This window comes from Lepidochelys olivacea (genome assembly GCF_965140295.1).
Source record: "Lepidochelys olivacea isolate rLepOli2 genome assembly, chromosome: 4".
Taxonomy (NCBI): domain Eukaryota; kingdom Metazoa; phylum Chordata; order Testudines; family Cheloniidae; genus Lepidochelys; species Lepidochelys olivacea.
In genome coordinates, this window is record NC_140414.1 from 131,408,178 (window position 1) to 131,552,356 (window position 144,179).

Below are 144,179 nucleotides of genomic sequence, written 5' to 3' on the forward strand. Positions count from 1 at the left end.
ACTGGAATAAACTATGTACTGTGCATAAGCTTCCTCAAGCCATGTGTTCAATTCCCAGCAGGTTTGACTCAGTGTTTTGGCTTGCTGAGGTAAATACTAAATATCAAGAAGTTTTCTGTTGGGCCAGGGTGGGTCTTTCGGAAGAACCCCTTAAAAAACAGAAAAATTTTCAGACTTTGGTGTCTTATGTCTACAAGTCCTGGGGCAGCGTGCCTCTCAGCCCGGGTTGACAGGCTTGGTCTCATGCTAGCACTCTACAAATAGCTGTGTAGACAGCACTTTGAAGTTGCGGCTGGGACTGGAGCTTGGGCTCTGAAGCTTACCACCCTGCCCCAGGCTGCAGCTTGAGCGGCAATGTCTCCACAGCTAATTTTAGCACAATAGTGTGAGCCCAAGTCTGCCAACCTTGGTTGATTGTCACCGCCTGTGTAGACACACCCTTTAAGGGTACGTCTACGTTCGAGCTGGGGCCTGATTCCCAGCACAAGGAGATGGGCCCGCGCTAGCTGTGATGGAGCTAGTGTGTTAAAAATAGTGGGTACCCGCAGAGGTGTGAGGGGTAGAAAGGGCTAGCTGCCCCGAGTTTATACCTACTGCCTCAGATGGGTATGTATTTGAGGTGACTAGCTCTTCCAGCAGCTCTCACCATGGCAGCTACACTCTAAGGCCTGGTCTACTCCAGGAAATTGGTATAACTGTCACTCAGGGATGTGAAAAATCCACACCCCTGAGTGCCCCACTTAAACCAACCTAACCCCTGGTGTAGACAGTACTAGGGCCACAGGAGAATTCTCCCATCGCCCTAGCTACTGCATCTCGGGGAAGTGGATTACCCACTCTGACAGGAGAACCTCTGCCTTCAGCATAGGTGGCATCTTCACTGAAGGACTACAGCTGTGTTGCTGTAGGGTTTTAAGTGTAGCCAAGCCCTAATTTTAGCACCCTAGCTCGATCAGAGCTAGTGCAGGTATGTCCCACAAGCTGTTCGGAACTTAGAGATAGTTGTGAACTTTTGAAAGACCCACCATAATGTTTTGTTCAGAGAACATTTCAGAGCTGTGAACAACCTCCATTCCCAAGCTGTTCATAATGCTGAGGTTCTGCTGTACTGATTTCCAGTCTAAGTTCTATCCTGCTCATGCTTGAATTCCACAAAGAAGTCTGATTAGAGTGTAGCCAGACCAAAGTGAGATGTTTCCCCCTTATCTGAGGCTTGTCTCCCCTGAGGACAGAATTGAGTGTTAGGTTTTAGTGGCTGCAGTTAGCACTTGTTTGAACTGATAGCTAAAGCTATATTCTAAGCCGAACAAGGTACTCAGTCCTTCAGGAAAGAAAACTAAATACAGGTCAGATCAGCATGGCTTTGTGTCACTCAGAATTGCTTTGCAAGGCTTGAAATGGATGTGGAAATGGGAAAGTCTATCTTTTTGTAGACAGCAGATCTAATTTCTCAAAGGAAAACTATTTTGCTATACTGATAATGGATCTGGTTCTTGCCCTACCTATTTCCATAACTTAATTCTGAAAAATAAAATGGGATCTTTAAAAATTAATTAGGAGCTAAAAGCATAACAGGTCTTCTCTTAAAGTTACAATGAATGTAATAAGAAAAGAAGTACTTGTGGCACCTTAGAGACTAACCAATTTATTTGAGCATAAGCTTTCGTGAGCTACAGCTCACTTCATCGTATGCATAAAAGTGGAAAATGCAGTGAGGATGTTTTTATACACACAAATCATGAAAAAATGGGTGTTTATCACTTCAAAAGGTTTTCTCTCTCTTCACCCCACTCTCCTGCTGGTAGCTTATTGTGGGCACAGTACTCACCAGCAACTACATACCACACAACAGAACCACTAACCCAGGAACCTATCCTTGCAACAAAGCCCGTTGCCAACTGTGCCCACATATCTATTCAGGGGACACCATCACAGGCTGGGAGTGGCTAAGTCATTATGCAAGGTAACCTATTTCCCCTTGTTTTTTCCTACCCCCTTTCCCTCCCCCCCTGTTTCTCAGACGTTCTTGTTAAACCCTGGATTTGTGCTGGAAATGGCCCACCTTGATTATCATACACATTGTAAGGAGAGTGATCACTTTAGATAAGCTATTACCAGCAGGAGAGTGGGGTGGGGGGAGAGAAAACCTTTTGAAGTGATAAACACCCAGTTTTTCATGATCTGTGTGTATAAAAACATCCTCACTGCATTTTCCACTTTTATGCATCCGATGAAGTGAGCTGTAGCTCACGAAAGCTTATGCTCAAATAAATTGGTTAGTCTCTAAGGTGCCACAAGTACTCCTGTTCTTTTTGCGAATACAGACTAACATGGCTGCTACTCTGAAACCAATGAATGTAATGCTTAGGAAAGGTGCCACCAACTAGCATCCTGCATTGGTGGGTGGAGCCCACGAGGAAAATGAAAAGTCCATCTCTTCAGGTGAGGTGAGGGGCCACAGTTCTTATCAGTCAATTATGGGGGGACAAAGAATGCAAAAATCAGAGATGGGTGCAGGTCATAGGGTCAAAACCAGAAGGGGGCCACCTCACAGAGAACCCTGGACAAGGCCCATTGCTCTGAGGACTCTAAGGAGCCAGTGGACTATCATGCAGGAGCTCTGCCTGGAAGCGTGCATGGACAGGAGAGCAGAAATAGGCCCCATGGTCACAGAGAACCCCTTCCCCACCCCTGTCCAGTGTGGGTGGGCAGTATAGACTCAAGTTTCTGGGGGAAAATCCTGGCCCTACTGAAGTCAATGGCAAAGCTCCCATTGATTCCAACGGGCCAGAATTTCGACCTTGATTCTCCTGTTAGGGTGACCAGATGTCCTGATTTTATAGGGACAGTCCCGATTTTTGGGTCTTTTTCTTATATAGGCTTCTACTACTCCACCCCCCCGTCCCGATTTTTCACATTTGCTGTCTAGTCACCCCATCTCCTGTAAACAGGCAAAGTGCAGGCATTGCTCCAGCATGGTTCTCAACCCTGTTTTGGAGGGACTGTCTGTAGAAAGCCATTCATACTCCACGTCCACTCAGGTGGGAGGTGCAGAGAACTTCCAACCGGCCCTGAGTTCAGTGGGACTAAGGACATTCAACCACTTTACAGGTTTGCTCGGCACCAGGGGCAACACTCAACATCTTAATTCTGGCACCATTTTAGGCAGTCTCCGGTGGTGATTTCTTTTCTGGTGCACCCTTGTTTGGGCATTAGGACCTGGACTGAAGCCACTAGATTCACTGCCCATAGGCCACTGAAGAGCCATCTGATGAAATATACTTGTGTGTGTTTCTGCATATAGACAGGCAGGTGCTCTTCTCCCCAGCATAGTGGGCACAGCTACCGTTAAGGCTGAGTTTCAACTTCCATTTTGATGTCCCTGCCTGAAATAAATCCTGTCTGATGTACGGTCTTGCACAAAGGTGCAATTTCCCACAAAGTGCCGTGTCCTGTGTGCCCCTTAGTTCCTTGGCCAAGCACAGCCCACCTGTATCCAGGAGTCACGGCTGATGTGTTACTCTGTGGGCAGCGTGAGAATGCTAATATTCAGAGTAACTGATGTCCTTGTTTTTATAGGTGATACTTAAGAGGTTTGTTATAGTTTTTCTGGCTTTGGCATAGTGCCTATTGCATTAATTCCTAAAGATGTACAGAGAGATCATACTTTAAGGCACAAGCACAGGAGACAGAGCTAAAGCTGATCATTCAACCTCAGTTGTGCATTTCTTGATGCTAGATTTCTCAACCTTAATGTTGCATAAACAATATGTGTTTTTGTGTATTATGCACACAAGGACACATGCCCAGTGGTCACTATTCTGTTGTCCCGTCTGCATTGACAAACATTCCTTAACTTCACTGGATATTTTTGCTTGAAAATGGCAGGCTTGGACCCAGTATAACTGATCAGTTTTTTACTTGGAGATCAGGTGAGGTCGCAGAGGACTGGAGAAGGGCAAACATTGCCTATCTTTAAAAAGAGGAACAAAGAAGACCCAGGGAATTATAGATCTGTTGGCCCTTTGGTACAGGAAAGATACTTGGAACAAATTATTAAACAATCAGTTTGTAAGCAGATAATAGGATAATAAGGAATAGCCAGCATAGATTTGTCAAGAACAAATCATGCCAAACCAATCTGATTTCTTTCTTTGATAGGGTTACTTCCCAAGCCGATAGGTTTGAAGCTGTAGATATGCTATATCTAGATTTTTAGTAGGGCTTTTGACAGTCACCCATGACACTGTAATAAGCAAACTAGGGAAATGTGGTCTAGATGAAATTACTATCTGGTGGGTACACAATTGGTTGAAAGACCTACGCAAAGAGTAGTTATCAATGGGCTGCTGTCAAACTGGGAGGGCATATCTAGTGGCCCGACATGGGTCAGTCCTGGGTCTAGTCAAGGTACTAGTCAATATTTTTCTTTATGACTTGGATAATGGAGTGGAGAGTGTGCTTATAAAATTTGCAGTAGCACTGCTGAAAAAAATCTGGGGGTCGTAATGGATCAAAAATTAAATATGAATCAACAATTTTATGCAGTTGCAAAAGACTAATATTTTGGGTTGTATTAACAGGAGTGCTATCTGTAAGACATGGGCAGTAATTGTCCTTCTCTACTGGGCACTGGTGAGGCCTCAGCTGGACTACTGTGTCCAATTCTGGTTGCCACACTTTAGGAAAAGATGGACAAATTGGAGAGAGTCCAGAGGAGAGCAGTAAACATGATAAAAGCTTTGGAAAACCTGACCTATGAGGAAATGTTAAAACACTCAGCATATTTAGTCTTGAGAAAAGAAGACAGAGGAGGGATCTGATAAGTCTTCAGATATGTTAAGAGCTGTTATAAAGAGAGGGGTTGTCTATTGTTCTCCATGTCCACTGAAGGTAGGACAAGAAGTAATGGACTTAATCTGCAGCAAGGGAGACTTATGTTAGATATTAGGAAAAACTTTCTTACTATAAGGACAGTTAAACTGTTAAGCAGGCTTCCAAGGAAAGTTATGAAACACCCATCATTAGAGGTTTTTAAGAACAGGTTAGACAAACACCTGTAAGGTGTTTACTCAGTGCAGAAAGCTGGACTTGATGATTTCTCAAGGTCCCTTCCAGTCCTACATTTCCATGATTCTATGATTGCCAAGCTAGTTTTTAGTAATAAGGATTTATCTCCTTTATATTTTTCCTCTTCCTTTCTTTACTTTTGCTTCTTTCTTCCTTTTGACTTTCCCACCAGTCTTGTATCTAAAACTCATTTATCAGACAAGTCTTTCCATGTCAACATAGCACTAATGTTGTAACGTATACTGTACTTACCTTTCTGCTTATTGCATATCCAGTAACAGTATTGTTTTTGCAAGCTTCATTACGGAAAATGTAATAAAATTTTACTCAGACAAAGAGAAATCTGATAGTGTGGCATTGCTTGAAAATTCACTTCAGTATCTGAAGGTTGCAGTATTCTTTACACCCCACTGATATTTTATTCTTCAATAAATTAGAACAAACTCCAATCTTAGCAAAAACCAAAACACAGCACCACGTAAAAAATATGGTGCAAATGTCCTGACTTCTAGACCCTCCAAAAATATTTCAGACTTACCAGCTACACCTCATCACGTGCTAATTGGTGGGCATAAACAGAGGTACAGAATTCATACCTAAAATGTTTTTATTCGTCTGAAGCTTCTCCTAGTTTGAGAGTTCCTATACATGCTGGTGAATGCCAGTAGAACTGGTAGAAACCTTTAAAATGCACCCACTGTCCTTGTATTTCTCCTGACTACATAAGAGCACAAAAACGTGTGCCCATTTGTTTTGGCTTTAACTATAATAGTTGATTTCAAGTAGACTTGCATATTATAGCATAGAGAGAGTAAACAAGCAAGAGACCAGGTATCCATGTGCTGCAGTGGGTGGAGTGCACGTGTTTTTCATCCTGGTGACGGACACAAATTGAAGAAGTAGTCTTATCCTAGAATCCTAGCATGTATAGGGGCCACAGAAAATCCTTAAGCTCGGATCCTGGTCAGCCCCACTGGCAAGCTCTGCTGGCACAAGATGGCCTGATGCACAGCCATCCAGGGATCAGGGGAGTACAAAGGTAGTTTATTTGCATCTCTCTTCTGAGTTGCAGTATATGCTTCTTGGTCACAGCCAAGGATCTCAGTCTGAATCTTGATCTTTAGTATTTATCTTGTTGTTCTTCTTGTATTTATCCACATAGTCGTAGTTATCTACCAGTCATTGTATTGCTTGGTTGCCAAATACAGGAGCTTTAAACGTCAGCGTTGTCCGGGTAAGAATCTTCTCTGTTCTGTGTTCTTTTGGGTTGTATTCCATGGGCTGCCTTTTTTTTTTTCTGGGAGATTTTTGGGGGAGAAGAAAGCTTGCTCAGCGGTGTCACTACTTCTGTGGAGGTGAGGATGTATCCTGTGCTGTGCTCTAAATCTATCTAGTCAAGGGAGCTACCCTGATCACTTGTTGTAGGGAGTTCCACAGCAGAGCATCCTTCCCCAAGAATGCCTTCTCCCGCACTGATCCTTGGGCTCATCAGCTGTACCCTACCATCTTCTTGAAGTAGTGTGGAAAGAGATGGAGCCTTCGGTACCTAGGCCAAAACCCAATCTGTTGGGGTGTTTGTTCTCTCATCCGCTCCCCAGGAGGAGGAGCGTGTGGAGTAGGGCGTTTTGTTTGGGGAGGTGTTTTAAAATCTATATAAATGTAAAACAACATGAATAAGCTAGAGAAGGTAGAATCAAAGGAATGTGCCTTGCATTTGGAGCCGAAGGTGGTGAGGTTTGTGATGGTCCTCAGGTCCTGTGAGACGTCATTCTGTAGTGTCAGGCCAGCCCCTGAGAAAGTTCCGTCTCCTGCACAGACGAGCTCTACCCTTATTGTAGAAAGTTCCCTTGTGCCAGAGGAGCAAAGTTTTCCACCACAGTCTTCATCTCAGAGCTTTAGTCCATCTTTTAGATACCCTGCGCCCAGGCCACGGAGCACCTTGAAGTTAACGACAGAGACCTTGAATTTGTTCGATATTCAGTGGAAAGCCAGTGTAGGGCGCAGAAGACAGGGTGGATGTGCTTGTGTTGCTGAGATGTGCTGCAGTGTTCTGTACTAGTTGGAATTTCTTAAGCCTTGAATCTTCTTGCCCACGTGTATCACATTGTTGTAGTCCAGCTGAGAGGTGATGAAGGCACATATAACTGAGGCTAGGTCACCATTTGCCAGAATGAGATGGAGTCTCCTAGCCAATGGGGATTCTAGAAAGTGTTACTTGCAGATGCTGCTACATCTGAGCTCAGTGTCAGCAAGGAAGCCCTGAGCTATGGACTGAACTGACCACTTGTGGGTGTGCCTTGAACCAAAGAAGACGGCACAGTGGTTGCAAATTCTTCAAAATGTTTTCCTCTGCTCACCAGCATAACCTCTGTCTTGCTTGGATTCAGCTTCAGCCAGATGTTCTTCATCCATGAGCTGATCTTGTCCAAGCACATTTTGGTGTTAATGGTGTGTTTCTATATGGTGAAGGATAAGCAGAGCTGTGTGTCACCTGCATATTACTGGCACTTGAGTTCTTGTTATCTGACCAGTTCAATAAGTCATTGCAAATAGATATTGAATAGGACTGGTGAGATACTTGATCCTTGCCGGACTCAACAAGTGAGGGGTCTGGCGGTGGAGGTGCAGTTTACCATCACTGCTCCAGTGGGTGCAACCAGGAAAGACTTAAACTATTCTAGTGCATTACCCTGGATCCCAAACTCCCTTTCTCAGGTGGAAAAGGCGGATATTATGGTTGTCAGTGTCTCACGCTGTAGCTCTAAAGGGGGGTAAGAATGGATGTCTGCTCTCTATCCACTGTCAGCAGGAGATCATCCATCAGTGCCACTAAAGTTTCTCTGTCCCACGCATGGGCCTAACTCTAGGATATTGACGTCATCCAGATGAGCATCTAGTTGGCCTTTGGTTAACATCTCTATGAACTTGCTCAGTAAGGGGAGGTTTGACACTGAGCAATAGTTGGCTAGAACCAGTGTATCCAGGGTGTGTTTCTTCAGTGTTGATCAACTTGTTGTGTGTGTAACCCTTCTGCCAGGTGGTGCCGGCAGCAACCAGGGCCGAGTTCAATATCTATGGGTTCCTTTTCAACAATACGACACAGAACCGGCCCAGCGCTCCGCCCAGTAGCCTGGGAACATTACACACCACCCCTGGGTGCCTCTGAGAGGCAATGCTTCTCCATTCGCAAGCACAGCGTCTGAGTGTAGAAAAGAAACTTTTCATGAAAGGAGGAAAGTCAGCTGACATTAACTAGGGAAAATGCCGCAAGCAGGATTCCTGATCATAAAACTGTGAGCAGGAGGCCCCCCCCAGCATGCGTGGGGTCGTATCTTCTGCCTCATGTTCTTGAGTTCTACAACTAACAGTTCCTTTACTATGCCCCTCTCTGCTCCCTCCACCGCACCCCACTCACAGTGGATGTCCTGGGTCCGTGAGGACCCAGGGTTCTGAGGTCCATCTGTGTGAGTTCACCTCCCACCTCAGGAAGAAGGCACTTTGCTTGCTCTGCCATCTGAACACTTGCTCTGGCCGGCCGCCCTGCCAGCTGCAGCTCCTTGCCGCCTGGCCGCCCCACCAGCTGTGGTTCCTCTCCGCTGGCCACCCTGCCGGCCACTTGTTCCACTACCTGTCACCTTCTGCCACCTGCCTCTCTGCTTTGACCTCTGCAGGTCAGTCTCTTGAGGTTGCACCCAGCTCTTAATGATTTCCAGCTCTGAGGCTGGGGAGCGACACTGTCCCAATGCAAGTGATTGTCAGCTCTTTAGAGAACTTAAAGTAACAAGGCTTCTCATGGAACCTATTTAGCTCTATCTTTGAAGAGGGGGGAGGAACAGGTTAAACCAGACCAGGGACTCTTAGGGAGCACCCACTCCTCCTGGCTGGGATACTTGTCCCTACCCCTCTCACTCTCAAAGGAGTCTGGCATTTGAGCCCCAAGCTTAGCGAGTCCCTTTCAACTGAGCAATCCAGACAAGCTCAGCACAGTTCTGCTCCCCTTTAGTCATGCAATAAAGATAACAACATCGACAACAACATTTCACTACCCCTGCATTCAGTACTAAAATGATTTGTAACCCAACACCAGGCAAAGTTGATCACTTGAAGCTACACAGCTCCTGTCTGCTGGATATCTATGCAGAGTAGGTGTTTTCATGTAAATACAGTTTGCTCCTGAAGTCTCTCCCACTTCCCAGCTAGCTGTCAGGGGAGAGTTCATTCAGACCCTGCTTATATCTGTTTATAGAGGGGCTGATGGTCTGATGAGACTGCATAACTGATCACCATATTTGGGATTGGGAAGGAATTTTCCCCTGGATCAGATTGGCAGAGACTCTGGGAGTTTTTCACCTTTCTCTACAGCATGGGGCATGGGTCACTTGCAGGTTTTGGACTGTCTGTAACTTGAAGTCTTTGAAGCATGATTTCAGGACTTCAGTAACTCAGCCAGAGGTTAGGGGTCTATTACAGGCGTGCATTGGTGATGTTCTGTAGCCTGCAATGTGCAGGTCAGACTAGATCAGTGGCTCTCAACCTTTCCAAACTACTGTACCCCTTTCAGGAGTCTGATTTGTCTCGTGTACCCCAAGTTTTACCTCATTTTAAAAACTATGTGCTTACAAAATGAGACATAAAAAAGTGTCGCAGCACGCTATTACTAAAAAAAACTTGCTTACTCATTTTTACCATATAATTATAAAATAAATCAACTGGAATATAAATATACTTAAATTTCAGTATATTGTATAAACAAGTCATTGTCTGTTTGCAATTTTAGTTTGTGCTGACTTCGGTATGCAGCCTGTTGATATACCCCCTGGAAGACCTCTGAGTCTCCCAGGGATACATGTACCCCTGGTTGAGAACCACTGGACTAGATGATTATGATGGCCCCCTCAAGGTCTATGAGGCTATGAAGAAGGAAGGGAAGAGGCTTTTCCTGAATAAGGTGTTGGCTATTTTCAGTCATGACTCTCTTTCACAAGCCAGAGGGCTCATGGGTTGGATTCACAGTTCTTGGGTCGAGACTCCTTTTGGGTGTCAACAACTTACATAAGAATGGTCATACTGGGTCAAACCAAAGGTCCATCTAGCCCAGTATCCTGTCATCCGACAGTGGCCAATGCCAGGTGCTTCAGAGGGAATGAACAGAACAAGTAATCATCAAGTGATCCATCCCGTCACCCAGTCCCAGCTTCTGGCAAACAGAGGCTAGGGACACCATCCCTGCCCATCCTGACTAATAGTCATTGATGGACCTAACGTCCATGAATTTAGCTAGTTCTTTTTTGAGCCCTGTTATAGATTTGGCCTTCATAACATCCTCTGGCAAAGAGTTCCACAGGTTGACTGTGCATTGTGTGAAGAAATACTGCCTTTTGTTCTGTTTTAAACCTGCTGCCTATTAATACCTGTAGTATTTTTCTGATTTCTATGTGTGCCTCTGTTTCTCTCTGTACTTTGCATCGCTACCCAATGTGTGCAAAAAGATTAAAAAGCTGCTCTTGAGGTTCAGCAGGAGGCATGTGGTATTGTCAAGTAGTTGGTGGAATGAACGGGCTGGAAAAAGGATTGGCTGAAACCCCGGTGTATCAATGGAGGATCCACCAAGCCAATTTGAGCCACAAAGACCAAACAACTGACATGTACCATGGGAATCGAATGTTTTCTCAGCAGTGGTTGATTGGGAAGGGGGAGGGAGGTATTAATAGCTGGCTGGTGGAACAAACTCAGCAGCTCTCTCCTGGAACTAAGGAAAAAGGGACGGGAGACAGGGACAGCTGTGATGTCTTTGATGACAGCATGGCTCAGGGGAGCCCTGGCCTGGAACTGCCCAAGCTGAACTGTCTTAATTTTTGCCTGTCTTAGGTTGGCAAAGGTATTGCAGAATCTGTATGCCAGGCCTTCTTTTGGAAAGGCTGCCTGGAGTTACTGAGCTCATTGTGTCCTAAAGGGGTGTAGTACAAACCACCCCCTGGACTATATCTTGCCTGGTTCTTCTGCAAGTGATGGTCCCTATTGTATGCCACCAAGGGTTATGACTATGTGCCTTGAGCCCAGAGCCAGAGCTTTATGGAAGTAGTATCATTCAGTGGTCCGTGCATGTGCCCCTGTATTGCATCATGGTTTTGCCCAAGGAGATAAAGAGCGGGGCAGACCAACCTCGTCTCCAGTTTCTTTTCACTGCCTCACGGTCCAAATTGCTATGGGGTGTTCTGATGCCAGTTGTGTTATCTGTTCTGTCTTAGACCTGGTCTACACTACGGGAGCTAAGTCGACCTAAGTGAATAACGTAGCTGGAGTCGACGTAGCTTAGGTGCTGGTACTTTCCCGTCGACTTCCCTTACGCTTCTCACTCCAGTGAAGTACCAGAGTCGATGGGAGAGCGATCTGTGAGCTTCACTAGACCCGCTAAAACGACCCCCAATGTATCAGTCGCCACAACGCTGAGCCCCAGTAAGGGTAGACATACCCTTCGATTGTACGTTCATGGGTGCAGAGAGTGACACTCTAGCTGACATGCCGCATACATCGTATGCCATGGAATTTCCGAACCTATGATGATTATCGACCCCTTTTTATAGTCAGGGAAACTGAGTTAAAGGCATGGTCACAGCAAGTATCAGTGGGCGAATGCACTACAGTGGTGATAAGACACAGCAGAGAATGCCCTCTGAGGAGAATCTTTCTTGGTGACGCCCTGCTGCCAACAAAGTCTCCCCAGTACTACTTGGCCTTTTTAGGGGAACTTGATTCCCAGCATGTCTTTTGGGAGCTGGCACTGCTAGAGCCCTAAAATAGGGTTTTTTACAGCTGGCTACTGCAGCTTTCTGCCTTCCCACTGATTAAAACTGGGCACGGCGCTTCCCGTTTTCCCTTTGGTCATGGTGCAGCGCTAGCATCTTCTCACGTGGCACCAGGGCTGAGTCAAAAGGTCTTGTCTCCTTCTCCTGTGCTCATGATGCTGGGGCCATGCCTCCCTCTTCCACTTACAGGAGTCATGTATGGAGCAAGGCCAGCCTACACCACCATGCCCACATGTGGTTTAGTATAAGTATTCTACGGGACCATTGAAGGTGATGTGCCCAGTGATGAGCTGCCAAAATCTTAACTGGTTCCCTCCTCACCCCACGAGGGGGTCATTGCCCACCCCTGCCCCCTGGGACACCTGCCCCCTCCAACCCCGTGCGTTCCTTGATGCCCCCCCCCGGGACCCCTGCCTCATCCCCCCCCCTCCCCTGACTGCCCCCAGAACCGGACAGGAGGGTCTCGTGGGCCACTGTAGTGGGTGCCCACCCCACCTCTAAGAGCCAGAGGGACCTGCTGGGGGGGAGGGGCGAGGTGGGGAGTCCTGGTTGTGTTTACCTGGGGCAGGTCCCTCTGGCTCCTAGGGGCAGGGTAACGTAGATGGGAGGGGGGGGTTGCAGCCGCTCCCCCCACTGATCACATCAAAAGTGGTGCCTTAGGCGCCAACTCCATGGGTGCTCCAGCCCTGGAGCACCCACGGGGAAAATTTGGTGGGTGCAGAGCACCCACCGGCAGCTCCCCACCCAGCCCACCTCACCTCAGCCTCCTCCCCTGAATGCACTAACCTGCTCTGCTTCTCTGTGCCCCCCACCCCGGCTTTCCGTGAATCAGCTGTTTGCACGGGAAGCCGGGGAGGGTTGAGAAGCAGGCGGCGACTTCATGCTCAGGCCAAGGGTGGCGGAGGTGAGCTGGGGCGGGGAGCGGTTCCCCTGCGTGGCCCCCAGGTTAGCTGCTGTGGCACGGGCAGCCGTCCTCACGCCCCCCCACCCCAGCTCACCTCCGCTCCGCCTCAGCCCAAAGCTGCCCAACAAAACCCAACCCCACAAAGTTAATACTGCTGCTAATGAAAGGTAAGTAAAGGAAGAATGACATCATGAGACCCAAGATGGCAAGTACATATCACACCATTTCCATTCTCAGGTTGGTGGTCTGGGCAGAGGGCTGACTCTCCATGAGTTTTTCCCATGCTTTCTGTCAGTGCCTACAGGAATTTGTGTGTCAGGAAAGGTAAGCTTACTGCCAATCCTCTTGCAGAAGGGGTATTTATTTTACAGACAGTAGTTACCCAAGGAATGCTCACTTCCAGACCAGCTTTTGTAGGTAGTTGGGTTATATACACTTACAACCATTCCTTCTTGCTTCATTTTGGTGAGCGGAGGGGAGAAATCTGCTGGTGTGAGGTTGACAGCCTGTGTCTTGCAGTCATCTCTCAAGCACAGGTGGCAACATTGAGTCTTGCATAGCGAAGGAAGGTGGGTTAACCCTCACCTGAGGGGAGCATCTTGGACAGACTATTTTACACTTTATGCAACAGGTGCAAGTCTTGGCTACAACACAGTAGATGTATAGGTGTAAAACCAACATAAAAAGAAGATCCGGAACCACCTCGGTTTCATCTCAGCCTCGCTGCAATGGCTGCTCACCCTTGAGTGCCAGTCACCATCATGTAGCACTGGTGTAGCCATGTTGCTCCTAGGTTATCAGAGAGACAAAGCGGGTGAGGTAATATCTTTTATTGGGCCAATTTCTGTTGGTGAGAGTGACAAACTTCAGAGCTTACACCAAGCTCTTCTTCTGGTCTGAGAAACTAAGGGCTTGTCTACATGGGCACTTTACAGCCCTGCAACTTTCTCTCTCAGGAGTGTGGAAAAACACCCCCCTGAGAGCTGCAAAGTGGCAGCGTAGACAGCGCACCAGTGTTGGGAGCTGTGCTGGTAGCTATTCCCCTCACGGAGGTGGGTTTTTTATGCCACGGTAGCACTCTAACCCTGCCCTAACTCAGAGTATCACTGCTAAATACAAGATTTGAACAGATTCTTTAGTGTGTAAGTAGTTAACACATATTTCAAGGGACCATTCAAGGGGAAGTGGCCTGTGAACACCCCTCCAGTCAGAGGGAGGAGAGGAAAGCGAAGGCAGCAATGGCTGTGATCACAGTTCTTTGTGATATAGACTGCCTCCGGGAGATGGATTCAGAACCCCCCCACCATTTCAAAACTGGCCACCAGGCAGTCAGCACATGATAATAGCTTCTAGGCACTAGTAACCTGGGTAGGATTCAAAGCAGCAGCAATCACCAGGGCAAAGACATAACATGCCAGGGAGCTCATGCCATCTCCATGCTGGCAGATATTCCAGGCAAAATTTGACAGAGAAAGAAACAAGGATTTTGCAGAAATCTGCAGCGATTCAGGGATGGACTTCTAGATGATATCAAGGATTCTTTTCAATCCTAACATCTAAGGCTAAAGGTGTAGCCTAGAATAGCACATTAGCACAACATGTCCTGACAGCAATATCTGAAATGTTTCAGGACACCCAGTTAGAGACTCAAGGCTAATTAACACACAAGGCTACACATTCATCAAGCATGTATAGTCTTGGTACCCTTTAGGCAAAAGTAGAAACACCTGTAGGTTTGAGCTCTCTTTGCTACAGCTCCAATAAGCAGAGAAAAGGAAGCCCTGACAGTCTTCATGTTCAGCTGAAGACATTTACTAATTCACTCACCACAGACAAATATGCTCAGCCAATGACTTGAGTTCAAAACAAAAAGCTTTGATCATATGTGACTGTGGCTATGCCCGAGAATACACCCTCCTACTGGACAGGAAGCAGGAATATAAAAATTAAGGGTCAATTCTAATACCCTTAGTTGTAATGCCTAACTCATCCCACTGGAGTCAGCGGGGACTGTCAGTTAAGGCTTTGTTTACACTACCACTTATGTCGGTCAGGGGTGTTTTTTCACACCCCCTGCCTGACAAGTTTCACTGACAGAAGTGGCGGTGTGGGTAGCTCTGTAGTGTCTCCCACCGACACAGCTACCGCAGCTTGTTGGGGGTGGTTTAATTATGCTGGCCGGAGAGAGCTCTCTCCCATCAGCACAGAGTGGCTATGCAGGAGACCGTACAGCTGTGCCGCTGTCAGGTCTATAACGTAGACATAGCCCACGGCACTACTCCACGTAATTAAAATCTGCCCCCAAAGCATGAAAAATAAGCCACTCTGCTATCCAGTTTCCTTTCAAAACATGTCATAGAATGCCCAAAGTGGGTGTTCCTTAAAATGCAAAGGAAATTCTAAAAACCAAGAAATCACATTTCCTTTTCCCCCCTTGTATTTGCAGCTAACACCTGTCATGTTCATCACCAGTTCTGCAGAGACTTACGGATGGGATGAACTTGACACAGTGTGGCCTTGTGTTCACTGGCTGGGCTCCCCACCGCAGTATTTCCACTGACCAGCTAAAGTGCTAAAACTACAGCTGCCTTGTCTACACTGGGAATGTAACATATGTGAAAAATACACCTTTTCCTTCATGTAGACATGGCCTGTAACTGAAGTTAAATACGCACACAAGTCTTTGAAGGACTGGAGCTCAGTAGGTCTGGCTAGTTGCACAGCTGAAACCTAGGTGCTCGAGAGCGGTGATATTACAGTTAAAGGCCTGCTCAAGCTTCTGATACATAGGTCAGTTGTTTTAAATCCCACTAGGGGCAACTTAATGCAAAAACCTAACCCACGCCTCAACACAAAGCAAAACATTGGGCCCCCTCTAGCTCCCAGCCCTTCACTGGCAGCAGGACTGGCTGTAGCAGGGCTCCACCCTGCAAGGTACTGAGGCCCTGATCTTTAAAGGCACCCTAACTCCCACTGAAATCAGTGGCAGTTAGGCATCTAATGCCTTTGAAGACCTTGTCTGATTGCCCTCACCTCTCACTCAATGGGTGCCGAGGCCACTCAGGACCTTGCAAGAATACTTGATTTTTTTCGTGATACTAAATGCACCAACCCTGTCGTCCACATTAAAGCCAACTGCCATTACAATCAATGCAATTTTTGCCTGGGTAAGGAAAACAGGATTGAGCCCATGACAACAATGACAAATCCAAATAGTCTCCACTGACCAGACTGATGTTTTTACTCACAGTGAAGAGTATTTTACACCACTGGAGCCTCACTGACCCAGGGGAGTAAATATTACTCATCTAGGGGAAATCCTGGCCCTACTGAAATTAATGGCAAGACTCTTGTTGACTTCAGTAAAGCTAGGATTTCACCAACTGAGTAAGGCTTTATCTCCATGCAAAAGATGAACTGCCTTCACACGTGCCCTCCTACACGGTGGATGAAGTTACATTGCTGTAAAGGTGCTTATACCAGTACAGGAAGGGGAATAAACTTTTTAGTAGTATAGGGCACCTGTACGCTGTATGTAGACTAGGGCTTGTAGTGGAATAACTGATATTGGTAAAAATTACTCCCCTAACCACAATAGTTAGAGCTGCACAAAATCTGGGTGGAGACTAGGCCTATAAATAAATATCACAAGGCAGCACCATACAATCTCTCTCTACCATGACAATCACTAAAGACACACTTGAAAACAGGATTTATTGCTGAACAGGCCCATTAAAACTGGAAAAACAAATTCAACAACTCATTTATTTGTATTTTTGGGTAAAAACTTTTTTTTCATGTTAACAAAAGCAGAATAGGTTTATTTAGTGTTCATTTCACACCTTTGACAGTTGCAGCTGTCAGGAAAAGAAATACAGTATTAAAATAAACTGAATAAAGTTGCTCACCAACAAAAAAAAATTTCACACTATGCAAATCTGTGGATTGTAACATCAACAGTATAAAATGTAACAAAATCGGAATTTTAATTTTTTTTTAAAAAGCTTTAAAAGATAACAGTCCAGGCTATAAAACTATATAAGCATTGTATAAGAAATGTTAAAGTCAACAAGTCTACAAATACATCTTGTAAAAACCTCAATAAATTATATATATATTTATAATATCTAATAACATCTGAAATCATGCACAAATGTGTACATTTTTAATGGGAAACCTAATGCTTTAGGTACTTGGAATGTACAATTAGCAGACATTTGTAAGAAAATACCAAAATTTCTTTTTAATTTAAAAAAAAAAGAAAAACAAATCTATAGAAATCTACTTTCTCAAGAACTTCCACTGACATAACCTCAAACTATAAATTACTACTTTTATGAGAAGAGCTTTGTGGTGCTAAAAAAATAATACCAATGTGAGATGCTGTTGGCCTGTTATTTTGAATCATTGATATGTTGTATGCACAGGGGAAAAAAATAAACCAAACCACCATGTAATTATGATATTTGACTCTTTGTGTTAGTAAAAGAGCTAAAATCTTCTAATAAAAATACTTCCCCATGCCTTCCTGGTCCATACTAAAGTTCCCCTGTTTATTTAGTGTGCTTTTAAACAGTGATTTGGCACATAAATAGCATACAAATTTAAGTTCAGCAAATTAGGCATTATTGGCATTTTTAGCATGCATGAGACTTAAAACGATATACAATCATTGTACTTCCCATATAAAGAATGTGGCTCCTCTTGCTGTTTTGCCAGTGTGTTATTTCTTAAATCCAAAAATGCAATGATACCAGCAAGGAGAGAAAAAAAATAAATAAATGTGCATCATTCAAAGTCAACATTTAGCTTTGCTGCATACTTGTTTTTAAGACCAACCACAAAGAATACCTTCATTCAAAAATAGAAAAATAAACACCCACAACCCCTTAATGCACAGCGGTTAAACTGATGGAAGAATTCTTGGCCTTAGTTTTTCAAATATGTAAAAATCATCTCTCTGTTATTTGTTTGGATTTAACCACTGACTATGTATTGCAAAATAAACTTACCTTTGCTCACTGCAATCCAGGATAAACTAATTTTTTTAAATGAATATATATTTATAACATTAAATGTAATTTGTTAAAGGACTGTACATCTATACATTCTCTCAATATTTCCCAAAACACAAAAGAAAAACTTGATTAATATATTTTTCTCCATATTTAATAAGTTAAAGAACTTAAACGCAGTAAATTTTAAAGTTTACAGTAATGCTATGCTATTTCAATCAATGAACAGATATGTTAATGTCTATAAATAAATTTACAAATATACATGTTAAGATACAATTTTTAAAACAAAACTGTGAAGATATAAAAACAAAATCTTTTGCCCAGATCAGTATATCCTAGATTGCAATGCTCTTATTTTGAGAGATTTCCCTCTCAGTACTGCTTTACTTTGCATTAGTATTATACATTCTTTTATATATATATACACACACACACACACATACAGTATATATTTATAGATATGTACACAATTCTCTGGAATAAACCTTTTTGATATAAGTTAAAGGCTCTTGCCTACAGGTACCCGTAATTTCTCTGTCCAAGTCACTGCGGATGGAATGGAGACAACTTGCTGGCTTTAAAGGGGAGAAGTACTGAAACAGCTGCTTCTCTTGGGCATTAAAGGCAAAACCCAAAAACTCAAATCTCCATCGGAAGAGCGTGAATTTTACATTCTTAGAGCCTGATCCTGCAGCATGCAGCACACTGGCAAAATACTGCATTCACATCAAGAGCCCCATTGTCTTCATGGGGGGCTTTATGATGCCCATGTGTAAGAAGTTGCAAGATCAGAGACTAATTCTGCTTGTGATTTAATTATTTAGCAATTCCCTGGAGACATGTGGTACCTTTATACCTGCCACTTTGATGCTTTCCTCCCTATGAACCCAAAAATGAACATGTTACAGTGACCTTCATGCATTTGCCCTTCCGTTTGGAATGTTCCGACTCTTCTGTATATACACCAGTCACCCGCAACCCTAGTGCAAGAGTGGGTTATGATCTGTCACAGTCAAACTGCTGTTTGCTACCAAACCATTAACTCCTTTGAGATTTTGACTATGTCAAAAAAAAGGAATTGGGGGGGGGGGGAATTCTAAGTAGCTGGGTAAGGATCAAGCGACTATAAAAAACCCAACCAACAAAAATACAGCTATTTATATAAATATATTAATCCCTGCAGGCAATGTGGCTTTTCAGCTTCACCAAAAAGGTTCATGTACAGATTGCATAAGCAAAGAATTTCTAGATTCTTTACACTTTTCCCCAGAAAAAGAAAGATTTTTTTTCCTCTTCTTTGTATTGCAGGCACAGAATGGCAACTCTGGCACTCGATAATACATTACCGGAGGTCCAGAGATCAGCACCCCTAGATTTAACTTTTTTTTTTTTTTGAAATTTATATATATATATATATATATATATATATATATATATATATATATAAAATAATCATCTTGGCAAGAGATTAGTTCCTTCAGGCCAAACAGTGCTTTTTGACTTCTTATACAGCAAAATGGGAAAAAAAAATAACCCCAAACCCCCACAACCCTTCTACGGCTCAACAACAAAAAACTTCTTGAATTACCAAGCAGTTTCATTCAAAGATCCTTCACTACGGTTTGTCCTCGGCCTCCCCCAAGCCTACATTCGTGAGTTTTTTTTCCGTCTGTGTTTTTCGAGTCATGTCCTGATGACACCATTGCACTGCTGGTGTTTGGGAAGACATGGCTCATCTGGCAGAAGGTCGTCGGCAAACACGGAATCGTCTCCCGAAGAGCAGGTGCTGTGTGTGTCCTGGCAGGCGGGGGAATACTGCTCGAATGGCACAGAGAGGTCAAGGTACTCCTGCAAGGAGAAAAGTCACAAGGTTATGTGGTTGAGGGTTGGGGAGAAGAGATAGCTAATGATGCTGCAGTTACCACAAGCATTAGGATTAGATCTGGAAATGCCAGAGCCAGGTTTTGAACACCCTTGAAGCATGAGCGTTTTGGGCTCTGGGATTTTGGCTTAGTCCATCATAAAGATAGGGACCAGGTCTGAATTTCAAACCACCTCCAGAGCTCAAGGGAGATCAACTGCAGGGTTCTGGTTCAGGCCCATCTCTGTTCAGGACTGATCTTTAACCAGAGAGAAACACTTACATCAGTTGATGTTACAGTAAGGACCCTATCCAAGTCTTCCACTAGCTGCTTAAAGGTTGGCCGTTGCGATGGGACTGCATGCCAGCACTCCCTCATGATCATGTACCTGAGGAGAACAAAGAGCAAGAGGTCTTCCCTGTGATTGGGTAGGGGTGTGGGGGGAGAGATAAGAGTATGTATGCAGATACACATGGCCCAGCACAGCCAGGCTTCGGCCCAAGCAACTGCTGGGGCAGAGCCAGCCCCCACTCCTTTGCATTGCCCTAAGCAAAGTGAGACATGCATCTCCTTCTGTGCCTGCACCCACTGCCCAGCCCAGACATGGCCACCAGTCAGTGAACTGCTGCAGGGCATAACACAACCCAGCTGGTATGCCTGCAGCAGAAGTAAAGAAAGGGGATTCCCTAGGGAAACCTCTCCAGCCTGCAGTGCCGGAGCCCAAGAAGGGCAGGTATGGAAACTGGGTGTAGAGAAGGAGGGATAGCCCAGGCTACGGAGTACCGAGAAAGGCAGCTGGGTCTATCAGCAGCTTTACTACTGTAGCTGTCTTATCACACGGTCCTTGGCAACAGGCATCAGGAGCAGAGGCCTAAGGCTGCCAGTGGCTCGGAGCTCTACGTAGCCCCAGCATTCATAGTCTTGGCAGCAGGACTGGAGGCCCCAAAAGGATAACGAGGAGGAGGAAATTCACACTGATTTCTTTGACATGCACGCACACCCCTTTACAAAACGTGGGCAACCTACAAATCACAAAGCTGGCCATAAATGATCACATTTGAAGAGGAAGCCATTGGATTATCCAAACAGAAACCCCTAATGTCCTAGTCAGAAATCTGGTTTGCATGGTAAACAATGATAAGGAGCTTTGCTGGGAGCAAGAGGACACTCAACAGGCCCTATTGGTCTTGAGTGCCCTCTCCCCTGTTCAGTAACCAATGATGTTTACAGGAGAAGGATTCCTCCCACAGAGATGCAGCACTTATGAAACATAAGCACATACTAATTTCATACAGATTAGTCTGCTTTTAAATCCAACATACGGCAGGGAAAGCTATGCCTACAGCAGGTCCGGTTTGTCCACAGTGTGGAGTAGGCAAAGCTAACTGGACCAGGGAAGAGTTAAAAGACAACAGCAGGGAATGGCGAGACAACAGGCTTAAAATGGAGTATTGCTAACACGACACTCACTGCATAGTGATTTGTCCTGCCTCAGTCCCAGCATACTGACTGGAGTTAGACACAGGCAATTAAATGTTACTTAATTCACATTTGTTTAGGGCATTACTGAAGCTGAAACAATAAGGAAGGAAACTAAACATAATGATGCCATTTTCTGAGGCTCAGAACCCGCCTCCTAGCAATGGTCTCAGGACCACAGAAATCGTTTCTCATCTGCACAGTGACCAATGTGCTGGGACCAGACAGAAGAGCTTATGTCCCTATTACTACTTGTCACTGTCATCTGGGTGGGCCAAACCCTCTCCTGACTTACACCTCACTTAACTCTACCAAAAGACAGAATTTGGCCCTCTTTATATAGGCAACTGTATATTGAACGGAAAGAGGCTCTGAAGAGCAATCTCTCAAAGTTCCTTATTACAGGGGTCACATGAAATATAAACCCTTGCTTCGGGGGTAGTGCCGCAATCAGACAAATACATCAGGCAGGAAAAGCCGTATTCAAAGGGTAAGTCACCAGATGCGGTACTAGCCCATTGGGGGCTCTAAGCAGGACTATCCTCCCCCCAACACATATTGCTCAGGGCCCTAAGCAATCGCTTAGTCTGCTTATGCTTGAGTCTCACTAGGCAAATCCACAGACCTGAGCTGGGCATGGGTTGACATGAATCGACCAAGCATAGCAAGTGTAGCTGCATATTTTGTCTGTCAGTGACATAATGAGCCTAAAGGCATCAGGCACGGTAAGTCTATCTGGAGCCAGCTGGACAATCGCACAGCAGGGCCAGCTCAATAGTAGCAAGTGGGGGTCAGACAAAGGAATGGGCAGCGATATTTATACACACACTGGAAAGGGGACTGGAAAAACTGAATTAAGAAGGAAAATAAACTCCTGCATCAGTCAAGGTTTCTAGAAATGAAGCCGTAAGGCTACTCCTTCCCATGTTCTCACTTACAGGTCATGAGTGCAGTTTGCTGGCTTGTCCATCCGATGGCCTTCTTTTAAGAGTTTGAAGAGTTCCTCGACTGGAATTCCCGGATAGGGAGACCCACCCAAAGTAAAGATCTCCCAAAGCAGCACTCCAAAAGACCAGCTGGGAGCCAAAGAAAGGTGTTTAAAATTCAATGAGGTTTTTTAGTTTGTTTGTTTTTTGCTTTCTTTCGGTGCAGCCATGCATAGCTAACACAGCCATCAATAGCATGACTAATTGCCTAGGCCATTTTTACTAGTTACTTGGAGATCTCTGCTGATCCAACTCAATAGCAAAGAAATCCCAGGCACCATGTCTGAAACTGAAATGAGCATTTAATCAGATAGGTGACAGCCCATTTATTACCCCTGGCTCTTTGTTAGGTCTTCCACCAGCTCCACTGAATGGAACAAATCAAATTATTCATGCACAGCTTCACTGAATTGCAGGCTAGGAATCACAGGCCACTGTGCAAGCTGATATCAAAACTTGCTTGTTACAACCCTTATTTCACTGGCCAGACTGGAAGAAACACTGCCTACAAAAAATCAGCAGAAGGTCTAATGTTACATGCCCTAGCACAGCAGCTGTGCCACATTTAAATGCCCTCTTTTAAAAAAAGAAAATTAAGGAGGCAAAAGAGATTTTGAAAAAGAGAGATTAGCTCTCTCTCTAATGTAGGTAAACGGACGTGTCCATTACTGCATTACCTACGTGCTGAAACTATGATTTCAGATCACCGAAGCTACAGCAGGTGAAATTGACAGACAGAGAGAATACAAATTTGTCTGCAGCTAAGCAGAGAAACAGCCGTATTTGGCAGTTCCACAGATTTTCTGCTAAACTGGTGCAAGGAGCCCACTATTAAAAAATAAAATAGCCATCATGCTTGGCTGGGCAATTTCAGCTTTCGTATAAATTAAAGTGGATAGCCCTGAGTTCAGCCATGACCCGAAACAGTTTAACAGCCTGTTCTGTTCTTCATTCCAGTTATGCTGTTTTCTTACAGTGTACAGCCTTTAAAACTAGCTAGGTTAAAGTAAACATGGTTTTGTACAATAAATTAGTTGACCCCAAAATAGCAAAATTGATCAGATAATGTATTTAATGAATTATTGTCTGACCAGCTCCAGTAACTCTGAGCAAGTCATATAGGGCCTGAGCCTCCTACTGTAGCTAAGTGTGAGCGTCCAGATCGAAGTCAATGGTAATTCTGCTTGAGCAAAGACTGCAAGATCAAGCCTTTCTGCGATTCAGTCTGCCCATCTACAAAGGGAGTATGAAACACTTGCCTATGTTTATATAGGTACTAAGAGGCTTAGCTCAAGAGCTTGGAGATCTTTGGATGAAAGCTGCTATCCGAGGGCAGAGCAATGTCGCACATACAGAACTGTATTTCAGAGTCAATTACAAAGCTTATGGTCGAGCGAAGAACTTTGTTTTTTTGCAATCAGTCTTCACCAGCACTGAGCCCAGAGTTCAGAGTCCCATTTGTGCTTAGCAGCACATTTGTCTTTCTGATCCTCCGGTATTTTGTTTTGCTTTTATTTCAATTTTTTTTTTTAATGTGGGTAATGCTTACACATCACTCTGGTGAGTGTAGACCCGGTCAAACAATGCTTCTGGAGCCATCCATTTCACAGGCAGCCGACCCTGTAATTAAGAAGACAAAGGGAATGTTCCATCAGCATATTCACTCAGCCACAACGGCACCATCTGAATCTTCCATTCTAATCCAGTTTGAAACGTTTTCATTAGCAACCACATCTGCTTCCCTGATCACTGTGCAGGCTGTAGTGGCCACATGTAAACAGATTATAACATTTGATCTCCGGTCTTCACTGACTATGTGTGTTATAAACACCCTCCCTCTTGCATGCTGCATTTCACTGCCAAGGCAGGTTTAATGTATTGAGGCATCTAAATCTCTGTATGAAAAACAGCATCCATCGTGTACAAAGGCAGCTGTGGGGCTGGACCTTTTCAAAATAGAGTGGGACCAACACACATGGGCCTCGCTGGCTTGAAGAGACCATTTCACTCAATGGAAAAATCCTGCTTAGTCTGAACTATAGGGGGAAATGCACAGAGTGGATTCACCCAATGGCTTCACTATGGTCCCGCTGAAATCAAATAGGGTGTTTCTGTCATTTCAACAGGACTATCCCTCTCACCCTGCCAGGGGCCCAAAGGCGGAATGCAATGTGTGACAGAGACCCAAAACGAGGGTTATATGAAAATGATTCCCAAGGAAACTTAAAATGCTGCAAGATTAATTCCTGTAGTGTAAATAACTCCTTCTAGAGCCTCAGCCTTAAGATTCTTTGTATCTGATGCAAATACTTTTCAGCTATAAGAGCGAGGGATGTGTGTGAAATGCAGCTAACTTTAGTACTAGAATGAGTTATGTCCCTTGAAGTGAGAGGTACTGGAAAGCTATGAATATGAGCAGTGAATAGGAACAACCAAGGTGGCTTGTTTTCTCCTTCAGTATAAAGTGAGTTTCACTTTGTCAAAGCTCATGATGCGTAATGGATCCCATCACTACTAGAAATAACTGTAATAAAATGCCACGAAGGCACCAAATCCTGCAACTGACAGTGCATGGGTGGACTGCAGTGTCTAGGCAGCACTACACTGATCTCAACGGGGCTTCTTGTGGGTGCAGGGGGCCTGCCTGTCTGCTACCAATTGCTGGATCAGGGCCAAACTGTTTTTCTCAATGCAGTAATTTGTTTAAAAAGAAGGTGTGGACCATGAGCATGTGCTGCTGACTCCACCACCACTGGGAACTCCCATGCACTTGGCAGATGTATACTCACATTGGTTGTTTTCTTGTAATAGTCGATGTTGTGAACATCTCTGGCTAGGCCAAAATCGGCTATTTTCATCACATTGTCTTCAGTGACTAACACGTTCCTGGCTGCCAAGTCTCGATGAATGCACTGCGAAAGGTGAGCACAGAGATAAATATGGGCTCGTTAAGCTGCTTACGATTCATGGTTTATGAAGTGCCGTTTCATTTACTTGAAAGCCAATAAAGCTGCACCATTTAATTCTTCGCCCTTTAGGTCATCGCTGCCACATGCGGTCTCAGACAAACTGCTTCTTAGCAACATCTAACACACACACTCGCCTCCAGTGGCAAGACGGCTTCTTCATCTGCTCTCTCAGGACGGGACACTCCGACTGGAGACCGGCCCCTTCTCCTACACGGGAGAGCAGAGAGATCCCAGGGCTGTACACCAAGCTGCCACCACCAGGGAGCAGAGTGTGGGCTTATGGTTTACTTACAGTAAGGCAACGGGAATCAAGACACTAAGATTTGATTCCCTGCTGTACGACTGACTCACTGTGTATAAATTAATGGCCCAGTTTCCCCATCTGTAAAATGAGCCTGATTGTCCAACTGCTTACATCAGTGTAAATCAGGAGTAACTCCAGTGACGCAAGTGTGAGAATAGTGTCAGGTCCAATGTTTGTAAAGCTCTTTTGGAGCCCATGGATAGCTCTAAGTGTCAGGTCTTGTTATGAATGGGCCAAATCCTTCGCTGGGCAACTCCAAGGGAGTCTATGATCACCTGGTAACTTAACAGAGATACTGCTCTTCTAACAAACGAACGTTTGGCACAGGCTGTGTCTCTGCCTCGGCTTTGATGCTCTGCACTTTCAGCATTACTGAAAAGGGGCCACAGAGGCTCCTGATTCTATTGTCTGAGATGAGATTACCTCTCAAAGTGACTTTCAATTTTGCTGTCATGCTGACGCCACCAAGATGCAGTGTACAGCTCAGCATGGCTCTAAATCTGACCGTGGATAGTGCCTGAGACTGACTGAGGATTGGACATCTGAAAGTCAATTATCTCTGTATTTAGATGTTTCTGTTGTGTGACCTTTGTATCTGCTCACTGAAATCATGCAACTGAGGTCTGCCTTTCATATGGACTCTGCAGTGTCCACGTATTGCCACAGTGTTCATACACTTACTGGTGGATTGTTGATTACAGCAAAGTGGCACCCAGCTAAGTCGCTCATAAATGGGACGGGGGTGGGGGGAGATAGCTCAGTGGTTTGACCATTGGCCTGCTAAACCCAGTGTTGTGAGTTCAATCCTTGAGGGGGCCATTTAGGGATCTGGGGCAAAAATTGGGGATTGGTCCCGCAAGATTGGTCCCTTTGAGCAGGGGGCTGGACTAGATGACCTCCTGAGGTCCCTTCCAGCCCTGATATCCTATAATTCTATGATGTGATAATACACAAATGGACTTCTAGGTCCCTAAACAGAGCTGCTTTGCAAGTAGCAATGCATTTCTTACTGAAAAAATAACTCCTGTACTTGTAGACTCTTAAAGGCAGAACCCAGTCATTTATTTGCCAGCAATGCACTTTGCACACCTATGGCACGACATGTATATTTACATATCTTATAAACAACAGACTCCAAGTCTCTCAACTCACTTTCTGAGATGCCAAATACTCCATGCCACGGGCCACCTGGTAGGCGCACGAGACTAAATCTTTAAATGTTAACTGCTCTTCTGGCAGCTTGCAGGTGTCGAATGAATAGTCCATGCCGGGTGGCCGACGAGCCCTGAGATATTCCCGCAAGTTCCCTTTTGACGCATATTCTACCAGAACGTAAAGTGGGCCTGCCAACAAAGAACAGTCACAAGCTGGCTGTTATATCATAATTACAAAGCGCCTTGCAAAACGGAGTGAGTGTCACTAGCCTCATTTTACTGAAAGGGAATGAGGTGGTCAGGTGACGTTACACAAAGTCACATGACAAATCAGCAGCAAATGTAGCATTGAACAGGGAGGATGGGCCAGTGGTTAGAACACTAGCCTAGTAAATGCAAATTCAAGCCCCAGCTCTGCCACAAAGTTCATGTGTGACCCTGGGAGAGTCACTTTGTCTCTGTGCCTCAGTTCCCCATCTGTGAACTTCCCTACCACACAGGTTCTGGGGATAAATGAATTAAAGACTATGAGGTGCTCAGATACTATAGTATTGAGGGCCACCAAAGTACTTCAGAAAGTTAGACAGGAATAGCACTCAGGTCTCTTGACTTCCAGTCAGGTTCCCTAGCCAAGTGGCCTCTGACAAACACATCTCTTCAGAGCCGTTCACAAACATTAACTCACCCGCCTAACTGCCCTGTGGGTGAGCATTATCCTTTCTGTTTGATGGCTGGGGAGGCTTAGACATAGATGGTATTATGTGACTTGCCTAAACCCACAGAGTTGGGACTTAAAGCCAGAGCTCTAATCACGAGTCTTGCCCAGCATATTTTGGGCATTCAGTGAGTAAATAATAATAAATGACAGTCAAACCACCAAATCTCTCTGCTTCCAGCTCCATTTTTTTCCCAAAAAAAAAAAAAAAAAAAAAAAAAAAAAAAAGGAGAAGGACACTAAGGAAAAGCATTTGAAAAACAAAGTAAGAACCAGTATTGATAACAAGTAGAGACCTTCCTAACACCATATATTGGCTCCAATATCAAAAAGCCACCCAACTTCTCACTGAGCAAAGCACAGTTAGTTATGTCTGTGCACACAATTAATCTTGTGGCCAATTCAGATGCACGAGGAAAGGGTAAAATCCTCCTGGCCTCGACACAACCTAAATAAGAGGCTCCAGGAGCACAATATTACATTACAGGGGGGAATCCCCGATGCTTGCTGGGCCAGGAACCTGCAGTAGAGGTATGGAAGAGCAACTGTGTGCACACAAGGCTGAGCTAGTACGATCGTGCACCACAGAGCAGAATGGGACTGTTTACCACTGAAATCATGAAGTATGAGGTAGCATAGAGCTTTCTCCGAAACATACCATCCTGTGTGCAGGCGCCTAGGAGGTTAATGATATTTTTGTGTTTCCCAATCATTTTCATCATTTCCATTTCGGACACCAGATCAGAAAGGTCCTTGTCAGTAGCGTCATCTGGAGAAGACGGGGTGGGGTGGGGTGGGGGTGGGGGTGGGGCGGAGAAAGAAACGGTTAGGGAGGGAATAGGCATTTCTTACAGTCTAGAAAGTAAAAGCATAACAAGAGTGCATTAGTACTATACAATATGTTATACACTCAGTCAATGGAGGCTGGCCATCTGACCAGCTGAGCATTTATGAAAGCTGGTCAGGAAATGAAATTTTTATCCTGTGGGAAATGTTAATCATAGAATCACAGAACTGGAAGGGACCTCGAGAGGTCATCTAGTCCAGTCCCCTGCACTCAGGGCAGGACTAAATATTATCTAGACCATCCCTGACAGGTGTTTGTCCTACTCTTAAAAATCCCCAATGATGGAGATTCCACCACCTCCCTAGGCAATTTATTCCAGTGTCCCAAATCAGGGTGAAAACTTGAAACATCAAAACTTGTTGCCAAACAAAAAGTTCTGAAAAATGTTGATAGGGAAATAAAATATTGTGTGTTTTGTTTGGATGTTTAGAAACTGAAAAAAAAACTGGGTTATCGATTTCTGTTTTAGGATTTTTGGGGCTTCACCTCCACTCTACCCCTCCTTTTTACATACATACATACATACAAACTTTCCCCCATTTTTTTTCGTACTGGAAAGAATCAGGGGCAGGTAAAAGATGTGATAAAATCGGTGAAAAACAATTTTCATACCTTTTACTGTTTCCAACTTTCTCCAGTTAGAAAAACCAGTTACAAAGAATGGAAATATGGTAAAAGCCCCCCGAATAATTCAGTTTCCAAAATGAAACCAAAACACAAAACATCAAAATGTTTCAGTTTGGCAATATTGAAATGTTCCCCATCAAAAAAAGTTTCATCAAAATTGACTGACGAGGTTTTGTCAAACCCCACTTTCTCACGGAAAAATTTTTCAGTAGAAAAACGTTTCAGCTGGTGCTAGTATTAACACGGTGCAGAACCTCAGCACTCCTTGCTTTAGCTTAGCCATGCCACTCCCCTCCAGATGTTTTCCACAGCATGGAAGGGAAAACTAGTCAAGTTACTGCAGATTCTGTGCTTTAGGCAGGGAAAAGAGGAGAATCTGGAGGAGCCCAACCAACCTCATTGTTTTGCCTCTTCTTAAACTGTTGAGATGTAACCTCAGGGAGCTTGGCCAGGGTTCAATTTGATATGAAGATCTATTGAAGTGCTTATATGGCCCTCATCCCCCAAGCAGATGAGCACTTTACAATCCTGAATGGATTTTATACTCAATATCCCTGGGAGATAGGGAAGCATTATCCCTATTTTAAAGGCAGGGTGCTCAGATAAAGGGTAGATAAAGTGACTTGTCCAACGTCATACAGGAAATTTGGGGCTGAGTTAGGAACTGAACCCAGGTCTCCTGTGGCCAAGCCCAATGCTGTATCCACTTAGCTATCCTTAACGTAACACTTATCACTTCCTGTGACCCACCCTAACATGAACCTGTGGAAACAAGCATCAGTTATGGAAGCCAAAGGGAGAATTTGGCCTTAGGTTTGCTCTTCTTATGTAGTCATATTTTTAAAATAAAAAACAAACCCCAAACCAAGATAAATGCCAAGGGCAAATGCCTCTCTAACAGCCCCACCTCCTGCCATGCCTTCATGGTGCTATTCTCTGTACCTTTTAACATCTTGACAGCTACAGTGATGGCCTTGTTTGGTTTGTCCTTATCGATCCCAATCGCTTCTGCCATCACCACTTGACCAAAACAACCTTCACCCAGAGGTTTCCCCAGAGTCAGGCTGAAGTGACAGACACAAACAAATGAATTAATATGTGTGATTGTGCTGAGAAGTGGAATGAAGACAGAAGAGCGACACGTATATTCAGCGTGCGGGTTTGACTCACCGAGATCTCGTTAATTCCCACTTGGGATCAGCAGGCAGTTCGAGCTCCGAGACATTCGCTAGCATTGGCCCATCGCTGGATGAGAGGCGGGTGATTCTGACCAGCGGGGTATTGGAATTCATGGAAGAGTTAGACTCCAATGACACCTGCTTGAATAGAGCAAATAAAATGTTATTGCCAACTGCCTCTGTGTCAGATACCTGCAGATGTGCCTGAAAAGGAACCAGCCAAGAAAATCAGTTTGAACTAATCTTTGTTTATTGAAGACTTACAATAAATTGTAACCTAGAAATTAAAAGGATCAGTCTCACATTATAGGAGTGTATATATCTAGACATGCAAAGCCAGATCCTTAGCCAGTGTAAACCAGAGTGGCCTCACTGAACCCAGGACTCCATTGATTTACACCAGCTACATCAGTTTATACCAGCTGAAGTTCTGGCCCATATACATGGGGTGTGTTTGTGTCCATGTAGTCAGTCCCAGCTTTCCATTCCCAGTCCTGTAAAAGCCAACAGTTTACAGCCAGAGAGGCTGAATCAGCAGGGTTTGCAGTCCTTTTTAATTCCTATGTTTACTGCTCTGCAGTGCCAGTCACTGATGCACGACTGGATGGGATTTTTATTGTACAGAGTGCCATCATTGTCCCTTGCAGAAAGAAGGCCCAATCCTGGACCCACAGAAATCAGTGGAAGTTTTGCTAGCGACTTCAGTGGGAACAAGTCCAAGAATACACTTCTTCTCCCACTCCTCCCCTTCACGCTGGCTAGGGGAGCAGGATGGTAGATTATTCTCTGGAAGGTCAATTTTCCCCAGGATGATGTTACATGTGGCCAGCAGGGCTGGTTTAAAGGTCTGTTTACTAGGTAAGCACAGGTCTCTGGGGAATTGCTGGCCTCTGACAAACAATAATTGCAAACTAAAAAGAGTTAACTGGCACACACTACGTTTTCACTGAAAAAAATAAACGAATAAGTGAAACAAACTGAGACACGGGGCCTGACCCTTATTCCGGCAAAGGCCCTGCTGACATTAATGGGATTTTTGCCTGAGTAAGAAACACAGGGTCAGGTTCCTAACATAGAAATGAAATGTAAAGGTAGGCTGGGGCTATAGGGGAGATAGGAATCTTGTATCTACTTTCTGTTACCTGTCTCTTGAGAGGAAATTTGGAGACTTTCTGTACAGTGGGGGTGTTCATGGCTTTTTTGTTGGGCATTTTCATCCTACAGATAATCACGACGACAACCACCAGGATGAAGAGAACAAAGCCAGTCCCATAGCTGAGGATGCCAGCATAAACGGAGCCAGAATCATCCATCTCCACTAGCTCTGTAGAGTAACAAGAGACAGAAGTGAGGAGTGAGGACAGGCGACAGCAGCCAACATGTACACATGCAGTGTGAGAAATTCAGGTAGGACCTGAGCAAAAGCTCACTGTCACCAATGGGAATCCTCCCGTTGACCTCAGTGGGAGTTGGATCAGGCCTAGGTTGGACACATCTTTGTATATGCGTAACCCCATTGGGCTTGACCCAGGAGCCCCCCGCAAACCCAGAGCTCTGAATGCCTACAATGGGTGTTTTGCTTTTGCAAACAATGCAGGATTGGGCCCTTCCTCTATTTCACTCATCGGTTTTGACCCCAATGGTGGCAACAGATGTGCCCCAGACAAGGGATTAATATGACAACTCAAGCTAAGATTTCAGTTTATCCCACCTGAATCACACCTGTCTCCAAAGTACAGTGAGGTTAAAAATGTGATACTTGGGTGAGGATAACTGGGAAACTTGGCTTAATTATACATTAATATATTATAATTCATAATGTACATATTTTGTTTGGACAAGTAAAAGGACAGATTATCCCAATTATTTTAGCAAAAATCCCACCTCAGGATTCCAGAAGGTCAGAACTTCCCGTAGGCCCATTGAACAGTCATGAGCCCAATCATTTTGATGGCTATAACATAATTAGCATTATGCACTCAGAGCTCAATTCTGCAACCCCTCCTCAAGCAAAGCACAAATCAAGACTGATTCCCCATCTGCTCCCTTCAGTCCAGGCACTTCTGAATTTACAAGGGGTCAAAGCAAAAGCAAAACCAAAATCATACTAACAGAAAGAGGATGCCCAATGGTTCTTTAATCAGCAGTGGAACGCCTTATAGTGAAATCACTATTTTCTTTCACACCGTCACTTCACTCTGGGCTAAATGCTGAGCTGGGTGCACGTGACTTGAAAGCAGCCAGGCAGCTGTACTTGTGGGCGCAGTAGTGAAGAAAACTCATGGGGGAACTCTACTTCTTCATGGGCAAAGGGGATATGGAACCACTCAAGCTCCACCCCAAAGCCTATTGATTTCAGTGGGAGTCTTTCCACTGACTTTATTGGACTTTGGATCAGGCTCTCAGTGGCTGTGTCCTTGAAGGAATGTGGCAATGCAAAAAACGGGGGTTCTACCCATAAACAGGGCATGGCTATCGTCTACATATACACTGTGCGGCAAGCTACATGGCTGTGAGCCAGCTTACCAGATGAGCAGAGAACCTTTGTACAGAGGCTGACCCTGGCAGGAGCAGAGCTCTGCTAACCCCCAGTGAAGTCAGAAGCAGTTGAGGGACCCCACTGGATCAGGCCCTATACCCAAAGGGCCAGGAGTATAGATGCTATGAAATACTGTTGGGATGGTTCTGCTGCGTTTGATCACAGCCCCAAGGTTCATAGCTCTGAAGTCTCTGATCCCCTTTTCTCCCTTTGCTGAAAGTGGAAGGGTCACTGCTACGGTGACCAGATGTCCCGATTTTATAGGGACAGTCCCGATTTTGGGATTTCTATCTTAGATAGGCGCCTATTACTCCCCACCCCTTGTCCTGATTTTTCACACTTGCTGTCTGGTCACCCTAGTCACCGCAGACTGACTACAATCTGCATCTCTCTAATCGTTGGTGCAGTCTGGAGCCCACATTCCAGTTTGCTACACCTGGAACTTTCTTGCATCTGAGTTCACTATAAAGTTCCACTTTAGCTGGGCTTTTTTCCTTTCTCTCTCTTTTTTAATATGTTATGAGTTCATACATTTTAAAACCAATGCAACAATTTGATGATACGATCTAGGCAGGTTCTTATAATAATATAAACCTCCGAACGTAAACCAATAGAAACGTTTTTTAATCAAGGGGATGGCAGAAGCGGAAACAGAATCAGACACCAGCCATTTCAGAGAGAAGAACCAGCAGATCCCACTTGCCTCAAGGCTCGTCTTTGAGGAGATACTCTGACCCCTAAAAATGACAATTAACATGAAAAAAAAATCACCAATTCAGTTAACGTCAGGGTTTAGAAATGCCAACGTTTCTGGTTCAGAAAAATGTTCTGGGGCACGTCCATTTGCACGGGCTACCAACAGTGGTGGTGGTAGGGAGGCTCAAAACGTGTTTTATAACCAGGGAATTTGAGAGAATAAAATTTGCTGCCCATTCAATGGACTATTAAAATGAGTATTACATAAAAAGAAAAGGCTGAATTTGGGTCTGCTTCTGCAGCTGTTCTGGGGCAGAACCCCCATCAGCTTCAGGGGGAATGCTGCCCGAGGAAGGACTGCACCTTCCCCAAGCAGCCCAGCCCACACACGAGGCGTTCATGCATTTTAACACAAGGCCAGCTTTCAGGGCGTGGGATAGTGCAGGCTCTCTCATCAGCAGTGCAGATCTCTCTAGTGCATGTTCTGAACTTGTCCTATGCCAATGTAACTCTTGCACATTGAATGAGCACAAGATGTGGTCATCTCGGCCTCCATTTTCAGAGCCTACATAGCTTCCATTCCCTTCAGTTGGTGCTCAGAGCATTAGTATCTCTGAAAAGCAGCCCAGCAGTGCCTGGGAGCCAGGACTCCTGGGTTCTGTACCTCCATCTCTACAAGTGACTCTCACGGTGATCTTCCATTTATAGATGAGCAGGCTGAGAAATTATCTTGAAGTATGAATAATACTCCATGCCTAAATCAAAGGGATCTTGAGATGTTCAGATCATTATCATCTGTAAAGTGCTTTGTGAGCCTCAGATAACACATGAAACATGTCAGTATTTAACATGCAACCACATTTGGATTAGAGATCTGCACAGCAAACTGGAGAGGAGAGTTCTTTCTGCAGAGAAGTCGACTAAAGATCAAAACTCACTGCTCCATGTAATGCAGAGTTTGCAGAAACTTGGCATTTCTAAATTGAACACTGAAGCATCACCAAGAGGAAAGAAAGGGGACAGCGCAGAAGGAAATACCTGGTAGAACCGTCAGCCAAGCAGAATGATGTGAAAACCCAATAGAATTCCCAGCGAGACAAGTATATTCCCCTGCATCCTCAAAAGTAACATTTCGCAAGTACAGAATTTCTAGCTCCTTATCCGTTGTGTTAACACCTGCCGTCTACAGAGGAAAAAAAATACACATATATAGAAAGAGGAAAAACAGAGGATAAGCCACATTCCCAGCAAGTTTGAGGACACCACACGGATTTACAGGCAAATTTCAAAAGCAGATGAAGATTTTTTTTGTTTGTTTTCAGTGGCCCGTCTTCCACATTTATTTATTCATTCCCGTTTGCAACCTGTAGTAAAAGCAAAAGGTTCCCTTCACCAGGCTCTTACTCTGTCCCACTAATGAAGCATGCAAGCAAAAGCATCAAAAGGAAAAACTGCCCCCACAATAGGACTGACTGTTGGTTAGCAGGGTGAGTGTGGGGGGAAAAAAGCAGAGCTTGTAAGAAAAAGAGAAAGAAGAGATGTAGAGAGGAAAGAGTAAAGTGTTGACCAGATAAATGGTGACTTAATAAAGAAAAATATTCAAATCAGGAGGACATTTTTAATGTCAATTTCAACACCAAAAGCTTATCTATTAATAATACAGCTCTTGATGTGAAAATGTAATTCTGGATCATCATTAGAAAGCGTCCTTTAGGGAACATTCCTACATTATCAGAGAGATAGACTGGCTGACTTGCCTCTCACTTTATAATTAGCTGAAAATTTTCAAGACTCAGGCAAAATTCTTCTGGAGTGTAAACCAACAGAGTTAAACCAGGGACTGACTGGACTCTGCTGTTCTCTACTTATGTGTTTGCCTGCATGATCTAATACCGATGTTAATTGTGAATAACTACTGGAAAGGAAAAAGTCTGGTTACTGACTATACTAATATGGGCAAAAATCTTCAAGTGAATTTGATTTCTTAGAGCTTCGAACATCAAAGGTCATTAGCATGCAATCATGTTATCAGCACTCAGCTGTTAGGAAGAGAAAGGAATACGAGCAGAAAAAGCTGATAGCAAAATTTGACAGTCATTTTATTGTGGGAATTTTTCCATTGCAATTGATGTACAGGCATTTAATTCTTTCAAAATAATTAGCAAGGAAATAAGGTAAAGCCATTCAGCATCAGTTGACAGGGTTTAATACAAAATGAATAGTCATTTTAATCACTAGCGTCTTAAAATGTTAAAGCTCATTCTTGCAGTTGCTAGGGCCTTGGGACAGAGTCTATAGTTTACCTGGTTTTGGTTTGCGAATGTGGAGCCAAAATGGTTTTTCGGCTATGCCTACGAAATTGTTGGCTCTACACAGATATTCTCCTTCATCTTGTTCTGTCACATTGAACAGATTTAGGTTAGCATCGGCTTCAGCGTTTTTACTGATCCAAGACTGCAGGAACAGACAGAAACCTGAACTTCAGTAAACCAAACAATACCTCCATCGAAGCTATGTTAGCTTAGGACTGATTGAGCATGACCATTTTATACTTTAATTTCTGCTCACTTTACTCACGTGAGGAGAGCTACTGAAGACTTGAGTGAGCAAAGTGACCTGGATGTGGCCCACTAACAGCGCACAAGTTCACTCCTCTCCTTTTACTGGTGCTTCTCCAATTAAAAGGCAAACATAATCTTTCTTTTAAAAAGATAATTACCCTGTCCTGCATCTAATGGCAGCCAGGAAGCCAAAGATTCTATGGTTTCTTAATAACGCTGTAGACTGAAGCAGCAGGAAAAGGGCTTACATGGAGATTTGTGTTTGCAACCCAACTCGGCAAATACTGTTTCAATTATCAGGATTCCAAAATAGAATCTGGAGACAAAATATAAGCAGTGGCAGTCTGAAGCCGACTGCTGACTTTGCCTTTCAGAAATTAGCTGTAACTTTTTCCACTTCACATCGGAGACTCTTCTTTACTAAATAAAGTAGTGCATATAAATCAATCCAACTTCAGACCATTAAACGGGGTTTTATTTCTTGTCTTCCAAGCTGCTGCAATGGCACATAGGTTTGTTTCTAAACACTTGTTTTTCTTTTGTCTGAAACTGTGCAACCCTGTTGGATGGTCTCAACACATGCCTGAAAGGCTAGAAAAATACCCCTTTCAATTCTGGAAGATAAAATGAAGTGATAGCGCTGTGTTATTCCCCTGCCTGACCCAGTCTACAGCCACGTTCGGGTCTGATTCCACAGATCTGACTCGCAAAAAGGACTGCAGGATCAGCTCCATAATTAGGAACTTAAGCTCATTCCAGAGGAGCCTAGGGTTCAAATTCTGATGTAGACTTTGCAGTTTCAGGCCCCATCTCATTGCTGATATTCACACTTCGCAAAGTTTGTTTGAATCCATCTTTAAATTGACGAGCAAGCAAGTTTCCTTGCTGCTGCTTCATTATTTATAATTAAACTCTCTGTGTATTGATCGCGAGGGTACAGTTTATCCTGGGCTAACACCATCCCTTGCTGGAGACTGGAATGAGGAGTTTTCAGTCCCCCTGACTGGCACATGGATAACATTCCTCGGCGCATCCTGCTAATTCCTCCTGTGTTCTACAGAATTCTTTTTGTTCGCAGATTAGGCCCAGCTTTGTGGTAACTGATCCAGATGGCAGTTTGGTTTTGTTAAGCAATTTCAGAACGGATTAAAGTGTAGCATTAAATTTAATGATCAGGAGAGACTGTGCTCCCCCAGAGCCACATGCAGAGGGAAATCCTGACATGCAGCTCTTCCTTCCCTCCTGCACGAAAGGGGCCTCAGTGTGTCATCCAACCCATATTCTGGACTCCGCAGAAGCCCCTCTGCTGGACTAGGGATTTGCCTGGAATCAGGAGACTGGGAAGCCTCATGGAAGTGCATCACATCCCTCCAACCTCGTGGAGATTGCGCTGGAGAGACTTATAGCCAGGATCCCTTTTAAGGCAACCATGGCCATGGGAGATCTTAGTAGCATGACTCCAGCAGAGCCGCACTGCTAGGGACTGAGATTGGAGCCACTGTCTCCTCCCACAGGAGCAGAACAAACCCTGCTCCGTAACAGAATAATGTGGGGGACGCTCCAAAGGGAAGGGGCAATTCAGCTCCAAGATATTAGCACTTTGCCTTATCTTTAGCATTTTAAAAATAACCCATACAAAGACGAGACTGACAAAACCAAACCAAAGCCCAGTATTTGAGCACAATGATGCGTCCTGAAATGGAAACACTCTGAACCCCGATGCCATAAACCAGCGTGAACACAACCAGATGCAGTCACGATTAATCAGAGGTAGCAAGGATAGGTGTGCTGCTTCCATTAAATAAAAATAAAATCAAACTTCTGTTTCCAAACGCCTGCCTGTGCTCACACCTTTAAGAAGGCATAGCTCACTCTGTCCAAGGAGGAGAAGACATTTGGCAGTTCTAATAATCTAACACCTCTGCTGCTCAGTGTTTAATTTTTAAACACTATTTATATGTATAATTCTTTGCCACAGCAGAGTAGGAGCCTGGGTTTGTGACACAATCTGCTGTTTGCACAACTTTGTGAACTTCCAGAGGTAGCAGCAGTTTGTTCTGTAAGGACCACATAGGGGACTATACCAAGTGGCACGTGACACAGCACTTGGTACTTTGCTGTGAAATCACTGGGAAATTAATACATGCATATTTTAAGCAAATCTTTATGCACAGCCAGAAAAACAACAAGCTTTATCAACTCGTGGTGCCAAATACTGAAGAACAGTCTCCAACCGTTTCTTCCAATGTGTGAGTTCAATCTGGGTAATGATTTCCAGGGTCTCTGGCTTCCATTATCATGTAACTGGCTGAGTTACAGTACTGTACATACAGCCTGATCATTCTTTAACTTCACATGTAGGAAAAAAGTGTGCCTTGAAACTGACAATATGCTGGATCTGCTATGTAAAAGGGACATCATCGGGTTGACAATCAAGGGCCAAGTTCTATTCTCAGATACAACTGCAAATCTGGACTAACTCCAGTGAGTCCTATGAATTTTAAATGTACTTACAATAAACCTCAATAAACTGCGAAGAGTTTTAAAAGTAATACACTTTTTATGGTTTCCACAGTTTTCTTTTTGCATTTGCTCAATCCAGGAAAATGGACCGGTTGGTTTTAGTTTTGTTTGCTGTCGCTGGGCCGTATTCTCTCAGAACACTGGAAGGCCCCATTCAAGAAATAACTTAAGCACATGCTCAAATTCATTCCTATTCAGCAGAGCACTTAGCACATGCTTAGCTTTAGGCTTCAATGGGACTTAAGTGCTTTGCCAACTAGGGATGCTTTCCTGAATCTGGGCTTGGATGAGGAGTAACTGCTTTATGTCGCTAGTATGAGGAGTGAGAAGAGAATCAGGCTCATGGTCACATCCTTGTTCTCAGGCATGGCACCATGTGGTGTTATTTAGGGTGCAAACACTGTGGAATGGTTATATGTTAAAATTGGGGTGTATGTGTATGCACACATGTATGTAAACATGGGGTTTTTCCTCCATTTTAGGTCAAATTTCACCTGACAGCATATCATTCATTACAACACAGTCCGCACAAGTGTCATGACTCTCACGCCCATTTCCTTACCCACGGTATTTATCCAGGCTAGTGTACATAATCAGGTAAGTTCTGACAGTTTCAGTTTGGGCTCAAACCATTGCATAGCTGTTCAAGACACTTTCCTATCCTTCTTCCAGAAAAAAATGGGGGGGACATTACTTTAAATGACATACTTGTGATATTTTACTGTAAAAAGGGACTTTTACAGCCAAATGTTCTGGCTGTGTGTGCCACTTAAAGATAGTTTAAAAAGAAAAAAGGAAAAAAAAAAGATATCCTATCTGCCCAGATTACTCTCATTATCCCTTCCCCTATAAACACTGGAACAATTATATAAGGGAAACTTGGAATGCACAGATGATGTGATTTAAACAATACTTTTCCCCCCTAGGACCTGTGGTGTTGAACTGTTGCTGCTGCTGGGGGGGGCTTTGTTGTGTTTTAGAATTCCAGTTTCAAGTTTGTTTATTAATATCTAAATAAAGCTTTACTGTCTCACCACGACTGAGAAAACCTAATCTTTGGATTGAACTCTCAGTGTAAGCGCTGTACAGCTACAGGCAGAGATTGATTTTTGAGAAGAACAAGGGAAAGGAAAACCAACCCCTCTAACTTGTATCTTTCCTGATTCTAAACATTTAGGGCAAAATTTTCAGATCCACTCAATAAACTAAGGAGCCTAAGATCATGTTCACAAGTGACACAGGAGTTTAGGAGCACAAGTCCCATTGAGTTTTAATGAAAGTTGGGTTCCTATCAGCCTACAAGTCACTTTTGAAAATGCTACCCTTAACGGCATTTATTTGCCCCCTCATCTATACACTTGTGGGTGGTTTAACAAATTGTCAAATAATGATGTCACCTGCACAGTGCTGTATTCTCCCCAGTCCTCAGCTCTGAGCTCTGTGTCTCTCCTCTCCCCCACACTACCAGCTATAAATTTCACCAATGAAGCACAGTAGCTAGTAATCATTGCAACTCTGACTGTGATAGGGCAGTCACAGTCAGAGGCAATATTTAGCTGTAATTAATCTAACATGACACTAGATATCATTGGTTGTCTCTCATCAACATAGGTACCAAAGCCTCATCTAGCTGCAAAAACATGATCCTAAAAAGGCAGAACATGGAGTTCCTGACAGAGCAAGGCTTGGAACACAACTGTTTTTTACTTCTATTTCTCTCTCTCTTTTTTTTTTTAAATGCACAGATTTAATTAAAAGTGAAACTGTCAAGGTATAAAACATGGGCCAAACTTTGATTTCTGCACAGAGGTCACTGAAGACTGGATTTGGCATCACATTTTGAAACACAAAAGGAAGATTCCTTACCTGTATTAGTAATACAGCAAATTAATAGAGCTGAACATAAAAACCATCTCATCTACTTCGCCCATTATGGCTGAAATCTTGCCCCCGCTGAAGTCAATGGCAAAATCCCCTCTGACTTCAACAGAGTCAGGATTTTACCCTATGGATGTACATTTTCAGAAGGTCTCCTTAATTTTATGCCTTCAAGTTTTGTGACTGGTTGTTTTGAACAGGCACCTCTATCCCTTGGCTAACTGGGGAGTCTTCACATTCTCTGCCATGGAAGTACAGAGCACACCCCTATGGATTAACATGAGGATCCATAACTTTCTAGCAATACTGTATTAGCATGGGACAAAACAGGGATCCATTTCTGGAAGGTAACATTTCTGGAAATCCTTGAAATATCTAAGCAGTTCAGATGGCATCACTGAGATACCGAGACCAACACGGAGGAGGCGTTCATCCTCCCTTGTATGAGAAAGCAAACGGCGTCTACCAACCTTTAGCACCGTGACATAGGGAGTTCCATTGGATCCATATTTACTGCCGTTGACTTCCACGTGTTTCAGCCACTGGATGTGAGGCTGGGCATCACTGTACACCTTGCAGTGGAATTCGACATCGCTCCCTACCACCACAGTCTGGTTGGCAGGCAGTCCTGCCTGGAGGATAGGCCGGTGGGGTGACCTTTCTGAAATGAAAAAGGGGAACCTGTTTTTAACACCTCTCCCCACTGAACATGTCTGCGGCTTTCAGCACCGCTACCAGTGTCTGCACAGGAGCTTGGACTACGGCTCATGAAAGGCACTGGATGAGCAATCCCAGAGAACACAGCTCTTTGCTCACCCACAGAAAGGGGGTACGCCTGGGGAGCTGCAGCATAGGCTTCCCCGACACTGCCCCAGTCAACATGCCTCAGTCCTGAGCAGGAAGCATCAGGTCCAGGACAGTGCATTCGCTCCTTGAACGTTCACTGAGCATGAGTGCCAGCTGAGTTTGTGGTCATGGACCTGCATCAGTCACTTCAGGGGACAGGGTATATGATTAAGCCCAAAATCAACGTTGCACAGAAGCCATCAAGCAGCCGCTTGATGACGACTGCATATCAGAAGTTAAGAGGAAGTAGAGAAATCTTACCTAATACATCTAGCTGGTAAGTGTGCCTAATGCTGCCATATTTGTTCTCTACAACGCACGTGTAGTTCCCTCGGTCTGATGGAACCACGCTCTCCATCACTAGGCTCCACTGCTGATGCCGTAACTAGAGGGAGGAAAAAACCCCAGCCAAGCATAAGACATCACCAGCTAATATTTCACTGGACCATTATAATCAACAAACAAATAGCAAAATACAATGGGCCTCATTCTTGTTTATTCCCACGCCTCTTTCACCCCCACTCTGCCAGCGTGACGGGGCTACAGCACGTCTGTAAATGTAAATTATGACCACCTTAAGGACAATTTACACTGCCTGCCTGGTGTAAAGTGGTCCTTATGTGAGAATCAAGCCCAGTGAATCAACTGAACAGTGGGCTGTATAACAGGCTCTGATCCTGCCTGGGGCTGTAAGTGTTCCCATAATATAAATAATGGGCTGTAAGCCCATTGGGGCATGGACCATCTTTTTGTTCTATGTTTGTACAGCACCCAGCACATGAGGGCCGGGTCTTCAACTAGAGCTCATAGGCGCTACGGTAAAACAAATAATTGCTAGCTGCACTTGTATCTTGTGCCTTTCATCAGAGGACCTCAAAGTGCTTCCAAGACACTAAATAAGTTAGCATCACATACTCCAGTCAACTGAGGGCCAGAGAAGTTAAATGGACTCCATTAGCTTAAAGAACTACACCTTTGGTTTTTTTTTTGGCAAATCTTTAACCTACTTGTGTTACCAGTAACACCCACCCACCGATCAGTAGAACTGAAAGACCAGGGAGAAAAAAAAATTATATTTTTGACAGTTTGTTTACTCTGGGTATTAGGCAGCACTTTATGTACAACCAGCCTCACTATTTCCTTTATATCATTATCTGTTTCCCTTTCTCATTGGGTATGTCTTCCGTTGGGTAACAAGTGAGAGACGCACATTAAAAACCCATACGAAAACCATGAGTGTAAAGCCCAAAACTGTCAGGGTGACACTGGCTCAAGTGTAGGACATGAAACTATCTTTTTTTTAATTGATTGGATTTCAGACCAATGGTGTCCCCTTTAAGTGACTTGGCCAAGGTCACAGGGGCCCATCAGTTGCAGGGTTGACAATGAATGCTGTCATCCTTGCATAACTCACTAGACAACTCTCAGTTAGTTAAGTGAGATCACATATGTGGGTAGCACTGAAAATCTTGAACTGATGTAGAAAGCAACTGTGAGTCGTCAAGACTCAAAGTGATTCACACACACACGAGCAGAGTCCGTTAACCTTCCCAAGCCTCTAAACATGAATTAGAAGCCACCTGCCCCCAAACAGCTATCAACAGTATTTTAACAATGCGTTTTGGAGCAGAACCAACTGACATCAGTGATGCCAGTTCTGCACACAACAGAAGACCAAGGGCTGATGCAGAAAATTAGTGTAGTCAACTGTCAGCACTTTTAGCTACAGCAGGTGAATTCAAACGGAGCTGCTGTAATTGTCTTTCACTAGTTGTTTTCTGGATCACCATGTCTTGTTTTAAAGGGATCAGAGCACAATTAAACTGTCAAAAGCTGTACTGGGCATTGGGTGTAAGGTTTTAATGGAGGAAATCACGCTCTTGCCATAAAGCTATACTTTCCCCCAACCTTTTGTATCTCAGCATCTGCACAAGGAACAGTGTTGACTGGCCCACTTTCCTAACCTCGTTTCTAAAGTGTTGACATCAAAGCATGTCACTGCATTTAAATGTATATGTAACAAAGACAAAGGTTTTGACTGCAGAAAGGTTTTGGCTGCTGAGGATTATGGGTCCAGTTCTGCCCCCTGATATCCAATGGGCTCTTGCAGGACTACATTCGTGCATCTGAGGGCTTAATCTGGACCAAAATTTCACCGTGATTAGAGCATCTCTTTACTGGCCCATCTCTTCCTGATACTCTTCCTGGAGATTCCACTGGGCAGTCTGTCATGTAATTTACATGTGAAACTGTACCAGACTTTATGCCAGAACCTTGGAGGGGAGGAAGGGTTTTTTTCTCAATCTAAACCTGTTAATGACCTATCTCTATAGTGGCTTGTATCATAGCCTTACAGCGGCACACCCCTCTTTATCCTGCTCTCCTAGGCATTTGTAAAGCACCCATCATGTTAGTATCTAGGATCTGAACTCTGGTAAAGCTTGGCTCCTGATACGAAGCACGTGGCAAAGCTGTGTCATGAACCTAGATCCAAACACTCCAAACATCCAGCCATGTGTCTTGCCTATTCTAGACATAAGGTGTCCATCACCTCATTGTATGGGACTTGAGTTCTGGGGAAACGGGGTCTGAATACAGATTCAAACTGTGGCTCAGAGCTGTGTTCCGGTCTGGAAAGGTTTTTTAAAAACAACTAAGGAAAAGTTTTAGTCGAAAGCTGAGTCCAGACCCAAGGGATCACAAGAAGGATGTTCCCAATTTTGGGCAGTCACTGTACTTGATACTTCATGTTTCTAATGGTTTAACTCATTGCAGACTTTAATCAAATCAGTGAGATACTGGAAATCCCTCTGGTTTATTTGGTGTTGTCATTTTTGGCTCCTTGTGAGACAAACATTTGCAGACACACTTAAAAACTCAGCCCATGTTTGCTAGACTGGTATGCAAGCCGGTGCAATGGTCTGGGGAAGGGATAATCCTCAATCTCCCCCACACCAGCATGCCCCCACCCACCATTCCCTTCTAGGGTCATTTAACACACACAGGCTTATAATATTATAGATTCCAGCAAGGATTTAACTATTAATTCTCTTTGGGAAATTTCATGTGGTAAGTCATATGAATTTCACTCCTCTGCCATTTAAGGATGAACTGTATATAATTTATTTCATCCATGTCTGGAAGTCTTCTCTTCTCCCCCTTTTGAGTTTTGATGCACATTAGGTGGTATCTAAATGCCATTTAACAGAGGCAAAAATTAGATGTTCAGATGGGATATTAAAAAAAAAAAAAAAAGTCTGAACTTGCATGTTGCAAGTTCCAGCTTTCTTCTGCTGGCCACAGATTTCCCAACAGCAGAGTTTAAACTATTCTGAACTCTGGAGAAAAAGAGAAAGAGGAAATGTTAGTTTGTGATTCTAGGCTTTGCAGGTTAATCCACAGCTGGTGTAAACTGTCCAAGCTCTGACCATTCACTTTTATTGGGCCTAAATCCTGGGATAGAAACTCAATTGTACCTGGAGAGTTTAATCTTCAATAAATGATACACTGAACTAATTTATTTTTTACTTTCTTTCTGGCGCAGAGCCTCACCTGATATAAGTTGGCATATCTACAGCAGACGAGGGTATCTATCTATGCTCTACGAGGGTAGGGGTCAAGAAAGAGAGAAACAGAGTGATGTCTCTGTATCTAGAGATGAAGAGAGATCTGTGTCTAGACAGACAGAGGGATTAAACCAATAGGGCTGTAGCAGGCCCCACAATGCCTGTGATAGCTTTTTAAAAATTTCCTTATTGCTGGAAGGTGCCTCTAGAGAAAATAAAGTGCTATGATGCAAGAGATGTTACTGTGATGCAGAGGATGAAAATTCTCTATCTGAACTCAAGGGTAGATTCAACCCACAGAAAAGTGGGAAGTGGAATTACTTTTAACTTTAGGTTTAATTCTGCGAGCATAATTTAGTGCAGCTGTCATCACACATTTTTGCATAAAGCAGTTAAAACTGCACACGCAAGCCTGAAAGCAGTTCATGATGATCTGCACAGCATGTAATTAGTACAAAATGTGTGCGCTGCACTGGGTGACTTGGAAATGTTATCGGTCATCCGATCAGCTGCAAAGAGGAGTTACCTCCTTGATTCTCAAAAGAACAGGAGTACTTGTGGCACAGATCTAGAACTGCCTCTGTGCCCTCAACCTTGTCAACAAACCACAATGTGCTGATTAGGAAGCTTCAAAGGTTTAAGTGAAAATCATATTCAGCTCTTCCAGGAGAGCAGCCTGAGCGAAGAAGGACGAAAACAGTCTGGAAAAAGGGAGATTTTTCTTTCTTGTGACTCTGCTGTGTTTATAACCATCCCACCAGCTATTCTGTTCCCCAAAATGGTAAATGGGAAGACATTTGGTATACTACTTGGGGGGGGGTTGGAAATCAAGAGCAACTGATTTTCCTGCTAAGTTACTACCTTATTTTGATGTACAATTGCAAGGTGACACGGAAAATGCTGGTCAGATTAAGTCGCCTGGTTAGGCATTCATTTACTGGTTTTTGGTGTCTGTGGGCTCTGTTCATAGACATCATGGCCGCAATACCTTCGAAATCACACTGCCAACCTGTCCCTCTTTGGTATTACCCAAGGCAAAGGGGCTTCCATCATTTCACCACAGGTCAGTCATTTACATCACAAGAATGTTAATGACCACCAAACAGAACAGAGTCCTAGTATTTCTGCAGGGCTCGTGGTACATGTCTGAATGATGACAGAGAGAGGTATGCTTAAGAGCTTAGACCAGATTCTGATCTCTGTTACACAGGTGTAAGTCAGGAGTCACTTCACTGATTTCAGTGGTATCACTCTGGGTTTGCACTTTTGTAACTTGGATAAAAACCTCTTTGTACCTTGTTGATTCTAGCTCTTGCAGCTAGCACAGCAATACACCTGATCCGTTTTTATTAGGTTACTTTTAAAAAGACTAGCAACACAAGCAAATGCTCAGAGTTGGCATTCCACCAAAATGGGCAGCAGCTAGTTTTAACAATTATTTGAACAATTAGTATGAATATCAAAAATATCCCCATTCTGGCACAGTCACTGTGGTTCATGATGATATACACCAATATCCTTCTCTCTCACTTACGATAAAGTTGCCAGGATTACGGGCAGTACTGAGGGAAACACAATTTGTACGTATTTTAGAAAAAACATCTTGAGCAGAAAAATGTCACGAGCCCTAATGGTCATGGAAATATTTACTACGTAAAGCCAGCGATCTCACGCTCACTTGCCCTGTCAGGATTGCTCAGTGAACTCTGGCTCCGATTGATCCATCAATAATAGATCCAGAGACTAATGAACACAGCACGGTCAAGATTAGACCCACAATGCCTTACTTTGATGCCCCCAATTCGATGTTCTCCCTTGAATTCTTTGCCATTTTTCAGCCAGTATATAGATGGGGTGGGGTTGCCTGCTGCAGGGCAACGGAAGCGAACGGTATTTGCTGCTGGCACTGCGAGCAGCTTCTTCTCCATCCTTTCTGAACGGGTCCAATAAGGAGCACCTGAGAAGTGAAAGACACAAAACAAAGAGACTTATTTCTGTAGAACGTAACATGAGGTGGAGCAGCTGCTTTCTAAGAAGTTTTAGCATATGTGGAGTGGTAACTAAATTGCTCCCTGCTGTAGTTACGATGAATTATACTGAAATACTTTCCAGTCAAATGATTCTCATACATTCGGACAGAGTGGTTGCATTTAAGACTTTGTTTACAGACAGGTTCTGCTCTTGGTAACACCAGCGTAAATCTGGAGTAACCCCACTGCAATCAACCAGTGGAGTTATTCCAGACTAGGATCAGAAGCTGGCCCTCAGACTCTACAAATGCATCCATATAACTTCAACAGAATGGCAGCCAAGAACTGTGGGTGGCAGGAAGGTGTTGGAACTGTGAAAGCAGTGAGCCAAGGTAAAGTAATGTTAGCAGAAAGCACTGGAAGAGTCTGCCTCTAAGTGAAGGGGATTGTATCCCACCCCCCAACAAAAACAAAAGACAAAAACCAAACTCCAAACTGGTTTATCATGTTCACTTTCTTAAACTACAAGTGGTTTTAGTTTTAAGGATTCATATTACCATTGAACAGGGATAAGTGTTAAATACTGCTGTTCACACAAGATACTTCTATAATCTGCCTAAGTAGACAGCAATGTTTCTTGGCATTGCTACAACCATTACATATATACATATTAAGACACTGGCAGAAAACTTATTACATTGTGTGTGTGTGTGTGTGTGTGTGTGTGGGGAGGGACGACCCACACACAAAAAGTCTCCCAAAGTGTGATTTCTGCTTAAGGAAACATTACACAGTTGTATTTCTGGGTGTTTTTCATGTCACCCAGCGGGTTACGTTCTGCCCTTTAATGCATACGGCTCCCAGTGAAATAAGGGGGAGACAGGCATGCAGAATCTGTCCCTAATGGCTTGCAGTGGTTGGGAAAAGAAGGCAAGGCTGGCAGCTAAGATGATACACTATCTAAGTCAAAAAGAAGTGTCCAGCAGCAGAATGCCAGCCCTGGAGATGCAGGGCATGTAAACCAGTTGTTGCAAAGAGCAAAACACCTCTCTGACACAGACAGGTACACCTGTGAGAATGGTGTTTGAGCACAGCAAGGCCTTTAAACCCCTCATGTGACCCTACAGGCAAGAGAACCTCCTTGCCTCCTTCCCTTGCTAACATTCTCAAAAGCACCACAGTGGCTTAGGAGCCTACATTTCATATGCCAAATCACCTAGGTTCCATTGAAAATCAAGTGTTTTCACTATTCCAACATCTTTCTGCCACCCACAATGAATTTCAATGACACTGAAAGTCAACGGGATTTTTGAAAGTGTTACCCAGTCTCCTTCCCTCTCCTTTTTTGAGTCTTGTCTCCATTAAGACTTTTTTTGCCTCAGATTTTCCTTATTGCTAACACAAGTGCCGACACCTGGGTGGGAGCATTAGCACAGACAAAGCACTGTCTGCAATTTAGACACAGACAAGCCTAGAAATGCTTTGAGCAGGGTTTGACAACATGGGAGTAACATGCCAATGGCTGCCTAGAGAACTGTCTACATTAGGGCTCCAACCACTGAGTTAAATTCTAGGCTCTGTCACAACTTGATTGTATATCTTGGGTAAACTACTTCATCGTTCTGTGCCTCAGTTTCCCATCTGTAAAATGTGGAGGGGAATATCACTGACATTTCAGAGGCACCCAGCCACTACAGGGCTGAGGACCATACATAGACCAATAGGAAACCTTAGCTGGCAAAAAAGACTAGCATGGACGTAGCTTCACTGTACCTCAGACATCCTCTTGTGGGAGACATTATCACAGTTCCAAACTGCCTCCCAGGCAATGTTTCATCTCCACTGACGGGTTACAGACAGCAGCACAATAAAGGAATGGCATCAATTCTCACCCAGCAGGAGGCTGCCAGGGTTACTCTCATTTATTTTTCTCAGCTATGATGTGTAATCAAGGCTTGCTGCGACAGGCCAGCCATGGGTCAATAGTAAATCGCAGCTACCGTCCAAAGGATTAGAAACTAGCTACTCTGTGTGCGCGCGCGCGCCAGCTCTGAGAAATGCTGCCACTTAGGTTTCCATTTCCATTGAAGCCCCCAATAATTCTGGGCCTTTGCCCAGTTTTGTATCTTCTCATGGAACTAGATGTGCCCAGACTGTAATCTCTAGAACTTCATGCTTGGCTTAGTCCTCGAAAACTTGACTTAATGGGAGAGATCCTCAGCTGCTGTAAACTGTTACAGCTCCACTGAAGTCACTGACTATCTCTGTCTATACCTTCGTATCATATGCATGGATCCAAAGAGTAGTACATCCAAGAAGTGCCACTTGTGTTAGCCAGGTAAACTTCTGGTGCAACAATTACACTTTGCACTTCCTCGGAGGGGTCTCAACACATTTAACAAACATACCTGAACTAAACTGACTGGATGATTTTGAGACTAAAACTGTCCATGTCTAACATGGAAAGTCCTCCCCTCTTGCTGGTTCTTAATTCAGTATTTAATTTTAATTCCAGGAAAAAACTTTTAAATGCTGTAAAATCCCTTTGGGCCAACACCTAGCACTGAGAGTTATTTTTTCTTCTGTTAAGTTGCCAGTTTACTCCTCCCCAAAACAGATTTCATGTTTCTACTTGTATCTAAAAAAATAAAAACAGGGCTGATCTTACATCATAGAGCCCAAGTCTATAACAGCACACCAACACTGGGGCCATGAAGTCATTTTTTCCTGATCTGGGTGCTGCAGCTTATCTAGTCTGAGTTACAAGAACTTGCTTGCAAATTCCTTGGGCGTTTGCATCACCTAACCTGCAAAGCTATGCCCCAAAGGATAAAGTAGGGGATGGGATTAATTAGTGAGCACTTTTCCTCCACGGCCATGTGCTGGGGGCATCACCCGACCTGCACCCCTATGCGCCACCCCAGAGGAAAGCTGCTGAAGACACTGTGCTAGCACGATGACCCCCAGATTTCAAGGAAGCACAGCAGGAATGGATATCCCACCCCTTCCTGCCCCCTTGGAGAGGTGCTATTCTCATCGGGCTCTTGCACTGAGTCCAGGACACAGGGGTGCAACCATGTGGGGAATGCTCTTTGCACCCTCTTCACCTTCATATGCACCCATGCAGAGCTGGGCACAATCAAGCTTGTAAAGTGAACTTCATCGATCCAAATGTGACAAGAATTTCATCCTTAATATTGATAACACATAGGCTGGGATTTTCAAAGGTACTTAAGGGAGTCGAGTGCCTGAATCTCACTGAGTCAAGAGTGCCTAACTCCCTTAGCCCCCAGCTGTGAAGTACTATAAATATGATTACAATCTGAAGTCCTTCCATTAAAATCACAGGGGTGGTTACTCTGAATTTACATCATTGTAACTAGGAGCAGATTTTGACAAAGTGACTGTCTCTGCTGAGATTAGATTTTCAATTGCTTAGTGCATAGCTCACTGAAGTGACATGCACCTCACTGACTAAGAGTCCTCACTATCTAATCTCCATTCCCTCCTACTTTCTCCAACTGGGCATAGCTTTCGAAGGCCAGAAGGGGCCATTGTGATCACCTACTCTGACTTCCTGTATAACACAGACCACAGAACTTCCCCAAAATAATTCCTAGAGCAGATCTTTTAGAAAGACATCGTAACTTGGTTTAAAAATGGTCAGGGATGGAGAATCCACCATGACCCTTGGTAAACTGTCCCAATGGATAGTTACTCTCACTGTTAAAAATGTGTGCCTTAAGCTAGCTGATGCCAGGGCCCAAGGAACTGGCAAGCAAGTTCTTGTAGCGTAGGCTTCATAAACTGGACCAGCGAGCATGCATTTTTAGCATCTGCAAACATGAGACACAAGTTCCACTTCATTGTAGCTGTCCTGCCTTGCTGGAAAGCCATCAGGTTGTGAGAAAGGCGGTGGAAACTGTAGACTCAGGAGTGCACATCTCTTTATTTGCGGAGAACAGTTGTATAGTTTGCACTGCTCTCAACTCTAATTTGTTTTAACGCTTCATCAACCAGACTGCAGACCACATGGACCCAAATACTTCAACAGCCTTTCAACAACTGTAATCCTGAAGACTAAGTATTGAGGGCCTGACTCTCTCCTCATACATGCTTGAACAGCTCTCGTTGATTCCCGTGGGAGCTGCTTGTGCATCTCAGAAGTCAGAATCTGACCCTAGCAGCAAAATCACCCCCATTTCACCTAGTTTTTAAACATTACTATGCTGAGTAGACAGCTTAAGGCCCTGACTCCACGGGGATCAGAACTGTGCCAGCTACAACCGGATTAAAGCATGTGTAGCAATAAGCAACAACAACAAAAGGAAATGTAGGAATTGTACAGTTAATATGTTCTTTGGAAATCACGGATGCAGTAAACTTGGGTGCACAGCAAATGAATATGAGAGAGGTTTCAAATGCCATATAATAACTGAGGTGTAATAAGACAGCCACAGTTCACAGGTGCTGGGAGCTTTGTTGCTTTGTCAGTCATGAAGCAACAGACATGTGGGGACGCTTCATGACGACTGCTCCTTGCCAATGTTATACTTCATATGTTCTAGACCCTCCCCATTTCTATCTTCCCAAATCTGTGGGGAGCAGGGCAGGCCAAGGTTGAGATCTAAACTTCCCAAGCAAAAGGAACTTCACTCAGATCAAAATTCACTTAAAGACGCGTTTGAATTTAATGAGAGAAGTTCAGGTTGCATCAATCACTGGCAACAAATACTGCCACTGAAACCCAAGGACTTTTTATTGCTGGACATTGTGGGGATCAGGATTGGGCCCTTAAAGCCTGCAAGGCAGAGGAGGCAGTGCAGTGGGCACCAGCAGGATCAGGCCCACAGCGATTAAACTAATTGCTCTATTCCATGACCTACCTCCTTCACTGGAGTCCTATTCCACATGACTGCACATTCATAAAAGGACCTCTAAAATCTTGGGATCTCCTGTGCTGAAGAAGTCCCACCCCTGTGCAATTTGGACACAACTAGCGTCAGGCTTGGCCTGAGATTAAATATCCATGGCCAGTCTCCCATTTAAGGTGTGTTCATTCTTGCTATCCAGGGAAGCTGACAGAATACCAGCGCTTTTAGTTTAACTTGCACGTAGATCGTTTTTTAATTGTATGGGAGAAAATGCTGCTAAGTCTTCTCTGAAATGCAAATCACAAACCCCTGTGAGTGCCTTGAGCACAAAACACTGAGGGCGAAAAAGTGAAATTTTAAATAAATACCCTCTAAATTAACTATGGGCAGTAAATCTACACGCACTGTTGTGAAAAAATGGAACAGCAAATATTATCTAGATCCTTTCCCACAAATCACATACTAAGCCTAATGATCTACTTTATTTGTTGAAGATTCTGGCCACCCATTCTATCTGAATGGCTAATTAAAAAAAGAGGAGTGATACTTGGAATAATTAATGTAGCTGAGCGCTCATTTAACAATTAGGTACTGCCATGAAATTCTGCACTAGACAGAATCAAGTCTAATTGTGTAATTTCCCCATCTGATGCCTCTGAGTACACAGTCAGATTTAATTGGAGATTACACTGGTTCTTTGAAGGTGCTCCGGCTAGGCAGCAGGGACTCTGAATAAATAGATAAAATTGGAGGGGTAGGGGAGGTGGGTCTGAAAGAAGTTTTATTTTAGTTTTAGAATCAGCTGTGGATAATTTAGGTGCTGCAAGCACAGATCGCAATTTGTAACTTGGCTGCAGCAAATCGGGTGTGATTTGAAGTTACAGAAGCTATTCCCAGATGTTTTTTGTTTTTTAAGGAGGGGTCACCTCCAATTTTACTATTAGGTTTCCATTTCCATTGAAGCCCTCAATAATTCTGGGCCTTTGCCCAGTTTTGTATCTTCTCATGGAACTAGATGTGCCCAGACTGTAATCTCTAGAACTTCATGCTTGGCTTAGTCCTCGAAAACTTGACTTAATGGGAGAGATCCTCAACTGCTGTAAACTGTTACAGCTCCACTGAAGTCACTGACTATCTCTGTCTATACCTTCGTATCATATGCATGGATCCAAAGAGTAGTACATCCAAGAAGTGCCACTTGTATTAGCCAGGTAAACTTCTGAGGATTAAAAGAAGATGGAAGTAGCAGAGAACTCTATGCAGATGCATTGCCTCAACGTTCTACAGGGTTTCTGCATCATGTATCTGTCCCGCTTAGGAGAGTCTTTGCTTTGTTTCCCAGCTCCGATGCTACCAGCCCCAATCATTCAAAAAATCACAAGTCAGGCGCCAAAAGATCCTGAGATTGGCTTAAAACCCACAACTTTAGAAAAAGAATACACTTGGGGTCGGATGGGTCTTATATTTCCCTTCTGATCTTGGAAACCTTTGGGGGTTGCATTTTCAAGCTTTTCTCTGCAGCCACAAGAGCTAGAAACGATTTAAAAACCAAAACCAAAATGAAATAAGCTGAGAGTCTCACATTATCACATGACTCCAGGAACTGGAGCTCTAAGAAAAACTCCATGTATTGTGAGACTCCTGATAAAATCGTGGACTGAGAATGAAGGGTCACAATATTCTCTCTCCTGTGGGGAAAACCTGAGAGAGAGTGGGGAAGAAGCTCTGCCAGGTTCCCATGGAGGACTATTCTTGGGGCAGGTTTCTGTGGAAAGGCAAGGGGCTTGGGTCCTACATGGTATTGCTCCCTCGTGATCTGTGCAGATCTCTGTAAGAGGCACAGGGTCATTTGTGAGGAAGCACTGGGCCTCTGTACTGACCCCTGCTCGCGCTCTGGCTGCACGAGCCAATGAGGGTGGGGGGAGAAGGAACAACAGGCATCCCCCCAGATTGGCCCCTTTTCACACGTGCACATACAGAAGGTTTCCGCTAATAGTCAGCATGGTTTTCACTGGCATGTACCTACTGCTTTTTGCCAGTGGGAAGTGTGGGATCAGGGCTACACATAAGGCCATGGGGTGAAGAACTCTGAATACATTGCCCTGCAAGTTAGGGGGAGACCTAGATGATCAAACACATCTTTTCCATCTTTGGCACTTACGATTACCATATCATAGATGGTCATGTGTCAAAGCATCCCATACAGCAGCAAAGGGATTGACGACATGGTTCCCATTTATGCAATAAACTCAGGAACACTGGACAAAGATTAACTGGCGGGTCCGCCTACATCTGGTGGAAAAAGCACTTTCACACTGCCACAAGCCACATGATTTCACAGCTTTCTGTTTTCGCACACTAGCCTAATTGACCATTGTATAGCCAAAGAGAATCCAGCTCTTCATAGCGAGGCCTTGGTGTAAACCTAGTGGTTACCTTCTGCTCTAAAAAAAGCAGCCCTGAAAGTCAAAGAAACCCAGAATATAAGCTATAAATACATGTGGCAAAACACGTGTGGTTTTTCTTTTTAATTTAAGAAAAATGTGTCCTTTTGTAACACCACACAGCCCGTGTTTTGTGACACCCAGTGCTAAGAGATGAAGCAGTTTACCATAAGCCATATTTTTAAAAAAATATCTACACATAAACCAGCAAAGAACGATAAATTGTGTTAAATCAAGAGTTTCTCTAAGTCAGGGCCAAATCCTGAGTAGTGCTGACTACTTGCTTCACTTCCACTGGCTTCAAAGCATTAAAGGTGCTGAGTGTTTGTCAGGAGGTGCTGGTCAGTAGCAGGCCCTTAACGAGCAGGTATCAGAAAACCACTAACTGTTGCCGATGGTTCAGCTGGCACCGTAACTCCCAATTACTGTTCACCTCTTGCAAGACACCCTGGTACAAATTTATTACAGTGGCAGACCTGTTTTACAGAGTCCTAGAGATCTAATGCTGTGGGTAGGAGAAATGTTCCAGTCATGCTGAATTTCTGCCAAGGTACAGAGCTGATTTGGAGTTCAAATACTAGACATAGATTTATTAACACACACACACACACACACACACAGGCAATGTGCCTTGCAGAAATATAAAGTGAATAATAAAAGACAACACTAACGCCTCTGAAGCATGTAATGATCCAGATTAATGAGATTACACTCAAAGTACCACGCACAAGGGTTGACAGAGCCTCACTGAAAAAGGAAAACAATGTGAGGTTCAGATTTGGGACTGATTTCACTATGAGTATCAGAGGGTGTAGATCAAATGGAGTTGTACTTGCTTAGGGCATCAATGAATCTTGCCTAAGGCTGCTCCTTCCCTCAAAAAGCTAGCTAGTAAAGAAAGCATTAAACTGGCTAAAGAAAATACAGGCTCAGATACTCCACTGGTGTAGAATCAGCATAGCGACACTGAAATAAAAAACACAGGTAGAATGAGTTTGCCTGAATTTAAATATAAGGACAGGTTTAATACCATAGTTCAAGAAGCTGAAGCAATAGGTCAAATCTACCTAGATTTTTAGAAGGTCATCACCACCCTGGTATTTGAGCATAAATATAAAGACCTTATAATAAATATCTGCCCTACCATCATTTATGAACTTCTAGAGCACACATCATTATGGTGGCTAGGTACCAAATCTAGGGGAATTCTTATTTCCAGTGCTACAGGCTATCACCTTCAACTTTGAATGAGGTAAGATACCTCCTTAGTGCACTTCAAAAGGTAGGTAACACATTCCTGTTTTACGGACAGGGAAACTGAGGCAGAGAGATGTTCTGTCCCTTGTCCCAAGTCACCAAGTGAGTCCACAGCACAGATAGGACAAGAGCTCAGGTCTCCTGAGTGCATGATTGTGCCCTATCCACCAGGCTGCACAGTTCTGAATAATAATAATAATAATATGCTGTATGCCCTATATTGTAATCAATGAAAACACCATCTTCTTGAGTGGAAATAGTATGAACGACATCTTTAAAGAAACAGACTATGCATTCAGGAACAAGCCATTACCTGTGTCTTCAGACTCATCATCATCATCTTCATCGTCACCTGATGATGGAGAATCTTGAAAGGGAAGAAAAAAAAGTCACTTCTTGTGCTGCTACTATTGGTGTTTCAGTATTTCATTTTCTTGATACCACTACGAGAAACGGTAGATTAAACTCTGTCATTAAAACGACCATGGAGCAGACTCTCGAGAGGCAGCTTCCGTATGGGAAACGTTGCACCTTCCCCCACCCTCCATAACTGCATTCTTGGGCACAACTGAGAGGATTTTTCACATTTGTCCAAAAGAGGATCGGTCACTTCTGGGGAATGGAGATTGATGGACAAATACCACATGCCAAAACGGAGGGCAGCTGCAGCCCTACTGAAAACTAGGCCCTGTATGTCTCAGAAACTCTAACTTCAAGGCCTTTCTGCGATTTTTTACTGTCTTCTGCAGAATCTAAGATTTCATCCAAGAGAATAATAAAGGAAGCTCTCCTCCTTTCCACTGCTATCAACTTGCCCATGAAGAACAGCTAATCAAACAGCAGAAGCAGCAGAAGTGTGAATTGTTTCCCTCAACCTTGTGTTAAAGATGATCAGCAAAAAAACCCAAAATAACCAACAAACAACCTCCTACCCCCAAGACTTGTGATTTTTTTCTTCTTCTTTATGGTGGCTAAAGATTGCCGGAAAGTATTTTCCCCAAGAAGGATCCTGTCTGGTTATTTCAAATCTTAGATATTCAGGTCCAGATGCTCAAAAGTATTTAGGGGCCTAACTCATGGGTGCCAGGTGCCTCAATATTTTTGAGGAGCTGGACCTCAGCTCCTGTCTAGGCTGAAAGACTCTGAATCCCTGATCTTGCAAAGACTTACCAGTGTGCATAACATTACACACTCTGAGTAGTCCCATTGACTCCACATTGCTATGGGATCACATATGGTGCATTACATTAAGCATGTGTGTTAAGTCTTTGAAGGCCTATGATGACTAGTGAACTACTGCAATGGTGAAATCACAAGAGCGATTCAATTAGAATTTTATTTCCTTTTCATTTCATCCTCCTCACCCTTATTTTTCTGACACAGACTCTTCTCACCTGTTCCCCAGAGCAGGTCTTTCCACTAACACTCTTGGGAACTAAGTACTACAAAGGGGAAGATACTTGAGATAGGAGGACAGGGAAACCCACCATTTGCCACTCGGTCACAACTGCAGCATGGTGCCTTCATTACAATCAGGAGACATGGGGCAGGTCTACACTACAAATTTATATCAGCGCCGCTACAGCACGTTTGGTGAAGGCGCTTCAAGTTGACGGGAGCTCTCCTGTGGGCTTAATAAATCCACCTCCGTGACAGCTGGCAGGAGAAAGTCTTCTGCCGACACAGCACTGTCTACATGGGGGGTTAAGGGCAGCAAAACCGCGTCGCTCAGATGTGGATTTTTCATACTGAAGTAAGTACGCAGTGCAGACCCAGCCTAGGAAAGCAGGTACTTTATGTAAGTGCAGCTCTGCCTGCCAGTGGAGTTGTTAGCGTTTTCAGCTCTGGAGACTCAGCGCACATATTTGCAATGGCCATGTCATGATGCTCCTATAGGCATGAGCAGCTGAACTGCAGTACCGGGTGGGGGCAGTGGGTACAGGTGCTCTGCATCTCTTGCCTGTTTTGTGCTGCTCTGTAGAAACACATGGAGGGAGGATTTGAGGGAAAGCTGGGGTCACGGCCAGGGCGTCCAGTCTATATGGATGTTCTGGACAAAACCCTCCCAGAGGAATCACGTGATAGTCTTCTGCAGCTACTACAGCTCGGTAGATTTCTGATGGAAAAATTCCTTGGTTCCAAACAGTCCATGTCATGCAAAGCAGCTGCTCCCTTGCTCTGCCTCCAGGAGCCACAAAGCCCTGACCATGCAGAAGGGCTTTGAAGTGTCTGGGTGTCAGGTGGGATCAGAGACAATGTGTAACTCTTGGGGTGGGGGGCTAGAGACAGCATGGGACTGGGTGGGCTCTGCCCTGCTACATCAGCATTTCAGGGAGCAGGGCCAAATGGAAGGCAGAAATCGGGGGGAGGGGGAGAGCATGTGAGGTCACGTGCTGCCTCTGGGTGGCATCATGTAATAGAGCCACTGCTCCCACTGCACCTTGCGAGTGTGAGGCCCAACGATGCACTTTATCTCCTCATACAGTTGACTAACACTGAGACTGTCAGACCAGATCCAACCAATTGTCCACTACCCCACATCCAGTAATGGTCAGCATCAAGTATTTCAGATGTAAAAAAAACCCCATAACAATGGACTAAGGCTACCTAAAGGGGAAGCTTCTTTGACAAATACAGTATTTCCTTTTGCCAGCTTTAAATCTGAGCTCTTTTCATTTCATTAGGTCTCAAAGGGAAAATGGGAGAATCTAGTTGTTGTCTCTAGACTATTCATTAAATTAATACCCCACTGTTATGTCACCTCTTGTTAGCTCCCCTCTAAGCTACACAACCCCAATCTTTCAAAATCTCTCCTCATATCCAAGTCGCTCCATGCTTCTAGGCACTTTCACTACTACCCTTCTCTGGATCTCTTCTTTTTTGGTTATATCCTTTCTGCAATGGGATATATTCTTTTTGAGACCAAAAATGCATATGCCAGGTGAGAGCATATTACCAATATGTAATGGCTTTATATTATTTTCTATATTCACCCCTACCATTTCACATCACCTAACACCATGTTTGCATTTATTGAGCTGCCTACAAAATGTTGTTAGTTCTTTTTTTCTGAGTGGCTACTGTTAGTTTAGAAACCACCAACCAATAAAATAATACCCTGAAGCCTGTTTGTAAGATTGAGCATTATTCATTGCTTCTTACTTTAAATAATCTCCAGTAAATATAAAAAAGGCATAATATTATGCAGCTGTTTTTACATTTTGATATAGCAGTAAAAGAAATTGGCAGTAGATTTTTAGGCAGTAGGAAATTCTATGAACGTTCAACATGTGGTCAGAAACGTAATGCATCCAATTTAGCCAAAGTTGGGCAGAACAGCCTTTGTTCCAAGATGAGTTCTTGCAATTTTTGTATCGTCTTCTACCCAGTTGACTGATAAATACAGTGAAAAAGCTAATAAACATATTACTGTTCTACAGAATCTGGAGAAACCTGCAGAAATATTCACTGTATAGAAACACAGGAGTTACCATATTGCATTAGATTATCGGGACATCATACCTAGCATCCTGTGTTTGGCCCAGATTCATTTAAGCATGTGCACAACTTTCGGCATGTGTCTAAGTCCCACTAAAATCCCATGGGACTTGGTGAAAGTTTTCCATGTGCTTAAGTGCTTTGCTGAACTGGGTCCTTTGACAATATCTGCTACAGATCCTGATGAAGACAAGAACATGACCAAACGTGCACTGCTGTACAAGGGAGAGGGAAGGGGTAAAATCCTTCCTCACCCTGCATCTTGAAAGCATGAGGTTTGGTAATCCTTATTTTGGCATGCATGATTATAATGATATTTATATGCTTTAAAATATACTAGTCTTAACTGTGTGTGGGGGGGTGGGGGGGTGGGAAAGCACATTCTTCACTAAATACTATACTTTGACAAGAAATCAAACAGATTTCATGGATGGTGTTTTCCTTTCCTATAAAGGTAAGTGTTATCACTGACAGAAAGAAACTGTCTGTCTCATCTTACTCACAATGCTGAGTCTGTTCAGAAAGACTAGAATCAAGGTTTTAAAAATGGGTGTCTAAAGTTAGGAGACTAAGTTCATATTCAGGTGCCTAAAGAAGTGGACTGACTTCAGAAGTGCTGAGAGTTCCAGATTGGAACTGAATTCAATGGGACCTGCTGGGCACACACTACTTTTGAAAAATCAAGTCACTTGTGTCAGGGCCTAAATAGGATCACAGGACCTTAGCATTAAGCACCCATTTTTGAAAATCTTGGCCTGGAGTTTTCAAAAGCTGCATTTTGGCACTGTGAGAAAAGAGCAAGTACTAGTAACCTGAGATCCTGTCCTGCCATGACTCCACTCACCCATCAGCTCCATGGGCAATTCTGTTCATGGGAGGCTTGCAGAACTGGAGCGTCAATAATTGGCATGCAGGATCAATTATTTTTTTTTTTTAAAGACAGATGTAAGCATTAATGTTTGCAGGTGGGAAATGGTGGTAAGTCACTTCTTAACTAGTGAAGTCCTGAATCCCACCCACACCCAGGGTCCTGTGTTTTAAAGACAAAGCTTAAAAGGTTCTAAGTCTATTCATACACAAATCTATTCTTTGATTAACCTTTACTGTACAAGGCAATAATTTTGAACCTGATCTCCAAACCACCTTAATGAAAAAGTGGATTTGTTTTACTCCTTGTGATAGAGGGTGTACACCTCACACAGGCCCCGAAAGGGTTAATATGGACCTGACAGGTCAACTATGGTACCTGGCTGCACCTTTAGGGAAAACCAGGCTTAACTGATCATGAAGCCCAGCTGAGCAGGAGCAAGCTGGTTAGTACAAAGCCAGGAAGCTAAGAGCAGAAGAGAGCGCACAGTCACTCTCTTTAGGAACAGCGGAAGAAACCTGGACGGATGGAGGGAAGAATAAACCCTGGGATCCTAACCCTGAAAGAAGGGTCAACCCAGGGAAGTTGTGGGGAAGAAAGGCTGAGAGAGGCTGGGTAGGAAGAGACCCAGGAAAACACCAGCAAGGGAACTATGTAAACCATGGCTGACAGTTATAGGGTCCCTGGGCTGGAACCTAGTGTAGAGGGGAGTGCCTGGCCACCATTGGCAAAGCAGCATGAGCACAGTCAGGGGCCAGGACCTGACACCAGGTGTAGGAACTGTTTGTTGAACTTAGTTACCCCGGAAGGGATGGACATTAACATAGTAATCTGGTCCTCCTGAGTAAATCTAATGAGGGTCTGGAAGCATCACTAAGAAGGAAGCTCTCTCTCAGAGACACTAGGTACCTGTACCATTTATTAAACGGAAATTTTAAACACGCATGTCTATAAGTTTAAAGGACCTACTTTTGCTCAGTTACAGAGTAAACTCCAGTTTGTTACTACCAATACCAGGGTAACTGAGTAATTATGCCACATAATCTTAGCGAACAAATATTTAGATATCTAAGGAATTCTAACTAACCCTGGTGTTACTTTTAAAATGCAGGAATGTAAACCCCACTCTCAGATTACAGTCTCACTCTTGGAGTTGAACGCTAAGCAATCAGTAGTAATTATGAAGAAACATAAGCGAATATAACAGGAGCCACTAGTGCCACCCAATGCAAAGGCTTCAAAGTTTAAAACAAACATGGCTGACAGCTAAAACTGAAACTCCCAGCAGCACTTTGGTTGTAATGACACTGAGCTAACAGAATCAAAGATGCATAATGTTGGCAGAATGGTGGTTCAGGTTACTCACTTGCTCTCAAGCGGTTATTAGCTATTATTAGCCAAGAAGAAAAACACAGGGGCTTAAACTTTTAAAAGCACAAGATTATCAGTCTTTCCACTATTAAAAACAATTTCTCACTTTACCACTTTTTGGTCTGACAGCTGTTTCACTTGAGCGTATAGCCAGCTGCCCTTTCCTGCCTCCGTTGTCCCTTGAACTCAAAAGCATTTTAATGACACTTTAGAAATGTTTGTATCTTTTTTTTTTTTTAACAACCTGAAGTTCCCTATTCCCAATAATCGCACCTAGTTAAAGAAAATCTTTCAAGAGCCAAATACTTCTTTAACCATTTAATTGATATGACCCTGAAATGTTCACAGTGATCTCCAATAATGTTCAATTACAATCAGATGTTTGTCAAGATTAAGATTTTTCCTTAAACAATTTGGATTTTATTATTTGTACAATGTTCCAGCTATGGTGAGAGACCCCCTGTGATCAGAAGTGGGTGCCTCCATTTTTGAGTGTCCAATTTGAGACACCCAGGCCAATATCTTCAAAAGGTATTTTTGGCACCTAAATACCTTGGAGGATCTGGGCCCAGGGCCTAGTTTACTGAAATGCTTAGCACTCAACTCCAAAGGAAGTAAACGGAGATAGGTTCAAAGTGCCCATAGGTGACTCAAAATCCGTAGATACTTTGAAAACCAGGCCTTAATCCAGGGGTTCTCAAACTGGGGGTCATGACCCCTTATAGGGTTGTACGGTTATTACATGGAGGGTCGCAAGATGTTACCTCCACCCCCAGACGTTGCTTTGCCTCCAGCATTTATAATGGTGTTAAATATAAAAAATGTGTTTTTAATTTATAAAATTAAAATTTTATAGTGAGTGGGTCACACTCAGAGGCTTGCTGTATGAATAGAGGTCACCAATACAAAAGTTTGAGAACCAATGCCTTAATCTATTTAATCAGGATTATTATCAACTAATGACACTGATGTTTATCCAACCACCTGTCCAGCAGTTTTCAATAATGATGGGTGTTCTTAGCTAATTATCTACTAATTACTTGTCAGAAACAGAGACATTCTGGCACCTTAGAGTTCAGTAATCTATGTTTGGAGCAGTTTATGGTTGTGCAGCCCTAATTATATTAATTATGCTAAAAAGGTTAGGCAAATGACAGGAGCTGTTTCATTGACACATATTTGTTTGAAAGTTTTGATATGTTCCGTTTAACGCCACTGAAAACCAGGAGCCCATTTCCACTAGAATGAGAAGGGGAACATTGCACATATTTGGGGCACATACTCTGGATGTCAACACACAGACTCCACATGAAGCTGTCAAGTTGAAACCAACTGGTGTGAGGAAATGAGGGTGCCCAAGAGAAATGTTATGAAGAACCCTTAGCGGGAAGGGCAAAACAGTCCATCACAACACCACAAAGCAGATGGAAGTAGCAGCTAATGACAGAGGGATGAATAGGGCCAAGGGAGTAAAATGTACATTTTTAACAGTGAGAGTAATTAAGTGCTGGAACAATTTACAGGGGGTTGCAGTGGATTCTCCATCACTGGCAAGTTCTAAAATCAAGATTGGATGTTTTTCTAAAAGGTCTGCTCTTGGAATTATTTTGGGGAAGTTCTATGACCTGTACTATACAGGAGGTAAGATTAGATTATTTCAATGTCCCTTCTGACTTTAGAATCTGTGAAAGTCCGTGTTTCCACCCTGTGTGCCAACACTAGTGAAAAGATGTAGTATGCAATAATAAATTTAATGCCCTAAGATTCCCAAATAGATTGTGTACAAAAATGATATTTCTAAAATGGATCCGCAAAAGTATGTCATGTGGTTAGGGAGGAAGTACTGTCTATCAGCTAGAACTGTGGATTAGTAGTCAGGACTCCTGAGTTCTATTTCTCAGCGAGCCTCAGTTTACCCATCCATAAAATACCTCAAAGGGATGTGTATCATTTATGGTACTTTACCAAGTGCTGTGAATTAAACATCTATAAGCATTCAGGGGGATTTTGGTTTCAATCTGTATAACAGCATTTTCAAAGCTCCCATGATATGAATCTCTAGACTAACATGCATTACGGAAAAGTGGTTTCTACTTCTGTCTACTTTGACTTTGCTAGAAATTGAGAGTTCATGTAGAAGCCCGCAGAATACAGAGAACAAATGGCAGCTATGTTGGCCATCTGTAGAAACAAGAATAAAAAACAAAACAAAAAAAATTTGCATTACAGCACTCACCTGTTACTCTGACTGTAAAGTTACCCAGAACCTCACTGGAATGCCGTGGCTTGCAACTGTACAGCCCAGAGTCCTCATATGACACATTAATTATCTTCAACAGTTTTTGTCCAATATGTGTTCTGTTGGTAGGTGCAATCCCAATGCCATCTTTGAACCAGAAAACTGACATGGAAGAGCCCTGGGTGTTACAGGAAAGTTCAATGGTATCTCCACTTCCAAACACCAATTCCTCCAGAAAGGCAGTCTCGCTCCCCAGATATTCTGTGACGGAGAAGAAAAATAAATAACTAAATAACGCAGGGATCAAACAGTGATCAAAGAGCCTGGCTTGACCGATGACAACAGCCATGGCACTTGTATCCTTGCTAATCTCATGCACCTAGAAGCCAAGAGATGAAACCTGCGGAAATACCATCAATTGGTGACAATCAGTGGTTTACCTTAGTCAGATAACAGCATTCAGCACCATACAGGTGCTGTTTAGATCGAGTACAGGCAGTCCTTGAACTTACGACACAATTGGTTCCTGAAAATCGAGCCATAAGTCGAAAATGTCATAACTCGAATTTCCCATAGGAACCATCTTGGATCGAGCATCGTAAAGTCAAAACACTATGACGATTTATAAACGTCCTAAGTGCCTTTTGTCGTAACTCGAACGTCATAAAGCCGAGGGCTGCTGGTACTTTAACAGCAGCTCACTTAGAGGTACTGATGGCACTAAATCCTGCTTGCTTTACTCACTGTGAGTAGGGTCAAGGAAGTGAATGAAATTCAAGCAAAGCTGCAGTACGAAAACAGTAGGTGCTGTCAGTAAAATAAATGATTTTGGAATTAGTGCCACCAGGTTTACAACTTGTTCCCTAGAGCCTCACATTACAACATGCCACGGGTCAACAGGACTGAAGCAGGACTAGGCAGGATTGGGCCTTTTGTTTTGGGGTTTTTTTTTTTTTTTTTTGCAGTTGTGTCAGCATTACCCCTACAAAGCCCTCTCTCTTTTTGAGGTTTGTAATTGAGCTACAGACATTTTCTGTAAGCTGAAGCTCACTACATTAGACATCAGGCCTGGGGCCGTTTCTCTTTCTTCAATTAAACAAAATGTTATTTTGGCCAATTTTATTTTTTTATTTTATTTTATTTTATTTTATTTTAAAGAAAAGACAAATAGTTCATGAGGGAGGATGATTTTGGCTCCCTTATTTGTGTATTTTATGGCAAATGGATAACCCAAGGTTAATATCTAGGGTGAAATCCTGGCCTTTGAGAAGTCAATGTCAAAGCTCCCACAGACTGCAAGGGGGCAAGACTTCATCCCTTAGGCTAATGTATTATCTTTCACTTCAAAACACTTTATAAACCACTATGCTTAACTGGGAAGGGGAAACATGGGGGTCATCTCTACAATAAGTTATCCAAGTTCTGCTCCTGCTGCTGCTGTTCTCCTCTGCCCAGAGCTTCCCATTCCTGCGGCTTGTCAGAATTAAACTCTGCCCTGCCCTCCTCCTGATCCCCCAGCAAGCAGGAAGGCAAAAAGAAAGAAAAAAAAATCACTAGAATCACAGTCATGCACACACAGCGCCATTGTACAGCCTGGTTTCTGGCAGGGCCAAAGAGGCTGTCTCCACTCCTTCTTGAGGCAGGAAAAAGCTAGAAAAATGGCCAAAATGTGGGATAGCCTACAAAATGCAGTGGAGTCATAACCGCATATGATGCTGCATGCTGGGTGGGCTGGGGCAAACAGTAAGTCCCTGACTTGAAGGGCTCATGGTCCAGAGTCCAAATCCTAGTCCCCTGAGAGTCGCTGCACAGATTTCAATGGGGATACTCACGTGACTGAGGATTTGGCCCTTCCCGTGGTCATACTTTACAATGTAGAACACACACAGACTTGCATATGGTTAGTACCACTGGAATGTTTCATGGAACTCATGGACCTTAATGGAGACTTTGTTTCAGAAATATGAGGTGGTGTGATGGTGCCCACAGAATGGGTGAAGACGACTCCAGGAGAGAAGGCTGGGCAGAGCACAAGGGGCGGGAAGAGTTTTAAAAGTTAACTGATCCATTCAGTAGCTCTGAAATAGCCACTGCATTCAAAATGGAGCAGAATTTTATCTATCCAGCCAGCCAGGAGCTGCACAGACAAAACAACCCTAAGGCTGGACACAAAGCCCCAGGCATCTATATTCAATCATGATGTTCCAAAACACAAGAGCTCGTAGCAACAATGCTGCAGCACATTGGGCACTTACTGTAGTAGAAATCTGTCGTGTTTAGTTTTATATGAGATGGTGACAAAAGAAAAGAAGTTTAAAGCCTTGATGTTTCTCATAGGTAAGCTGTTTGTTTAACTTCCATCAATTTTAACAACAGTTATACATACACATTGAGACTGCAATTCCAGGGTCTGATTTTGCACTGGCATTGATTTTACTCTGGTGTAACTATTTACTTCAACAGAGTTACTCCCAGTTTACACCAATTAATGAGAATAATCAGTAAACTGCCACTCAACCTCAAGGGGAAACACTGGTCCTGCTGATGTCAATTGCAACACTTCCACTGACTTCAATGGAATCAGGATTTCACCCTCCATCATTCGAAGATGGGTCCAAACCTATGATTCAAATACACCTTAAATTTAGCTCAGCTTCAGATCCTTGTCCAGATCGGAGGAAGTTCAGGTCTGGATTTGTAACTGGACATCAGTGGATCAGATCCTCAGCTAGTGTGCTCAATGTAGCGAAACCAGTTGACACTAGCTGAAGTTCTGGGCCTCTATCTTTAGGTTGTCCTGTGGCAATTAAGCGTTAGGATTAAAGCTGGTCAAAAAATTTGCCTCCCCTGGATATTTTTCATTTTCAGTGGAAATTTGAATATCAAAATATTTCAGCCATAAACTTGAATACTTAAATTTGTAAGTGCTGCTCAGTTGTTTTATGGAAGTTGTAGGTCAGCTGCCTCACATTCCCATTCTTCTCTATAGGCTTCATGCTCAGACGACATACCCATGATGCACAATGGCCTCCGCTCTTGGAGCGGGAGATGGTGCATCATGTGAGCCCCTGGCCATGGGCCCTCATGGGAGAGGTCATCTGGCCAGGAGCCTGGCCCACAGAGGAAAATGTGAACATGAAGCAGCTGAACTCGAATCCCCAAGAGGCACTGCAGCAACGTTCACACGCTGAAATATTTCAGTTTTCAAGTGTTCATTTTTTTGATGAAAAAAAACTAAGTTTCTGGAGAAGGCACATACTTTGCATGAAAAATTCCATTTTGTCAAAAACCCAGTTTCCCACTGAACAACAGTTTTGAGGAAAACTCCTCATGGACATCAGACCTGCGAGACCCCTGGGCAGAACACAGCTGAGGAGAGGAACCACCACTATGGTGTTTTCCATTTTAACTATGAATTTCCTTGGTTTTGCTGGTTTGCACCACAACCCGAGTATTACTTCAATAGTGCTAACTTCTGGCCTGCAATGTAAGGACCCCATATATAGCTTCACACTTGCAAGCCTGAGTACTGTTCTTTGTCTATTGACCTTGATGGAAGTTCTTGCTAATTTAATCCATTAGAAAACAAACTCCATGCAGCTGCACAATTCATCCATATAAAATACTCGGTTTTACCCAAGTTGTTTGCCAAGTGATCAAGACTTGTATATTTTGGCGTTTATATCATAAATTCACCAAACAGGAACAAGCCCAGACTAAATGCAAACTGCACTGAATGGAACAGCCATTTAAAAAAAAGCTTCCCTTTTAAAGTGATAATGAAACTGTTTCATGACAAAGCGACAAACTATTTTTACAAAAGCCATTTTGGGGTTACTGTAATAAAGGACACATTTACTCTAGGCTCTGGACTGGCAACAGCTGGGGTCTGAGGTCTCTGCTATGGCCACAGCACCGTCATCTGTCATTTCTGACTGCTTTGTTTTGATGAGGGTTGTTAGGAAGGTACCTTGCCCTTCCCCCCTATAGTGCTGCCCGACTGGTTCTCAACTGAGTTACTTAGCTGTATCTATCTATATATATACACATTTTAATCCGCATAGAGAATGGAAAATAGACAGGTCTGTTTTTCTAGGCTTCTTTTCTAGTTTGTTCATAGTCTCTGTCAATCTCACTTGGGTGAAAATTCCTTCCCAACCCCAAATATGGTCATCAGTTACACCCTGAGCATGTGGGCAACACTACCAACCAGACACTTGGCAAAGAATTCTTTGTAGTAACTCAGGCCTCCCTATCTAGTTCCATCATTAGAGATATTTACTACTGGCGGTCACAAATAGGCTACATGTCATTGTAGGCAGTTTCTCTGGTCTTCTCTCCTGTGATATGCCTAGCACAACTTTGGGAACTGTCAAAATAATCATTAGTTTCATATCTGGGCTCTCTAGTCTTGCAACATCTGTTACTATTGTTATTTATTTGTACTATGGTAGAGCCTAGAGGTTCCAATAGTGACTGCAACCTGACATAGTAAGAGTGACAACCCCTGCCACAAAGAGCTTACAATTGAAACAAGAAAAGACAAGCGTGGGAGACTGGAAGCATTTCACAGACGAGACACTGAGGCACAGCTAGGTTTAGCGTGCGGGTGCTGGGAGGTGTTGGTAGCTGATGATATACAGGAAGTCAGACTGAATAGATGATCTGGTGGTCTCGTCTGGCCTTAAACTACAACTCTCAGCGTGACTTACCCAAGGTCAAAGGGGAAGTTTATGGGCAAAGCCAGAAAATGAATTCAGATCCCCTTAGTCCCAGTCCAGTGCTTTAACCACAAGACCACCCTCACTCCAAAGAGAATAGCATTTTCAATGACCTTTCTTTCAAAAACTTTCATGAACTATTTCTATTACAATTAGGTCATAAAACTCCTCCCCACCCCCAATAGAAAAAAAACTTAATTTGGGACCTAAATGACCTAACAGTGTGTCTTCAAAATCCACAGACAGTTACAAACAAATACTTTCAGAGGTATAAATTATCACAAGGGTTATGGGAGCTTATTATGTCACTTACCAACCGTGCTAGAATTAATGAGTATGAAGCTTTAATAGGTTCTTATAAAGGAGGAGGTAATTTAGGTTTTGGACTCCCATGATATGACTAAAATTCAACCATTTATTAGTTTATCCAAAGCACTAATGAGCAGAGAATTACCAAGAGGCCCTTCTAACGAAGATCAGCTCTTGTAGTAATGCATGTCACTGCTAGAAAGACCTTGTAGCAAACTTGTTGGAGAAAAGATACCATTTTCAGACTGGTGATAATTAAAAAAAGATTTGCTACAAGAGCTAATAAAGAAATGTCTTCTACAATAAAAAGCAACTGGCTCAGCTCTTTCAAATGACTGTGTGCGCGTTCATTTATAAGATACTTCATATCTCCCTGTTTGCTTGGCTCATCCATAGCAATAATTCCCTTTCGGTGTGGTTTTTAGTTCCAGTGTTTAAGTGTGCTAGTATTTCCATCAGATGTCTACTCCTCTTAGGCATCAAAACTCATTTTGGGATGAACCTGAAACCAATTTTTTTTTAAACTCCTGCAGCTGTTTTTAAACTGCAGCAGTACAGTTAGAGTTGTGTCTCTCTCACTCTCTATGTCTCCCTCTCTCTATCATGCAGCTAACCCTCTGAACCCTACAATGATGTTTTACAGGGTCATTTTACAGTTCCTCTGTAACAAGGGACTAAATGATTCTGCTATTTTACTTTTAAATGGAGGATATTTTATTCTTTGAAAACTGGGCAGGTAACATGCAAGATTTTAATAAGCACCGTGGTAATTACACTGTATCGATCCCTTGCTTCATTTTAATTCTACAGACAAACGCCATACTACATAATTCAGCAACTATATTTTATCATGCAAAATCTGTTGTGACAACAGATTAAGTAGGAACATGGGAGTAAAATACAGTGTCAGACCATCTGCCTACTGAGAGTGGCGTCCTGTTTCCAGAGGATTACACTCATATAGTACTTGGCCAACAGTGTGAAGCCAGAAGTAAGGAAATGCGTTTGTATATACTTAGATGGCCCATATCTTCACAGAATCTCATCACCCCAAAACTAGCAATGAATTTAACCTCACCACACCCCCGTGAGGTAAGGAAGTATTATCCCTATTTTACAGGCAGAGAAACTAAGGCACAGAGAGATTAAATAATTTCCCCAGGGTCGTACAGGAAGCCTAAGGCAGAGATGGGATTAGAAGACAGACCCCTTGCATCTCAGCCCAGTTCCTTACCCACCAGACCATCCTTCCTTTGTTGGGTAATCAGTTTATTCCATCAGACTTGAGATTTGACTTGCCTTCTCTTAGGTGACTTCCATACAAGGGTTAATAGGGGGTCATAATTATCTGCCCACAGCACTCACTAACTCAATATAGAACTTCTATGTGGCAAAATATCCAGGTACCATAGGACACACTTTTAGCCTTCACATCAAACATCTTTGCTTCCCTCATTAAACGTCTACTTGTGAATCAGGCTGGAGGCAATTTCTGTTCTAGAAGACACAGGCATGGTGAGTTCTACCATTCCCTGTGTTTTTTCTCGTTATACTGACTGAAAGCTATTCTTGTCTTAGGGGGAAAGCTACATAGGTTGAAATTAATTTATTTCTGCTGAAACTCCACTGAAGTCAATGAGTCACATTATGAAATTATCGGCCCTCTTATCATTTGCACCTCCTTTCTAGTTAAGGTGGACGTATTTCATATTGCACATGAAGCCTCACACAAAAAGATAGTCACTCCACAATCTTATCAAAGTGTTTGATTAATTCGGTATTGTGAAAAACACACTTTGTTACCTGCAGGGGAGCTAACCTGCTCCACCCACCTTTCACCTAGAATACAACCCATGCAAGGTATGCTCGCCTGTGGAAGTTAATTTATGATCACTCCATGGGAAATTGAGCTCAAAATTATACAGATGACTCTGTGGAGCAATGAGAACACAGCTCTGAGGCCCACTCAACCCTCTGAGTCACAGCAGACTTTGCCTGGGGGTGACAGAGCTGATATAGCCAGCTCCTCTGCCTTCCCCAGCATATAGGGCCTGTAAGGGTGGTTCCAGGAAGGGGACATGGCCAGAGCACCACCATGTTCTAGCCATCCCCAGCTGGCAGTTGGTCCCGTGAGGGCCATAACCCTACCAAAAAAATTTAGAGCAGCTCTGGCCAGCTCCAGGATCAGGAAGTCTCAAATAGCTCTTACTGTCTCCTCACCCACCTAAGGGCAGAAGCTAATAGACACAACTGAGCACTGAGTCCATTGGTCCAGATTCCAGTTCCAATCTCCCGGCAGAGGAAGTCAGGAGTAACTCCATGAAGTCAAGGAAGTTACAGTATCGTAAAAATCAGAGTCAGAGAGAACAGAACTCAGCAAACTCTTGTGCTACCTGATTGTGCTCCTGCTATTCTTCCTTCCTCCTCCTATTATAAACCCCCTCTCTACCTGCATACGTTAAGCTCTAGCCACACTCCCCAATACAAGGGCATCCAAGGTTCTCATCAATCACAGATACATAGCGACATGAACACTGCATTGCCATGTTAGCGTGGAAATACTAAATGATTATGTTTCTAAGTGGGTGAGTAAAGTGTGTTAGGTATGTCACAGAACATGGAGAAGAAACAGATCCTGAACCAAGCAGCTCCCAATCTACATCCAGACATCACATTAAAATTGGTAACACAGAAACAGAGGGGAGGTGGAAGGGAGAGCAACGGGTTACAATTAAGATTGTGGGAATGCTTGTTTATAAAGCACATTTTGTCAGTAAAGATAAGGTCAAGGGAATGACCCTTGCAGTGAGTGGGGGAGTTGATCCAGGGCAGTAAACATCAAATGTTGATGAAATGTCACCAAACACTGTCAGGCTATCATGATGAAATTATTCTGCAGTGCTCTCCAACTTTACATAACACAAAATTCCATCCCCCCTGCCCCCGCCCCTTTTTGGCTGCTGTGATCCCAACAACTCCAGTCCTTTTGCAATGCTCCCCGCACTTGAGGGCAATGTGGCTCAGCTAGACATTGCCCTGAGATATTTATACTGATTTGCAGAGATCACATTACATAGATTTGGTATTATAATGCCAATGAAGCAGTAGTGTCTTGTTGAAGATGCCATTACAGACTTAATATAATGGTTACATAAATGTGCCAACATGTGTTAGGAATCAAATGAGCAGCGTTGTCGGGCAAAACCAATTTTGTTGCTTTCTGTGTAAGATCTTTGACAAAAGGGGGGAAAAAGTCAATGAACAGTTCTCAACCTTCATGGATCATTTTTCCACAGTATCAGGCTGTAACCAGTGATGGCGCAAAAAACCAGTGTCTTTCCTTTCAGATAACAATGCCATCTGGGATGTTTCACTAGGTAGGTGTCTGCATTAGCTTCTTTGGAAGAAACAAAGATCAGTAATTGTTCAGGAGTTCAGAGACTACTAGGGCAAAAAAAAATATCTGCTTCTTTAATAACAAAAGGGTGCCATCTCTCAGTACTATTCTGCAATCTATTTTAAACCTTTAAAAACAAGACTCAGATCAGATGAAAGATGACAAATTCTTCAAAGGACAAAAGGCCAAAATTCACAAAATTGGTTGCCTAAGTTATGCACCTAAATCCAGGTATGTGGTCTGATTTTCACAGGCAACAAGAATAGGGATTGGGGTTGCCCAACATTCCTGAAAATCACAGACATCTACAATAGAACACTGAAGCGGCCTGATTCACAGAAGCAATGAGCACCCAGCTGCCTGACTGAAGTCAACGGGAACTCCTGGGTGCTCCACATTGTTGAAAAATCAGGTCATCTGTATAGGTGCCTAAACAGCAATCTAGAGGCCTGACTTTAAGGTCACATGTTTAAAAACTTTATTTCCTAGTCTTCTGAAGAAGCAATTTAATCTTTCAGCAGTAGTTTGTGTTTTTTTGTTTTTAAAAAGCTTTAAATGGATTTCAAAATAACAATGAGAACCACTGCAGTATAAAACAGTTTATCACTATGGGAGCCTCCATACTCTGGAACTGTTATTGGTCTACGTTTCTTCCTAAGAAGATAATGTTCTTTTACTAAAAAAAAGCAAATAGATTAACTGCCATCATATGACCACAACCGTAGGAAGAAAAATGTTAGTCCTCTTAGTAAAGACTTAATTAAAAAAAACAAACAACATTAAATGTAATTAAAAATGATAAGCAGATTTTGTTTTGTTTGTATATTGTTTTCTTTATAAACTCGGATTGATGGGAAAAATCATTAGCGTTTGGATTGGATACAGTCATACTGACTTTGAAGGGCTTCTAGGATGGAAAAGCAGATGTTACAAATCTGCCTCATCTATTGAGCCACTGTTGACTCTCTGTTGTGCAAATCCTAATTTACATCTGCATGAAAGGTTTCAGAGATTAAGTGGCATTCAAGGAGTAATATTAACTTTTCTCCTTCCCTCCAATCCTCCTTTGAATGGATTTACTACTAGCAATTAGCTTTCTGTTTCATCAACCAAGTAGAAAACAGGATTCATCAGGATTCTACAGTATTTTGTTTTTAATGGAGTGTTTTCTTAAATCACCTAATTGATATACCGAGTCAGAAGAAGAAATAAAGTAACACATATAAAATAGTTACAGACATACTCAGCTCAGATTTACTTTCCTTTCTCATAAGGTAGTAAATCAAACATGTCTCATTATACTAAACTAGATACATCTAACAAATTGGGAATATTTAAAATCTACCCTTAGACACAGGATTTCGATGGCTATTGCGTGTCCAGAATTGAGGGCAGGATTTGGGATCTGTGTTTTTCTCTTAAAAGCAGTGGGGCACAGTGACTGGCGACGTCTTCTTAAAATCTGGTGCACTATATAGCTCAAACGTGTTTGCATTTGTTTCACAATGTGGGGATCCTCAAACAGAACTTAAATGAAAAAGGCAATGACCAACTTTGATTTTATCCCAATAATGATTGAGAAGCATTTTCTAAAAAGAGATCTGAAGTATCCTCGACTTATTAATCAACAGTCCTAAAGGGTCATACTGTAAACGAGAAGAATATGGCAGAGACACTTGCACGTTTGCATAGCAAACGCACAGGATGTTGTGAGGTGCCCACATTTTACCTGAATTGGGACTGCAGACATAGTTGCTCAAAACAGCCATGGAAACTACAAGCCCCAGAATGCAATGCACCGCCTCGATCCAAGACGACACTGTTGGACCAAGATGGAGCGCTACATACTGGGACCTGTAGCTCTCATGGATTGAAACTCCCTATTAAAGATGAGGGAATAGAGACCTACATTTTAGAACTCTTTGGGCCATGTTTGACTTGCAGGCTATGTTTTAGGCTGCATTTTAATACATTCCAAAGTTGGCTAACAGCTGGTGGCAACACATGCGTAGCACATTCTGGAGCTCTCCTCAAGATCTGAGCCGTTTACGGGGGGAAGCTAGACTGGCAAAGTGACAAGGAGGAACAAGACTGAATATCCTGCTGCACCTGAGAGAAGCTACTGACAGGCAGGCTGAATTGTATAAATACAAGAAAAAGCAGCAACCAGCCTCCTGCCCTCACAATGTTTTAAGCATAAGGGGAAAGGAGGCTGCCCCTAACACAACGTTGCATGTATTGTTAGTATTTTGATTTGCTCTCCTTATACCCAAGGATCTCAGAAGGCCTTGCAACAATTGCTAGATTCAGCTTCTCAATATCCCTACAAAGTAGGTAAATATTAAACATACAACACAGATAGGGAAATTAGGGCACACGGTGGTTAAGGACTGGATCATGTTCCCACTGGAGTTAATGGATGTCTTGTCACTGATCTTTATGGGAGCAGGACACATACTTGTCACACCTCTGCAACAGGCTTCCTTCGTGACCTTTGACAAAACCTCAGCATCCCAACATCCAAACCTTGACCATAACCACAACATCCTTACTCCCTTTGCCGGACCAGCCCACACAGCTGGGCTGTTGCGAAGAGTACTGGCTAGGCTCTTGGGAAGCTTGCAACAAGATTCAGTCAATTAAGCAAACAAGTAGTACAAGAGCCGTAGGAGAAGGAGGGAAATGCAAGTTTTTTTTTAACCTTGCTATAAAATCTTTCAAACATGTACATCATCATTATAAAGGCAAATATTGCAAAGATTTAAAGGCTGTTTTGGGGTATTTTTTATTGCTTTCCCTCCCTTAATTCCTCCACCTCCTTCCAAAACGGTTAATCTCCCGCATACTGAGACTTACCTACCTCAGAGAGGTGTTTTGACAATTAGTTAATGTCTACACGTGAGTGCTCCGGATGTGTCATGAGACAAACATTTAAACAGTGCAAAGTTCAGCAGGCCTGAATGGAGAAGTTTAGATTTAAGTTTTGTTTCTGAGGCAGTTACTGAAACAGCAAAGATTCATAGTTTCTTTTTCACTCCCAGCCAGGACCAGCCTGGGCATTTATTAGTGATGCTTTATGGAGTCTGCTTCGAGATCACATGGCATCAGAAAAATCTGCCATAAAGCCCCAACCTTTCCCCTTCAATTCACAGCTATGCAGATACCAAATCCCAGTTCCTCTGAGTTTCCTTGCACTTTTAATGTGCGCTCCTCTAATCTTCATTTAATACAGGCAGCTGGCTGTAAATACCCCAGAACAATGAGTTTAATCCTAAGCATCCTGAAAGCCCCCTGCACCAAAAACGAAGCGAAATAAAAAGAACAGCCTCCTCACAACAAGATGGAGAAATCCAAGCTATCCACTGGGCCAAAGGAGGAGAAAGACACAATGAGCTAAATTTTGCCTGGCTTGCTAATTAAAAACGGAAGCTACTACACTCTGGAGCCAATGTTTGGAGGTGGGGGAGTTTTCATTCTATTCAAAAATGGGCTTCCAACTGGGACCATATTCACCCAGCATTAATTGTCATTCCAACTACGAGTGTCCTAGTTTCAAAATGAAAACTACTCTCCAGTGCAGCTAATGAAAGCTAACACCAGTTTCAGTGCATTAAACAAAATGTATTGATTGAATTTTCCCACCCACTAAAACTTTAATAAGCATTAAACCTCAAAACTCCTGGCCCTGTTTCCTCACTCTACCTTCTCCTCCATATAAAGAGGGAAACTCCTCTACCTGGAGACTATGGTTTAGTGTTTGTAATTATGAAACTATCAATTGCCTTTAGTTCAGCAATTTTAAAAAATACCCTTTAAAAAACTCTCACAACACATATTAGGAGATGGTAAAGGTTTCTGGCACTTATTTTTATATATACTAGGAGTAAAGCAAAACCAAACAAAAAAATTGTCTTCCTGTAATGATATAAAATGGGCCCCTTCCATAGTTCCTTATTCTTAAGGATGAGCTCAGAGCAAGTGTCTTCACGGCTTAGACTCCTCTCTACTAGTTATATTTAATAGGGTAAAAAAATAAAATAAAATACATAATTTTGGTGTATTTTCATTGTATACTTAACAAAACTGAAGGCCAAACTTTGCAAGTTTAGGGGTCTAAGGCTAGGCATCTAAATCCCAATCTAAAATTAGTAGCCTGAGTTTATAAAGGTGCTGAATCCATTGAATTCAATGGAAGCTGTGTTTGCTCGACAGCTTTCAAAACCACACCAGTTATTTCAGTGCTAAGGGTGGATTTAGATGCCAGGCTTCCCAGTTTGAAAAGCTTGTCTGTAGTCTCCAATTTCCCCTTCTGTGGGGTTTTACTGAGTTTTATCCATTTTAACCTAAGACAGAAATCGTGGAGATGGGTTTTAAAAGCAGAGGCTGCAACATTCCATCTACTGCAAAACTTCGCTCTCATCCTTCAGCTTTAAAAAATGATGCTTTCTGACACTATATAAAAAGTGGGTGTTCAGAAGTTCTCTTATTTCTCTCTCTCTCTCAAAAAAAAAAATCAATAAAGGGAGCAGACAGCTCCAAATTCAGTGTTCTGTTAAATTGGCCTCTAGATTTTTTTCAGCTTGTTTGATCTTTTCTTTTACAAGAATTTCTATTTTCACCTTGCTGCACTCAAATGCCATGGTAATGTCTGTTCCATGTCTTTAGTAGGAAATACAGTCAGTTCTTTATTTTTCTTAAGTCCACGAAGTTATACAAAACAGACGTGGAAAACAAACCCTAAATTATCAGAACTTGGCGGCTTAAAAACTACATACATGCACACAAATCCGATCAAATGTAACATTTGATCATTTCCAGCAGCAGGGCATCAAGTTCAACAGAATTGATCTTTTAATGGTCTTGTGTAACCGTATCTATTACAATGGGTTTCTAACAGCACGTAATAAATTAAGAAAGAGTTCAAGGACGTCATGCGTGTCTCTGTTCTCACCCCTCGAAAAAACAAATTTTAACATTACCAAATCATTCTCTTTCAGAAATCAGTCCAAAATTCTGAAACAGATTCAGCTACAGAAATGCCAGATTCAATTTAACACTTCTGTTCCAAACTCCCTTAATAATTCTGTAAGGAAATGCACTTTCCAAGACTGGTCTTTTCTTGTGTCCTGGAATAAAATAGAAGTCTGTTTTGTTTCTGTAATCTACAGACATTTGTACACTGTTTTATATAACTTCTGAATATATTTACTAACTTCCTTAGGTAAAGATCCCTCGCCACTTTCAGTCGCCTGCTTACCCTCTGTGATCTCCGGATTTTGACAACTTTCTCTTTCCTTCCCACTCTGAAGTTTTTCAAACCTTTCTCTATACCACCAAACCTCCCTTCCCACTCCCCCAAAATTGCTAGTTTTGAAAACACTCCTGTGTGACAGCTGAGAATGAACTCTCAGAGAACCTCTTTCCCCTCACCATTCAATTAGGAATGGACAAATTATTTGTATTAGGGCAGCACATAAACACTCCAACAAGAGATCAAGGCCTCATTGTACATACACACAGTAAGTGGCAGTCCTTGCCCTCCCAAAACTTACAATCTTATAGAGAAGACAAAGGGTGGGAGAAGGAAGTATCGTTGTCCCCATTTTAATGATAGGCCACTGAGGCACAGAGAGATTAAGCAATTTGCCCAACATCACAGGGAGTGTTTGGTAGAGCTGGATCTTCAGAGTCCCAAGGCAGTTCTTTAACCACAAAGGCCATTCTTGCCCTCTGACAACTGAATATAGACTATAACTATCTTTTGTTGATTGGGCCAAATCCCATGGCCCTTACCGAAGAAAAACCGTCTCTGACTTCAAGGTGATTTATCAGACTAAAAAAGACCAAAACAAAAACCAGCAGGCTTTGTCTGATGGATTGGTATACTGCATGTTTAGATATCACTACCAACTCCAAAGGCTTTCCACCAGATATTCACATATACCACCACTTATTGCTCACCCACACTACAAATATAACTGAGAACACAGTTTCAGCATAGTCAGCATGTGTAGAGTGGAAGTGATTTAACTAAGCTAAAGCATTAGACGGTGAAAGACTGACCCAACTACCAGGACATAGTTAGGTCCCAGCCATGCTACAACTCTGGGGCCTGATCCTGCACTTCTGAAATCAACTGCAGCTTTACCATTGACCTCAGTAAGTACAGGATCAAAACCTGTAATTGTGTTATAGCTAGGTCAGGGGACAACTGCGTTGTCACCATGTTCCCTGACAATTATATTTGTACCATACATGGGGACTTAGATGCAATCACTTGTGGGGTGGAATCCAACCTGCATACAACAGAACAGTAGCAAGAATGGACATTTTGTCCACGACAAAGAAATTGATTCTTTTCATATTTGCTTTCCTACTTGAACAACAGAAATAGAAGTTTCTGGTCACACTGAGGATTGTTTCTGGGTTTACAATGGCCTAAAAGAACATGCTGGGTTGTGATTTGGTCATATCTCTAAGCTGAGACATGTTGAGTCTTCTCATAACTTGGCTGGGAAAACCTACGGTACTGTATGGAATTGCATTAGTGGTTCAACGGATGGCCTTACAAATCCTTTCTGAACCAATGGTGCGTTTGCATGCTGCTGGAGACACTGTCTTTCCAATGAGATATAAAACTACGGTCCTGACCACCTGTGGTCTTGAACATGTGGAATGGCGCTTTGGCAGAGCTGTGCGTTAGCCTCAGCTGCCAAACTCTAGTCTGGTTAATGAAATTCTGCCCACCTAGTTTTGCCCAATTTCATATGGATACAGTATTCTTCTTCACTTTCTGTCCTTAACTATTGTGTGGTATTGCTCTGCATCGTTAAACGGCTGATACTTTTTCACCCCAAAGGTAGCTGCACTCAAGCAGTAGGTTGGCAAATTAATTCCTGTAAAGAGTGTAGGGACTTGTTTAATTCTACAGTAGGATTCTCCCCCTCCCCCAAGGAACAGTAAATTAAATATTTACACATTTTTGAGAATACCTAAAAAAAAAAGTTTCAGGCATTCCATCTTCTGTATTATCCTATTCTAAATGCCTCCTTGTAAGGAGGATTTGTGTTTCAGTCACACTGAAGTACTGGATCACATGGTATTATTTCAGATAGATAGTTCAATGTATTTTCTGGTATTATGGTACAGCCAGAAGCCTCAACCCAGATCAGAGCCCACTGTGCTAGGCACTCTACAAATGCATAGTTCGAAACAGTCCCTGCCCCAGCTGCTTTCAGTCCAAACAAAGATAACAAAAGGTAACCAAAAAGATGCATTATCTCCATTGTACAGATGGGGAACCGAGCCGTAGAGAGATCAAGTGACTTGCCTAAGGTCACACATGCAAACTGTGACACAGATGGGAACACAACCCAGGTCTCCCCTAAGCCCAGCTTCAGTGGCCTTAATCACAAAGGCCCAGATCCACAAAGGTATTTGAAATCAATGGAAAATTGCAGCCTAATTACCTTATGGATATGGACCTAAATATCCCTTCTCCAGAACACCAAACTACTGTATCAACCCCAATCCCTTTATTCAGGCACTGACGCCAACCTCAACAAGCTGTCTGTTCATATACAACTATCTACTCTGTAGTTTTCCACCCACGCATCCTTGCCTGAGTTGATCAAGTAGCCCATGACCTTCTCTTTCAAATTCCTTCTTAAGACCCACATCTACCACCATAACTATAAATAAAAGTGAGTCAAAGACTAATTTATTTCTTCACTAAATAATACACATGTTGAAGTCATAGTACAAATCAATAAACACATCCAGGGACTTAGTTTCATTTTCGTCTGAGTTGTGTGTGCATGTGGTTTAGCGGGGGGAAGATTTCAAAACACTTTTGGGGACAGAGGTTTTATGGCTGGGTTTCTTTTGGCTTCAGATCCAAATAATGGTGTTATTTAATTGAATCAGTAGCCAAAAGAAACAGCACTACAATCCTCCCCCCATCTTTGGTCTTTCTGAAGTCCCTATCTCCTTCTGCTGCCCCATCCACTTGACATGCCCCCCCCACCCCGCCCTCCATCTGATAATGATTGCAGCAGCAATGGGGGAAGGAAGAGGCAGCCCTATGAGTGCTCCCCTCCCTGAAATGCATTTGGCCAGTGAATGGCTAAAGAGCTGAATAGAGGCAGAGTTGAGGCCCCTGCTCAGCATGGTCATTCTGCTCTTCCCCACCCAATAGAGCTTGTGAGCATCAGCTGCTAGATTCTGAAACTGCTGTCTTCCCAATGAGCTGCCTCTGAGCAACAACTGACTGAAGAGGGGCAAGCTCAGCTGAGACTGTAGCTGATTCACTTCGAAGAAGAGAAAATTGTAAAGGGATTTTATGAAGTACCTGCAAATGTAAACCCTGGTCAAGATATTCAAATCTAGAGGTCTCAGTGTGAGCTGGTGGACAGAGAACCAGATCAAGATTCAGAAGATCTGGGATCTACTCCTGACTCTGGCTTGCTGGGTGACCATGGGCACCTCCCTTCTCTGTGCCTCAGTTTCTGTAGCATGGTGATGATACTGACCTCCTTTGTAAAGTGCCTGGAGATCTACTGATGAAAAGTCCCAAATATTATTAATATTATTAAATATAGGCCTCTAACTCCAAGCTAAGCAGATCTGTGGATGCCGAGAAACTTTGAAAAAAAAATCCAGACACTTAATTTGGTGCTTAATTATAGATTTCAAGTGCCTAAAGTAAGGCACTTAATGAAAATTTTGACATTGATGTTTTAGGACTGGCCTGGAACGACCACTTCACATTCAGCCATGATTCACCGGTTTCTCAGGACAAGCTGAAGGTGCCACAAGTACTCCTGTTCTTTTTGGGGACACAAACTAACACGGCTGCTACTCTGAAACCAGATATTTGTAGCAATTTTGTTTTGAAGGTTGGGGGGGCGGGGGAGAGAGGTTGGACAACATTTGCTAATTTTTACAAAACTTTTTTGCAATCACAGCAAATTTGCTCTTTTCCCTCTCTCACCTTTGGATTCTACCTCTGCAAAAGGGAACTAATGACATACATGCTGTGACGCCCAAGTGTATCTGTAGTGTGAAGTGCTATTAGGCCTGTTAGTGGGAGTTCTGGGCTTCCATCCCTGTGGCTCATTTCTCTAGGCCTCCAGGGAACCATCTCCACCACATTTTGCAAGAAACAGGCTCTCTGAGTTTTCAGTAAAAACACCTTTCATGAAAATCTGCTGTCTGGGCAGAAGGCACGGGGGGGGGGGGGGGGGGGGAAGAGGAAGAACTATATGCTCATGCATAACAAACTGGCAAAAAATATTGCATTCACTTTGCACAGTAAGTGTTCTCCCAGCTCAATAGCAAAGTTCTTTTTTATTTTTAACACAGCATTTATCAGCTAATTTATGCACCTTGAGCTATCGACTCCTCCCAATTACTCATTAATCCCCAGCCTCAGTGTATTAACATTACTATTTCAGTTGGGGAACTTTTCTTTAAAACTTTATTCTTCTTTCATGAAGTGCTAAAGGACAGTTGTTTACTGTCAAAAAGCATGTGTATTCCAAGGCAGAGAGAAATACGGTTTTTACCGGTTCTAAAGCAGAAACACCAGCGGCCAAAGGAAGATTAAAATATTTTCTTCTACCCCCCGCCCCCACCACAAAAAGCTTTATTCTTACAGACACAAATCACACAGATAGAAAGTGGATAGCGCTATGCCTAATTCCAGTTATTATTTTAATTAGAGACTGGGGTAATAAAGGATTTGTCTTTAGGTACACATGCAACTTATTTCTATTGGCTTTGTCCTTCCCCTTCATATTCTAGATTTAATCTCACGAGGTAAATTGCTCTGACCCAATGTGCTGATTCCTTATGGATTCAAGTACTGGTTAGTAACACCACATTTGCAATAGTAATCTGTTTATAAAAATCAGATTACCAACTACTTCAGGACTACTGCAATCTCCAAATAAATGGTTAAAATCCATGTTGGGAGAGGATTTCTAAGTCTCAGACTCCAAACTTAAAAAACCCAAAACAACACACCACAAAAAAAACCCAACAACAAAAAAAAACAACTTTTCAGAAAACTCTCTTTGATACCCCATCAGCCTGTTTGTCTTCTAAACTCCGAGGAACTCTCCTTAGAGGGTACGCAATGTACCAGGCCTTCTCCATTGTACCACAGTTTATTCTAGCAGGAGGCACAGAGTGCCACTACATTTGCTGATCTTCTGTTCCTATGCAAATTGCTACAGTATTTTTCACACTCCAAGTTCTGGAGAGGCTGGCCTCCTGCCTTCCAGTACGTGGACTGCCAGAGAGCAGTCTGAGCCCCACCTCAATTACAGACCCCTGTGGTGGATTATTAACACTTTCCCTGTTGTTTTGTGCTAACTTCAAATCACAGCAGAGGGTACTAATGCCATGCGACATTGATATGATGGAAACACACTGACATGAGAATCTTGCTAATATGACACTGTCTGACATTCCTCTGATCCTGTCTCTCTCTCTCTCAGACTTCAAACCAAGAGTTACTGTAGGTCAAAACAATATTTGTGGCTTTGTCAGAATACTTTGCTTCAGCAGATTCAAACTGCAAGTAGTTATGGGGGCTGTGTCAAATCTAGATAAGAATTATAAAAATAAACAAACAAATACAGCCACAGGCAAATCACAAGAATTCTTTCCCAATATTAAGGCACATTTCTGGAGAAACTGGAGTTTATGGAAGACCAAGGATCAATACTAAACTCTAAAAGCAGACAGAAAAAAAAAAAAAGGCACAAAAAACAAAACGCACGCACAACACACAGCTGGCTAGTATTATAAACTAATTTTTTTTCTGCTTGGTACAATGTTTGGATCATTAGAATCCTTTCCAAACAATCCCTGCTTATGCTAAATAGCTGCTCATACTATAATCTGTTAAAAGCTTGAGCCTGTTTTCTTTGAAAGTCAATGGGCATTTTCAGATGCAGAATTCAATGGGCACAGAATCAGGCCCATGTTTGTGTTTTACCAGGCAGGACCTACAAGCTGGCAATACAGAAAGCTTCAAAAACACCCCATGGAACAAGCTGACAAAACTTGCCTCTGACAGAGCTGTAGAGGCTCCACAACCAAATGTCAAGAGTATTGTAAAAAAACACTATAGAGCTCCTCAGTTCATAGTCAGCCAAATCCTGAGATCCTTACTTTGGGACCAGCCTTGTCCCGTAGTTCTGCTCAGCGAGAGGGCCCTCTACATGCTGCAATCGCCCTTCCGCATGAAAAAGTGTGTGTGTGTGTGGGGGGGGTGTTGGCAACCTCCACAGCAGCACTTCCTCCTTTCCCCAGCTGATTGCATGCAGGTCCAACACTCATGCGAAGAAGTGAGTGGTCCAGAAGGGATGCACATTATCCCTCCAGCACCCATGTGGACCTCAGAGCAGAAATGTAACATATCCTTAGGCTGCATTACTCTACCGTGCTCTGGTCCATCCTCCCACAGTTAGAATCCCCCCTGTAAAAGCACTCTCGGGAGCAGCTGCTGGCTGGGGAAGCCTGGGGCTGGAGGGGGGCAAATGGAGATCCTGCTCCTTAACCGAACTCAGGTGGGGCTGAGTGCGGGGAGCTGTGTGTGTGTGGACGTTTTCTTTTTCTCAGGCTGCTCCTGTGAGTTTTCAGGTCCTCAGGTCGAACTTGGTTCCTGCTCAGGAAATTCCGCCCTGACCTCAATGAGGGAGTTTACTTGAATGGGGAAAAATCGAATGAACTGAGGGTCTTAGCCCAATAACACCACCTAGCATTTTCACAGCTCCCTGACTGCATGTTGGCTCAACTCAAAACTCTTAGGGCTGGTCTACACTGAAGAGTTCCTGTAGGGGTGTGAAAAATCCACTGACCTAATTCCTGGTGTAGACAGTGCTAGGTTGACAGAAGAATTCTTCTGGTCCACCTAGACACCCCTCCCATCACTATAGTGAGTGTCTACACCAGTGTTTTAAGTGTAGACATAGCCTGAAACTCTAGACATTTATCATCATTTGCTCTACTACAACAGGATATTGGACCAAACTCCCTGGCTTAACAGCTGGGCTACTCACACAGAAGTTGTACTAATTTCAGTAAATCACTGTGCTCAAATTGTGTATAGACTGGTCCCTAGTCTTAGATCATGAATGCACATTACTAAGCGTTCAGCTTTTGGCCAGAAGTGTAACATATGTTGAAACTCATTATCAAGCAACAAGAGTTTGAAATCTATTCTTCTGACCCCAAATTCCCATGTATCACTGCACAATACATCATGAAAAGCCACAATTTGCTTATCCTCCTAAGAGTCTCAAATTTGAGTTGCTGAAATTGCAGTCACACCTGGTTGCCTTTGGTGAAAGAAAGAGAAAATAAAGACAAGCTGCCATATGTCAACCTGAGGTTTTAAGATCAGTAATGTGTTCACTGGTGTAAACTACACTATGCTATATTTCATGGTGTTTTTTTTTTTTTTTTAGTGAGCATTACCTTACAACCGCCACATGAACTATACTTTGTGAAACTTTACATTGAGTTAAAGGTATAGATCCTGGAACACAGATCTGCTCCAACTGGAATCAATTGGAAAGTTCCCATTGCCTTGGTGACCATGACTGAGACGCTTCTTTAAACTAATACTTGAAAAAACCCTCTACAATGCAGGTCCAAGATTTAATGCAACATCTAAATAATTACTGTCTTCAACAAATTCTATAGCTTTCCCTTGGTTTCATTTTTTGAAACAAAACCAAACAAAAAAATCAAATCTCATACTAGCTGCTGGGCCGTAGCAAATACCCTAACTTTCATACTAATCCAGTTCTTCTGAAACTAAACCAGTGTTTCCAGTGGAGAAGTGTTTCCTATTTTAAAATGTTTTGATTTTTGAAGTTGAAGCTTTGATATATTATGCAACTTGAGTCTCACAGCAAATACAACACCTGGCTAGTCTCAGTACTCCTCAGTGTTATAATACTCCTTCAGATAGTCTATCAGAAGGACAGGGCAGGTTTACAACTGATTACCTTTCACATTTTAACTACCAAGTTTACCCAAGGTTTTACTGTGGTCTTATCTCAGAATTCTTGTTTGTTTTTGATATTACAGAAACTTCCTGGTTATTCAAGCCAAGTTTGTGTTCTTTAGATGGCAGCACAGAATGAATATCACATTCTCAGCAACAATGAAGCCCCTTCTTCACAAACACACAGCACAGCACCTTCAAACAGTGTCCACAGCATTTGCTAACTATAAGTTGAAAGTGCATCAGAAAGAGGGGAACAGTGAAGATAGTTATAACTCAGACAAAATTATACACCGGGTTTTTATAAGGGCTCCAGATGTACAACCAACAGACAGGAGTGAAAATTAAAGTGATAAGCATACATAGCACTCAAGGTACAGCTTGCATGAGGAACAGAGCTCAGATATGCATGAGGAAAAGTGCACATTCAAAGTGCAAAAGATTGTCTAAGGCTCTTTTTGCAGTGTAGAGGCTTGCAGTCTCTAAGATACTTTACATGTCTGCAGCATAGATATCCCTTGTATAATGAAAAAAGAAAGGAGTGCTTGTGGCACCTTAGAGACTAACCAATTTATTTGAGCATAAGCTTTCGTGAGCTACAGCTCACTTCATCGGATGCAACCCGAAAGCTTATGCTCAAATAAATTGGTTAGTCTCTAAGGTGCCACATGTACTCCTTTTCTTTTTGCGAATACAGACTAACACGGCTGCTATTCTGAAACTTGTATAATGATTCTATCTTAAGAGTTTTCAGTTGGGGTGCTGGATATTCACACTTGGGCTTGGGTGCCCATTTACACACACACTGTGAATGGATTTGGTGAACTGCAGTCTAATAAGCTGCAGAAAGGGAGTATGTCGAATTTTTATGAAGTTGCCTTCCTCTTTGGCATTCAGCCTGGTGCATGGAGGAGACTACGGTTTATAAACTAAACAGTATTAAAAAGAAATGTAAAAGGGGAAGCTGAGAAAGTGCCATCTGACACAGCTACCAAGCAGCTTTAAGGGTCTAGATTTATTTGTGGGTTGTTGTTTTGTTTTGGATTTGAGAGAGAGAGAGAGAGAGAGAAGACAACAGAACAGTGTGGAAAGCTATACAAACACATTCACACAACACTGACAAAGGATCAGTTACAAGCACTTGCCAGTGGAAAAACTGTTATGGGTACTTAATGGAGTCAGGAAACAGGGAATACTACAGATCAATACAGTTTAAATAAGCTGCCTGGCTATCAGATTCAGCCTAGCTGAGAGAAAGTAGTCACACTGCCAGACATTGGTAATTTTTATCCCATTTTATGGTAGTAATTTTTTCCAGGATTAGAATATTCTACACTTTATAGTACTGGTTACCGAATCAGCAGAGGATCAATGTAATTATACTGTGTAAAACAATAAGCATGCTGGACCCTGATCCTACAAAAACTTGACTGCAGTGGGCACTAGTCACATGCAAAAATTAAAGCACCTGCATAAATCTTTGAAAGATTTATACCCACAATCAGGTCGCTTTGCCTGGGTACTTGCCTGCCTCCTCAAGATATCCAGAGTCTGATTCCCATCTCAAACTGTTTTCACTTTGGTATAATTTGAGTAAAATCAGTGGAATCACACTTAACTCTACCTGGTCAAAAAAATTTGGGAAAAATCTGTCCTGGATTTGATATTCCAACTAAATTTGTCAAAAATTCTGAATTTGGTACATGACTGCCAGCTCTACCCTGGCTTATGCCAGCCAGTAACACCTCAGAGCAAAAGCATGTTTGTATCCCTAGGGCACTCTCATCATGTATATTAAAGGTATCAACACCTAAGCTACAAAATCAAGGATAGATAGCTTTGTTCCCCATTTCAAGAAGTCTTTGGGGGGTTTGATAAGATCTATACAACATTCAATACTGTAAATTAAAATGATTGTCACAGAAAGGTATTTTAGCGGGTCCTGCCTTTACCTTATCCCAAAATATTGTTCAGTTAATGTCTTCAATTCTAAACTGTTTCCTGGTTAGCAGTATGTACCTTTATGAGTGGTTCAGTAAACTTTTAAAGGAGTTCATAATAGTGAAATCTTCGTAACTGTTAGAAACAGAGAACTGGGGCACTTTCATTTAATTTTAGGTTCTGTATCTGAAGTAGCAGATACATGCATTGAAGTTCTGTGAAGGGGAAAAAGAATGTAGTATTTTCTAATACCACATTTTACGCCAAAGTTCTACTCATTCATTGGATAGAGAAAGAAGAGTTTAGTGTTACAGTGTGTACTGAGACTAAACTCCCATTCATTTAAATGGAAGTTTCATCCTAGAATGGACTGCAGGACTGGACCCCAAAGAGAAAGAGTGCAGATTTGGAAATTTCCTCTTCAGGAAATTACTTAAACACAAGTGTAAGTGCCACAGACTTCAACGGTACTTAAGCACATGCTTAACTTTAAGTGCATGCTTAAGCACCCTTCCTGAATATGGATGCTTTCCTGAATCGGGGTGAAATTTTGAGAGATGGACCCATGGAAGTTATCCTAACGGTCAAGCAGGCTCATTTTAATTGCATCAGCTAATTTGCAGATTGACATTTCTCTTCACAATTTTTAGATTTACACTTAACCCAGCTTGTTAGCATCCTCATTTACTATTTGTTAATGAAGGCTTCAAAAAAACAAAAACAAAACAACAAAAAAATCAAACCAACCAACCACAGGCTTAATCCAGGCTCCTGCTAAATCTAGACAGACACAGAAACGCTGACGTGTACAAGTCCAGCATCAAGTCTGTTAACACTCTGCACTCAACAGATTTGCCAACTCACTCTCTGCTCTTTAAAGGATATGGTGCAAAACTCTCATCATCTGTTACTAATGCCCTGTTAATTTATGATTCAGTGAAATATGCTAATCTTAACATATACTTTTCATTTTTTTTAAATTGTTACTACTGAAAAGGACTAAATGAATCTATTAAGCTGAAGAAGTATGATTAGATATACTCTTCAAAACAGCACATTATAAAGAATTTTAGGTCTGAATTACAAAGTAGAGAATGACACTAATTTGTATGTGACACAGTTTTATAGTTCCTTTAAAAATACCTTTAAGAGACTGTGTAAAAGCTGACCATCACTATAGACATTATACGTGTCCATTAAAACTCACAATAATGCAGTTAAATTTCATGGTGGACTCTGGAACACAGTCACAATAAAACAAAATGACCATCAACCTAGATAATTATGTCCTAGACTATGTATCCTCAGCTAGTTTGAAGCTGGGAAGGAGAAAGGAAAACAAACTTGTTATTAGCTGTTTGAAGACAATAACAAACCAAGTATGCCATCAGTATTTCAAACTGGAGAAGTTGCAGGAGACCATGAATATTCAAATATCAATGGTAAGTTCAAACCAAAATGGCACTTTTTTGGGGGCTTGGAAAAGTGACTATTTGGAGCAGTACAGGAACTTTCACCAACTGTTGGCAAGGACTTGATCAAATGCAACAACTGCACTGCACTAAACTTCAGTTCCACTGACCGATTTGATGCCTTTTTTCCTCTCTCTCACACACATGCAAACTTCTTTCTTGATGTAAGATTTCTAGCTCAAAGTGCTATTCAGATGAATAGAGATCTAATATGTAGAGAAATTTCCCTTTCTAATATGATGTGCGTGTGTCATCTCTCTCTCTCTCTCTCACACACACAAGGCTGATATGAAAGATAAGCTCAACTGAGGCAGGACAGCCTGCAGAAGTATTTAAAGTGAAATGTTGTTATTTCTATCAATCCGTTCCCTAACAACGCAACTAGCATTACTTGACATTCACAGATCGTACGAAGTAATATCTTTATCCTAATACTAATGCAAATTGGAAGGGCTTTTTTTATATTGATGTCTATTCTGTGGCTGCTGAATAGAGTGACCGCATGTTCAAGGCAGCAAAGGAGTTCACTGACCTCCCTAATCATCTCTGTCATAGCCAGTGAATGACAAACACATTCAATTCTGCCTTGCCTCTCTACTTTCATTCATAAAAAAAAAATTGACATTGTTCTTCCTGCAGCAGCCCGAGAAAGGGAGAGAAGAGAAACTCAGCCTAGATGAGGCCCCTAGTGTTTTCAGTTTGGATTCTATTCAGCAACAACCCCGCCATCTGCCTTCTTCCTGCCAACAGCAGAACACCTCCCTGTGGAGATGTTAAAACTTGCACCCCCTCCATCTCCACTAATAGCTAGTATTCATATTAGCAAACATACACATACCTCTAGAATGCCTCCCTTCAATGTGTGTTTTATGTAGCTGAGCATAGGCACAAAGCAGTAGCTGTTACAGCCTTCACAGCCCCGTGTGGAGAATTAGATCACTAGGGAAAAATCCTTCCAAGCCCCTTTATGGAAAATAAGGCTTTAGACTGTAAATGCGAAAGCTAGTGAACAACAACCTTCAGTAATGAGCCAATACCCATGACCCATTTGACTAGGAGAAAGAATTTGCTTTTTGCCATTCAATTTAAAGATTGAAAAGTAAAACGTGTTTTTACTTGGCTCCAACTGTTTATATTCTTTATACAGTTTCTTTTGCAGAATCTTTTTCCAAAATAAGGGTGCCCTGTACATTCAAAATAGGTCCCTTACCCTTGAGTGACCAGCCAATTAATCATCATTACAAGCCACCCAAAAATTCTCACTCCATATTTCAGATCTGTCAGAAGCTTCTGTCTCATTTTAGTGGCTTTGTACATGTACCTGTTTTCCCCAAAATCAGCTCTGTTGCTGTTACATTTTGCACATCAACATGATGTATGTCAAAAACACCGCTATTTTCAACAACTGAAACCAACAGAGAAATATTTTAAAATATGCTCTACCTTAGAAGCACTCAGCTGGGGCCTAATCCGGCCCCATCTGAAGTTGTATAGCTGTTTCAGCATTGATTTCAGCAGGATCAGAAGCATGTCATTACTTTTAAAAGCTAATATGGTAAAAATAGACTTGAACGTAGAATTTTCACCACCAACTTTGGAAATTCCACAGTGTAACTTAGCTCTTCAACACATCAGCGTAGGACCATTTTCTCTAACCACTTACAGTCTAGCAACACGCTGGAAGCCACTGATTGTGCATCATTTGATATATTTCAAATGCCATCCTATTAACTTAAAATGCAAGTCTGGTTGCTTTAAAGAACAGAACATTACCATGGTAAAATAGTGCCATGGGCTGTAAACTGAGATCTCAGTTCGTGGGTATAAACCCATAGGTACTCCAATGGAGGCAATGGGGGCACTCCCAATTTATCCTGGTGTTACTGAGAACAGAATTTGGCTCAAACAGGCCAAAAAATAAAACTAAAAGACTAAAACAGGAAAAAATCTGGACTGCTAAACTGAGTGAACTCCTGAAAAGCTCACTAGCACAGGCTGCTCTTGTTTCCTCTTAAAACACCATATTCAGCTGCTTTGACAAAGTAGCTGAGATGTTGCCCCATAAATCAATTATTTTGGCTGTGAAAAATGAGCCAAATGAGTTACACTAAGAATCTAGTGTTTTATTAGTACTTTCTTGAAAACAAAACCAACCCCCAGTGTGATTTATAGCTTTAACCAAAAGGGGTATGGAAGTAAAGCCCCCACCTCCCAGCCTCCACGAAGCACATTTATTCCCCTGTCACTTTTTTGGCGAACATGCTTCAAACCCTTTCCTGAACAATGGAAACTTTCTGTTTGGTACATGGAACCTTTAAAAAAAGAGAGAGAGGACCTTCCATTAAAGGCCTCTGAAAAATAAACAGACTCAGGTAGCAGCTGAGGCATATCGGAGAGACACCAATTTTAAACATTCCGTATATTTTTAAAACAGCTTTTGTCCTGTATGTTAACTTTGCTCACTGATTACGTTAATGTTTCACTTGAAAAGGATAGTTACTGGATTCCCATAAACACTTTCTTTCTCCCTCTCAATATGTTCACAATTCAGCACACATTATTTCATGACTTAAATTAAAAAAAAAAAAAAGAACCACGATTCTGGTTTTATCCCTGCAAAGTGTACTTACACACACACACAAATATATAAAGAGACATTTTAAATTAATACAGAATAAGAGGTATGGTGTCCATGTAACTATCTTTGCTTTTCCAAGTTCTGATTAGTAATTTTGACATGAACCAAATCTGTAACAGCGGTACATGTCATGACTCCAGCCAGCAAGCAAAACAAGCCCGCTCGCTAAATGAGACCACTTTTAATAACTGTTTTTGCTCACTATTTTCCTAGTCTCTATAAGCAAAAATCCAACTACAAAGCAAACACTACAAAGTGCATGGGACACATTTCACAAGTTGAATAGATCATGAGGGCATGTTTGAACAGTGGATTTGTACAGTATTTCTAACTGAAGTTTAAATCCTGACCTTGGACTCCAATATTTAAAACATCATGGTAGTCACTCTATGTGAGTTTAAAAGGTGCTTATATTTCTTGCTAACCAGAATTTTAGTGGGCATGGCTCTTTATAAATAAAGATTATCATTATTTATACAGTCTAGCCCTCTCTATCACTCTGCTGAGGATGGACATATATTCACTTTATCTGTGGGCCACCTCTGTCACAGTGCTCTTAAGCAGCTACCAAAAAAAAAACCTGACTGTCAACTGAAAGTCAAATTCAATGTTACTGGAAACCCTGTGAACAATTAAAAATCACCTTTTAGGACAGGGGGTTTGTTGGCTGGTATAGGTGGAACTCACTGCAGTTTTAGTATATCTTAATTTTTACCCCTTGAAGAGCCTCAGTTATCAATTAATGTAGTAACACCAGTTCTCATTGGTGTGCCCATGCAGATGAAGGTGGCCGGAAAAACAAAACACCAAAATCTTTTCTGATGAAGTGAGCTGTAGCTCACGAAAGCTTATGCTCAAATAAATTGGTTAGTCTCTAGGGTGCCACAAGTCCTCCTGTTCTTTTTACTTTGGAACTGTGTTGCCAAAACAATGCACCTGCAAAGCTGTGCAGCTCAGATGCATGCAACAGGGCTATTCCTCCTGCTGCTTTAACGTTTACATTTAGTTTGCCTGGGAGAACACCAGGATTGCAATTGCACAAGGAGATGGAAATCTTGTGCATTTATCATGACTGCTGGTGAAGTAAGCTGGCAAAGCAACAAGGATTCCTTGGAGATTTGTCCCCATTCCCCCTCCCCTGGAAGATTGCAAGAGCAAACCCAACCGCTGGATGAGACCGGTACCAACATTCACAGCACCCAGCATCCTGTACAGCTGCCCTTACCTGTTGGTTTCCGAGTGATCCTGTCTTCTAGGTCTGAGATGGGCAGCCTGGCTTCTGGGAGGCTGCTGACAGTCACCACCAGGTAAAAGCAAAAGAAGGCACCCCACGCAGCAATCATTCCTCTGGCAACGCTCGGAGAAAGCAGAGTAGTATGAAAACTGCCCCAGCCAGCCTCAGACATCCTCCGGCCGCATGCTGTCCCTTCCCCGGGGTCCCGGCTGCGATGGGGATCACTGCTGCCCAGCCAATGCCCTGCCACGAGAGTGAGAGACACGCGCGCAGACCGGTGAGTCCCAGGGAGCAGCACCGCAGAATTAAAGCAACAGACTCTCTCTTTCACGTGGAAGCGCTGCGATCTGCAGCCGCGTCTTCTTTGAAGCGCAGAAGTTGCAGGACTGGTATTAAAAACACCACCCGATGAACAGCTTTCCGGGGTACACGAGTTTGCAAGCCACGCAAAAGCTCCTTCCCTGAGCTGCTTTACCACGTACTAACGGGGCAATCGCCTGAAACACCGCCGCCACTGTTCCTCGGCGTCGTGTACCCAAGATGCAAGCCACTTAACGACACCAGCTCGTCTGCTTTTTAGCGGTGTGTAAAAACTACCTTAGACTTTTGTGAGTCAACGCTGCAATCTGTCCTTTTCTTTTAAAGGAAAATCTGCTTCTCTACCTTTTTTTTTTTAACGCACAGAAGTTGCACTCGGTTGTCTTTCTTTCCCTGTTTACCAGCTTTCCATTTTTGCGGCCCAATAAAGCAAAGGTAAATGTAACCCAATCAAGCTGCGCTCTGCCTTGTTCTTAAAATGTGCAAATGAAACCTCCATCCCCATCCCGCTCCCCTCCCGTTTCGGAAGGTCTCGAGAGAGGCTACACTGTAACGAGCTGGCTGGGGCTGCATCTCTCGCCGCACAACCAGGAGCGGCGAGGCGACAGAGAGGCGCTGCGAGCTCTCGCACGTCCCTGGGAAACTTTTCTTTTTCATTCCCTTTGAAAAACAAGCCCGCAAGTCCCAGGCAAGAGCCCAGCAACCCCCTGCCAGGCGCAGCGATGCGCTCCCTCCATCTCTGCAAAGCAGCCCCGGGGGCTTCGCCTGGGGATCCCCGGGGCTGATGGGCTGCAGCCCCTTCGCCAGCTAGTGCAAGGAGCTGGGGGGTCCCTGCCAGCACCCCCCCTTACCGGCTGCAATGCAGGCCCCCCAAAGGGAGAACGAGCCGGCCCCGGGAGGGGGCCGCTAAGAGCCCCCGAGGGAGCGGAGCTGCCCCCCGACGCGGCGCCCGGCGGCGGCTGCCCTGCCCAGCCCAGCCCGCTGCCAGCGGGCAGGGACGGTGCCCCGCGCTCCCGCTGCAGCCCGAGCCCGGCTGTTCGCGGGTCACCTACCTGCCCGAGTCCCGCGGCAGCCCCCGGCGCTCCCTGCCCCGGCACCGCCTGCTCATGGAGCCGCCGCCGCTGCCGCCTCTTCCCTCCCGCAGCCCCAGCGCGTCTGAGCCGGCCGCCCGGCCGCTCGCAGGGGAGCAGCCGCCGCGCTGACCCCGCCTCCCCCCGCCTGGCTGCCAGGCCGGGGGTGGGGCGGCTCCGCCCCACGCCCCGGCCCCCGAGCAGGGGGCGGCTCCTCCCCTCCGCGCCAGCCCGTCGGCCCCCGGGCCCGCAGCCCAGCCCGGCCCGGCCCGGCTCCCTCCGGCCGGGCAGGGCACGTGTGGGGCCGCAGCCGTCAGAGCCCGGCCAGTGAGTCAGCGGCGGTGCCCTGAAAGAGGGGTTCGCGGCAAGAGCAGTGCGTCAGTTGTAAGGCAAGAGGTGCTGGGGAGCAAGCCACTTTTTTCATTCATAACTGAGGCAGCAAGCCCGGAGGTGCCGGGGCTAGGAACTGCCAAGCCCGGAGGTGCCCGGGCTAGGAACTGCCACGCCTGGCCCTGGCACAAATTAAGCGCTGGGCAAGACGCTGACTTCAGAGCCCTCCCAGCTTGGGGAGAGTTTGGGTCTGCTCCTCTGCCCCTCCAACGCCAGTCCCGGAGCATGTGCTGGACCAGAACCCAGATCCCAACGGCCCTGAACGAGTTGGTTTGGAAACACGGAGCAGAGAGCTAGACTGTTAAGCTCCCTCTCAGAGACAGCAAGCAGAGTGCCACATCTCTGGGAACCCCTGAAACTGGAATGGACATAGCCCTGCACAATATGCTATGAGGAACAGTCCTGCACCGCCAGGGGTGATAGACTAGAGCCGTGGCTCTCACCCTTTCCAGACTACTGTACCCCTTTCAGGAGTCTGATTGGTTTTGTGTACCCCCAAGCAACACCTCACTTAAATACTACTGTATGTGCTTACAAAATCAGACATAACAATACAAAAGTGTCAGCTGTACACTATTACTGAAAAATTGTTTACTTCCTCATTTTTACCATTTAATTATAAAATAAATCAATTGGAATATATTGTACTTACAATTCAGAGTACAGAATATAGAGCAGTATAAACTAGTCATTGTCTGTATGAAATTTTAGTTTGCACTGACTCCTCTAGTGCTTTTTATGTAGCATGTTGTTAAACTAGGCAAATATCTACATGAGTTGATGTACCCCCTGGAAGTCCTCTGCATACCTCCAGAGGTACACGTACCCCTCGTTGAAAACCACTGGACTAGAGGGAGTTTCTCCTTGCTGATTCCTGTTATTCTTACTATTTTGCTTACATCATATGATTTGATGGAGTTATAGGAATCCAAGCTGGAAAAGGCCTTTGAGGTCATCTTCTGCTGAGTGGGGCGGAGGAGGGTTGGGAAGGGGAAGAGAAATGTTTGGGTCTGAGTGATTCCTTCTGTTGTCTCATTAGTTATATATATTTATAAAATGACAGAAAACATCCTTTCAAAGGCTGTTATAGTCTCAGTATGCACACAGAGGGTGTTATGAGAGTTGATTATTTAATATTTATATGGTGCTTTCCACCAGTAAAGGCTACATAAGTGCTATTTTTCATTGTTTATGCTTAATTATTATTATTTAACAGGGACAGTCTATTCTTTTATCCCACACTTTTTTCCCCCATGTTATTATCTTCACTAGAGAAATATTTGTAGATCATATCACTTGTCCTACAACTTCCTAAACTGTGGGTGGGCATCAGCTACACTGATTTATTAATTATTAGTATCTTTTTAATAGGAGGAGAACAAAAAGAGACAAAAGCATTTTGCTAGGTTGCTTCTGAGCATTGTAACATTAGAAGCACAGCCTCCAGAAAGCCATAGTTTTCAAAGACTCCACCCTCTCCTAAAATAAAGTCAGATTCTTCTCAGCATAATCAGCTCCTCCAGAATGAAGCCAGGCTCTTCAGCAGACCATCCTCTTCACCACATGTGTGAGAGATTAAAATTAGTTTAAAATCTTACAAATATATCATAATCATCTCAGGCGCTGTAATATACCACAATTGACTCACTGTCATGCATCATTTACAGCTAAGAGGTGATTCAAATTGTTTTGTGCTGGGAGTAAGTCATAGTTTTGTCTTAATCCTCTTGACATAGTAAATCCCTGAGATAGGGAGATGAAGATATTATCCACATCAGCTGAGAAAGCTCTTGGGGGATCCAATAAAGCAAGCGGGTGTAATAGTTAACCTCTTAAAGCAAATAGATACAGGGCATTGTCAAAATTGTAAAAATCTAAGGCAAATGTTTTGGCACTTGGCAGCTTTGAGATTTCCTTGTAGTAAACCAAATTAAAGATGATGATCCACGTTTAGATCTCTTTGCCAGTCTGGAGTCAGTCACTCTTGACTTCAGCAGAATTACTCTGAGATTGCACCATTGTAACTGAGATCAGATTCTGTCAAGATACCTTTATCAGTCACAGAGATATTGATGTCTCAATACTGTCGTACCATGTCAGGAAAAATTGATATGGGTCTAGGGTAAGGAAACCCCAGATCTCAGCAGCCCTCTCATGTGAGAACATGAATTTTAACTGAAAACAATGGTGGGGTGGGAATCACACTTTAATAAAATAGGGTTATTGTACAGGCACAAAGATCATTTGCTGGTGTGTCAAGTTGCAAGATGGCGTCGCTCACAAATGCTAAGTTCTTGGTGCCAGAAAATCAATAAATAGTACAATAATTACAATGACAATAATAAATTAACATAGCACAGAAAGGGGCACATTGTGATCTCCTGGTCATTTTGAAGATGTCTAGGCCCTTGTCTTTTTGAAGACATTGAGCCAAATTCTGATCTCATTTACATGTATCATTAGTGTACAGAATTTGGCGCTGCACAGAGAGCAGTAACACAATTAATTATCCCTCATAGTACTTCAGTAATTATTATGGTCCATGGTACATGAGGACACTGAGGCAGAGAGGTTAAGTAAATTTCCTAAATCCACATAAGGCAGCTAGAGACAGCACAAAGAATTCCTTGCTCCTAGGTCTGTGCACAGCACACTATATCCTGCTGCCACGTCAGATGAAGCTAAATTCTACCGTGACCTTGAATCATTGAAATGTTGGATCAAGATAAACCCTGAAAGGGGTTATTGACAGAGTCTTGGGGCAAGAGTTGTGTTTAGAAAATATAACATCTGATCCCAACATAGTGAATTGGGAGATTGCCTCTTATGCTAGCTGAGATATGTAAAGATCTGAACATGCAATCATATAAACTCAACACATTAATGGTTTTGAACTGTTTTTCATATGGAGGAAAACTAAACACTTTGGGAGCTCTTTGCAACAGAAAATCAAAGTGGTATTGAGATAGTCCTCTAAGAAGACTTTCACAGTTTGTAGTTTTCCCCAGAGCAGGATATTTTTAGGTTTCCCTTTTATCAAAGCTTGCCCCCAGTACATTCAACTGAAATGGTGGAACGCAGATCCACTTAAGCACAGATTTTTGGGAACTGCCTCACTGCATTCTGTGGTGACAACTGTAACAGCTTCCTAGATGAAGTGTATGCAGCTAAAACCTAAGATTCTGACTTGTATCTTGGTCAAATTCTTACTAAAAAGTCAATTTATATGCACATGTAAACACTATACAACACTCTGAATTTATTTTGAAGTCATTATGCCAAAAGACACATAGTATCTATCCCCAAACAGATATACTGAGTGTACCTTTCATCTTAATTTATTGCTACATTTAACAAAGAAAAATATACTGGATTTTTTCCTTTATCAGACTGTAGGAATCACTAACATTATTAAGCATTTGTTAAGTTTTTACTCTTTATAGAAAGTGCATTCACAGACTGTACATTAGTATTCTAAGTGCCCTTTAATATCCACAGTTGTCTGTGATGAAAATCAAGTCACTTTAAGATGCTCTAGCTAGAGCAAGGGCTGCATTTGTTCTTGTGAATACGTGACATAAGTATGTTGCCAGTGTTCTCAGCAACAGATCCTATTAATGTTTTGTTCTAACACCATATTAATATGCCTGGACCCTGTCCTGGAAGAAACTGTCAATGCCTCCTATTGAGGGCAATCTGTTGACAGCTCTGAAACAAGTTATAGTCAGGCAGCCACTAGAGAAATCAAATCTAAGGACTAGCATCTTGGCCAACTACCTCTCATTCGCCAACTACCCCTTATCAAGAAAACTCATTTAGAAGATGCTGATTGGCTAGCTTCCCAACCATTTAATGTCCTAAAGCTCTTTGTATCCCATTTGATCAGGGTTCAGAAGGCAAGGGATGAACGCTGGCTGTCCTTACTGAAAGAAGACACTTCTCAATTTTTCAGCAGCCATTAACGCAGTCAATCACAAAGTGAGCTGTAGCTCATGAAAGCTTATGCTCAAATAAATTGGTTAGTCTCTAAGGTGCCACAAGTACTCCTTTTCTTTTTGTGAATACAGACTAACACGGCTGTTACTCTGAAACCAATCACAAAGTGTTGCTGGCACTTGTTACAGTGGATAGAATAGCCTTCAAGTGGTTCTGCTCATTCCTTTCTCAGCCTATGGTGGTGGGTAATTTCTCCTCATTCCTGACCACTCTCAGCAATCCTCAATCCTGTCACCTCTTTTGTTCAACATCTATGTGAAGTTGCTAGATAAGATTGTGAGATGATAAGGGTTGCAGCAGTGTCATAACTACACCAATGTCACTCTGCTGTGCATCTCCTTGTTGTCTCCTGGCAACCCAATGTCTGGTGAAAACTAGGATCTATTTGGAAAGATATCTGACTGCAATTCAACTCAGGCAAGGTGGAGGTGATACTGATTGGCAGTTGGAAGGGCTTTGAGGACTTGGTGAAATCTACAACTGTTCCCTCAGTTGAGAGCGTCTGTCGAATTGTCATCAAATAGACTGGAGTTCTTACTAGACACAACACGGCTCCTTGACTTCCAAGTTGCTTTAGTTCCCAGAAATTTTTTTTTTTTTGGCAAAGACATTGCCCCTTATCTTGTTAGATGCAATTTTCATCCACATCTTTATAACCTATTGGTTGGACTATTGTAACAGGCTGCATCTCTGACTGTCATTGAAAGTCATCTGGAAACTCCAGCTCGCTTGACATGCAGCTGCCTGTCTTCTGTAGGGGGGGCTGGCTGACAAGAGGTCTCTGTGCTGCTTGCCAATTGATGTCTGAGTGAAATTCAAGTTACCAGTTGGTATAAAGAAAGTCCTAGGCCCATGTTACCTCAAGGACTGCTTCACTATCTCTGGTTTCAGAGTAGCAGCCGTGTTAGTCTGTATTCGCAAAAAGAAAAGGAGGACTTGTGGCACCTTAGAGACTAACCAATTTATTTGAGCATAAGCTTTCATGAGCTACAGCTCACTTCGGATGCATTCAGCGAAAGCTCACGAAAGCTTATGCTCAAATAAATTGGTTAGTCTCTAAGGTGCCACAAGTACTCCTTTTCTTTTCACTGTCTCTGAATCACTGCAAGACCTGTCCTTTGAACCTGATGCTCCCAGGATGATGCTCATAGCAGGCAGAGGCAGGACTTTCTCAGTCACGGGCCCACAGATCTGGAATTACTCTCTGCAGAAATATGCTTAAGTATGAATCTGGTCACATAAAGAGAAAGATGCAAGATGGCTGTCTGCTCAGGTCTTTTTAATCAATTAAACTATTAATTCCTGGGTTCCTAGTTGAATAGTCAGATGAAAAGCTGTGGACAGCAGAGGAGTATGGTGATTTGTTCTTCTTACCTGGAATGTTAATGGACCTAATTTAAGCCTTGTAAAATGTGTCCAGGTAGCACAGTGGTTGGTATCTCATCATGTAATATCTATCATATAATAGCCCATTCAGTGGATCATCACATTTTCATATTTAGTCTCCTTAGTATACAGAAAACAAGTGTGAATCAATATGGAGGATGAACAAAACATTGAAACAGGTTAAATATTAATGAACATTTTAATGTATTGAAGCAAGTGCTTCAGGATTATACAGAGGCACAGCTGCATAAACCTCAGAATCACATCAGATTATGTACATACAATGAATTTGGCCAAAATAAATCTTGTCATAACCGGAAGGCTTGGATGCACTCAATACATACCTACATAATACAGTAACAAGTTATTTCTCCAGACTGATAAAAAGTCATTAGCTAAATATCAGACTGGGCTAAAATACTGGTTCAAAAATCAGAACTTCATCAGCCTGCTTGAGAAGAGGTCAAGGTTTCCTAACTTTTAGAATTGAAGCGTTGGAGAAAATTAGCATAATAGAAATGCATACTGAAGTAAGTTTGCCACAGATCATGTCAGCATCCATTTGTATCAATAACGGATGTGAAAATGGCTAAACCATTTTTATTGAACTCGTCAGTTTGAGAGATTGAGATTCCAAACAGGTTTACTGAATTTCAAGCTGTTACTCATTGTTGCTAAGAGTAAGAGTCCAAATGATTGTCAGAGTAAACATCATATAAGGCTAAACTACCATGCTAAGATTTCCTCTGGGCTTGCAAATGAAAAACATGGAACTTTGAAAGGTTGTGAGAATGCAACTTTGTCTTATAAAAGTTATTTCACACAGCCCAAACTGTGTAATAAATAAGGGCAGATGAACAGAGGGAAAGTCAGAAGCCTAAATCAGGGAGAAGAGCTATTTTTTGAGTAGGGCTCTCAATTAATCGCAGTTAACTCATGTGATTACCTCAAAAAATTAGTCACGATTAAAAAAATTAATCATGATTAATCACAGTTTTAATCACACTGTTAATAAAATACCAACTCAAATGTATTAAATACTTCGGATGTTTTTCTACATTTTCAAATATATTGATTTCAATTACAACACAGAATGCAGAGTACAGTGCTCACTTTATATTATTCTTTTGATTACACATATTTGCACTGTAAAAATGATAAACAAAAGAAACAGTATTTTTCAGTTCGCCTCATATAAGTACTGTAGTGCAATCTCTATTGTGAGAATGCACAAATATAGGTTTCAGAGTAGCAGCCGTGTTAGTCTGTATTCTCAAAAAGAAAAGGAGTACTTGTGGCACCTCAGAGACTAACACATTTATTTGAGCATAAGCTTTCGTGAGCTACAGCTCACTTCATCGGATGAAGCTCACGAAAGCTTATGCTCAAATAAATGTGTTAGTCTCTAAGGTGCCACAAGTACTCCTTTTCTACTTACAAAAGTAGCTGTTTTTGTTACATAACTGCACTCAAAAACAAAACAATGTGAAACTTTAGAGCCTACAAATCCATGCAGTCCTACTTCCTGTTCAGCCAATAACTAAGACAAACGAGTTTGCCTGCATTTACGGGAGATAATGCTGCCCGCTTCTTATTTACAATGACACCTGAAAGTGAGAACAGGCATTCACATGGCAAGGTATTTACCAGATATGCTAAACATTCATATGCCCCTTCATGCTTCAATCACCATTCCAGAGGACATGCTTCCATGCTGATGATGCTTGTTAAAAAAATAACACATGAATTAAATTTGTGACTCAACTCCTTGGGGGAGAATTGTATGTCTCCTGCTCTGTTTTACCTGCATTCTGCCATACAGTTAATGTTATAGCAGTCTCGGATGATGACCCAGCACATGTTCATTTTCAGAACACTTTCACTGCAGATTTGACAAAACACAAAGAAGGTACCAATGTGAGCTTTCTAAAGTTAGCTACAGCACTCAACCCAAGATTTAAGAATCTGAAGTGCCTTCCAAAATCTAAGAGGGATGAGGTATAGAGTAGAGCACTGCTTTGGATCATTATTGAGCAGAACCCATCATCAGAATGGATGCATGTCCTCTGGAATGGTGGTTGAAGCATGAAGGGACATATGAATCTTTAGCGCATCTGGCACTTAAAAATCTTGCGACTTCGACTACAACAGTGCCATGCAAATGTCTGGTCTCACTTTCAGCTAACATTGTAAACAAGAAACGGGCAGCATTATCTCCTGCAAATGTAAACAAACTTGTTTGCCTGAGAAATTGGCTGAACAAGAAGTAGGACTGAGTGGACTTGTAGGCTCTAAAGTTTACACTGTTTTATTTTTGAATGCAGTTATTTTTGCTACATAATTCTACATTTGTAAGTTCAACTTCCATGATAAAGAGATTGCATTCAGCACTTGTATTAGGTGAATTGAAAAATACTATTTCTTTTGTTTTTTACAGTGCAAATATTTGTAATCAAAAATAAATATAAACTGAGCACTGTACACTTCGTATTCTGTGTTGTAATTGCAATTAATATATTTGAAAATGTAGAAAAGCTCCAAAAACCTTTAAATAAATGGTATTCTATTGTTGTTGTTTAACAGCACGATTAATCGCAATTATTTTTTTTTTAATTGCTTGACAGCCCTAGTTTTAAGATGAGCTTTGTAAAAGGATAAGGCTTTGATGAGTTGGCGAGCTACAGGAAGGCTCTTCTGCAGCAGCTGCAGAGGAGGTGGCTCTTGCAGCAGTGAGACAGTATGAAAGGGCAGAGAGGAGGGGAGTGCTGGATGACTGGAGGAAATGGGGAGAAGAAGAGAAAGACACAAGGCTGGAGAGAACCTCTGGAGGGTTTGAAAAACAAAGATTTGGAACTGGATACTGAAGTAATCCTACTTCAACATATCTCCCGGGGACGCTGGCCATGTCACCTCCTCCACTGCCATGGGCTGGCTCTGGGCCCCTAGAGCGTGTGACTGTAGGATACCTTCCTCCCCCAGCATAGATCCTACCAGCTTCTGCTACCAGAGGCCTGGGAGTGAATCAAGCCCTTAGAAGAAAATTATCTTCTGTTTCTAGGCTTGGGGAATAAGAACGTAAAGATACTTCTGCCAGACAGACCTATCAAATATACACCATGCACAGTGTATATTCATTTCAAATGAGCCTTGATCACCACATTTCCCTTTGATAGCCATAGAGACAGAATTACTTTGGGGGGGCAGGGGATATTTTTTTGAAATGGCAGACTACTTGTGTACTCCTATCCCTATGAGACTAATGCAGCATTGTAGCAGGATCTGCTAAACTTTCCTAAACCAAGGTCAATGTTGTCCATTTACTGGGAGCCCAGTGGCCACACTTAAGCACTTCCACTGGTCAGGAGTGACTCCATATTTGCACTGTTACCTGGTGTAGAGGAGATCTAAACCACACTTCAGGAGATTGCCACTGCCCTGCTCTTGAGCATGGTGGTGCAGTCCCAGATGCAAGAATACAAAGCTCCATCTTATTTTCATTAATTATTAATAAGGAGGTAGAGCCCTAAATGTCCAAAGTATTTTTTGTGCCCTGAAGAACATGCAGTCTGAAAAGCTAGACAAAGGAGGGGGAAGAGGATGCAACACGCCAGCAAAGTGATTGGGCAGGTTAAAGCTTATTAGTTGGATGTTTGTTGGATGTTTGTTGCTCTAAGATAAACTCATTAAATTTCCTCCAGCAACTGAGCCCCTCTCCCTTTCCTCTCAAACTCTTTTCCTCCCCAACAATCTCTAGCTCCAGATCCACCGTCACCTGCCTCCCAGAATTGGACCCCCTTTTTTATACAGTAAGTGAGCAGGAAGAAAGCAAACAGACCACTCATCCACCTCACTTCTTGTAGGTGACGCAGAAGAAGTGGGTCTTCAGGCGGGATTTAAAGGAGGAGAGGGTAGCGGCTTTGTGGACCAGCTCAAGTATTGATTCAAGCAGCCTTCTGGTGTGTTGGAGATGTGGACCTCGCTCCGATGAGGTTTGAGGCCATGCACAGACTCTGTCGACACAGTTTGCCCAGCCCCTTATTGAAATCTTCATCAGTAAGTCATCCTCAGCATCCCACACATGCTCCTCGCTTGTATAAAAGTGGGTGGGGCCTAAGCATTTTCTGTCCTAATCCACAGAACTGGCAGAGGTGCAGAACTGGCAGTGGCAGGATTATCCATATCATCAGCGGTAGGCTGGAGAGCTATGGAGATCCAGGCGCCCATCTCCAAAGATCCTGCCCAGCTGGATAGAGGGACTCCCCATTCACACTCCCCTCCAGCCCCAACCTTACCCAGCCAGCACCGAAGGGGCAGCGGCTGTGCTGCCATTAGTGCTGACTGACACCCATTTGGTGACTGTGTCTGGCAATCACAGCAAAGACAGTAAAACGAACAGGAGGACATGTGGCACCTTCGAGACTCACCCATTTATCTGAGCATGAGCTTTCGTGATTGCATCCGACGAAGTGAGCTGTAGCTCACGAAAGCTCATGCTCAAATAAATGGGTGAGTCTCTAAGGTGCCACAAGTCCTCCTGTTCGTTTTGCGGATACAGACTAACAGGGCTGCGACTCTGAAGCACAGACGGTGTCAGTCAGTGCAGCCTTAATTTACCTGCAGCTCCTCTGCCATCCTGCTGCTTAGTGCCGCTGCTCATTGGCTCCCCCTCCAACCTTTCAGCCTGTTTACTGTATCCACATGCTCCTTGGGCATTCAGATATTTTGCTAAGAAAGGGAAGATGGCTATGTAAATTACAAGGGAAACACTCTGCTTAACTGGTTTCTCCCTTGGAATCACCTTACTGTGGATTTTCAGGGGAACTTCTCCTCTCCACAGTGTGGGTTGATTGGGAGGGGGAGGAATATTAGTTATTATTAAAGTTTGTACACTGGCCATTTAATTAAAACAATAATTATCAATAATTAATAACCATTTGAGGTCTTTAATCTATTAGGGACTGAAGAATTTTACTCAAGATGATGATGTTATTTCTACTGCTTCCAGCAGAGCTTTTCTCCTCAGTGGCACTTTTTCTTACTTTATGATAGGACTTGAACGCTGGGACAAATCAATCATTCTTAAAGCCACTTTAATACTGACAGTGTATTCCCACAAGACAGAGCCAATACAGTACAGTGTCTGACTCCATCCCAGCCTCATCTAGTGGCTGATTTGTATGTGTATCTCCTTGGTAATTCTTGTGGCAGGTTAATTTTGACTAGAAGCACAGTATAAACCCTGCTTGGAGTATACTACTGTGACAAGAGGGTGTGTGGATTCTACCATGAATACTGGACACATGTTAGTATATTAAATATACAAGCCATTTTTAAAATCAAATGATCATGAAGAGAGTTTTTTTGGCTCTGCAGCATGAAACAATAAAAGTGGACTTTACAGATCCCATGTTCATGTCTAGCAATTTTGCAATTATCAAGCACTTCTCAGATGATGGTCTCTGTCAGATAAGTATTATCCCCACTTTACATGTGGTTAGTCTGAGGCACACAGAGGTTAACTGGCTCTCAGTCCTCTGCTCTCATCATGACATCAAATACAGCACTGTCATAACCAGGGTATATTAAGTCTTCATTGCTCCAGAACATCAGCAGAAGTGGCTTCTATGTGATTCTGTCGATGCAGCGTATTGTATGTCCAGATCAAATGAAACAAAAAAAGCAATCTGTGGTCCTGGAGGTTTGGCTTGGTGCAGCACTGAAAGGCCTCTATGTAGTAATTGTGGCATAAATTATTTCATTCATCACTTAGAGAAAAAATATTTGTGGTGCTGAAAGCAGTAGTTACATAGAAATTGGACAGGAGGCAGGTAAGGAGTTACACAGAGCCAGTTAATCAACAAGGGAAAAGTTAGAATGTTAGTAGAATTAACAATGATACAAGAGTCGTGTTTTGACAGGTATTTCCGTGCATTCCAAGACACATTTAGATACTCTAACATGTTTCCTATGGATGTAATTTATGGCTCAAGTTATAGCACAGTATGCAACGAGTAAACAGACTTGCAAGTGGCTGTGAAATGAAAGATGACAGTGGGAAAGGGCAGTTGTCCATGTAGCTCTGATGTGTTCAGAACCACAGCCTTTTCGAAAAATGGACAGTTTTTGTTCTTAAAACAGGCAAAATGCCTAGAAAACTTCTCGTAACAGATGGACTCTAGGGGTACGTCTACACTGCAATTAGACACCCATGGCTGGCCTGTGCCAGCTGACTCTGACTCGGGCTCCCAGAGCACAGGCTAAGGGGTGTTTAATTGTAGTGTAGATATGTTCAGGTTCAGGCTGCAGCCTGAGCTCTGGGATCCTCCCACTTTGCAGGGTCCTAGAGCCTGGGCTCCAGCCCAAGCCTTAATGTCTACACTGCCATTAAACAGCTCCTTAATCCGAGCCCCACAAGCCTGAGTCAGCTGGCATGGGCCAGCCTGTGGGGTTTAATTGCATTGTAGACATACCCTAAGACTGGGAGTATTCCCAAGGAAAGGGATTCCCTCTTGTTGATTATCCTTTCAGAATGAGAAATGTGACATGATCCAGCTCTCAGGATCCAAAGCTTTGGGGTTGCTGCTCTTCACAGATAAGAGTTTGCTTTGTCTCCGAGGATGACGGTGAAGGACAGAGGGACCTGGTTAAGATCACACAGCCCACAGGAAAGTGTGGAGTTAACAGGGTTGTTGGCATTTCCAGAGGCTGAAGGCTGGGATAAAATTATTGTTCAGGCAGTTAGCAGAGAGTCTGTGCAGGCCTCTGGAGGGAGAGACTCTACACAGAAGCCATTTCTTGAACTGTGCCAAGGGTGAGCTCTATTAGACTCTGAGGGAAGGAAGCCCCATTGTTAAGTCATTTACAATCGGCCTGGGAAAAGCACTGGGAAATATAGATTGTTGGGAATCAACCCTGCATTCGCTAGATGAGCTAACATTCCTTTCCACCTTTTTTTTTTTATTTCAGGCCAATACACTGGGTAAATCTGGTAAAGACCTTCTGAAAATGTCAGCCACAACTAGTACTAACCTTGGAAATCTTAAAGGTGCTTTAAATGCTGGCCATGGGCAGATGTAACTTTCACTTGGGTGGATCACTGCTCTGTGAATTAGGAGACTTCAATTCTGTTCCCTGATTTGCCACTGACTGTAAACCTGGACAATTCACTTTCCCTCTTTGTGTCTCTCTGATTCTTTGTCTGTTTTTAGACTAAGTTTTTCTAGGCAACAAATGGCTCTTGCTACATGTTTGTACAGGACCTAGCACAATGGGGCCCTGAACTTAGTTGGGTACTCTAGGTTCTACATATACAAATAACGTTATGAAAGAGGTGTTAATGGTCCGCTTCACAGGCTTCACTAAAGTGGGTGCGTGAAGCTACCTTGTATAGGAAAAACAGCTGCAGATAAAGGACGGTGCTGATGTCTGGATCCACCTGGCAAGACCAGCCAGCTGAGAGGGGAATGTGGAGCTAACAGGATTTCTTGCATTTCAAAGCCAGAGGCTGAAGGTTGGGACAAAATTATTGTGTCAGCAGTTAGCAGAGAGGATTCTCCTTTTTGCTGTGAGTCTGTATGGATCTCTGGAGAGAAAGAAGCAAGAGAGATGTCAGCAGTAGCTGGTCTGAGGCTTCTGTACAAAGAGAGCTGTGTCATGTGTGTTGTTTTGTTCCTACCACTGTGGAGGGAAATAGGACGTGTGCCCACGGTGTAAATAAACACATTACACAAAGAACATATCCTGGCTCCATGTCACCAATTTCTCATCCAAATGGAGACCACACTGCAAGGTCCTAAATTTTGGCTACTGCTTGGCCAAAAAGGGCAACAACAATCATTTACCTTTCAAATTCTTTGCTCATTATCGTCTTCTTTTTTTTCCCCTTGTTTTCTTCCTGCTCCCTGGCATGTCGATCTGTCCTCAAATCAATGTGGAGTTAGAAGCATGTAAGTCATTTCAGAATATCAGCATTACCGTACTGCACATCTCTACATCTATCTATGCAGGAAGAAGGATTTTCTTCTTCTTGAGAAATTGCTACCTAGTTTGTTTGCAACATCTGTGTGAGATAGTCTGTTCAATGAGGCATTCTGACAGACAACCAGTAAAGCTTGAGAAATTGTCGATACTTGTTGAGAATGTGAGTGTCATTCCGTTTGCAGCCTGGCCCTCACTGTAGCCACACACAAAAATGGTAAATATATGCTTCTTCCTGTGAATGGACAGGAAAAACCTGAAAAATCAAGCAGCCTTTCACATCATGAATGTTTATTTTATGTTTGATGATGTTGGAAAACTTTAAAAGATCCATGAACCAAATTGAACTGAGTCAGTGAAATTTTTATGGAGAAATATATTCTTCAAAAGCCAGAACAGAATCATACTGGGGGGAAAAAAAACCAAAAAAGGCTTGGAACTTTCACTGTTAATATGGCAAAGATGCTGTATGCATCATTTGAGATGAAAAATATTATAAAGTATTATTATTGTGTACATAATCATTTGGATTGATTCTAGTTCTTTTATTCCATAGTTATCTCCCTACCTGTCTCAAAAATGTCCCAGGCTCTCTCTGTATGTACTGTATATTTAGAATGTGACCCACACACTCTTCTGGATCTGTCTGATACTAGACAAGAGGCACTAACTACCAACTAAAAAACCAGGCCATAAAATGTCACATAATCTGGAAAAAATAATTTGATTCCAGGAGGTGTTATCTACCCTGTTTTATGCATCTTTTATTTAACCGCACCTGCAATAGGGGGTGTAAAGTTGTAAGGTGGTAATATTGAAGTGTCCCAAGACCACCTTTGAATAAGGGGATCTGGGATCTGGGTTAAGAAAGCCAAGAAAACCTGCCTGAGATTTTCAGAGTAGGTAGGTGGCTTCTAACAGATAGTTATTGCCTTGCTGAAATCATTTGGTGTTATTTTGAGTGTGTTTTCTGTGTTCTGTATTATAACTTCAGTTCCCCAGGAGGCCAAAATCCTAAGAGCAAGGTTCTGTCAAGTCCAAGTCTACAGTATAAACGGGACCTCTGTCCCATCTAAACGTATCTTTGGAAGAAAGGAAGGGTACAAAGACAGTGGGGGTGGGGTGGGCAGAGGGAGACGGTAGAGAGGAAACTAACCCATACTTACATTTTCTTTACAGGAAATCATTTCCACCCATCACTACAATTCAGCCACCTCTGTGATGCATGGAATGTGTCAACTGTTTAACAGGGCACAGAAGATTTTAAGAGGAAGATGAGTACTGTTTCCAGAGTCATTACAACATGATGACAAAACAACGCAAATGAGACAGTGTCCTAATGCAATGTCTTCATCCTCCAATATGGAAAACATATGTACCTTGTCCAGAAATCTGGCAAACCATATAGCTAATACACATATAGAAAGTTGGATCTCTTTATACATTGTGAACATGGATCATTCTCATGCACCACAAAAGCAGTGACTGTGGGTCAAATTCTATCAATTTATACCTCCCTCATATAACTTCATTGGAGTTGCACAGGATTTCTAAGTAAGGGGAGGATTTGGCCTACTGGTTTTCAGTTAATGTTGTATTCTACTGAGGCATTCTTTAGAATTTGTCAGCATTGCAAATTCTCTTTTCACAATCAGCCTGCTTCCAGTAAAACTGATAATGGCATTTTAAATGACCTTCATTTATCACCAGTACTTGAACTGCATAAAGAACAGGGCCAGATTCTCAGCTGGTGTGTTTCAGTATAGCTTCATTGACCTCAGTGGAGCTACACTGACTTCCCCCAGCTGAGGATCTGTTCTATGGAATTTAAACTGGCAACATTTTGATAATGCTTCTCTCAAAGACAGAACTTGCAAAGTACAAAATGCACATGTATAGAGAAAACACCACATACTTGGGGCATGCTATCTCTTTCATAAAGCAAAGGCCTGAGATTCCAGGCTCAGTATTTTTCTGCAGGTGATACCTTTACAGATAACAGACATCTGCATATCTGACAGTTTTTCTAATCACACAGGTACTCCCTGAGGCAGTCAGTCAGGCTACACCAATACAGTATTTGTAATTCACATAAGATCAAGAATGAGAGAGTAAAGGCACAGTGATCACCCTTAAAAGCACCCCAGCTTTAGGGAATATCATGCATACAATGGATATATGTTTTAACTACTGAAGGCTCCAGTCCTACCCTGAACTCATGGGCAGACCCCTGAACCCTTTCGAGAGCCCCACTGAAGTCCAGGGCGGGGCCTAAGGCACTTGGCGAGCTGGAAAGAGTGGCCACTGCATTCCATTCATTTCTCACAGCCTAGACTTCAAATTTCTGAATAGTTAGGAAATTAGCATCTAGTGAAGACACTTTCAAACTGCCCTTTTTAAAAAAGTAGATTGAATATCAGTCATTTAGTTCTGAATTTTTTGAGATACGGCGCTACGTTCAAGAATAAGAAATTCAAATAGGTGGGTCTCTTTAAAAGAAGTTGAAAAATGACATTCTTTCATTTAATCCTTTGGAGAGTCCAGTTACCTATTTGCAGGACTTTAGCAATCTGAATCTTTCCTGTGCCACTGGACCTCACTTAGGGCACAAACAATGCTCTGCCATACCTGTCTATGCTGGACTGTGCTTTGCACACCCTCTATGTTAAGTCCCATAAGTTTCCTCCCTCTTAAGTAATGTTTGATGGAAGGATTCTGTCTGTCACATGTTCTTTCAGCTGCCCAATGGCACTCCTGTGTTGGCAGATGCTCTCGCTTCATTCTTAACACATGTCCCTGATAGTCCCGTTTTCTTGTTTCATATTCTCTGTGTATATATAAAGCCTGCTGCAGTTTCCACGATATGCATCTGAGGAAGTGAGCTGTAGCTCACGAAAGCTTATGCTCTAATAAATTGGTTAGTCTCTAAGGTGCCACAAGTCCTCCTTTTCTTTTTGCGAATACAGACTAACACGGCTGCTACTCTGAAACTTGGAAATGAAGAGTTGCTGAACGCTCTGACGGGTCTCACCATTTGTTATAAATTTATTTCCATTTAATACAGAGTATTTTCTGGAGGCATTTACTTTCGGAGGCATTTAGATGTCTGTCTCTACCTGTGGTAGATTTTCAGCTTGACACCATTGTCTATGTTAAATCATTTGTTTAAGTCTGCATTTCATTTAACTGCTCAAGCTGTACCTTTATATAAAGGCTTTCTGATGTTAATTATTCTTGTTGGCCTACCATAATACTTCAAGATGTTGCAGAGTGGATCGCTACTTCAACAATAGCTGTGGTAAATAAAGTATATTTAACAAGTCCTTTTAAGCCAGTAGTCCCCAAGCTGAGTGGGGTGGTGGCTCCGGGGCTAGGGGCGGGGACAGGGGTAATAGGGCCAAGGGAGCAGAGCTGCGGCTGGTGGCTGAGGCCGGGAGTGGAGCTGCAGGTGGCAGCCGGGGCCTTGGCAGAATGGGGCTAGGTGGTACTCGCGGGAGCTGGCCCGGGCCCCACCACACCCCTATGAACGTTCCTCTGCACCCCCATAGGGGAGCACGCCCCACAGTTTGGGGACCACTGGTTTAAGCCAAAGTGACCTAAGCAGTTACACCCAAGTAAGTACTGAGGGCCCAGTTGTGTCACCTTAACTTTCAATGAATAGCGCTTTCTTCCGCAAAAAGCTCTGTGGACTTTAATGGGAACAATTCCAGAGTAAGGTGCTAATCAACATGAGCAAGTCTATCAGACTCTGGCCCCAAGACATTGCTTTTTTCAATTTCACTGGTGCAAAAGTGTCCATCTTTTTTATCAAGAAGGTTGGATATCAGGTGGTAAGGCTCACCCTCACAGCTATGGAAGGCCTCACTTGTATAATTAAGACAGCTGAAGAATAATTTCATTCATAGTTCAATATGTTTTCTTGGTTGGTGGTCCTTTACTGAGGGAGTGCAGAGTTTTCGTCAGTGGCTGACATGCTGTGCCAGTGTTGGGCACCACAACAAAGAAATTCATCTTTAGAGCTGCCAGAATTTCCAACATTTCTTCATTTTTTTATTTCTCAGGGGACCCCCCCAAGCCTCCAGCTTTGTAAATTGTCCATCTAATATGGGTGGCCAGAATGCAATCCGTGGGCTAAAGGTGACCCATAGTGTGGGCCACAGCTGTCTTCTGTTTCAATACAGAAGCACAGCCCATGGAAATTATAAGTCCCAGCATGCACTGCCCAATCTGATCCAAATGGAAGATGGCTCTTGAGGCCAAGCAGCATCCAAGGACCCCAGCTCCTCATGGAAGATTGGGCCATCTGCCACTGACTCCATTTTATGGAGGTTAGATAAAGCCTCTGGGTTCCCAGAAAGTTACCAGTGTGGCACATGATACTGAACTCTGTACCTTACCTAATGTTTACTAGTATATTGGGCTTTGAGCTTCTTGGAAACCCAAGTCCTGACCCCATTTGAAAGACAGCTACCATCTTGTTGAAAATTGTATTACAGTTTACATACACTGCCGCTCTGCAATAAGGCCACGTGTGCTAAATCAGTGGTTCTCAAACTTTTGTACTGGTAACCCCTTTCACACAGCAAGCCTCTGAGTGCAACCCTCCTTATGAATTAAATACACTTTTTTACATATTTAACACCATTATAAATACCAGAAGCAAAGCGGGGTTTGGGGTGGAGGCTGACGGCTCATGACCCCCCCATGTAATAACCTCATGACCCCCTGAGGGGGGTCACATCCCCCAGTTTGAGAACCCCTGTGCTAAACCATGTCTGTTAAAACCGCATGTGAAACTATGCCTATAGAAGCATACAAAAGAGCATCCTAATATGGCTGTAGCCTGGTTTTCATGAGAGACACCAGGATGCATCTCTCTGAGTAAAACTGTTTAATAGTTGTTCTTTTCTAAAATACAGCAAGATACATTTGCTAGGAGGGAAAGAAAACCAACTAATGCGTCTCTCCCAAGGAATGGACAGCTATGCTAATGACTATTACTATGACTAGTATAAATTCTACTCTGGAAGAAAATATAGGTTGAAAATTACAATTTCACCTTACAAAATGATGAAGGGAATGCCACAGAGTGGGGAAGTCTCTTGATAACTTCTGGGAATGTCTCAGGTTAAAACACTTCTGGCTTTAGGTCAGAAAGTTGATTTCAAGGAGACACACCCTCCCTCCACCCCATAAAAATCTCTGTTTATATGGTGTTAGGAAAAATGTCCTAATTTACTCAAGTTAAACAAAGGCAGCTACCTAGTGAGAATTGCTGCAGCCAATAAACCATTATTTCAGTCCTATGCTTGCAACGAACTACCCAGCATAAAAATGTGGTTCACAGGAATAAGAGTATTGAGAAAAGGGGAACGATTTACTCGTTGAATGAGGTGAACAACTAAACTGTATGAGGAAAGATGGAGCAAAGGAGATGAACAGACGAAGAATAAATGGTTACCGCTCTGGTGACAGTAGGTGGACCCCACACAACCACAGCTCTGTGCGCTTTTATCTTGGGTAGCTGGCGCCTTCCGTCTTACTGCTCAGGTGGGAAAATGACGTGCGCTGCCTGCACTTCTCTTTACTGATAGTTTAAAAAACAATCGTGAAATAAAACTGCTAGCACAGACTGAGCTAGCTGAACTGCCCTGCTGGCAGTGCGTACTGTCACTGAACCCAAACTGGGTCACATTAGGGAAGACACTGAAAGCTGCTGGGAAATGGTGATGCCTTAGCTGAATAGCCGGAGGAGCATGATTTGGGGTAGGCTGGAGGAGTTTCAGAATAAGCTCTAAGAAGGAAACCTGCTACTACTGTGAGAGTATGGGCTGGTACACATTGTTTAGGATTAGATCAAATCAGGGCAGTTTCCCTCCACATGGTAACGAGGGACTGTCACGATAAGCATATTAGATAAAGTCACTTTTTCTTTAAGCACTCTCTCAGGTGACTCCTGCAAATTGTCCTTACATGCTGGGCATCCAGATACTTAGGGTGGCATACCTCCGCAGTATTTGAACACCTCACCAACACTGATGGATTCATGGATAAGCGTCATCCCCATTTTTCAGAAGCACAGAGAGATTTAAATGCCTTGCCCAAGGTTATACAGGAAGTCTGTAGCAGAGCAAGGAATAAAACCGAGATCTCCCAGTGCCTTAATCACATGGCCACCTCCCTGTCAAATGCTTACTCAGACATTCTTACCATATCTCTTTCTTTCACATGATTCTGTATGAAGGTGATAAGCATGCATATGCACAATCCTTGTTGTTCTGCATTCAAAATACCCATGGAAATCTGCTATAGGGCAACCTGCTGTTTGAGGAGAGAACTGTTCTTATCCTTCCGCTGAGTTAAAATGGAAGAGAAAAGGAGATGCTCCCTCTCTGGGGGGTTGGAAGGAGCCCAAGAACTTTTTGTCACTGCATCATTGAGAAGGAGGGTATGTATCTTGGAGGACTAGGGACTCTGTGCCCCCTAGCTCTACTCTAAAAGGAAGCCCACTCACTCTGTGCCTGACTTCAGTGCTGGCTCTTGACAAGAGAGGCTCTGGGTGTCCTGTGCAAAATGGAGGTGGTCTGGTAATACAATAGGTGGAACAGGATGGTTTGCTGGTTTATTCTTCTGTTTCTATAATGTATTTTTACTGTTTTACTGGGTTTTTCTTGGGCATTTCACTCACTGGGAAAATCTCTCTCTGTGAGCAAAGCTGTCTGACTCTAGCACAGAATTACCATCTCTGGAGACTTCTTCATAAGCCAAGAAATGAGGAGCCCTTCACAGAGTCAATGGACATTTCTTAAGCATGGATTGATGGCAGCAGTCTTAGTCCCCTGTGCGCCGTACCCCCCCACCCCCATTTATGTAATTTATAGTGAAGACTTGAGTTATGTTCTTTTCTTCATTTTAGCATAATGATACTTGTTGGAGTCATCCTGACTGAGGTTAGACTCATCTGGTATAAAAGAGGGTCGTGCCGAAAAGGCCACCCTCAGACTCTGCACAAGAATGCTGTCGCTCAGTTTATGAATTCAAGATGTCAGAAGTTTTACATCCAGAGATCTATTTTCTTTTTTGCTACAGTTTCCATTCAGAAACAGGCTGTGCCTTTGTAATGAGCCACAGCTGAGAAGGTCTTATAGATTTGCATATGGAGGCCAAACATGTATCCAAGAGTCACCCAGGTATTGCAAGGAAACAAAGCCGTGGATTCTAGTCCAGTGCCCTTGGACTTCCATGAAGGTTTATTCTTTTGTCCTGTGTCTTCTATGTGGCTTGACAGGCTTGTTTTCTGCCATCTGTTTAATTCTTGGGCACACACAAGAAGGGGAAATAATTAAACATGGCCATGAGGATTCCCTTTCCTGTGGCGGTGCTGTTTGTGTGTGGGCTAGTGGCTGGAGCTGCACTGCACTTTTTAGAGCATGGTCTCCTACTGCTGAGCCTTGCCTTGTCCACCATGCCAGTAATCAAAGGACTAAATCCCCCCGCCAACCTCCCCTCTGCCGAACCAGCTCGAGGCAGCATTGTTCACCCTAAGGTGTCTATGCAAAGGGCACAAGTGCACCAGTTAGGCCCTTCAGGGCAGGCTGTAAAGGCCGTCTATAAACAACCTATCGCTACAGCCCTCATCAGGCTCCCAGCAGATAACTGAGATACAAGAAACATTTTGTCTCCATGCTCCCCTAGAGATTCCCAGTCCAACCTCAGTGGACCTCTCCCTCCTGTATTACTGTGAGTACTGTGCTGTTCTCTCCTTCCTATTTACCCACTCAGCATTTTGGGGCCCACACAAGTTCAGCCGGGAAAGGAGGTTTCTTATTAGCTTAAAGTAAGTAGTGCAGTAATGGATGGTGCTCCAGTAAGAAGGATGATGCTCTCCATGAGATCATTAGTTAGTTGGTATCACTGAACGATTCCTTAGGCATAGTCGTTCCCTTGGCTGTAGTTATTTTGGTTTGGATATATTTGCCTGTCACATTTTGCTGGCTGTTTGCAAAAATCTGGGTCATCTGTGTACACAAGCAGAGCCATCCATTTCCCCTCTTTCAGCAGAAGCTAAAGGACTCCTCCTTTATTTGCAGCCAGACAGCAACCCAGCACAACATACATTTCTTCAATGCAAACAACAAAACCTGATCTGGGGAGGACATATTTGCAGCTCAGCATTAGCTGTAGTAGCAAGGAGCGTGTTTCTGGCAGAGACAGGAAAAGTCAGGTACAAAACTGATATGGGCATGGACACATTTCTCTCTCACTCACAGACTGGAATGAACTGGTGTGAGCTTATCCACTGACAGGACATTATTCCTCCTTTCTTTTAAAAGAAATGAATCTTATGCTCATAAACAGTACCTGACGCGCGCCACCTTGGAAACTGATGTGCATAAAACAGGCAAACAGCAGCGCAAACTTCCTCACATGTCACTGTGCCTCAACCCCAGCAGGAGGGACTAATCTTGAGGGGATGTACCTTGCTGGCCAAGTGTCTGCAGCCATGTCTCCCTCTAGTGGCAGACACAGCTGGGCCTTTCCTCATGTCCTGGGGCTTCTGCTGCAGGTCCTTGCTGATGCCTTGTGATAAGTTTGTTAGAGCAAGCAGGCTAGTTTCCATGACCATTGAGTCCTTTGCCTCTCTATTCTGAGCCTGACAACAAAAGGTGCTAGTTTTGGTGGTTTGTATGATGTGGACAACTTACGAAAATACATCAGACAGAGACCAATTCCTTTCTTATTGGCTATAAAAGATGATAGCCCATTAAGCTGATAACACAGCCATGACTGACCTCCATTCAGACCCACACTGCATTACGTACATTGCATCAGGTGCCTTACCTACAGGAGACACAGTCGTTCTCTTTAATCTATAAAATCTCTCTCTTCAGTTTCTCTGCATTTGTTTATTGAATCTGCTGAGAGATCCTTGAGGCCAGCTGCTCGGCTGTGCTTGTGATATGTCTGGTGCAGTTGGGGATGGATGAGATGCACAGGTGGCTTTATACTGCTTTTATATCCTCTGATCCTGGGCTTGGTTGGGACTGGTTTGTCCCCTGGCACAGCATGGAGCAGTCTCAGAATGATTCTAAGTTGCTCCCTGCTGCAACACCTCCCACAGTCACACGCTCTTTCCCTCAGCCACCTCCTCCAAATGGCCTCAATGCCGGGAGACAGGCTGTAGTGGGGGGGGGGGGCGGGAAGGCAACACAGAGCAACTACACTGGGTCAGCACCACCAAGGTACCCTCTTTATGCCAAAGGAATCCCAGGTACCCAGTTACACCAACTTCTTGTCTTCTTTGTGTACTGGATCCAGAACCTGGGAGTCCATGAATAGGGGATGCACCACGCACCTTCCCTCTGTGCAGGCCCCAGCCCTAAAGCAGGGATGAGTCTGCCCCTGGCTCTCTCCACAGGTTCTGTGAAGCACCCAGTGCACATCTGGGTGCTACAACATCACAAAGAACAATGAATGTTCTAGAGAGAAGCATTAAAACGTTGTTTAAACAGTGCATGTTGTCCTGGCATTAGCACGGACCACAGAACTGCAGGACTGGAAGGGACCTCAAGAGGTCATCTAGTCCACTCTCCTGCACTCATGGAGGACTAAATACTATTTAGACCATCCCTGACAGGTGTTTGTCTAACCTGCTCTCAAAAATCTCCAATGATGGAGATTCCACAACCTCTCTGGGCAATTTATTCCAGAGCTTCACCACTCTGACAGTTAGGAAGTTTTCCCCTAATGTACAACCTAAACTGCCCTTGCTGCAGTTTAAGCCCATTGCTTCTTGTCTTATCCTCGGCGGTTAAGGAGAATAATTTTTCTCCCTCCTCCTTGTAACAACCCTTTATATACTTGAAAACGGTTACCATGTCCCCTCTCAGTCTTCTCTTCTCTAGACTAAACAAACCCAGTTTTTTCAATCTTCCCTCAAAGGTCATGTTTTCTAAACCTTTCCTTATTTTTGTTGCTCTTCTCTGGACTTTCTCCAATTTGTCCACATCTGTCCTGATATGTGGTGCCCAGAACTGGACACAATACTCCAGCTGAGCCCTAATCAGCGTGGAGTAGAGCAGAAGAATTACTTGCTGTGTCTTGCTCACAACTCTCCTGGTGATACACCCCAGAATGACATTTGCTTTTTTTACAACACTGTGACACGGTTCAGAGCATGTTAATGGTGGTTGTTCCACAAGTAGGGCAGGGCAGCTGCCTTAGAAACGAGCGATCCAAGAAAGGTTAAAAATTGCTTAAGGCAACATTGTATCAAGTACTGGAGACTTCAATGGGTTCAACCCTGCAAGGTGCTGAGCACCCTCAGCCCCACTGACCTCTATGGGAGCTGAGGACACCCAGCATCTCACAGGTGAGATCAGCAGCCTGCAGAACCCAGCACAGCAGGTGTGCACAACAATATCTTAACTAAAGCTGGTTTAAAATGACTCGCGGAGACGTGGCTCATTGTGGGGGCCAAAGTCACTGCCTCTCCAAACAGAGATCGCCCCATGGGCACAGCTGCCCAACTCCTTGGGCCCAGTTCTCCTCTTATGGCCACCTGGTCTGCACCGGTGCAACTCCGCTGACCTTTGTGTGGCCACCCCACTGTTAATGAGAGGAGTATCCATCTCCCCCGAAAGGAATGAACACAAGGCTCTAGAGTCTAGATGAATTAAGGGAACTATTTCAGGGATACCTTTTGCTGCCATGTTCCCCTCTGACAGATGTCTCATTCACCAGATCTTGCTCTCCCTGCTTTACTTCTTCTCTTCTACTGTCCCCCACTCGCTTTTTACCCAAAATATTAACAGAAAAAAATAAAACAAAAAATATGAATTTTCTTTTGAACAAAGCAACAAAATGATTCAACCCAATGGCTCCTTGAAGTACTATGAAGGCCCTTTCCCCCTGGCATGCTAGTAATGTATTTTCTACTGTGATTATAAATGGAAAGTTTATACACACTGTAAGGGTATGTCTACATGGGCACTTTGTCGGCAAAACTTTTGTCGTTCAGGGGTGTTAACCCCCCCGCCCTGAACGACAAATGTTTTGCCGACGAAAAGCGCCAGCGTGAACAACGCTTTGTCAGCGGGAGCGCTCTCCTGCCGACAAACCCGCTGCTGCTCATGAGGTGGGGCTGGAAGTTTTTTGTCGGCAGGAGAGCTCTCTCCTGCCGACAAACAGCAACTACACTGCGCGGCTTTTAGCGGCATGGCTATAGCGGCACAGCTATGTCGCTAAAAGCTGCACAGTGTAGCCATAGCCTAAGTGTACCTTTTTTTTTTTTTTTGTATTGAACATTTCAGTAGATTGCTACACTATATGGAATGTGTAGATATGGCCGGAGGGCCAGTTAACCCTTTTATTGCTGGCATTACACATTCCTACTATGCAGCTGCAACATCCCCTTGACAATCCGTGGAATATTAGGCGGTATGGTAACTGAAGAATTCAGCGGTAGTCAAACAGTTTAAGATTACCTCAGGCAAAGTTCAGAGCCACACCTTACTTGCTGCCGAGTTTTTACTGTTCGTCTCTAAAGTCATGTACACCTCATGCACTTAAAAAAATATATATATAGGGCCTGTCTTAAGTACTTATATGACTTCTATTACCACAGCATCTGAACACCTCAGAATCTTTAATGAATTTGTCCTCAAAACACTCCTGTGAGGCAGGGAAATCCGATTCACTCCATTTTACAGATGGGGGACTGAAACATAGAGAGTTGCTGAAGGTCACTCAGGAGGTTTATAACAGGGACCAGAACTTGGGTTTCCCAAGTCCTAGGCCACTGCTCAACTGCTCTTTATCTATCTTGCCTCTTTAATTCTGCCTTGCCTGAAGTCTTGAGTAGTCACACACACCTGTTTCAAGTGGGGGTATATTACTAGCACTGACATAAGTGAGTAGCAAATTCTGTTTTGGTAGCATTTTACACCCACTTTGCACCAGTTTAAATAACTGCACAAGGCGCAGGGCAATGGAGAAACAGGCCTTTAATAGGTGAGAGATTATATTACGTATTTTACAAAGCAAGCCCTTCATTTTGGTGCTGATTCCCATTAAAATCAGTCATTCTTGTTTGCTGGAAGTTAGGAATATTTCTCCTATTGGTGGATTAAGCTATAAAACTGAAAGGAAAATTTTTTACAGCTAACACTTTTTTAAACTGCTTCTACCAGACTTCTACTGATTCCCTAGCCCCTTGCTATAGTTACTAGATCATACTTTCCCCTCTGTATCAGTTCTGTAAGGAAAGGCCAGCATTAGCCTCTCTTACGTCCACAATACTTTATTCTTATTGCCAATCAGAAAAATGGTGTTTTATCAAAAAGACAACCAAACAAGAACCCTTCTTGTTTTTCTACGGCCTGGCAATCTAGGAGAATAGATATTCTGTGGCTATAGTAACCGGACAAGAACTCAGAAGATGGAGTTCAATTCCTGGCTTTCCATGAATTTCCAGTGTAACCGTGGCCAAGGTACTTAGGCTATGTCTTCAGAGTTAATGTAGGTGATCCACACCATGGTTAGCCTAGCACAGATCTGAGTAGCCATCCTATAAAGCCATATCTGAGCTGTTTTTCCTCATTAGTGCTGCACTCCCCCATAGACTTCAGGGGGCATATCTCATGGGTCTTTGTGCTGCAGTAAGCTGAACCACTCTATGAATCTTTCCCAGTGAACTGTAGGAGAATTTGTCTTGGGAGACAGGCCAGTCCTTGCCTACAGACAGCCCCGCAACCTGAAGCAAATACTCACCAAACAACCACATACCACACAACAGAACCACTAACCCAGGAACTTATCCTTGCAACAAAGTCCGTTGCCAACTGTGCCCACATATCTATTCAGGGGACACCATCACAGGGCCTAATAACATCAGCCACACTATCAGAGGCTCGTTCACCTGCACATCCACCAATGTGATATATGCCATCATGTGCCAGCAATGCCCCTCTGCCATTTACATTGGTCAAACAGGACAGTCTCTACGTAAAAGAATAAATGGACACAAATCAGATGTCAAGAATTATAACATTCATAAACCAGTCGGAGAACACTTCAATCTCTCTGGTCACGCAATCACAGACATGAAGGTCGCTATCTTACAACAAAAAAACTTCAAATCCAGACTCCAGCGAGAAACTGCTGAATTGGAATTCATTTGCAAATTGGATACTATTAATTTAGGCTTAAATAGAGACTGGGAGTGGCTAAGTCATTATGCAAGGTAGCCTATTTCCCCTTGTTTTTTCCTACCGCCCCCCCCGCCCCCAGACGTTCTGGTTAAACTTGGATTTAAACTTGGAGAGTGGTCACTTTGGATGAGCTATTACGAGCAGGATAGTGAGTTTGTGTGTGTGTTTTTTGGAGGGGGGTGAGGGGGTGAGAGAACCTGGATTTGTGCAGGAAATGGCCCACCTTGATTATCATGCACATTGTGTAGAGAGTTATCACTTTGGATGGGCTATTACCAGCAGGAGAGTGAGTTTGTGTGTGGGGGGGTGGAGGGTGAGAAAACCTGGATTTGTGCTGGAAATGGCCCAACTTGATGATCACTTTAGATAAGCTATTACCAGCAGGACAGTGGGGTGGGAGGAGGTATTGTTTTATGATCTCTGTATGTATATAAAGTCTGCTGCAGTTTCCACGGTATGCATCCGATGAAGTGAGCTGTAGCTCACGAAAGCTCATGCTCAAATAAATTGGTTAGTCTCTAAGGTGCCACAAGTACTCCTTTTCTTTCTGTCCTTCTGGGCACACGGGGAGGAATTGTTGGAAGGCACTGGAGGACCATGAGCACTTGAGTGGTTAGTCCATCCTATACCCCCAGCTAGCTCAGATTTAAAGCAATGCTAAACTTGGCCAAGAGAGTTTGGGGTGTGGCTAAGAGGAGAATTAGAGGCAACACCGGGGACAGAGCCTGAATTAACTTTGCAGTGAAGACATGTCTCACTGTGTTTCAGTTCCCCATGTGTAAAATGGTTATGATAGTTCCTTTCACTCACCCATTGTCTGTCAAGCTGTAAGATCTTCAGGGCCCAGAGCTCTGTATGTGTTTGGATAGTGCCTAGCAGCTGGGGCTGTGATATAGACAATATGAAAAGGCTGCCTAGGTATTTCTGCTTATTCCAAGTTTGGTAATTTATCCTACTGAAAATGTAGATTTGATAAACACGAATCATGGCCTGATTGAAGCTGGATGGCCCAGGGTATGTGCAATGGGCTATACAGACTGCTCAATTACTGCTTTCATTTAGCACCAGGTCAGTAGTGACCAAAAGTCACTGCTGTCTGGCAGTGCTTTGGAGGGCAGTGAGATATGATTTGGTGGTGTCACATCAGTTCCTTCCAAACAAGCAGCTCACAGCATAACTAGCATTAATAATCAGCTTTGTTGGTGTAGCCTCAGCTTACCAGCTAAGGACAGAACAGTCATGGAGACACATTTCCTTCTCAACCCTAGTGGTGGTCCATTTAGAATAGGGAGGGGGCATGTTTAAGACAGGGAACAAAAGGTAGGAATAAATGGTAAATTTTCAGAATGGAGAGGGGTAACCAGTGGTGTTCCCCAAGGGTCAGTCCTAGGACCAGTCCTATTCAGCCTATTCATAAATGATCTGGAGAAAGGAGTAAACAGTGAGGTGGCAAAGTTTGTAGACGATACTAAACTGCTCAGGATAGTTAAGACCAAAGCAGACTGTGAAGATCTTCAAAAAGATCTCACAAAACTAAGTGATTGGGCAACAAAATGGTAAATGAAATTTAATATGGATAAATGTAAAGTAATGCACATTGGAAAAAATAACCCCAACTATAAATACAATATGATGTGGTCTAATTTATCTACAACTAATCAGGAGAAAGATCTTGGAGTCATCGTGGATAGTTCTCTAAAGACGTCCACACAGTGTGCAGCAGCGGCAGTCAAAAAAAGCAAACAGGATGTTAGGAATCATTAAAAAAGGGATTGAGAATAAAACGGAGAATATCTTATTGCCCTTATATAAATCCATGGTACACCCACATCTTGAATATTGCGTACAGATGTGGTCCCTTCATCTCAAAAAAGCTCTACTGGCATTAGAAAAGGTTTCAGAAAAGGGCAACTAAAATGATTAGGGGTTTGGAACGGGTCCCATATTAGGGGAGAGTAAAGACACTAGGACTTTTCAGCTTGGAAAAGAGGAGACTAAGGGGGGATATGACACAGGTATATAAAATCATGAGTGGTGTGGAGAAAGTGAATAAGGAAAAGTTATTTACTTGTTCCCATAATATAAGAACTAGGGGCCACCAAATGAAATGAATGGATAGCAGGTTTAAAACAAATAAAAGGAACTTCTTCTTCACTCAGCAGACAGTTAACCTGTGAAGGCTAGGACTATAACAGGGTTTAAAAGAGAACTGGATGAATTCATGGAGGTTAAGTCCATTAATGGCTATTAGCCAGGATGGGTAAGGAATGGTGTCCCTAGCCTCTGTTTGTCAGAGGGTGGCGATGGATGGCAGGAGAGGGATCACAAGATCATTACCTGTTAGGTTCACTCTCTCTGGGGCACCTGGCATTGGCCACTGTCGGTACACAGGATACTGGGCTAGATGGACCTTTGGTCTGACCCAGTATGGCCAGTCTTATGTTCTTATGTTCATGGGGCTATTATTTAATTTAATTTATTTATTTATTGTATTGTAGTAGCACCTAGGAGCCCCAGTGATGGAGCAGGACCCCGTTGTGACAGAAGCTGTACAAACATGGAACAAATGATGGCGCCTGACCCAAAGACTTTACGGTCTCTGTAAGCTGGTGGGGTGTAGAAGGATAGTTGCTCAAATACCTCATAGGTATCACGGGTGCAATATAAAAAAATGAATTATTTTAAATTCGAAAAACACACAAAAAATGTCCCCCCAAAATTGTGATTTTCCCCTCCCTCCACCGCTGTTTTTCTGCTAGCTCTAATAAAACCCAAGCTAGAGAGACAGACTCTTACAAAAGCACTGCCTGGGCTCCACCTGGATGAAAAGACGACTCCAGTCTCCCACTCTGTCAATCCAGTGCCTTTCATAAGCCTTCACTTTAGAATATATTTTATACCAAATCCATAGATTGATATGACTCCTTTAGGCTTGTGATACTGAGATGTCTTTGAAAGCTTTCACTTTTATGTCCGGTTCAACGGCTCTTCCCCTGGTCTCAGCTGTGGATCACTAACCTTTCAGTCTTGCTTTCACCATGTATCTCAGAACTCACAACAGCTTAGTTTGTGTTTCAAGACGATGCTTATTTACTGGCACCAGGCTCAATAATTGCCAGGGTCGGAAAGTTATTTACAGAGTTTCTATTTCCTAATAGCCTCATAACGTAGCCCACTGTTGACAGTTTGTTTGAAAAGTCACTTTTCATACATAAACATGCGCCAGTCAGTTATTATTTGCTTTTCTAATGCCGGTTATCAATAGAATTTGAATGCTCTCCTTCATTATAAAATGTTGTTCTGGGATATTTGTGTGTCTGCAAATGATAAATATTGAAATTTCTGCTTTTTATTTTTGTGAAAGGGCAATTCATTTATTCAAGCACTCAACTTTTGACCCAATCTGTGGAGTAGTCACTACTGCTGGCTGAATTATTCATTTTGAATAAATTATCCCATGAATTTCTTCCTTTTTCCCCCTGTTTGTGAAGCATACACTGACTGATCCTGGTTTCCGAGAACAGAATTGTTATTCGCGAGAATCCACTGAATAGTTTAATAGCCAACATTTGCAAAAGCAGCCCTGATTCTGAGTGCTTCAATTGCTCAGTGCCTATGTGTCTCAAACTGGCATCAGGGTTGGGCGGTAGGCAGTGGCGGATTAATGATTTTGCCGCCCCTAGGCCCTGAAATAATTGCCACCCCCAGCAGCTCCCAGCCCCACCCCACAGCTCACCTCCGCGCTGCCTCCGCCTCCTCCCCTGAGCGCACTGCTGGGTCCTGCTTCTCCCCGCTCCCTGCCAGTGTTTGTATGCAAAACAGCTTCGCGAAGGAGGGGGGAAGAGGGGAGACTGCGGTGCGCTCAGGAGAGGAGGCGGGGCCGGGGCGGGGATTTGGGGAAGGGTACCAATAGGGGCAGGGAGGCGGTGGGGAAGGGGGGCGAGAAAGGGGTGGAGTTGGGGTGGGGCCGGGGGCGGAGGTTGCAAACCAGCACGGTGGGAAGCAGCCTGTAGCTGCTATTATAAATTTGCCACCCCTGCAAATTTGCTGCCCTAGTTCTAGTCAGCCTAGGCGTTAATACGCCGCTGGCAGTAGGGTCATGTAACCTACGTCAGTGGGGTAGTCCTTCTCTGCAGGGTAGTGAGGCCTAGCAGCCAGAGTCAATAGCAATACCCTGGGTTTACAGGGCAGCTAGGCCTAGCAGCCAGAGTCAACAGAGTTGCCCTATGGGGCAGAGCTGTAATGGCCTAGTGGCTGGAGTCAATAGAATTGCCCTTTGGGCAGGGCTGTATGGCCTAGTGGCCAGAGTTAATAGGGTTGTCCTCTGGGGTGAGGCTGTATGGCCTACGGGCCAGTTGGACCATGTGGGCCGCCACCCGGGAGGGATGGGTGACAGCCAGGGTAGGGTCCCAGCCCTGTCAGTGGGGAGTGTGTCTGCTACTGGGTCAGTGGGGATCCATTCACAACACGCTGACCATCATCGGGACAATGGCTAGTCCCCCACGGTATTCCTACTATGATACTTGCAGTAGCAGTCTGAGTGTTTTCGGGGTCTCTGTGTTCCTCGGCTGGTGTGACCTCTTGTCGCTCAGACCTCCCTGGGGCGTCCACAGGTAGCTGGACATCTGCTTGGATCTCGGCACCTCTGGCTTCCCTGGTCTGCAGATCCAGTGGATCCTGGCAGGAGCTGGCAAGGAGCATCCTTCCTCTCCATCAGTCAGCCCAGACTAAGATGGGCTGCTCCCTCTTATACTGGTGCTACACCTGGAGCATGCCCAGTAGGGACATGGGGGTGTGGCTTCTTCTTCCCACAGTGAGGAGTCAACCCTTCCCCATCCAGTGTGGGTGGAGTTCACCCCGTCACAAGGGTCAAAGGTCAAATCTCAGACTTTAGGTTACTGAAAATGATCTTCTCAGTCACATATAGCAAAATTATCAGATCCCCACAGTCAGAGGAGATAATTCCCCCTGTAATATACAGTGCCTCATTCTGATCCTGCAGTGATTTCAAAGGGATCTACTGAATACAGTTCATTGCAGGAGCAGGGCCATGTGAGTGATGGTGTAGACAGCCTAGAGATTCTTTTATGCTCCCCCCCCCCACCCCTGCTGCTGGAATAGCAGGGAAAAGTGACCAGGATGCCTTGGTATTATGCCAGTCCTCAGTGGCAGATTTGTCTCTTGGGGCCATTTACAGCTCTAACTTGGTGCAGGGGGATCAGGTTCAGAGTCGTGTAAATGTGAGCTTTAAGCCACTTTTGCACACACCCTAACCTGTGCAGATGAGCCTCTCCTCCAAGATCTGGCTCTTTGCCTATAATTTAGGTATGAGGAAAAACTCTTAAGCACAGCAAAACTTTTAAGCAAGGCCCCAGGGAATGTTTTTCATCACTCCCAGTGAAACTTTAGGACTTTCATCTTTAAATGGTTACAGAGCTGGAGATGAAAGACTCCTGACTGGAAGCGCTTGAAGCTTATTTAAAAAAAAAACAAAAAACTTTCCCTTCACTGCATGTTCTGCTCAGAATCCCTGCTGTAAAACACCACTCCCCTCTTTCTGAAAGACAACAAGTGTTTTCTTTTTCTTTTCACTTTTAATATTATTGCCATGACTATGCCCAAGGGATGGATATTTATGTATCTGAGGGTCAACTATTATGACAGCTTTGGATATCAACATTCTTGGAATACCTTGGGCAATTTGCTTTCAAAGTAATTCCACTAGGTTTTCTATGAAATGAGCTTCCCTTGATAGTTTAACTCTTTGATTCTCAATGAGGGACTTAAGAGTTTTTTTCTCTCTTGTTTATTTTTTTTGAATTTTTTGCAACTGTTCTGCTTTGTTTCCAAAAGGGAAATTATGGATGCTCTAAGGAGGGATTCAAAATAGAAATGCAAGTGACTATGAATCCCAATTTGCAGACAAATGAACTGGAAGCTGCTGTGTAAGATAGGAGCCAAGAGGGGTGAATACTTTAGGTGACCCAACAAGTGTTTCTGAGGAAAAAGAGCATATATGTGTGTGTGTCTGCTTGACAGTCTTGCTCCTTGGAATGGTCCCTCAGAGATAGCAGGGTGAGAAAGTACTGAGAAAATTATGTTGCTGTTCTTTGTGATATTGTCCTGCAGCCAAAATAGAGGGATTTGATTCTCCACTGCCTTGTGGAGCCATTAACATTTGGATAAAGTGAGTGTAAATCAGACTTCCACATTCACATTGATAGTATCGATTTACACCCACTTTGCACTCCATTTGTGCCATGTAAATGGCTACACAAGGCAGTGTTAGTGTTGTGTTAATGCCAGAGGTAGATCAAGTAATTGTGCAATTAGTAATAACAACCTAGCATTTTTTGTACTTGTTAATTATCGCCACAGAGCAGGCAGGTCTCAAAAGTTGTGACATAGGTATTCTAGCCTCAGGATCACTGATCATTCAGGTTTCAGTTTTCTCCTGCGGATAATAGCTCACCTTAATTGATCACTCTCGTTATAGTGTGTATGGGAACACCCATTTTTTCATGTTCTCTGTGTCTATATATATCTTCCTACTGTATTTTCCACTGCATGCATCCGATGAAGTGGGTTTTAGCCCACGAAAGCTCATGCTCAAATAAAAAAGGAGTACTAGTGGCACCTTAGAGACTAACCAATTTATCTGAGCATGAGCTTTTGTGAGCTACCGCTCACTTCATCGGATGCATTCTTAGTCTCTAAGGTGCCACTAGTACTCCTTTTCTTTTTGCGAATACAGACTAACACGGCTGCTACTCTGAAACCTATGCTCAAATAAATTTGTTTTAGTCTCTAAGGTGCCACAAGTACTCCTTGTTCTTTTTACTGATCATACAGTGACATTTGTTCTGATGATGGAGCAATGCTTCTACCTTCAACTGCAACGGCGAAATAGATATGTTATTCAGCATGGTGCTGAGCATTAAACTTCTTAATAAAACAGTTTTCTCACTGTCCATTGCAACTGTTAGACTAAAGCAAGACAGTTCCATACAGTGGGTTGGTGTAAATTAGGATAAAAGGCGTATTTTTAAAACATTTGAGCTAATACAGTTTAAAACCCTAGCATAGAACAATACAAGCTGTATTTTAGCATCTGTTAGCTGGTTGGAATGAACCCACTATTCCACCTGGGGTCCACTTGGACTAGCGGACATATATGAAAATATATCTTGCTCTGTCTACACTAGGGTTTTTAGCTGTGTTAGTTAACAGATTTAAATAGAAATACGTTTTAGACAAGCTTAGACAGACCCTGAGTCTCCTCTGGATGAACTGGCTCCTGGTTTCTAAGCCTGAAGATCATCCAAGATACAGTGAAGTAGAGGGACTCTTACAAGGAGGGCCTGTACCTACTCCCTGTTTCCGTCCTGGAGCCTAGGCTGCAGAGCTCCAGCAGGGCTTCCCACGGGCCAGTGTCCCTGGAAAGTTCCACAAAGGGCTGCTCGGTACGTTAATGATCACAGGGTCCACTGTACTTATCAAACCCCACGGGATCCAGGATGCAGCAGCAGTGCTGCCCCCTCAGCCTGCCCGTTTCTCACTAACGGATCCTCCACTTCGTGACGCACCCACAGAGGGGCTTCTGTGGGGTTGGGTGAGGGGAAACGATGCCAAGAAGGTGGCACTTTGCCTTTTCCAATGCCCCCTTTCACTTCCTGTCCCAGGATCTGCTCAATACACGACATATCCCACTGCCCACAGAGGAGATAGCCTTCCCGTCCCAGTCCCTGATCCTTGCAGGCTGCATGGAACACCAGTGTGGTGGTTAAGGCACGGGATTATGACTCAGGAGACCTGGGATCCATTCCTTGCTCTGCCACCGATTTCTCATATAACCTTGAACAAGTCTCTTTGTGCCTCATTCCCTTCTGTAAAATGGTGCTAATAGGACTGCCCTGCCTCACATGAGAGGTACTGAGGTACTACCATGATGAGGCCTCTGGCCATTATTTTTAAACATTTTAAATATAATTCCAGAGATCAATCACATCAAGTGTCACTGAGCTTTGTTTAAATTCCCTTTTAAGATTTCTAATCCTGACAATTACCATTTTCTTACAGTGCATTAGCCATCTGCCAGCCCCCTACATATAGCTGATTTAGTGCTTTACTTTAAAAATAAAAAACAAAACCAAAAAAATCTGCAAATTTTGCCAGTAAACAGGATTGGGAATTTCATACTTGGCCAGCACCCATGAATCATTAGAAAAAGGGACAGTGCAACTAAAAAAAAAAAAGCTAAAATTTAGAATTTAGTCTGTGAGGAACTCCATTACGGAGCATACTTACAAGGCAGCACACCTCATCCATCAATGGCCACCTCAGCGCCGCTCTCCTGGGTCTCCCTCCTAATGGGATTCATCATCAGTAACCGAGGGAGAGAAATTTCACCAGTTCCAACCTGGCTTTCATAGATCATGCAATCAGGTGCGGCCTAGGCTTTTTGCTAGCCAGGGCAGAAAACATTTTTGATGCTCACCCCTGAGCGGCTGAGGAAAAAAAAAAAAAAAAAAAAAAGCCAAGTGGCACAATGGTACAGCACTCCCTGGAAGTTGGCACCTAGGGTGACCACCCTGGTTGCCTGCCCCTAGTACCCTAGAACCAGATCTGCAAACAGTGAGCTAATCAGACAGAGGGACTCCATCTCCAAGCTTGAATATGGTTGATGGTCTGTGCCATGGATAAGCCCCATTTAGTCACAAATACCATAGGCTGTTCTTTCACTAGCTCTGCACCGAGCTCTAAATTAGTGACCTATGATAAGCTCTCCAAAGGAGGAGCAAAGTCTTTAGCTTTACTAATTAATAGAAGATTTCACACTTATTTGGTACATTTTGGCCCATATCATCCTACATGATTTGGAAAACTTTACATACATGGATGGGTATTTATGTGCATATATTGTGTGTCTATTAATATGTCCGTGTATTACAATCACGTTTTAAAACAATACAAGTGGCTGGAAATAGCCAATACAGTCAGCCCATGAACTTGTGGCCTCATGGCTCCCTGCTCAGTGAACTTTCCCTTAAGTGACTAGTTTCAGAGTAACAGCCATGTTAGTCTGTCTTTGCAAAAAGAAAAACTCATGCTCAAATAAACTGGTTAGTCGCTAAGGTGCCACAAGTACTCCTTTTCTTTTTAAGTGACTAGGTATTTGATGGGAAAGGGGACCAGGACACTCAGGTTTGGGGTGCATAAGCATCTCCCAGTAGGGCTCTGGTGGCCCTTGGGCACTCTGAAATTGGAAGCTGCAGTTGCAGGATACATGACTAGCAGCAAGCAGGAGACCAGATGTGAAACTTCCTGCCTCTTAGACAGAAGCAATTGCCAAGAGAGGATGCAGAGTCCAGGAAGTCCTCTCTAGTGTCGCCTGGAAGAGCTATACCAGAGGAAGGCTATGTCCTCTCCCCTCCCGGCTGCTGGACCGTGGGAACGCCTCTGGTTATCGCAGCCCAGTATTTTAAGGTTATTTGCTCTTGTTTTGGGACCTTATTTTGACAGTGAAGTGATCCCTGAAGTGCTCTATAGATGGGGTTGTTTCCCCCCTCCCTGGCTGGTAAATCAGCTCACAGGGAGTCATGCGCTCACACACACATGGTGTGTATACCATCTTTCCTGTTGTGCAGGCAGGTGTTTCTCTTTCCAAGAGAATGAAGAAGTGGCCCTTTCTTTATATTCTGGGAGTCTGACACCAAAAGCACAAGATGGGCTGGGAAGGACAGTCTGTTTGTTCCTGCAACTTTCCTCTTTCAAATACTACAGTGGAATTCTGGACATGGCCCCTGTCCTAGTCAGGTCCCACTGAGTGTGGGCATTGCATGACAATGCCTCTTCCCAGCACCCATCCCAGCTGGTTGGGCAGGGTGGGGTTATGGGTTCTCTGAAGAGGCAATAGGGAGGACTCCTCCACTCTAGGCTAAGGAGCAGCAGCAGAAGCACTCCCTGGCTATTTGGCTTTGCAGCCCTTTCACTCCTCTGTGTGAAGGGTTGATGGCTGGGGGCTCTGACAGAGGTGGCTCCATCAGCCCAGACCTGCCTGCCTCCTGTCTGCTTAGACCCCAGTGAGCTGCTGCTCTACAGATGTGCTGGAGCACCTGTGCAGAAGGACCTGCAGACAGGACCCTATGTACCCACAGAGGAGGGTGTGTGTGAGATGGGGGCATTGTCCATGCACAAGGACTCAAACAGAGCAAGCAAATACACCAAAAAATGACACCATGGGAAATAGAAAAGGAGGACTTGTGGCACCTTAGAGACTAACCAATTTATTTGAGCATAAGCTCAAATAGCTCCTTGGGGCTTCTAGGCAGACAGCTTCCTCTCCCAGAGGAACATTACTGGGATATTGTCTTGCATGTGTTACTGTAGGGGAAAAGCAAACAAACAAACCCAAACCCAGCCAGTGCTTTATTTTAACGAATGGTGTCCTTTTAGGAGTAAGATATTGACATTTTGTTTGAATGGAGACGCTGTAGGAGCCCAAGCCTGCCATACAGATATTTCCATGCCCAGCACTTTGTGCAGAAACATCAAGGGAACACATTTGCATGGAAATAAATTCAGCTAATGCCTATTGATGCAAATGAGTAATTTCGAGTGCATTAAAGAATGCAGCCTTTGCAATTGCCAGAGACGCTTGAGCAAACAGTCCAGATCACATCTTAATTAATGTCTTTTCTTTTTTTATATATATTTGTAGGCACAATAGCAAAGAACCACCCCAGCACCTAAGACGACAAAATTACAACTCAAACAGTGCAGCCTAAAACATGTGCTTTGATAAACGTATAAGGACATGCATTTAATTGTGCCTGTGTGCTTTCAATCTACAGAGGTGACAGCTGAGCCAATCAGCTTGCTAATTAACATACACTGCAAATGAGAATCCTCTTTTCTCAGGACCAGGACAGATGGCCTATGCCACTCAACCAACTCCCCTCTCCTAATCCCCCACTCCTATTTGCTCCAGTGGTAGCAGACATTTGCATTCACTCAACAATAACCCATTGAAACAAATCACTCCCTTTTTCTTTTCACCTCCAAGAAAACACTGCATGCAACTCCCAATGTGTAAATGCCGGCACAAAGGAACCAATTATTATTTACAGAAAAATATCAGAAAAAGAAGGAAATATGATCACTATTACCCCCCCCCCCAGCATAAAAAGGTAAGAAAGAAAACAACTAGATGTCTCCATTTTTTAATTTCGTTTAGTTTATAAAGGCTGCATTCAGTGTGCTGGGAGCAGGGCTTCACAATTTTTAGCCTACTCCCATTGAATTAAATAGCTTGTTGGTTAAGAAGTTTTATGCCTTATTTTAGATCTGGTTTTCCTTGCTAACAATAGAGATTTGGGTTTGTTTTCTAACAGCCAAACTTTCCCGCCCTCCACCAATTATCTGCCAAGAAAGTGAATACAAACAAACAGATAAGCATGTTTTATTTTAGATAGTATCTTTCAGCAAAATATGTCCCCAGATGCTCCACAGAACTAATACAGGGCTTGATTGTGTGGCCTACGATCCTGCTTTCTGCTGGGGTGTCATCCAAGTGAGGACTGCAGGATACCCGCATTGAAGTCACTTCCAGGAACAAAGTGCTTCATCTCACAAGGCACTGATTGTGGGCATCTCCCACTGACGTCAATTGCTCAGGTGGGGCTTAGTACCTTGCTTGGTGTGCACTCTTTGACCCTATCGTACAGTTTAGGTAATGCTACAGTAAAGCCCAGAACTACATCACAGTCCATGATGCTTTTTCTAAGGGCAATCAGGTTTTCAGAAGAGCTTCGAAAAGAAGGAAGAGTAAAGTGCAGACAGACCTAATAACCTAGGCTCCTTCAATCAAATCCTGACTGGGCCCCACTCTAAGTACCACAGCATCCTTGGGCTGCAACCTAGAAGTCTTCAGTAACTGCTAGGGACTTGTCTACACTTACAACACTTCCTCAGACCCACAGTAGCGCTTCAGTGAAGACACTACTTATACCGACAGGAGGACTTCTCCCGCTGGCACAGGTAATCCACCTCCCCGAGAGGCGGTGGCTAGGTCGACGGGAGAATTCTATCTATGCTATCTATACCGGGGATTAGGTCAGTTTAACTGCGTCACTCAGGGGTGTGAACTTTTCACACCCTTACACTGACCTAATTTCCCCCCTCCCTGGCTGGTAAATCAGCTCACAGGGAGTCATGCGCTCACACACACATGGTGTGTATACCATCTTTCCTGTTGTGCAGGCAGGTGTTTCTCTTTCCAAGAGAATGAAGAAGTGGCCCTTTCTTTATATTCTGGAAGTCTGACACCAAAAGCACAAGATGGGCTGGGAAGGACAGTCTGTTTGTTCCTGCAACTTTCCTCTTTCAAATACTGCAGTGGAATTCTGGACATGGCCCCTGTCCTAGTCAGGTCCCACTGAGTGTGGGCATTGCATGACAATGCCTCTTCCCAGCACCCATCCCAGCTGGTTGGGCAGGGTGGGGTTATGGGTTCTCTGAAGAGGCAATAGGGAGCACTCCTCCACTCTAGGCTAAGGAGCAGCAGCAGAAGCACTCCCTGGCTATTTGGCTTTGCAGCCCTTTCACTCCTCTGTGTGAAGGGTTGATGGCTGGGGGCTCTGACTGAGGTGGCTCCATCAGCCCAGACCTGCCTGCCTCCTGTCTGCTTAGACCCCAGTGAGCTGCTGCTCTACAGATGTGCTGGAGCACCTGTGCAGAAGGACCTGCAGACAGGACCCTATGTACCCACAGAGGAGGGTGTGTGTGAGATGGGGGCATTGTCCATCCACAAGGGCTCAAACAGAGCAAGCAAATACACCAAAAAATGACACCATGGGAAATAGAAAAGGAGGACTTGTGGCACCTTAGAGACTAACCAATTTATTTGAGCATAAGCTCAAATAGCTCCTTGGGGCTTCTAGGTAGACAGCTTCCTCTCCCAGAGGAACATTACTGGGATATTTTCTTGCATGTGTTACTGTAGGGGAAAAGCAAACAAACAAACCCAAACCCAGCCAGTGCTTTATTTTAACGAACAGTGTACACCAGGTGTCAGAAATAGCCTACAACCTTTTTGCTAGAATCCGTGGAAAGTATTGGGCAGAGACATTTTTAAAAGATTGTTGTCCAAATGCTGAGATTCTAAGGGGTGTTTGCCAAGACATAGAGGCTGCCCACTGACTGCAAACAGTGTTACTTATTGCTGCCCTTTCAGAAGGCAGCTAGCTGCTCCCCAACTCCTGCTGGAGAGTGCCTAGAGCAAAGGTTAGAGCAGCGTTGGAGAGAGAGAGGAAAATAAAAACAAGGAGAGGAGGATTTTGGACAGCAAGAAGAAAACCATCTGGAAAGTCCTCATTTCAGTGACACAAAGTGGGGAAAAGACACGAGTTTTTCCACCTTCTGAAGAAGCACATAGAAGAACTTTTGTAATGATTTAACACCATGCTTGTTGCTGCATCTTTGTGTGCAGGTAAAGACAATAACACATTAATATAGAATTAGATCTTTTGGGCAGGAACTGCCTTTCTGTTCTGTGTGTTAACAGTGCCCAGCTATCACAGTACACATAAATAACAACAATAGTACCAGAGATTCTGCTGTAATAACCACAAGTCTAATATTGCTCTTCTCATCTTGTTAGCCCAGCTAAACAGATAGGATTTGCCCCATCAGGGCTTGAGGATTAGAAAACTGCCCCTGTTGGACCAACAGAGGAGAGAATTCCAGAGTCCAGGGTCCACTAGACAATCAAACATTGGTCCTGAAACCCCCTAGACCAGTGGTCTCCAAACTTTTTTGATCGCACACCTATCAGTACAAAATTTTTGAGCACGTACCCCCAATATATGTATATTTATTTATGTATAAATTATATACATGTACTACTGTACTAATATACTGTGCAAATTATAAAACATTCACAAAAAATAGAAATGAAAAAACAATGAGATAAAGATGAAATAAACAATATTTAAAAAAATAGGTTTTATTTATTTATTAACTGCACACAAAGCCTTTTTGCTCTCACTAAAAAAATTATGATTAATATTTTTAGTGAGAGCAATGTGATTGAATATGCTTTATTAGTTTTGAAAATCTTGGTTTGACACTTTGTGATACAGCGGGCGCTCTGGGTGCAGTGCGGGGTCTGGGAGGGAGTTAGGGTGCGGGAGGGCGCTCAGGGTGGGGGTGAGGGAGGAGGCTCAGGGCTGGGGCAGGCAGGAGGTGCAGAGCACTTACCTGGGGCAGCTCTTGTTTGGTGCCGGGGGTGTGCAGGTGGCTCCGCGTGGCCACGATTCTGGGAGCTGTCCCCCCCCCGGCAGACAGGGCCACCAGGAACGCAGGGGCTTTAGGGGCTTCAGGGCCCTGGGCTAAGGGGGCCCCGGCCTGCAGCTCTAAAGCCCCTTTCGGAATGCAGCCCTGTGTGCACAGGCCGGAGGACTCAAGAGGAACAGGGGCAGCCGCGCAGCCCGCGGCCGGAGAGAAGCGGCGCTTTGAAGGAGGAAAGAGCCGCTTCTTTCTGGCCGCTGGCTGCACCGGCTCCTCCACGGGCTAGAGGACTCAGCCCCCCCACCCCCTTTTTTTCCCCCCCTTCGGCGGTGCTCCTCCTGCCGCGCCCCCCAATCGATCGTCTTGCGCACCCCCCCATTTTGGAGACCACTGCCCTAGACAGTAACACACAGAGTCAGCAAAGCATTTAAGCATGTGAGTAATCCCACCCCTATTCAGCAAAGCCCTTGAACACACATGTTGCAGCCATCCATTGGAGTCAACAGGACTTTGGCATGTGTTCAAGTGCTTTGCTGCCTAAATCAAGAGTTTACTGGCAGATGCATTGGCGCATAGTCAGAGAGACAGTTTCTCTGAGAGCTAGTGAGAGACAAACCTGCAGCCAGACCAGGGCTGCTTACTCAGATACCGGAATTCACCCCTCCAACAGAGCCTGCAGTGACTCATCACTCAGGCATGCTGCAGCAGCCTATTTCAGGGCAGGGCCTGGGTCAGATAACTCCCAGGCACAGGTATTTCACTGACCCCACAGGAACGGCAAGTTAGTTTGTACAACAGAACTATTTGGCCAGGAACCCTCCTGCTGCCTCAGGGTGTTACAGACGCCCTAGGCTTTCAGCCTGCCCTTGATCCAGTTCTTGTTCTTGACCATGCCTTGTTCCAGCCCACTTCAGCCTTGCCCAGACCCAACTCAACTGTTCTTCAGCCCTGCACCTGCCTCCTGACCCTTGGACTGACTGCCACCCAGCTTTGACCTTTGGCCTGCATCTGGACTCCAACTAAGATCTTGATTTGGCTTGTCTGCGGACTGTGATCTCAGTTCTGACCCAGAGCTTATCCCCATACCTCAATTTCAGTACTGCCCTCTGCCAAGTCCTGACTCTACAGCTGGCTTTGACCCTTGTACCTGTTCTTGACTCCAGCTCTGACCACCAGGACTGACTGCCTTGAAGCCAGAGCCTGACAGGTAGGACCAAAACCATAAAGGTCAATAGCAATGCCCGGAACTATACCCAGAAGTGAATTAGAGGCCAGTGCATTAGTGGAGCACTAGAATAATGTGTTTGTCAAGTAGTCAGATCACTTCCTTGTCCACCAGGTGAAGCTTCTGTCTGGTGGGCCCAAAGGGTGGCCCAGCATGGAGATCTCTAGAATGGAGGTCACAAATGAATAGGTGTGGTTAGCTGCACACCAGGGAGAGACTACTAATAGACCCTACCTTGCCTAGCTACAAGGGATAGACAAACCCAGTGGGACCAAGAACCCCCGAATTGTAGCTGCAGCTGGAGCTCAAATCCAACTCAAAGTGGAGCTTTTCAGAGGGTCAGAAAAGTACAGTTACTGCTTTGTTTTTCATTTTTGTGCTGCCAGGTTCACAGCGGTGCCAAAGCAACATGAGAGGGGCTGTTCTCCAGGTTCTTCCAGCCCAGCCAGAAGCCGGAAGGAGCAGCCATCTCACACCATAGGGTGCTCTTGTGAAATTGACACCTCTGTTGTGCAGGCTCATTATTTCCAGAGGAACCTGCAAGCTTTCAGGTGCTTATCTGACCCAGAACTGTATGTCTGAGGATCTTCAAAGCTGCTTCAAGGCTACAGATGCCCAGCGGTCATTAAAAATTAATAAGAAATGGGTATCCAATCCATTGGACAGCTTTGAAAGCCACTGCCTGGACCTGTAGGTGGTTCTCCTGTCACTAATACTTTCTCAGCATTCATCCGTTTGTCTGGCAGTGGCACTGGACTGGCTGCAGGAGGGTTGATTAGAAGCCTATTTAGAACAGTACTGGGCCTGAACCAATCTGAACATCCCCTCAACACCAGGGGTATTTGATTCTGGTTCTAAGCCCAGCTCTAATTTGTAATGACATTCCCTTTTCATAAGGTGTGTAGATGTGAATGAATACGCAAGGCGAAGAGACCACAGCTCCATAACTGTGATGCGGTGTGTATCTTGACTGACTTCCTGTCTGTGTATAAAGATAATAGCCTCGAGGAGGAGCATTAAAATTCACAATTTGCTTCTTTAGCAATTAAAAAAACCAAAAACTTTAAATTTCAAATCAAAATTATTTTTCATACCAGAGCTTTAAAAGACCTTATAAATTTAGATGCAATTGGCTTCTCATGAAAACAAAAGACCTTGGGGCTTAGTTCTTTGCTGAGAGCAGAGAAAGTGCCAATGTAGGAATGGGAGAACATTCAAATGTGCTAGCCTCTGACAGCTTTATAGCCTGGGACACAATGGGCAGAGCCTCAATACTGATGAGTCTAATTTAGGCTGCTCTGGCACCCGCCCCCTACTGCTCTAGTGAACATTAGTGCTGTCTTCTTCAATTCTTCTCTTCAGCTCTACAGAACAAATCGACATATCAGTCACAGTGGCTCCATTCAGGAGGCCCGGACACACCTTTGTGATACTCTGTGAAGAAAAGCTGCTGCTTAGCAAAACAAAAGGAGTCTCATAATCTACTTATTGTGCCTCAGTAGGATTGCGGGCGCCCTCTTCTAATGGGAAAGTTATAGGATCAGGCAGCCATTGCACTTCAAGGTTACCATTCTGGGTAATAAAGACATTTTTTTCCCTGTTCATGTCCAAGCATGACAAGACATACCAGCCCTCTCCCAAGAAGCCGCCTGACATCTTTATTGTTCTACCTTCTTTACTAAAGTTTTCGTTTTTTGTGCAATTTCTTAAAATCATCATCATCCAATAAAATATAACTTTCTAATGCCACACAAGAGGCATATTTTGCTATCACTTTCATTTTGATTTATTTCATTCTGTGTTTTGGAAGATCAGATGTTGTAAAAGGGAAACCCACTGTAGCTGAACACGATCTTAGCACATTTTCAAAGGGGGACTCTGGTCAGATCTTATCAAGGATAGTTTATATAAATCCTAGCCTAGGTTAATTCAGAAAATATGCAGCTGTTGCCACAGCTGTAAACCACACAATGTTATCATGCTACTGATACATGGGTTCTTAGATACCATGACAGTCTCTGGCTGATATGCTCATATCAACCTTTGATGCCAAAACACGTGTAAATTCTCCTTAGACTTGGAAATTGACTTTATTTTCTCAGCGCTCTTTAAAAAAGATACTGTTCAGAGAGTGATTTGTCACTATGGTTGCAGTTTCTCTTTCCTAGGGGTGCAGGAATCCTGTTGCATGTTACAGATGTCATTTACAAAATGTTTTTAAAAATAATTCTGATTCATTTTTAAGGAAACATATTAAATGGATTTGCAGAACTTTAAAAAAAGTATTTGGCTAACTCTGGAAACTGCACAGACAAGGACCTAAATAAAGTAAATAGTAGTTAAGTATCCAGGGTTACACTGCAGGAATCATTTACCAAGTGCTGAATATTTGACTTTGGTTTCACGTGTAAGAGAATAATAATGGATCATATTGTGCCATCAATTTTTAAGCAAATTAGAATTCCTCAAATGAAACCAATGGGGAGTTTGCTAAAAGTCAATGGCACTATATGGATAGCACGATTTCAAAGCTAACTTTACTCAGGCAAAACTCCCATTGACTAAACCTCAGAACGCCAAATCATGTGAGGTGGAAAAGAGTTATAGTGGCTTAGAGTGATCGCTTCACTCATCACTAAGATACCCCTAGCTCTAGCAAAAAGCACAAATTATCAAATGGCTCACAATAATACTACACATCAGTTTAGCCCTGGGATTGAAAAATACCATTTCTAATGGAAGGTATGTGTTGAATTTTCAGCGGGTATAATATAATCCCCTGGTTTGTCCAGGATAAACCTACTCTTTATAAACACCTGCCATCTCCCTTAATGTCCCCATGCTTATAAAAAATTGCTGTGAATTCTTCAATGACCACAAGTGGCCGATACCTTAGTCTTATGTCTCATCCAAAATCTGTCTTAGATTGCAAGCTTGTTTGGGCAGGCACCACATCCTTGTATGTGTTTGTACAGTCCCTAGCACTATGGGTTCCCAGGCCTGACTGGGGGCGCTGGGCACTACTGCAATATAAGCATTAAATAATAATGATACTAATTTAGTCTGCAAATATTTTGAAGGAGCTCACATTTTTTATTTCACACATCTCCAAAGTGCATTTGCATTCATATGCACACGCTCTTGTGCCTTTAGTAAACCAGATGCAATACGGATGGATGCCACATGAGTATGTAGTTTTGGATTTCTTGGAGTTATCTAGCCCCAGCATAGAGCAGAATGAGGCCTGCACCAAAGCTCCAGATCTGAAGATTCTCAAACATCAGGAGATTCAGATATTTATGCCTGGGACCCCTGTCCCTATCTCCTCTACTCTCCCCACCTTTTCACATATTTTTCTGCATCTTAAAAAGCAAAGCGTAACGATAAGAATAACAGAGAGCAAAAGACTGAGATGTCCTTAACATGGTCCCTGCTAGTACCTGTTAAGTTATTGATTTCAGGTAGAGCTGGTTGGAACCTTTTTGCAGAAATGCAATTTTGTCAAAATACTCTGTTCCACTGAAACAGAAACGTTTTCTGGAGATATTTTGATTTGAACAAACACTTAATTGAAAAAGTTTCTCTGGGTCAGAAAGAGAGCAAGAAACTGAGTGTGGTATGTGGGAGATCTAGGTTCAAGTCCTTGCTCTGTGTGGGTCTCCCATATCCCACATACTTTGAAAGTAGAATGAAAATAAATTTTAAAACCTCAGAAGTTGCTGTGAAATAGAATTGTCATTCTTGGGTCAGCTCTAATTTCCCATACAGCGAGCATGTATCTCTGTAAGATGCATCAGGTCTAAGAACAAGGACAACAGAGTTGATCTTTATGGATGTGCAAGAAGCAATGAAGTACATTACTTGTGTTTGTTTATAAACCATGTATGGTAGTGGAACAGGGGGTTAGTAGGGGTTAATGCCTGCATGTAAACTTGTACATGCATGGGGAGGGTGGAGCAGCTGCCATGGTGCCTGGGATTGGGATGGAGAGCAGGTAGGAAGCACTAGGACCCTCCTTTCCTGGCTGCCAGCTGAGTCTTAGTAGCTCCCTGTGCTATCCCTCTGCCTGCCCTGAAACCAGCACAGTTGCAGCAGAAATAGCTAGTGTGAAAGTGTAGGTTGTAAAAATGTTGGAAGAAACTTCTCTTTTGGATGAACCAGATATATTTTTGTATCTTGTATTTTTAAAGCAAGATTGGATGTTCTTCTAAAATATATTCTCTAGGAATTATTTTGGGAAAATTCTGTGGCCTGTGTTACACTGGAGGTCAGATTAGATGATCACAATGTCCCTTGCAGACTTGGAGACTATGAATCTATTTCACAGGACTCAGGGAAATAAGAATTCTTCGCAGTTATTGCTAATATTTCCTGTGAGGAGACCAAATTGCTTGGAAAGAAAAAGTTTCTCATAGGCTTCTTATAAACATGTCATTCTGGGTACATCAGCACACTGTCACTTTCTAGGAAAGCAAAATACACGGGGAAGCACAAGCCCAACCAAAAATCAAGCCAAGCTACCCTGGTACTAAGAAACCAGCACATCAAATGAACCTGAATTTATGCCATTTTTCTTAATCTGTTTATGGGAGGCAACAAATGTCCATTTTCTCTAACAAATCAGCAGCTTTGAAACCTCTTTGTAAACAAAGCTAAAGTCAAGTGCATTTGTAATCCATGTTATTGTCACAGACAGCAAATGGAGAGAGAGCATTGGGATTGCTGCCTACACACTAAGAGAACACAAACCCTGGGTGCATTTATAGCCCAATAATTGCTTGCTTGTGTAAAGTAATGATGTCTCTGTTTGGCTTTTAGGCCAATTAGCAGGGTAAAGGTGGTAAAACCACCCAGGTAATTAGGCTAATGACTACAAAGCACTGACACTAAGTGTAAAATCTCTAGCCTTTTTGACACCACACTTTTATGGCACTGAGGGTAGCATTATTTTGATGTGTGAGATCTCCTTTGCTTTTGTATCCTTTATGGCTGCTGCAGCTGCATGATCTGACATATGTAGCTCATACAGCACGGGTGATCCTGGCTTTACATCAAAAATGATTAATGTATGTTCTCTCTGATAATTATTTCTTGCATCTCACTCTCTTTCGCTTTATTAATGCAAAGGGATTTGCCCATAATTCTTTCCAGTGGTTAAAAAATAAAACAGGCTGAAGACAATGTTGTTCCTATAACAGCAGGAGCTTCATTACTTTATAAATGTTACCAGATGAGATGAGTGGAGATTCACTCTTAATAGCAGACGGCACCATGGATCATGCCTAATGACAGTCATGATGCCAGAGCAGCGTTTGGTGAACTAACTGAGGAAAAGCTGGCTGCTTTGCTACTAGTACTGAAGACATTCCCTGATGTACTTAAAGAGACAGTCAAGTTTGGGAAGCCCACAATTTGACCTACAGTAATTTTTACCCTTACGCCCTCTTTGCAAAACCAAAGCAATTCCTTTCTATGAGGTTTCTCCTAAAAGAAGGGCTTATTTCATTTGCTAGTTCTTTTTGCTGAAACATATCCTTTTTTGCTAAGGCCAGCCTGGTCTACATGTGGAAGGCTTTGCCAATATTGCTATATCAGTTTGTTTTGGCAACAAAGTGCTCCTAGTATGGACACCGCTTATACCTGCCAAAACTGCACGCTTCTTGCCGCTGTTTATTCCCTCCCCCCGCCCCCAAGTAACACAAACTAGAGTAGCTAAAATAAGTTTTGCTGGTAGAAATGCACCCACACTAGGGACTTTTGCTGGCTATGTCAGTGAGGGTTCACACCGCTAACTGACACAGCTCTGCCAACAAAAGTCTGTAGTATAGATCTGGCTTAAAAGCAAAACAAAACTCAATGACTGATAGCAGCACAACAGGGACTAAGGAAGAATATGCTGCAGCTACTAACCCCACTGACTCTGTTGTTATTTACACCTGTGTCAATCAGGAGTGATGCCACTGAATTAAATATACAAGTTATAGCAGACTACAGCTGGTATAAGTAAGATCAGAATTGACTGGCTGGGCCCTAATATGTCACCATTTTCTAACCTTCCTCCTGTGTAACCTGTATTCAAACAGCTCAAAACAATAATGTTATAACACATATATACTGCACCAGGCACAATGGCTGCATCTACACTAAATTGTTTGCAGTTGAACTCTTTGGACAGAACTGGTTTAAACACTATTCAGTGTGAACCAGCTGGCTAGAACCCTCACACTTTTGTTTCATGCTCACATTAGCACTGTTCTAAACTATTTCAATTGCAGGGCACTCTGGATACCTATACCACAGCTCCTGGCACAGATGTCAGAAACAGTGGATTCTAGGAAATGTCAAAAGGCCACTTGTGCATGGTAGTGGGCTAGCAGGACTACTTGAGCTATTTCAGCTCTATACTAGCAATAAATCGGCTCAGACTGAACTGGTTCTTAAACCTGCTCAAAGCTCATTCAAAAAGTTCTTAGAAAGCATGTAAACAGGTTGGGGTTCTTTTGTGTGTGGGCAGTTGTCCCTGAGAGTGGTTCTCTAGTGTAGGCAAAGGTGAATTACGAGTGGTGTTTGAGTCTTAGCTTTGAATTTCTTCCTGATGTTTTGGGACTTCAGCCAAAGCCTCAATGTTACTGTTATGGAGGTATTTATGTTTTCAAAAGATGGAAAAAAATACCTTATCTGACTAAAAAGGTCAGTAGGTAAGAAATCTCCCAGCTGGGCACCTCAGTCTGAGTGTTTCTCAGCATTGATGTTTAACCGAAGGTCCCTCTTTCTCCATACCCCTGTAGAAACAGCCTGTGGGCTCTGGTTTGCTCTCTTTCCCCAGGTTATCTCAGAAGGTTCTGTCTTATTTCATTCCTCTCAGATCAAAGGGAATGTTATCAATTCATGAAAGGTCCCCTTTCGATTCCTATCTCCCAGCACCTCCATCTCTCTCAAACCCTTCTCCAGAAGGAAGGAATTGTGAGGCACTCTAGTAAAAATCCTTTTGGGAAGATTCTTCCGCCCTGACACACTGAGGAGAAGCAGTTTAGTAAAGTTAACATCTCATCCCTCACAAAGAATGAAGGCTAAGGAGGAAATCTGTGCTCAGAAAGTGAAAGGTCTGGCTTCAGTTTCAAAACTGCCCAGAAATGTTGACCTGTTATGCAGGGCATAATCATTCCTTGTGGAACTTCATTGACTTCAGTGAAGTTCCACAAGGCACGGTTTTGACCCCCTGTCCTTAATTTGCACTGTGGAGAAGAAAGGAATAAAAGGCATAAAAATGTAAGTTAAAGACAGAGTGTCACCCTTTGCTTTGAATTTCCTGGCTTTTGTCAGGCTGAGTGCCGTCCTTCTAAAAGTTATTTGAATGCAGTTTTTGTATGGGGGAAACGTGTCTTCTCCCCCACCCCCTTTCACTGAATGTTTTGAAATGCACATTGCTTCCATAGTCTGCAGGTTAGGAGAGCGGTCTGAGCCAAACCGTCCTCCTATCAACTAGCTTCCTACCCCACCCCCACCACATTGCCTGATATTTTGAACAAACTTAGTTTAGTGATTAGAGCAGGGGAAGGAGAATCAGAACTGCTGGCTTTTATTTCTCATTCTGCCACTGACTTGCTTTGTCCTAGGGTAACTCACTTCACCTCTCTGTGCCCCGGTTAAATTGATATATTCATGCCAAGCTTGTGGGGCAGTTGTAATTCTTTCGTAATGTTTGTGGCCCTATATAATTAAACCCCATAAAACCCTTCTGAGCAGTAGGTCATCATTGTCTCCAGTTTACCTATTGGGAAACTGAGGCACAGAAGGTGGTGAAGGCCAAACATTTCAAAGATGGGTGCCGAAGTCAGGCACGCAGGGTATTCGGGAGACTAAATATGGATGTAAGTTATGGCCTGATTTTTTAAGAAATACTAAGCGATGCGCTGCTCTCATTGACTTCACTAATTGCATGTACTTAGCCTCTCTGAAAAATCAAGCTACTTACAGTATTTAATAGGTATGATGGTTTCTAACTTAGGCACCCAAGTTTGAAAATTCGGGTTTAGATGACTTGCCCATGGCTACATGGTGAAACAGGGTGAGAATTCAGGAGTTCCTGCCATCCAGTCCTACTAGAGTAGTGGTTTTCAAACTTTTTTTCTGGTGACCCAATTGAAGAAAATTGTTGATGCCTGTGACCCAGTGGAGCTGGGGATGAGGGGTTTGGGGTGTGGGAGGGGCTCAGGGCTGGGACAGAGGGTTGGGGTGCGGGGGGTGAGGGCAGCAGGGTAGGGCCGGGGATGAGGGGTTTGGGGTGCAGGAGGGGGCTCTGGGTTTGGGGGCGCTGGGGCATAGGGTTGGGGTTCAGGAAGGGGTCAGAGCTCTGGGCTGGGGTGCAGACTCTGGGGTGGGGCCAGGGATGAGGGGTTTGGGGTGCAGGAAGGGGCTCCAGGTTTGAGGGGGGGGCTCAGGTCTGGGGCAAGGGATTGGGGGTTGGAGCGCGGGCTTTCCTTCAGCGGCTCCTGGTCAGCAGCGCAGCCGGGGTGAAGAAGCAAGCTTCCC

At 43.4% G+C, this 144,179-nt stretch overlaps 1 protein-coding gene across 4 annotated transcripts; it reads right to left on the bottom strand.

The window, feature by feature from the left end:
• Window positions 1–19,196: 19,196 nt before the first annotated feature.
• On the bottom strand, window positions 19,197–93,290 carry FGFR3 (fibroblast growth factor receptor 3). Of its 4 annotated transcripts, none has more exons than XM_084626533.1 (18): window positions 93,156–93,290; window positions 91,777–92,028; window positions 63,047–63,310; window positions 55,387–55,440; window positions 46,316–46,485; window positions 41,224–41,347; window positions 40,587–40,777; window positions 34,193–34,337; window positions 31,062–31,243; window positions 29,912–30,057; window positions 29,684–29,805; window positions 27,926–28,036; window positions 26,551–26,741; window positions 24,915–25,037; window positions 23,675–23,745; window positions 22,078–22,215; window positions 19,943–20,048; window positions 19,197–19,646 (listed from the first exon to the last, which is right to left on the bottom strand). In XM_084626533.1, exons 2-18 carry the CDS (start codon window positions 91,955–91,957, stop codon window positions 19,482–19,484), a joined length of 2,484 nt encoding a protein of 827 aa, XP_084482659.1. In that variant the 5' UTR covers window positions 91,958–92,028; window positions 93,156–93,290; the 3' UTR covers window positions 19,197–19,481. The 4 variants fall into 4 exon arrangements, with proteins under 4 accessions (XP_084482659.1, XP_084482658.1, XP_084482657.1 ...); XM_084626532.1 differs by having other exon boundaries at window positions 29,912–30,060; XM_084626531.1 differs by lacking the exon at window positions 34,193–34,337 and adding an exon at window positions 35,458–35,608.
• Between the last annotated feature and the right edge of the window lie 50,889 nt (window positions 93,291–144,179).

Bases quoted from the DNA above. Each gene is read 5' to 3' on its own strand.
- FGFR3 (XM_084626530.1), bottom strand. From the start codon at position 91,957: ATGTCTGAGGCTGGCTGGGGCAGTTTTCATACTACTCTGCTTTCTCCG. The intron at 22,216-23,674 runs GTAAGCATTACC...TTTGGCTCCCAG, and splicing joins TACACTCACCAGAGTGATGT to CTGGTCTTTTGGAGTGCTGC. The intron at 19,647-19,942 runs GTAAGTGTTTCT...TTCTCCTTGCAG, and splicing joins TTACTGTAACATCAACTGAT to GAGTACCTTGACCTCTCTGT.